At 32.5% G+C, this 128,162-nt stretch overlaps 9 protein-coding genes across 22 annotated transcripts; 8 read left to right on the plus strand and 1 right to left on the minus strand.

Moving 5' to 3' along the window:
• The first annotated feature begins 1,774 nt into the window (after nucleotides 1-1,774).
• Nucleotides 1,775-50,841, plus strand: LOC137826382 (WD-40 repeat family protein / beige-like protein). 6 transcript variants are annotated; one of them, XM_068632329.2, is made up of 32 exons: nucleotides 1,775-2,051; nucleotides 3,203-5,283; nucleotides 6,850-7,637; nucleotides 9,720-10,400; nucleotides 13,438-13,572; nucleotides 17,443-17,547; nucleotides 17,752-17,871; nucleotides 18,753-18,829; nucleotides 20,167-20,248; nucleotides 20,984-21,286; nucleotides 21,656-22,221; nucleotides 25,530-25,614; nucleotides 25,712-25,906; nucleotides 29,975-30,520; nucleotides 30,594-30,737; nucleotides 31,123-31,578; nucleotides 33,993-34,138; nucleotides 35,441-35,510; nucleotides 36,091-36,174; nucleotides 36,366-36,422; nucleotides 36,522-36,590; nucleotides 36,684-36,770; nucleotides 36,860-36,976; nucleotides 38,449-38,598; nucleotides 38,867-38,951; nucleotides 39,267-39,387; nucleotides 39,534-39,630; nucleotides 44,672-44,785; nucleotides 47,254-47,620; nucleotides 48,694-49,487; nucleotides 49,802-49,924; nucleotides 50,365-50,841. In XM_068632329.2, the coding sequence occupies exons 2-32, from the start codon at nucleotides 3,261-3,263 to the stop codon at nucleotides 50,440-50,442; spliced, it is 8,865 nt and encodes a 2,954-aa protein (XP_068488430.2). In that variant the 5' UTR covers nucleotides 1,775-2,051; nucleotides 3,203-3,260; the 3' UTR covers nucleotides 50,443-50,841. The 6 variants fall into 6 exon arrangements, 5 of the variants coding, with proteins under 5 accessions (XP_068488430.2, XP_068488432.2, XP_090149671.1 ...); XR_011083483.2 differs by having other exon boundaries at nucleotides 1,816-2,051; nucleotides 44,667-44,785; XM_090293544.1 differs by lacking the exon at nucleotides 1,775-2,051 and adding an exon at nucleotides 5,374-5,409 and having other exon boundaries at nucleotides 5,180-5,283.
• A 2,331-nt stretch (nucleotides 50,842-53,172) lies between these two features.
• LOC137823975 (coiled-coil protein) lies at nucleotides 53,173-55,713 on the plus strand. Its single transcript, XM_068629375.2, has 5 exons — nucleotides 53,173-53,627; nucleotides 53,696-53,748; nucleotides 54,429-54,664; nucleotides 55,094-55,223; nucleotides 55,306-55,713. Exons 1-5 carry the CDS (start codon nucleotides 53,219-53,221, stop codon nucleotides 55,426-55,428), a joined length of 951 nt encoding a protein of 316 aa, XP_068485476.2. The 5' UTR covers nucleotides 53,173-53,218; the 3' UTR covers nucleotides 55,429-55,713.
• Nucleotides 55,714-57,804: 2,091 nt separating this feature from the next.
• TTN9 (titan9) lies at nucleotides 57,805-61,752 on the plus strand. The gene is made up of 8 exons (XM_068632020.1): nucleotides 57,805-57,967; nucleotides 58,042-58,111; nucleotides 58,198-58,288; nucleotides 58,737-58,798; nucleotides 59,983-60,194; nucleotides 60,284-60,320; nucleotides 60,413-60,544; nucleotides 61,324-61,752. Exons 1-8 carry the CDS (start codon nucleotides 57,920-57,922, stop codon nucleotides 61,515-61,517), a joined length of 846 nt encoding a protein of 281 aa, XP_068488121.1. The 5' UTR covers nucleotides 57,805-57,919; the 3' UTR covers nucleotides 61,518-61,752.
• A 2,564-nt stretch (nucleotides 61,753-64,316) lies between these two features.
• LOC137823976 (AAA-type ATPase family protein) lies at nucleotides 64,317-70,080 on the plus strand. 3 transcript variants are annotated; one of them, XM_068629378.2, is made up of 12 exons: nucleotides 64,317-64,746; nucleotides 64,838-64,949; nucleotides 65,133-65,334; nucleotides 65,408-65,503; nucleotides 65,609-65,724; nucleotides 66,129-66,209; nucleotides 67,117-67,240; nucleotides 67,993-68,042; nucleotides 68,785-68,875; nucleotides 69,245-69,280; nucleotides 69,429-69,526; nucleotides 69,635-70,080. In XM_068629378.2, exons 1-12 carry the CDS (start codon nucleotides 64,433-64,435, stop codon nucleotides 69,749-69,751), a joined length of 1,437 nt encoding a protein of 478 aa, XP_068485479.1. In that variant the 5' UTR covers nucleotides 64,317-64,432; the 3' UTR covers nucleotides 69,752-70,080. The 3 variants fall into 3 exon arrangements, 2 of the variants coding, with proteins under 2 accessions (XP_068485479.1, XP_090149881.1); XM_090293755.1 differs by having other exon boundaries at nucleotides 64,353-64,746; nucleotides 65,395-65,503; XR_016514726.1 differs by lacking the exon at nucleotides 67,117-67,240 and having other exon boundaries at nucleotides 64,346-64,746.
• A 14,946-nt stretch (nucleotides 70,081-85,026) lies between these two features.
• Nucleotides 85,027-86,740, plus strand: FLA8 (FASCICLIN-like arabinogalactan protein 8). The gene has a single exon (XM_068629484.2). The coding sequence runs from the start codon at nucleotides 85,288-85,290 to the stop codon at nucleotides 86,545-86,547; it is 1,260 nt and encodes a 419-aa protein (XP_068485585.1). The 5' UTR covers nucleotides 85,027-85,287; the 3' UTR covers nucleotides 86,548-86,740.
• A 3,012-nt stretch (nucleotides 86,741-89,752) lies between these two features.
• Nucleotides 89,753-95,503, plus strand: LOC137824350 (zinc finger protein-like protein). The gene is made up of 7 exons (XM_068629972.2): nucleotides 89,753-90,122; nucleotides 90,601-91,031; nucleotides 92,071-92,185; nucleotides 92,930-93,604; nucleotides 93,730-93,807; nucleotides 94,392-94,505; nucleotides 94,695-95,503. Exons 1-7 carry the CDS (start codon nucleotides 89,802-89,804, stop codon nucleotides 94,974-94,976), a joined length of 2,016 nt encoding a protein of 671 aa, XP_068486073.2. The 5' UTR covers nucleotides 89,753-89,801; the 3' UTR covers nucleotides 94,977-95,503.
• Nucleotides 95,504-98,962: 3,459 nt separating this feature from the next.
• On the plus strand, nucleotides 98,963-109,302 carry LOC137824474 (SMAD/FHA domain-containing protein). 7 transcript variants are annotated; one of them, XR_016515056.1, is made up of 14 exons: nucleotides 98,979-99,370; nucleotides 100,892-101,064; nucleotides 101,167-101,270; nucleotides 101,774-101,854; nucleotides 102,145-102,248; nucleotides 102,332-102,418; nucleotides 105,620-105,822; nucleotides 106,109-106,310; nucleotides 106,397-106,447; nucleotides 106,541-106,639; nucleotides 106,730-106,789; nucleotides 107,111-107,235; nucleotides 107,802-107,879; nucleotides 107,966-108,062. XR_016515056.1 is itself a non-coding variant. In XM_068630127.2 (13 exons), the coding sequence occupies exons 1-13, from the start codon at nucleotides 99,170-99,172 to the stop codon at nucleotides 109,089-109,091; spliced, it is 2,613 nt and encodes an 870-aa protein (XP_068486228.1). In that variant the 5' UTR covers nucleotides 98,963-99,169; the 3' UTR covers nucleotides 109,092-109,302. The 7 variants fall into 7 exon arrangements, 5 of the variants coding, with proteins under 5 accessions (XP_068486228.1, XP_068486227.1, XP_068486229.1 ...); XR_016515057.1 differs by having other exon boundaries at nucleotides 107,114-107,235; XM_068630127.2 differs by lacking the exon at nucleotides 107,802-107,879 and having other exon boundaries at nucleotides 98,963-99,370; nucleotides 107,114-107,235; nucleotides 107,966-109,302.
• A 6,840-nt stretch (nucleotides 109,303-116,142) lies between these two features.
• On the plus strand, nucleotides 116,143-117,005 carry ZPR1 (binding protein). Its single transcript, XM_068628867.2, has 2 exons — nucleotides 116,143-116,393; nucleotides 116,499-117,005. The coding sequence occupies exons 1-2, from the start codon at nucleotides 116,281-116,283 to the stop codon at nucleotides 116,722-116,724; spliced, it is 339 nt and encodes a 112-aa protein (XP_068484968.2). The 5' UTR covers nucleotides 116,143-116,280; the 3' UTR covers nucleotides 116,725-117,005.
• A 971-nt stretch (nucleotides 117,006-117,976) lies between these two features.
• On the minus strand, nucleotides 117,977-121,377 carry DHDPS2 (dihydrodipicolinate synthase). Its single transcript, XM_068628866.2, has 3 exons — nucleotides 121,090-121,377; nucleotides 119,601-119,681; nucleotides 117,977-119,088 (listed from the first exon to the last, which is right to left on the minus strand). Exons 1-3 carry the CDS (start codon nucleotides 121,170-121,172, stop codon nucleotides 118,161-118,163), a joined length of 1,092 nt encoding a protein of 363 aa, XP_068484967.1. The 5' UTR covers nucleotides 121,173-121,377; the 3' UTR covers nucleotides 117,977-118,160.
• Nucleotides 121,378-128,162: the final 6,785 nt, after the last annotated feature.

Here is a 128,162-nt window from a genome sequence, read left to right on the forward strand (position 1 = left end):
ATCTAACTACACAATATCCTTCAACTAATTCTTTTAATGTTGAAGAACACTTATAAACTTATCAACTTTGTATGTATACTACTTTACTTTAAAATTGATCATCCATTACACTTTTCTTAAACTTCAATAAAAAGTATTGTATTTTAAAACATTTGGTTGATAAGTAAAAAAAACTTTCAAATTATATAATTTGTAAGTTAAAAACAAACTTTTAAATTGAATAATCTAAAAAAAAAAGCAGAAAACTATACTTTGGATGGTTAAATATAAAATTTGTAATTATATTTGTGGATTAAGTGTTTTAATAGTGTCTTACGGATCTCCCAAACCAAAGGTTGAAACATATAATTCAAAATTGTATAATGCAGAAATTTTAAGTGTGATACTTTTTTAGATTATACCATATATAGAACTTAATCATTTACAACTATGGATTCTATAGAATTTCAAAATATTACATTTAGGGTCAACGTTCCATAACAACATTAACTCTAAAATTACTATCATAAACGGATTAATAAAAAAATATAAATACCTCTATTATTACTAAAATAATTAAGAACAAAACGTAGAATTTAATTCAATACAACAAACTTCAATACTCGGAAGATTTCCTAAAAATAGTAATAAAGAATAGAGATTGTTCTAAAATAGAAAAGACAAACTACTTTAAAAAAAAATGGCTGTGTAAGAAACTAAAGCTTGGTGAAATCTTTCCAAAGTTATGAAACGAACAAATTATTCATAATAGTTTTTTTTTTATAACTTAGATCGATTCATCCCATTTTCTGTTATGAGAAATCAAAGGTGATTTTTTTTTAACAACTTGTAAGAAACAAAGTTTCCTAAAATAAAATAAAATTCAACACCCTTCAAGAAAAAGAACATTCCACAATCAATTCAATTTTAATCTATGAAATCCTTATTTACAATGATAGATGCCATTACATTGTATTTCAAAAGATCAAGAATACATTTTGAATATACTCAGAATCTTGATTCAGTATTAACATTATGTCATTGCAGTGTTATAAAATGCCCAAGTAAGATAAGATTTTTGAATTGTCCACTTCAGATTACATATTCACAATTGCTTTATTAGTTTTTTCTAGAAGGGCGTTGACTTCTTTCTATAATGGTATTTTTAAAAGGGTAGTTGATTTTTTTTTTCGAAATTAATTTCCTAAAACTTATAATGTTTTTGTAAGTTGCAATTATTTTATAAGAAAGATTTATAAATTTTTTTTATTTTTAATATATTATGAAAAGTCTTTATTTTTAGTTGATTTGAGATTGTTAATAATTCTTTTACGACCTATTAATTCGTATGCAAGACTATATATGTATGAATGATCAATAGTGTATGATATAATAAGTTTAATAAATTTAGATTTTAAATAATCTTGATAACATCTAAATTTTATTTTATAAAATATCTCCATAAGCAGCCTTTTATTTACATAAATATGATCCAAATAATTTTATATATCAATGTTTTGTGGTACCACAAATATTAACGACTAGACTTGGTTAACGAGAATGGGTGAGTGAAGGATGCATTTGACTAATTTTATTGTAAAACAAGGGTAGGTTAGGTTCAAGTTGGGATTAAAAACTGTGCAATTGCAATTCATTTTAATACCTAATTTCATATATGTATTGTTTATATTTAATTTAAGCAATATATAAAAGCAAATAGACATAAAAGATTAAAATAAACATTGAAGAATTGAACCGGTTGGATAATCCTGTGGTGGTTTGACTGGACCGGATCATACAAAGCGAGAGTTGAGTAATGGTAAAGAAAAGGAAAACGGGGTAAAACCATAGCAGACAGCAATAATCAATTACGCACAGCTGCAACAACCAACACAGGCAGCACCAACCTCCTTCTTTCTCTTCTCTTCTATTTTCTTCTTTTTCTCTCTCGCGCAATTCGCCTTCTTCTCCTCCATCTCCAATTCACTCTCTCCACACTTTCATTTCCGTCGAATCCTCGAGCGGAACCGGCGATCGAACCGAACGCCACTCCGCCCGGAATCTTCTAGAAGGTACGCCAAACGATGACCTCTATTTCCTTCTTCTTCTTCGCTTTCCTTGTGTTTGAAGCAGCAATGCCGGTTTCGTTGCGATCCGTGCGTTTTCTTTCATTGACTTTTCAAGCTTCGATCGAATCGTGCGCGAATGCGCGAGATGTAGCGGAGAGATCTGCTGTCTCTCGATCTGTTTTCGCAATGCGAGGCGATCCGAGTTGATTTGATTGCTTGAGTTTGTGTTCGAGCAAGATCCGAGACTTGTTTTTTTGCGTTCTTGGCTAAGCGACGACTTTTTGTGTTGGATGAACGTGTGGTTGTTTTTGCTTAGTGTTGTTGCGTTCTCGTTAGATAGAATTTATTTCAAATAGTTAACTTAGCTAAACGGTGGAGCTTGTTTCAGTGTCAGTGTTATTGAGCTTCGAGTTGTGCATACTTTACTTCATTTAGTTGTTGGAAATTTGTTCTCAACTCTAGTCTAAGCGAATGAACTAGTTGTTTGAGTTGACCGAGGAAGCTAATGAATTTCCTCCTAGTGTGTACTGTAGACTTTTAATGTGAGGTTTTATAATGGTTTCTTGTGTGGTTGGTCAAACTTAAGATTGTTTTGCTTACTTTTAGTTGCCTCACAAGACCTTTTGTACTGAAATCGTTGATGAACTGTCATTGTCAATCATTTACCTGCTGTTAGTTAACCGGATAAATGAATAGTGTGCAGCTCATCAATCACCTTTATTACTTCGTTTAGGTTCAATTTTATGCATATGGAATATAAGATTAGAGTCATAGTGGATCCAGATTCGGTGCAGTCATTTTTGTCTGCAGTCATGCATTTTGTGCTTTTATAACTGTTGGATGAAGATCAGACTGCTGAGATTTAGATGTGTTTTAAGTTGATTCACCAAGATATTATCCAAGCCGTCTGATCTTAACTTGATGGTTCTAAATTGCTGAATGCGTTCAAAAGTGAGTGCAGGGAATGTGGATCTGAGTATAGACCATCAGAGATGCATTTTCTATTTTCGTTTAATTGGTTTCTTTCCATATGGTCTGCGGTTTTCTTGTTTGATGGATGACATAATGTCTGTTCTTCCAAAAGGTTCGTATAGAACTTGCTGTTCATTAAGCTGTTTTGTGGTTATCGTAATTTTACTAATTATTACTTACAGGTGGATTGGGCTTTCATAATTGGAATGAATATTTTTTAGATTACTCATAAATATTTTGATGGAAGAAATGGAAGAAACAAAGGATATAAAGATATCCAATGAATTAGATTCTGATGAAATAGTAGATAGTGGTGTAAAACAATTTATTGAAAGTCCTCATCAGGAAAATGTAATCTCTAGCAGCAGTGTTGGGGTTGAACTTATAGATGAAAGGGATAACTTGCAAGAACAAGTTATTGATTCTGTAACTACAGCAATGGATGAGGACCAGTTTGAGCAAGTATCTTTGAAAGACCAAGATAAGAATAATGAGTATGAGGATTCAAACTGCTCGCCTGGTTCTGATAATAAACAGCATCCATTTAGTGGAAATGCAGAGAATTCTCGATATTCTTTTGGATCAAACTCAATGGAGAATGATTCTTCCCCTGTTGCGGACGTGCATCATGATAATCTTTCTTATAGTCCTGGGTCAGAAGAACATTATGGTCATACATCCAAGCATTTTTCTGCATCAATTAATTTTAATTCTAGCGGATATTCTACTGTTAATTCTCCACCAAAGCCAAAACAAAAACATGCAAAGCCGAATGTGTCTCCAGAATTGCTCCATTTAGTTGATTCTGCTATTATGGGGAAACCTGAAGGTATGGACAAGCTGAAGAATATTGCAAGTGGTGTAGAAATTTTTGATGGTGGGGAAGAAATGGATAGTGTGCCTTTCTTAATTGTAGATTCACTTCTTGCAACAATGGGTGGTGTGGAAAGTTTTGAAGAGGATGAAGATAATAATCCTCCCAGTGTGATGCTGAATTCTCGGGCTGCCATTGTGGCAGGTGAACTTATTCCTTGGCTTCCTTATGCCGGTGATGCTGATGATCTGATGTCACCAAGGACACGGATGGTTAGGGGACTACTTGTGATATTAAGGGCTTGCACTAGAAATAGAGCAATGTGCTCAATGGCTGGCCTGTTAGAAGTGTTGTTGAGAACAGCAGAAAAAATTTTCACTGTGGATGTTGGCTTAAATGGTGAAATGAGGTGGGATGGAACTCCTTTGTGCCACTGCATACAATATTTAGCGGGTCATTCTCTCAATGTGAGCGATATTTATAGATGGTTTCAAGTAATTACAAAGACACTTACAACAATGTGGGCTCCACAATTAACACTGGCATTGGAGAAGGCAATAAGTGGAAAGGAGTCAATGGGACCAGCTTGCACCTTTGAGTTTGATGGTGAAAGTTCTGGTTTGCTTGGTCCAGGTGAAAGCCGTTGGCCATTTATCAATGGATATGCTTTTGCAACATGGATCTACATTGAATCATTTGCAGACACACTAAATACAGCTACAGTTGCAGCTGCAATTGCTGCTGCTGCAGCAGCTAGGTCAGGAAAATCATCAGCTATGTCAGCTGCTGCTGCAGCTAGTGCACTTGCTGGTGAAGGTACAGCACACATGCCACGACTGTTCAGTTTTTTATCCGGTGATAATCAAGGTATAGAGGCTTATTTCCATGCTCAATTTTTGGTCGTTGAAACTGCTAGTGGAAAGGGAAAGAAATCTTCTTTGCATTTTACGTATGCTTTCAAACCGCAATGCTGGTACTTTGTTGGTCTTGAACATATAGGCAAGCCTGGAATTCTTGGGAAAGCAGAAAGTGAAGTCAGATTGTATATAGATGGATCTTTGTATGAAAGTCGTCCTTTTGAGTTCCCACGAATTTCCAAACCTCTTGCCTTTTGCTGCATAGGAACTAACCCTCCTCCTACTATGGCTGGTTTACAACGCCGTCGTCGTCAATGTCCTCTGTTTGCTGAGATGGGTCCGGTTTACATCTTCAAGGAACCAATTGGGCCAGAAAGAATGGCATGCTTGGCTTCTAGAGGTGGGGATATAGTTCCTTCTTTTGGTAATGCTGCCGGGCTACCATGGCTAGCAACAAATGCCTATGTGCAGAGCAAGGCAGAGGAAAGCGTGCTTTTGGATGCTGAAATAGGAGGTTGCCTTCATCTGCTCTATCATCCTAGTTTGCTCAATGGGCGTTTCTGTCCTGATGCTTCACCTTCTGGTGCTTCAGGTTTGATAATTTCTATCGATTCTTTTATGATATAGTACATGAGTAATGAATTTTAAACACTGCATAAATGCATATTGATTTTTCATGCAGAAAGGCCCCTGGTACCTGGTAAATAATCATTGGAAGGTCAGTTTGTGGATTTATATGATGGAAATAAAAAATGATTTACTATATTTTGGGTTAGTGTTTGCAATCATCACAATGGTGGTTCTTCTCTAAATCTCTAGTAGTGAAATTTTTTCTTTTACCTTATTACTGGGAGGCTTCTACTCTAATTCCAAGTCTTTGATTCTTGATATCTGAAAGTTTATTTTCTTTTGTTTAAAAACTGAATATCTCAAAGACTATTTTATTTCTGGAATCATGAACAGAACAGTTACGAACTTGCATTAAGCTCATATCCTTGCATATATAGTTGCATTAAGGGTATGAAATTCATTGAGAAATAGACATACCATTAGTGGTCTATGTGATTAAGCTGTCTCTTGAGGTTATCTCTCTCTCATTGCAAGTCTGGCAACTACACAAATAGATTAGATAAGCTGGTTCTTAGAATTTGAACGTAAGGCCTCATTCTACCTTACTTAACTAGCTTGTAATGTAATGAATGTCCAAATTTTTTAAGATTTATTTAAATCATATATCTAGTCGATGTGAGACTAAATACCACCCTGAGACTACAATTTAAGACAGTTCCCAAAGAGGCTACAACTAAGTTGGGCTAAGGATAACTGCATTTAATGTGGCTTTCCAACACAATCCTCCTGCCCTGGGCTATTGGCCTGAAGGGTGGTAATGTGGGTGGCCTTACAAAGGATTTAATTTAGTCTTTGAGACCGTCTTAGAGTTTGGATTTGGGATCTAACCCAACCACATAAAACTGGTTTGTAAGGTAAGAACTTCCAAGCTTTATCCAAGACATACCTTCAGTCAATATGGCACTAAACACCACCTTCAAGGCTGCAACTAAGGCATCTTCTTCAGAGGTCGCAACTAAGGTGTGCCCAGGTGACCACAATTAGTGGTGTAAATGAGTTGAGCTATTTGTGGACTGTTCAAACTCAATTCATTGAATGGTTGATTAAATTTGTTCTTAATTAAACAAACAAACTCAATTTTGAAATTGAGCTCGATTATTTAAATGAGCCAACTCTCAGCTTTACGTGTTTGAGAATAACTGTTTGTGAATAGTTCGTTTGCTTCCACAAACTCACGCATGCATACATACATATATATCATAGAAACATTTCTTGTCTGCAAACATTTTGTATATTCCTTCTCATGACATTGTTATAAATATTTTTTTATTTGCTACGTTTACAGACATGTAAGTAGTAGAAAATTTCAAATTATGTAGATACTACTAGTTGTATAAAAACACTTTTGTATAGTCTTTTGTTAGATCACTAATGCGTTGGTCTTGGGAAAAATGATTTTTAATAATAATTTCATTTCTGTATTTAAAGCTTTCATCCTAAGTTTTTTAAGATATATCTACTGTCATTGCAATATAAAATTTTCTGTATTGTTTTCTAGTCTTCTTATGGTTCCTTTATAATGATTCAGGAACTCTTCGACGTCCAGCTGAGGTTCTTGGGCAAGTCCATGTTGCTACACGAATGCGACCTGTGGATGCTTTGTGGGCATTGTCTTATGGTGGTCCCTTGTCTTTGCTTCCTTTGACTATAAGCAATTTACATGAAAATACTCTGGAACCTCAGCAAGGGAGTCCACCTTTGTCTTCAGCCACCACATCTCTGGCTGCCTCAATATTTAGAATTATATCCACTGCTCTTCAACATCCAAGGAACAATGAAGAATTGGCTCGTGGAAGAGGACCAGAGGTTCTATCAAAAATTTTAAATTATCTTCTCCAAACTCTATCTTCACTTGATGTTAGAAAGCATGATGGTGTAAGAGATGAGGAACTTGTTGCTGCTGTTGTATCCCTTTGTCAATCTCAGAAGATCAACCATGCACTTAAAGTGCAGCTCTTCACTACACTACTGTTAGATTTAAAAATTTGGAGTTTGTGTAGTTATGGTATACAAAAGAAGCTTCTATCATCTCTTGCAGATATGGTTTTCACTGAGTCAATGGTAATGCGAGATGCTAATGCCATTCAGATGCTTCTTGATGGCTGCAGAAGATGTTATTGGACTGTTCCTGAAATTGATTCTTTAAATACTGTTTCCCTTACTGGGGCTACACGTCCAGTAGGTGAAATCAATGCTTTGGTTGATGAACTCTTGGTGGTAGTTGAACTTCTCATAGTGGCAGCATCTCCTTCGTTGGCCTCAAATGATGTCCGATGTTTACTTGGATTCATGGTTGACTGTCCACAACCTAACCAGGTAAAGCAGTAACATTTAAGTGCTCTTCTTTTTGGTGTGGGCAATAAGAAGGGATTGTCAGACAGGACACTACAATGACACATAGGCATATGGGTGCAGTTAATGCTATTAAATGCATTTGCTAGAATAGAATTTCACAATATACTTTTCTGTGGTTCTTTCTTTCTTATATGGCTTCCAGTGGCACGATTGCTTGTTTGATGTTATCAACTGAGTTTTTTTTATCATTAAAAGTTTATCTTTTAGAATGCAGTTTTTTTTAAGTGGTAGGTACTTATTTCAGGGGTTTGGTAGTGTATTTCATGTTTTTCCAATATTATATAAAAAACACCTTTCTTTTTGTTTTATGATACAAATGGGCGTTATCATTTAGTTCCTTTCAGCCAGAGACTCTTTCCCATGCAGTAATCTGTTCCCTTGTGACTTGGCAACATTTTGGTGACAAGCCAATATTATGGCAATTGATGTTGACGTTACACTAACAGATACATACATATATATATATATATATACATAATATACAACAAAAATTGTTGAATGTAATAAATAGGAAAAACTAATAACATGTATCTAAAACAGTTGAAAGAAATAGATGAAATATATTTTTGAGATGTTTTACAAATGTGATTACAGTCCCAATTTATAGACTGTTTACAACCAAATTAAAGAAAGAAATAATAGGTAATAAAAGCAAGAAATAATAGGTGATTAAAGCTGTACAAATAAAATAAAATAAAATCACTAACAAATCTCTCCTAATAAATAGAGAATGAAATCTGCACTTAATTACAAAATAATTCTCCTGATTATGCAACACCTCCCCTCAAGTTGGTGAATATCTATCATTCCCAACTTGCAAGTAAGATCTTTGAATTGTTTTGTGGGAAGTCCCTTAGTAAACATATCAACCAATTGGAGTCTTGAAGGGATGTACTCGGTGGCTATAAGACCATTATCCACCTTCTCCTTAATGAAATGTCGGTCTATCTCTACGTGCTTTGTTCGGTCATGTTGAACTGGATTGTGTACAATACTAATGACAGGCTTATTATCACACACCAAACCCATAGGAGCTTCATATTTTATTTTGAGATCATCGAGTATGATCTTCATCCATAATAGTTCACAAACCCCTTGAGCCATGGCTCTAAATTCTGCTTCTCAACTTGATCTTGCAACTACATTTTGTTTCTTTCTCCTCCATGTCACCAGATTTTCACCCAAGAACATGCAATAGCCTGTGGTGGGTCTCCTATCAACAATTGATCCTGCATAGTCAGCATCAGTATATATTTTCATGAATAAGTTTCCCCCTTTTTTGAATAGCAATCCTTTCCTTGGAGAGGCTTTTAAGCACTGAATAATTCTATTTACTGCTTGCAAGTGTCTTTCTCTTGGACCAAAACTCCTAGATTTGTTTTGAAAAAAACAGTGCCTAAACTGCTTTTTCGGCCATGGCCACATGGAGAGGTGGCTGTCATAATCTGCAACGTGAAACTTACAATGCCATTGAAGTCTAATGACATTTTGTTCAACTTCGGCAATCCCATCATGGGGTGGTACTGCTATGGCAACCTGGCTTCTAGTTGACGGCACTGACTTGGTGATGGTGGTTCAGGATCTAGTCATGATATCAGTCTCTGCATGCATGATAATAAGGTCATGCTCCTCTATTTCAGTTCTAACCCCACACTTGTGAAAGCCATGTGTTGGGCTGCATTTTATATGGCACAGTAAGGCACAGCAGTTGTGAAACACCTAGCTAGCTGAAATCTGTAGCAGTTCTCTTTTTTAATCAAAGGAGAAAATGCTATGGCATCACTATACAAGTTGCTTGCCTAACTAGGTTAACTCTACAACTTCTGTATCTGTAGTAGTTTCCAGGTTACTAATAGGTTATATTTTGCAGTATGTTGTGTTAGATTGCAATATATTTAATGCATGTAATCTTCATGTTCTGGATCTCATGTTAAGTGTTTTTTTAAGTTTGTAAAATCTTGAGTGTTACACATAATATAATGCTTTGGTTTGATTCTTTTATTTGAATTTTATAAAACTAATTTATTATTTCTTCAATTTCAGGTTGCTAGGGTGTTGCATCTTTTATACAGATTGGTTGTCCAGCCAAATGCATCTAGAGCTCACACATTTGCGGAAGAATTCCTGGCATGTGGTGGCGTAGAAACTCTTCTTGTTCTTCTCCAGAGGGAAGCTAAAGCTGGAGATAATGGTGTCCTGGATTCATGTTCAACGAATACTGAACTTCAAAAAACTAAGATTGATGGTGGTAATGAAATGACGAAAGGAAGTCAAGAGGATGAAGGATTGAAGGAGAAAAGTGAAAACATCTTACAGGACAATGACCATGCTTCCCTTTCTGTTGATAGTGGCAATAACTCAGATCCTATTACTCCTCTATTTGCCTCTGAAACTCCTTCTGTCAAGAATTTGGGAGGCATAAGTCTATCCATTAGTGCAGACAGTGCTAGAAAAAATGTTTACAATGTCGATAAAAGTGATGGGATTGTTGTTGGGATCATAGGTCTCTTAGGTGCATTAGTAGCTTCAGGACATCTGAGAATTGGTTCCTGGGCAGGTCCTGATACAACAAGCAATCTTTTGGGTGTTGGACTCCATGACAAAGGTGGTACTATGTTTGAAGACAAGGTCTCTCTTCTACTTTTTGCTTTACAAAAGGCTTTTCAAGCAGCACCCAACAGGCTAATGACTAACAATGTTTACACATCTTTGTTGGCTGCCTCGGTATGGCTACCTTCCTCCATTCCATATTCCTATACTGCAAATATGGCAAATATCTTTTCATTTTAATATTTTTTTATAAAAGTTCCATCTTCCATGTCTTTACCATGCTTTATTCAGTATAAGTCCATTTTTTATTTATAAAAGCATGTTTGGCATTACAATGAAATTTTAACATCCCAATTAGGTTGGCATCTTAAAACTCTAATCACATGTCACCACATGAAAACTCCATAAAAAGGAAAAACAAAAAGATACAAAAAGCATGAGGGGACCAAATTAAAACTCATGCAAGAGAAAAACAACTTCCAAGTCACTAACAATACCTAAACTCAGGGAGCTTGAACGATTTTTGATTAAATCAAACTTTATTTGAAGGTAAAAAGATCATACCATAAAAACTCAAGTCTATTAGCAATATCAAGATTAGCAAAGACATCAACACATCTAAACTCCATAGTCTTGTAGGTAGTAAGAGCCTCTGCTAGCGAGCCTTTAACTTCCAAGGAACAACACTAGAGTTTTGGAAAGCATGGCAGACCAAAGAAGAGTGACATTCAAACCAAATGTGTGTATAGTTTTTCTCTTTAGATATCTCAATAGCAAAAATGGCAACCATCAACTCAACATAATGGAGGTTTTAATGCCCAAATAGGCTTAAACTCTCCAACAAACAACCCCCGACTACCTCTGAAGATACCATCACATGCAGCATGTCCAGGACAGCCTCTAGCACCACCATTAACATTAAACTTGAATCAAATAACTCTAGGCATGACCCAATAAACTTGCTTAACTCTAGTAACCGTGGAAGATCTAGACTGTACATTAAAAAACTTCAAAATGCAAAGGATTTTTTACCTATGATCTAAATATTCCAACCAGTGTTATCGAAATCCGGTTATGGCAACGCCACAGTGGCGGATTTACAACTTGCCGCCACAAACATGTTCGTGGTGAAATAGGTTTCTCATGGCGGCTGCATTTTGCACCATGGGATGCTAGCGCTGAACGGAGATGGTGAAAAAGGATGAGATAAACCTTAATGTGTGCAGCGACACAAGGCGCAAGACCCATCCGGAAAAGAAGGAGGTTGTGAGGCGGTGCGAGACCCATCCGAAAACGAGGGAGGTTGTCAGCACGAGAAACCCTAATGTGCAGTGTTGGAGATCCCACAATTGTAATGGCATCTCTTTCCCTCCTCAATTCTTGAGGTTATTCTATATGTACATAATTGTTATGTTACCTTTCATTCATCTCTCAGCTAATCCCATGACTTAGTATTTACATTCACTAATTTTTCTTACCTTACACGAATGAACTTTGGGACAAATAGTTGGCATAAAATGTGAGTCTCACGGCCTTTATCATCTCTTTGTTGTAATCATGCTTTACCTCAATTTCTTTGTTGGTATACATGGGGCATTTTGGGGTTTATTTAAGTTTTAGAAATTTGTACCCAGTCTATCCAGATTGTCGATTCTTCATTGTGAGTCTTGTCGGTTAAAAACACATTTGTTATTCATTTCTTAATTGAGTCAACAAAATGGCCATGTTCCCATTTTCCTTAGTTCATTTAGATGTCTGTGGTCTTTCTCATGTTGTTACTCTGTCTGGTTTTAAATATTTTCACATTTACTGGTGATTTTTCGCAATGTGTGCAATTTATGTTTGATGAAAAGCAGGTTTGAAATATTTTATTTACTTGAGGAATTTTATCATGAAATTAAATCCACTTTGGTATCCCTATATGGTCTCTCCGCACTGATGAGGTAGTATATATCTCATTTAGTACTTTATGATGGCATTGAAGGTCATTCTTCTTTAAACATCATGTGCTACACCCCTTAACACAATGAGGTGGTGGAGCACAAGAATAAATATCTAGTTGAGACCCCCACTCGTTCTTTTCTCCTACATGGCAATGTTCCCCTATGTTTTTGGAGCTATGTTATTTTATCAAATTGCTAACACATCAATTGCATTCCTTCCTCTGTCTTAAATAAGCATGTCTCCTCCCCTTAACAAAATGAGGTTATCAATGGTGTTTTATTTCTGCTGATCTCATTTTTTGAGTCTGCTCATTCTCCTTTGATATATCTTAGGGGTCAGTCTTGGATCCCTTGCTCTTGTTCCACTTTCATCCCTTTCTCAAGATGACCTTGTGGTGCATCAAGATGATCTAGAATAGTTGCTACCAACTATGCAACCTCTTCAAACATATCAATGTCGCAAATGCCTTATTAACATTTCCACACTAGTCCATGCATTGGCTTGTGACAACATAGTAGTGGCTGTGCCATACTTTCTAGGTGCCATCTTTTTACTGGATCTGTGCCGGCCTAATAGTGATTGACTAATTTCTATGTGAAAAGGTATTCGCTTTACTCGAAACTCATTTCCTCACTATATCAACCTCAATTATCATCATCTTTCTTCTTTGATTTTTACTTGTCTTCTTTGTCTTTGGTGTTTAGCCATAACATTCGAGGTGAAGCATTATCATTGAGTTATTGTATATTCTATGTATATGTGAAGTACCAAAGAGGTTGACTCATCATATATCATAGTTTTGTATTAATGGAATCTATTGTTACTTTCATAATGTTGTTTTAGTGATTCATGCATTTGTTCGAATTCAAATTCTATCGACTACTCTGTTTCACATTTTTGTCTACAAATTTTGATTCCCATATTTTGTGATATTGCCCATTCCAGTTTCTTGAATTAATTTCTCAATACTTGATCTTTTGTTAGGGGGAATTTTTAACTACGCACTAACTAAATGTTTTCTTTTTCTAAGAAAGGAAACTTACTAGTTGAAGGGAGAAGGATATTTGCTAATATTAGTGTACAATTTCCTCTTATTAACCATGACCCAATGCAAATGAAAGAAAAAACATAGAAGCCTTGAAATCTCTTTGAATGCTTATTCGAGAAGTATGTTTAAAAATGTCATTAGGTGATCAGGTTACTAAATTGGTAATACTATCCTCATTAGCTGATGTTTTCATTTTTCTTTGTTTTCTCTCCCTGTCAGATAAATGCCTCTTCTTCAGAGGATGGGCTAAATTTCTATGATTATGGTCATCGCTTTGAGCATTCACAACTTCTGTTGGTGCTTTTGCGTTCTCTTCCATTTGCACCTAGGCCTTTACAGAGCAGAGCACTACAGGTATTAGCTTAACAGTCATGCATCTGTTGTTTATATAGTGTGTTTTATATGATTTATGAGGTGTTTGCTGTTTCATGTGTATTGTATGTGATGAAATTCTCAATACAGCTCACTTGTACATAATGTACTGCTTAGTTCATGCATTTCAGTTTCTGGCATTTTATAGATATTTTTTGGGGCTTAAGCTCGCTGCTACTTTATGATTCAAAAGATAATGCTGGAATGCAAACATTTATTGACCTAGGCTTGGTACAAAACTACAATAAAAGATGAGAGTGGTTGTTAAAGCCTAATTTTTTTTTTCAACCATGATTAGTAGCAGTTTTCCCCCCTTAGTTTATAGTACTTCTGTTATTTGCTACATTTAGATTTAGTTTTGAGGGATTTGACTGTTTGATTTGTTATCATCTGGAAAGATAGCTGTAGCTTTATTTTGCAATTGGTCTCAGTTAAGAGAAAACTTTCTCTGTAACATATTTTCTCTAGCTTTGTCATTATTGCTCTCATTTTCTTGGAATATCTGCCTGTATCAATCTTCAACTCTTGGGAGGTTGGGATTTTGTTTGGACAGTTATTATAGTTTGTTAGTAGAAGGGCTAGAGGGTGTTGGAGATCTCACAATAGAGATATGACCTAATTATAGAATATAGTTGGGTGTAAACCTCACCTTAGAGGTCGGTTTTGTGAGGTTAGATTACACTTAAAGTCCACTTTTTAAGATCAGTGATTTGGGAGGTTGTAAGGGATCAAATTGTCAGTAGTGAATGAGCCTTCACATAGTGGAAGATTTTGACGGTGGAACAACTTTATTCCAAATATTTTCCCCCATAAAACATCCATCTTTGATTAATGAACAAGCATCCCTAGTACTGCATTGTATTTGATGTGCAATATTGGCGGGAATTTCAGCTGGAATCTGCCAAGTATTATTACTTATGAAATCTGAAACCTTAGCTTTTAGAAATGATTGAACAAGTCTGTCAGAATTCCTTAAATCAGCTACTGGTTTCATTTAACCATTTATCAGTCCAAAAATTAACTGATTTTTCATTTCCAATTTGCCACGTTGTATTTTCCTTTACCAAATAAAAGTTGTTTTTCTAATCTACCTGAATAGAAGAGTATACAAAAGAAACTATCGAAACAGATGGCCTGAACAGACAAGCTGCAAGAACATTTTCCGTTTTAGATTTCCATTTCGTTTACTCCAAACCATTTTTAACATAGATGCTTCATTAATATCTTCTATAGAACTTAATCTCAGTCCTTCTTCCTTGCAATGCTTACAAACAATATCCATGCTACAGAAGTTGCTATAACCAATGTAATTTCACTTGTCCAAATAAAAATTCTAAACCAGCTCTCAATTGTTTTCCACAATGTTTTAAGTCATCTATGTATTTGAAAACTGAAGAAAATCATGTATTGTATCATAGACTTGATCAGCATAACCCTGCCCCTTTAAGGGAGTAAAAAACCTTTCTATTCGGCTAGTTTTTCCTTAATTATGTAAGCAATTGGCATCAGATTATATAAAAGGTACACCAAGGTATACAAAAGGCAGTAGTTCTTGTGAGAAACATGGTATAGATGAAACTTCTCAAACATAGAACTTAGATTTGCTATTATTCATTGTCTGATCCAAGATTTTTCCATATCTATGTAAATCAACCATAATGGTTATCAGGTTTTTCGTGGTACACCTGCAAAAAATATAACGTCATAAGCATATTTTTTTTTTTCCTGTGTGGGAAAATCAATCTGCTTTGGTCCAGCAGCCATTAATAATTTTCTATCTAAATAAAGCAAAATGATGCTTCTACTTGTAACTTCCTCTGCCAGACAAAACAGCAAAGGTGATAAAGGATCTTCTTGCCTCACACCCCATTACAATTAAAGAATCCACTTGGCTTTCTATTCACTAAGACAAAAAACTTAGCATAATTCAGAAGCATATATATCGACGTGCAGAACTTTTCTGCAAAACCAAAAGCTTTTAGTACAGAAATATGAAAATTCCAATCAAGTGTGTCAAAAGCCTTTTTTATATAAAATTTTGTGGCAATATTTCCTGCAGAAGGTTTTCCAGTAAATTATATGCTTCAGACACTGTTCCTGTACAATCCAGGATACTTCTTCCCTGCATGAATCCTCTTTGTTGAGAAGAAATCAGTCTATCAGTTATCATGACAAACCATCTGTTATAATCTCTAAAATGGTTTTGTATTTAAAGTTTGCTAGTGCAATAGGTCTTTAATTACCAATCTCATCAGCACTAGGTTCCTTAGGAATCAATGATTTGACTCACAATTAGGCAACTTCCACCTTTTTCAAAGAACTACTAGACAACATTTTATATATGAGGTTGAGTTGAAAGAATGAAATATATTTCTGAGATGTATTTACAAATGTGATTACAGTCTCAATTTATAGACTATTTGCAACCTAATTAAGGAAAGAAATAATAGGTAATTAAAGCTGTACAAATCACTAAAAGATATCAAATCTGTCCTAATAAATAGAGAATGAAATATGTACTTAATTATGGAATAATTATCTCCTAATTATGCAATAGGTTGGATTATATCTCAATATGATTAAAGATACCATAAACCCATTAGGCCAGTAAACTTCTTGGGCAAAGATATAACATAGCTTCCTTGACCTTAGACAAAGAAGGCATTTGAATTAGTATCATGTTATCAGTTGAATTCACTGTTCATAAGAAATGGACTTTAAGATTAACTCAACCTTACAAAACCGGCTTGTAAGGTGAGGTTTACACTTTTTTATATACTATGAAAAGTTCTTATTTCTAACTTGTGTGTGAGACTATATATATGGGTGGTCTAATAGCGGACTGATAGCGGGTGACACAATAGGCCCAAAAAAGTCTCGCTAGGACAGACTCTAAATGACTGTGATACCATATTAAGGAGTGTACTTTAAGCCTAACTCAACCTTATAAAATCGGCTCATAAGGTGAAGTTTGCACCTACTTATATGCTATGAAAAGTCTTTATCTTTAATTGATATAGGATCTCCAACACAACCCCCTATAGCTGGGACCCTCTAACTCGTGTGTGAGACTATATATTTATAGGTGATCTGATAGTGAGTGACACGATAGGCCCAAGAAACTCTTGCTAAGATAGATTCTAAATGACTCTTATATCATCTTAAGAAATGGACTTTAAGCCTAACTTAACCTTACAAAACCAACTTCTAAGGTGAGGTTTGCACCCATTTATATACTATGAAAATTTGTTATCTCTAGTCCATGTGAGATCTCCAACAACTATCTTATGAATCACCTCATTAATAATAAGACTGGAAGGAATCGAAACTGTCATTAGACACAAAATATTCTTAAATGCTCCACCATATGCTCTTCCATTTCTAATTTGTCTAGAGATTAGTCTTGAATCATGCTTGAGAAAAGAAATTCTATTAACAGAAGTAAAACATCATTCTCTTGTTCAATTAGTGCTTTCCTCATATTCTTTTTCTTATCAATTTCCACTTTTAAACCTTTTACCTTTTGGGGAGTCAATTCCTCCCCTTTCATGTACATTACCAAACACTGTTTTATTCCACATTCCTATTCGGATTTTGACTTTCTTAAGTTTTTTATTTAGTGTATATATAGGACAAGCACTCCAAGTAGTATTCCATGCCTAATTATAATTCTTCTTTAATGGCTTAAGAACTTTTTCCCCGAGTTAAGGTTCTTGTATATTCCACATGTATAATGAAAATTATCTATGGAGCTTTTCAAAGGAAGTACGACTTCCACTTATGGACATATTCCGACTTGACACCATTTTAATACCAACTAGTTTTAAGATGTTTGTTTGTGTATGATTTCAGGATCTTCTATTTTTGGCTTGCAGTCATCCTGAAAATAGAAGCAGTCTGATAAGCATGGAAGAATGGCCCCAGTGGATTCTGGAAATCTTGATCTCGAACTACGAGGTAATAATATTGATAAAAACCAACGTTTTTATCCTCACTTTCTCTTTCTCTTTCTCTCCTTGTTTATTATTTGTCTTCATTTCTCTCTAATATTTTTTGATACAAGCACAATAAATTCATGCCATCTTCTTGTGTAAAACACATATTTGTATGGTTGTTGGGAAGATTCTTTAACTGTTCAAATTGTGCACATCTGTTTGACAGGTGGGTCCTGGTAAATTATCCGATTCAACGACCATTGGAGATGGAGACATAGAAGACCTTATCCATAATTTCCTGAGTATCATGCTAGAGCACTCAATGCGCCAAAAGGATGGATGGAAGGTTCATATTTGTTAGAATTGTTCACTTCTTTCATGTCTCTGCCTAATTGATGTTACTGCCAACTGTTGCCCAATTTTCTCTTTCAGTATGTTTCTGTTGACAGCATCCTTGTGGGACGGCATGTTTAAGTGTTTTGTGTATCTTCATTAGTTTTTTATTTCATTGGCTGGCCATATAAATTTTGAACATCAAATATTAGACATTTCTTGAGGTTGCAATGGATGTGTAAATCCTTTTTGATTCCAAGAGGCTTATTTGGGTTTTTAGATATACAAACTACTGCTTACTTCCTTTTCTTTTTACCTTCATGGTAAAGGAAGAAATTTTGTCAAGTCAAGAGAAAATACAAGCGGGGGATAATTTCTTCCAAACAGAAAGCCAAATGAATACTGGAGGTTAGAGGTTGAAAATGTTTCAGAGCTCCTATTTGATAGCACATTTCTTGTCCTGGTGATATAGTGCGAATCTTTTGGATGTTCTCTAAATCAGCTCTATTTGAGCAATGGATTATCTATGAAGTATTGAAATTTCATTGCAAGACTGCTAATATTTTATTTAGTTATCACATAATTGTAGTCATCCCTTGGAAGTAAACTTTGTCCTTGACCTGGAATTTCAATATAGTGGGACTTACTAGTGTGTTTGGAAAAGTATTGGGTTCAACTAAATGCCAAGCCATCTCCTCCCTTCCTTCTATGTTTCGTACATTGGAAAGTGGGATCTTCCATTACAAGGCTCCAAATGGATCACCAGGCACAGCCTTAGTCATCACATAATATCAGTCATCTGGAATTTTTCTTTTACTATATGTATTTGTTTGCTTGCATGATTTCGTTTTTTCAGAGTAATTCATACTGCTCAGTGCTGTTCGTTTTGTCCAGGATATTGAAGCAACAATTCATTGTGCAGAATGGCTTTCTATCATTGGTGGATCTAGCACAGGAGAACAACGAGGAAGGTAAGTTTATGCATCCATTATGAGCTCAAGTGTTTACTTCTCAAGTTCTTCTGTAATGTCATTTGACTGTTACTGAAATAGAGTTTTATTCCATTTCATTTTATTTTGATGCTGTTTGGCATTGTTTTCCAGCTAAATTTGTTAATATGAAAACATATATTCAATATAAAACCATTCATTAGGCTATATGTATTTAAGGGAGTTGGTAATTGACGTGGCATAAGAGCCTTTTAACCAAATTTTTAGGACTTCAATCCTCTTCCCATTCTAATTAAACAAATTTAAGCACAATGCAGTGTGAACCTGCTTTGTCTGTGCACAAGCCCAAATGGCTCTTGGATGAGTGGGTGTTAGATATTCTTAAATTTTTGGGTTTAGATTTAACTCAACCCTTTTAAAGGTAGTTCATAGGGTGAGAGTTGCCTCCCATTTATATATAGTATTCAGTCACTCTAGCATCCCAATCAACGTGGTTTTGGATTTTCCCCAGTGGTTACATACAGCCAATCACAAGTTTTTACCTTACAGTTTATGGTTTTAGTAGAGTTGGTCCTTGACAGCACACTTATGACATCAGCACAAATTTAGAAGATACTTCTTTTGTATAACTTCTTTGTGAAGTATTATGTTTGGAAACTATCATGTCACCATGCTTCAATTATAAATGGTACTGGCTCATATTTTCTTGAAGGGCATGATTTGGAATAGGATACCCAAAAACTCCACACATCTTAAGAAAATCATACATTAATTACTATGACAAAATAATCGTGTTTAAATAAGCACTTATTAAATAAGTTAGAGTTAGTTGTAAATTATGAGCATTTAGGTGAGCGAGAAACTAACAAATAACTAATGCTTTCTAAAGCATCATTTTGAAACAAACCGAAATTCACTGGCAGATAAGTTTCGAACATAGGAAGTATTATGCTGTGAAGTGAAGGTAGTAGCTAAAGAAAAATATACTGAACCTTAAAAAAAAGTTTATGTTCCACTGGTGTTTGTTACCAGGTAAATTCTAAATTTGAATAAAAGTTGCTAACGATTGATGATGAAATATGATGAAGCAATAGGGATATAGATTTGACATCAGTTGACTAGGAATTGAAAGAGAGACAATCATGTCAGAAACATGGTCAAAGAAACTGATGTTTAAAGTGATGATTTTGGTTTGTAGAAAACGTTATGAAGGCTTTTGAGGAGTTTTACAATCTCCTGCTATACTACCATATTACTCCCTAGTTTTGATTGACTGTTTAAAGTGGCAGTTGACAACAGTTACTTGTTTCATGTCATTTATATAATCATTCATGTCTGGGTTAATTTCTGTCTTGAAGACGTGAAGAAGCATTACCTATTTTTAAGAGGAAACTTCTGGGAGGCTTGCTGGATTTTGCTGCTAGGGAATTGCAGGTTCAGGTACATTTTTTTTCTATTCTTTTTTATTTTCCTATGAAGAGTTTTGTACATTAAATGCCTTGCTTGATAATGTCATTCATTCTTGTATTCTTTTTCCTCCAGTTATTTAACGTTTTAAATGTGTAATGCACACTTAATAAACAAATCCCTCTCATGTATAAACACAAATTGATATTAAATCCCCATGTATTAGAATATCTTAGAATAAAAAAATAAGAGATATTCTTTTCTTTTTGTATCTTTCGGTTACATCTTCTCTCTTTCTGGTCTGGTCTGTTATTTCCAGCTGTCCCTTTTGGTGAATCAATTTTTGGGTTTTTTGGTCTTTTTGCTTTCAAGGGTAGCTTCTATAAAGCCTCCCTTTGTATTCAGATTTATACAGAATAAAAGTAATAAAAAATATCACATCTGTTTCTCTAAGATATATAAACTGGATTAGAAACTTAAGAAAGATGAAGTTTACAGAGATATGAAAGACAAACATTGTATATTTCCTGCTATATATGCTGTTACAGATACAAGAACTCTGGTCCTTCGAGGACCAGTCTCCTCCCAACATACATTTTTCTTGCCCTTTCTCTAGACCCAAAATGTATTTATACAAACCTCTCTTATTCTTAACTAACTTTTGCTGAGATGGTAACTAACTCCTAACTGCTCAAAACTTCTTGTTTTTGCTGAGGTGTGGATGGCAAAACATCAATAATTACTACATACATCTTTTACTTAATGCAGACTCAAATTATTGCTGCGGCCGCAGCTGGTGTTGCAGCTGGGGGTTTGTCACCAAGAGAAGCTAAGACTGAAGCTGATAATGCTGCTCAGTTGTCTGTGGCTTTAGTGGAGAATGCCATTGTGATACTTATGCTTGTTGAAGATCATTTACGAGTACAAAGCAAACATTCCTCTTCTACACGTGCTGCAGATGCTTCACCTTCTCCAATTTCTGCTGAGTATCAAATCAATAGTCGCCCAATGTCATTGTCGACTATTGAAGAATCATTAGAAACTAGTGACTCTGGGGCAGTCCCTCTAGATGTATGCATACAGTAATTTAACTGCACATCTATGCATGTTAGAAATAAATATTGATGTCTAGTTTTTATTTTGTAGATCTACAATACTGTTTCTGTTATTCTTACAAATTCCATTCCTTGGTGATGTGACTGTCATTTTCTCTAAATATTTTTATAATATAAATCAGAGTATTATTCTTTTAATTCCTTTTCTGTTTTCTTATCTCTAACTGCATTGCGCATTCTTCTGATTTAAGAAAATATGGATTGAATATTTTTTTTATTCGCATTACAATTCCTTTTATTAGCATTCATGTTACTTTGAATTGTGTAGTTCTCGTTCTCATTTATTTTTGTATTGGTGAAACTAATGCTTTCAAGATAATTTTAGGTGCTTTCATCAATGGCCGACAGAAGTGGCCAGATCCCATCGTCAGTGATGGAAAGGCTTGCTGCAGCTGCAGCAGCTGAGCCCTATGAATCTGTTTCTTGTGCTTTTGTGTCATATGGGTCCTGTGCTAAGGATTTAGCGGATGGCTGGAAATACAGGAGCCGTTTGTGGTATGGTGTCAACCTTTCTCCAAATCCAGCCCTGTTTGAGGGTGGTGGGAGTGGATGGGATTTTTGGAAGTCTGCTCTAGAGAAAGATGCAAATGGAAAGTGGATTGAGCTTCCCTTGGTGAAAAAGTCTGTGGCAATGCTCCAAGCCTTATTGCTGGACGAGTCTGGGCTTGGTGGTGGTCTTGGTATAGGTGGAGGGTCGGGTACAGGAATGGGAGGGATGTCTGCATTGTACCAGCTACTGGACAGTGACCAGCCATTTTTGTGCATGCTTCGAATGGTTCTTCTATCGATGAGAGAAGATGATGATGGTGAAGATCATATGCTGATGAGAAATACAAGTTTTGAGGATTCAGGATCTGAAGGAAGAAAACCACGGTCAGCACTTTTGTGGAGGTAAAATAACCTATTCAATCTTGACATATATATATATACATATACATAGTTCATTTTTTTATCCATAAATGATCAATGGCCATTGAACTGTTAGAACACTTATATACTCTCTCTACTTTAATAATAAAATATGTAGGTGTCATTTAGAATATACCACTTGTACTCTAAATTTATTTTCTAGGTGACATTTTTATTGCTCAATTATTTTTTGTCTATCTTTATCTATTATAGAACATACTGAACAAAACAGAATAAAAAGGGGGAGAGAGAGACCAAGAGATATGGGTTCTGACTTTGAAATATTGTTCGCACACATCTATTTATCACAATATAGCATTCCTATTTATAGTATAATAACAAACAGTTAGTTAACAACCCACTAACTACCTGAATAACATACAACACTAACTGAATTATCTGCAACGCTCCCCCTAGTTCAAATTAGGCTTCATTAAAATATAAACCATATGTTTATTTCTACTGCAAAATTTTCAACCCTAGCCAGCGTTATCAAATGGTGGTTATGGAAGTTTTGTCGGTCACCGCTATCTGCTATTTTAAAGGATATGGCGTCTTCTACCATTTCCGCCGTAACACCATGGTGTATTGTGGCGCCTGTGGTGGAATATTGGTTTTCAAATTTAATTTTTGTTTTTCAAAAACATGATTTTGGGTTTGGCTCAATTTTAAATCCAAAGGTTGAGGACGGGAGAGAATGAACCCTCTTTTATGAACAAGAACCTTCTTCACGGAGCGAAAGTCCTAAGCTGTGAAAGCATTAATAATGAGCCTTCTCTGTTGTCAAGTCTTCTTGGAGTTGTCTATGTCAGTAATTTACTTCAGCGGTCTGAACCACTGTGGTGACATCAGCTCCGATGACCTAAACCTTGAAACCATGTTATTTTTTCTGTTTTTCCTTCTTCTTCCTTCTATTTGTTATTTACCCCTCTCTTTCTTCCTCATCTGTTTTTCTCTCCTTTTCTCCTCTTTTCACATGTTCTTCATAGAGTTTTTACTCTGTTTTTATAGTTGTCTGTTTTTCTCCTAAATTTCAGAACCAGTTATTTGTTTGTTGTTTTTTGGTTTGCTAATAAAACATTTTCCCCTTATAGGATAATATCAAGCACCCACAACCAAAGCAATGGTTCCTCAAACTATAAATGAAGTATTAGAATTTTTATGTATTAAGAATAAAGAAAATAAATATGGGATTAATTTCCCTTGCACACATAGGGTTGTTTGTTTATATATGTAAATAATACCAGAATAACAGAAACTATGGGCTAAGTCTGTTACATTCAACAATCCCCCTCAAGCTGGTGCATATAAATCGTATATACCAAGCTTGTTAGAAATATAATAAATTCTAGATCCCCCTAAAGATTTAGTGGAAATATCTGATCATTCAAATTAACAAACTCAGTCTTGATGTCTCTAGATACAATCTTTTCTCGAATGAAATGACAATCAATCTCAATATGTTTGGTCCTCTCATGAAAGATGAGATTTGAGCTAATATGAAGAGCAACATGATTATCACATATGAGTGTCATTTGAGTGACCTCTCCAAATTGCAATTCTTTAAGTAACTGTTTAAGCCAAATAAGCTCACTAGTAGCTGAGGCCATGGCTCTACATTTTTCTCTTCCAAGAAATCAAATTATCACCAATAGAAACATATTAGAAAGTGGACTTTAAGCCTAACTCAACCCCATAAAACCGGTTCATGGGGTGTTATATACAATGAAAGGCTCTAATCTCTAGTCGATGTGGGATCTCCAACACACCCCCTCACGCCGAGACTGCCAACTCGAGCGTGGGACTATATATTATGGGTGGTCCGATAGCGGCCCGATAGCGGGTGGCACGATAGGCCCAACAAATATTTGCTAGGATAGGCTTGAAAATGGCTCTGATACCACATCTCCAACAAAACACAATATATGGAAGTGGATATTCTATCAAACGGAGATCCTGTCGAATTAGCATATGAATGACATACAACTCTAGTATAATTATTGTGACCATATAACAAGCCTTTTTCCAGGAGAATCTTTAATATACTTCAATAGACGAATGACTGCATTTCACATTTCAATGATCAACATATGGAGAATTAAGGACTTGACTCACCATACTAACCGTAACCGGACAAGTAACATTAAAATTGTTCAATTTTCCAACTATTCTTCTATACTTCTCGGTATCTAAGAGAGGCTTCCTCTGACTTGGTAGGAGTTTGACATTAGGATCCATAAGTGTGTTAACAAAGTTTGAATTTATTAATTTAGTTTCCTCCAAAATATCCAATCCATACTTCCTTTGACAGATAACAATACCATTGTTGGATTGTGCTACCTTAATTCCCGATAAATATCTGAGTTTGCAAAGATCTTTGGTCTGAAAATGGTGACAAATATGTTGTTTTATTTGAGAGATTCCTTGGTGTTGTAAGAAAAATGTCATCAACATATACTACTAGATAGATACACCCAACACTTGAGTGACGGTAAAAACTAAATGATGATGGCGGAGAAGTGGTGACAGTGGCTTCACCGCAAAAAAATTTAACCCTAACCCTATGCTCTGATACCATATTAAGAATGAAAAAAATAAATATAAGATTAATTTCCCTTGTGTAAAATACACATATAGGTTGTTTATTTATAGATTGAAATAATAACAAAAGAACATAACAGAATGTAAAAAAACTATGGACTAAGCCCGTTACATTCAACATTATGAATTAAGTTTAAGACGTTATCTGATGACAATTTTGTAGATGTTATGAAATTGGTTTGTCATTATGCTATTTTTAATATATTAATTGTTTTTTTAGTGTGTATATATAAATATATATATATATATATATATATAGTAGCATGAAAATTTGTCCACCATAAAATTTCCACCACAGGCTGCCATGCCATCTTTGATATTCATATGGTAGTATCTAAAATTTTATTTCACACATAATATGTATCACAATATATCACTATTATTTATAGTACATAACAAGTACTTTACTAAATATCTAACATACTATTCTGTCCCAAGTATCACACAAACACGTTCCTTACAGTAACAAAGTCCAGCTGCAAACTGCTTTCCCCGCCCCCTTATTTAATACCTTTTTTTTATTTACATCTATTTGAAACATTGTCCTATATTTTTAAAATGGTCTTACTAATTGAATTTCCCAATTTGTCTATATTTCTTATTTCTTAGCAGATGAATATCATCATCACCGACTGATAATATTGAAGGGTTTTTCTTGTTGTTTATTTATTTATTTGTAATTTGAACAGTGTTCTCTCACCTGTTCTCAACATGCCAATTTCTGATTCTAAGAGGCAAAGAGTTTTGGTAGCATGTTGCGTGCTGTATTCTGAGGTTTGTATTATCATCCTAATCTTTCCTGTGCACATGTGTCATTTGTCTTTCTTTTGTGCACAACTATTGTAGTTACCATAGTACAACATCTGTCCAGGTATACCATGCTGTTAGCAGAGATCAAAAGCCTCTTCGTAAACAGTACCTTGAAGCTATTTTACCACCATTCGTTGGTGTATTAAGGAGGTGGCGCCCTGTTTTAGCTGCCATTCATGAGCTTGCTACTGCTGATGGCTTGAATCCTCTTATTGCAGATGATCGTGCATTGGCGGCTGATTCCTTGCCAATTGAGGTACTTTGCTTCACATGTGTTTTTAAATATATAGTTGGGATTGAAATCAGCATAGTGATGCTTTTGCATACTTATTTTCATTTAAAAGAAGTGTTAGTTATAACAGTCTTAACTGTTTTATATGTATTACTGCACTGGGTACTATTAATACCCAGTCTTCCCTGTATGTTCTGTATTCAATCATATAATAAAGTTCTCTCTTTCTTTCATTCTTCTCTCTAAACCCCTTGTTCTTTCTCTACTCTTTTATGGTATCCAGAGCCAAAAATGGCCTCATCATCCACCACTGAAACCAATCCTGAAATTTTTTCTTCCAAGCCCGAAGCTCTTCTCCCTCATAGCTTTCATACCCCAATACCTCTGAAACTGGATCCAGACAATTTCCTTGTCTGGCGACAACAAGTTAATGCCACCCTTCGAAGCCTAGATCTTCTTTATTTTCTGGATGGTTCTTGCATTCCTTCGCGCTTCATCTCTGTCGAGGAAGACTCTTCCCCCACTGTTAACTCCAAATATATCCAGTATGATCGTCAGGATCAGGCAATCTTGGCCTGGTTATTGGCATCTATGACTGCAGGTATCCTAACTCAGATGGTAGGCATGGACACTTCAAATCAAGTGTGGCAAAAACTCCAGACCCATTATGCATCTCAAACTCGTGCTCAAATAAAGAAGCACAAACAGCAGCTGCGTACACCCAAGAAGGACCGCTCCATCTCTACCTACCTTCTTGATATCAAGAAAACCGTAGACCACTTGGCTGTTGTGGGTTGTCCCATTTCTACAGAAGATCACATTGAAGCTGTTCTTGATGGGCTGTCCGATGAATACGATTCTTTTATCACCTCTGTCACATCCCGTCTTGACCCATATACGGTAGCAGATACACTAAACCTTTACAGCTTGTTTTCATTGACATTTAGGGGCCGTCTGCTACCCCTGCAACTAATTGTGCTACTTACTATATTTCTTTTGTGGATGCCTACACTAGATATGTTTGGTTCTATTTAATTCACACTAAATCACAAGCACTCACTGTTTTCAAATTTTTCAAATTATATATTGAAAAACAAACTGGTTTTCCACTGTTAAGCATTCAAACTGACAATGCAAAAGAGTTTCTCTGTTTTAAATCTTTCTTGTTATCCAATGGCATATCTCATCGTCTAACTTGCCCTCACACTCATGAACAAAATGGTTCTGTTGAACGTAAGCATAGGGCATATTGTTGATATAGGATTGACTCTACTTGTTTGTTCTAATTTACCCATGCATTTCTGGGCCTATGCTTTCACTACTGTTGTTTCCATTATAAATGTTTTACCCACATCTGTTTTAAACAATCAAAGCCCATATTATCTGTTGTTTAACACACCCTGATTATTCTTTTTACAAATTTTTTGGATGTGCTTGTAATCCTCTTCTTCGCCCATATAATAAACATAAAATGAGTTTTTGTTCATCTTTGTGTGTGTTTCTTGGCTATGCCTCCAATCACAAAGGTTACATGTGTCTCTCTCCAACTAGGCGTATGTATATTACTCGTCATGTTACTTTTAATGAATCTGGTTTTCCCTATGCTGTTTTATCTAACCCTTTTTCTTCTGTTTCTTCACCCACTAATAACCCTTCCTCCATCCCTTCACCCACTTTAACTGTTTTTCATCAACCGCCTGTTTTTGTGTCTCAACCAGCACCCCCTGAATCACAACCTACCGCCCCTGCTTCCTCACAAGAAATTCCTGATTCCTCTGCTACTATATCCTCTCACTTTGACTCGTCTTCCACTGCTTTGACTCCACTTAATCCTGTTCCTCAAAACACTCACCCTATGCTTACACGCGCGAAGGCTGCTTTACTTGGCCCACGTGCCTTTACTGCAGCACCTGTTTTGACCCTTCCCAAATCCACCAAAGAAGCCTTACATCTTCCCCAATGGAGTCTCACCTCTCTTCCTCCTGGAGTTCAACCCATTGGTTGCAAATGGATTTTCAAAATCAAATACAATGCTGATGGCTCCTTTCAGCGGAATAAAGCTCGTCTCGTCGCCAAAGGTTTTCATCAGCAACAAGGCTTTGACTACTTTGAAACATTCAGTCCTGTGATAAAGCCTGTCACCATACGTATTATCCTCACTCTAGCTCTTCAATTAAATTGGTCTGTCAATCAAATTGACATTAATAATGCCTTTTTGTATGGTGACCTGGAGGAATCTATCTACATGATTCAACCTCCTGGCTTTGAAACTGGTGACTCCAACATTGTTTGCAAACTTAACAAAGCTCTTTACGGGTTGAAACAGGCACCTAGATCCTGGTTTCACAAGCTATGTACCACTTTAATCTCTCTTGGTTTTCATCCCACCAAAAGTGACACCTCCCTTTTTCTTCACTTCCACAATAACATTACTATATTTGTCCTAATTTATGTTATAACAGTCTTAACTGTTTTATATGTATTAACTACTACACTGGGTACTATTAATACCCAATCTTCCCTGTATGTTCTGTATTCAATCATATAATAAAGTTCTCTCTTCTCTCATTCTTCTCTCTAAACTCCTTGTTCTTTCTCTACTCTTTTAAGAAGCATATGGATATGAACAAACTCATAAAGTGCTTGTACTTTGGTACCCTGTGCAATGCATGATAGATAGACTATTTACTAATTTGTAGGTACTTGTATTATATTTTCTGTTAGGCAAGAGATATAACACAATCTGAGCCTAAGGCCTTGTGAGTCTGCTATAGGAAGAAAAGCCCATAAAAATTTAATTACGCTTTTCTTAGGAAGTTGTTAGAAGTTAGTGAGTAGGCAGTTAGAGAGAAAGGCATATAAATAATCTTTTAAATGGAACATCAAGGAGGGAATTATGTTAATAGTTGCATAGCTATTTTCCCTATGTAGAATGAGAGAGATCCTTGGTGTTTTCAACACCATTCTTTTCTGGAATAAATGTAGCAGAATTATATTCGTTCCATTAGTTCACTTTTTCTTATATAATAATAGCTCTGATTTTCTCTTTCTTTGTAACAAATTTAAAGCTTAGTAAGCTTTAGCTTAAAGGGAAGTGTTAGAATAATATAAAAAATATCTTATAAGATGTTTATATATCATAAGGTGATTTGTTTGCGAGTAGTATTACTATATTAGAGATCAACTCATGCTTTCAGTGTACTTTTCTTTTTCTTTCTTTCTTAGGCTTTGGTTAGTGATCTGGGCCCAACTTGTCAGCTGGCCTGTTATCAATAAATAAAGGATTTCAATCAGTTGTAACTGAAATTGAATTTTACTGAATCATTAATGCAATGCAACTTTCCAGTTACGTAAACCATTTGTCTTTTATATCTTTTGTAGTGCATACAATAATTCTCAAGGGATTATTATTCAGTCTCCATTCTCCAATGTGCTCTCAATACCTAAAACCCTATATTTTCAACAATGTATATAATGTGTACATTCACGTGCATGTGGTTTCCCTTTAAGTTCTGATATGTGGTTTGGTCTCATTGATTTTAGGCTCAAAAATTTAGAAAATCTGCAATTTTGGTAATCTCCTCATATACCTTGTGCTTTTTTGGGGTCAAATTGAGTCCTAGACCTAATGTTTTCATTTAAGGTACCATAAAAAGGTATTTTAATTAATTAGTTATAAATGTTAAAAATAAAAGAAAAAAAGTATACAAAAGTGAGAATTTGACCAAAATTGAAGATTTTCTAAAACTAAGGGCTAAAATTGAGGAGGGAAAGGAATTAGGGGACCAAAATTACGACGTAGCCTATTTATCTACTTTATGTTTTTTTATGGTGCCACTAACCTTGAATAAAAATTGCATACAACTTTATGGTGCCACCAACCTTGAATAAAAAGGGGTTTTTATTACTTGAGTGCTTACTATTAAAAATGGAAAACCATTAGATTTGTATGTTATTTATGATTTGTTTGTTAGTTTTGTTAGTTTGCTTTTTTTATTTGTCACTACAATAATGATATGCTAAAACTTATTCATTATGATGCTAATCTTGTATTCATTGAGATATGCATTCAATATCTAGTATTTATTTCAGGCCGCTCTTGCTATGATATCTCCTGCCTGGGCTGCTGCTTTTGCATCTCCACCTGCTTCAATGGCAATGGCTATGGTTGCGGCAGGTACCTCAGGTGGTGAAAGCCATCGGCCTGCAACAACTTCCCATCTCAAGCGTGATACTTCATTGATGGAACGAAAACAGACTAAACTCCATACATTTTCAAGCTTTCAAAAACCTCTGGAAGCCACAAATAAAACCCCACCCCTTCCAAAGGACAAAGCTGCTGCAAAAGCTGCTGCTTTGGCAGCTGCTCGTGATCTTGAGAGATTTGCAAAGATTGGTTCTGGAAGAGGTCTTAGTGCTGTTGCAATGGCCACAGCTGCACAGCGAAGGAATGCTAGTGATATGGAGCGGGTAAAGAGTTGGAATATTTCTGAAGCAATGGGAGTTGCCTGGATGGAATGTTTGCACCCTGTTGATACGAAGTCGGTATATGGGAAAGACTTCAATGCCTTTTCATATAAATACATTGCTGTTCTTGTTGCTAGTTTTGCCCTAGCAAGAAACATGCAACGGTCTGAGGTTTGTTTGCTAATTGTTTCTATGGTGTTCAGATTTTGGAGAAACAGCTTATTAAATATTTCTTGGTTGCCAGATTGACAGGCGTGCTTATGTAGATGTAATTGGTCGGCATCGAATCAGTACTGGAGTCCGGGCATGGCGCAAACTTATTCACCAGTTAATAGAAATGAAAAGTCTTTTTGGGCCTTCTGCAGATCATTTATACAGTCTACCTTGTGTATGTTGTGATACTATTCTTCACATTGTCATTACCAAAATCACATTCTTTATAGCATCTCATCCCTTTCTACGATAAATTCTCTTTTCAGGACATAATGAGAAAGTGACACTAAGAAACATGCATTGTGTTTCTTGCTGCTTGTTCCTTTGACATCAGAAAATCTTGCAAACAAATTTCAGCCTTTTTTTTAATGTGATCCTGACAGTTATATGGGAAACCTTTGGTTTTCCAAAGAATTTGATTGCTTCCTTAATCTTATCCTTTGCTTTTTTTTGTTTCTTTTTTCTTGTTATGCCTTAATTGGAGGATGCACTTTCTAGTACATGAAATTGCAAAATATTTGTGTTTATTTCATTATACTAATTATTATATAATTTTCTAGGTGTTCTGGAAGCTAGATTTAATGGAAGGTTCTTCAAGGATGAGAAGATGTTTGAGGAGGAATTACCACGGCTCTGATCATTTAGGTTCTGCGGCAAACTATGAGGACTATTTTGGGGAGAAAAATGACCAACAGACTCCAATTTTGTCAGCAGAAGCAATCTCATTGGAGACAGTCAATGAAGATGAAGAACCGGTGGAAATTGACAACCTGAATACTAGGGTCAGTGATGATGATAAAGGAGACAATCAGACTAGAATGTCCGAATCGGCTGATCAAGCTGTTCTGGCATCTTTAGAGTCTGGTGCTACTCAACATGCAAGTGATGAAGAACTTGTGCGGAGTTCTTCAGCCATTGCACCTGGGTATGTACCTAGTGAACTTGATGAAAGAATTGTTCTTGAGCTACCTTCATCAATGGTCCGACCACTAAAGGTCATTCGAGGAACCTTTCAAGTAAGTTCTATTGGCCTTATTTAATGTATTTTATTAAATATGTATGTAGTTATAAATGTGGATACCTCCTTTGATACTGAAATTATCCTGATGAAATTGCTTTTTTGGCATAGTAGATTTTGTGTACTATATTTATTGCATTTTATATCCCCAAAGATAACCAAAAAATAGTAAAAGTGGTGCATAAATAGCATTCTTATAATGTTGAACACTTGCAAAAAAAGGCACGAGTCTTCCTCTTGCCTCATTTTCTTGTTACAATCGGGCTTATATTCTTGGCACTGCTATCATTCTACTCCCAGCTGTTCTTCTGTCACAAACTACAGGGTGGGTTTGAAATTGGATTATGTTAATGATGTGTTGGAAGATTTGGATTTTCAGCAGTTATGGACTTTGTGGATGAGCATTGATTTGGGTTGTTTGGACCACAATGCTGTGGTGTGACAATGCAGTGGAATCAACTATAGAAATAATTAAGGACTTGCATAGTTTTAGAAAATGTTTTTGTTTTACTTTTAATCATGGTAGTTCAGTCGAGATACAAATTATGTATTGTAGAGCTTATATTTTGAACCATGAATTGTTTTGTATCGTGAAACATAAAATTTATAAACATTTAAAAAGTTTACCATATACTTAACATGACATATAAACATGCAAAAATATCATTAATAACAACCACATAGTCAAAAAGAGAGGTTGTATCTATGTGTATTTACTGCACAATTTCAATAACAACCTCCCAAAAACACTGCTGCTGCTATGGATAAAATTCTTATAACAAAGGCTATATGCTACTAAACAAATTTTGCATTAAATATTTCCCATCATTAGATATTATTTTGTTCCTTATTGTTGTATCTGTTCTTCATTATAAATAACAGTTACTCATGTGGCACACAACACACGAAATTCATTATATTCCTTCTCTGTTTTTCTCTTGTCAACATGGTACAAGAGCAACATCATCCTCTGTAACATGTTTTGTCATTGATCCTTACAATGTTATCGTCTCTGTGAAGCCCAACATTCACTTTAATACAATGTAATTTGTCAAATATCAATATGATTAAACTCCCCATTGAGCTTGGCAGGAACTTTGTGCTCACAAATGACCTCTGATACCTTTCTCCATTTTCATCACCCAACTTGTACCCTATCTTGTGGGACATCTTTATTAATTTTCCCTCATTTTTTAATATTGACACTAGATACTTAAATTTAGAGACTTGTGGCCTATTCCAGTTTTACCCCCAAAGTCATTTTCCTCCTGTGTCATGCTAAAATTGCAATGCTTATACTTGTTTCACTTCTGCTCATGCAAAAATCTTTTGGTTCCATTTTCTGCCCTTTCTATATGATAGAAAGGTAGGTATGCAAAAGCATCGCTATATAGCTTACAATCCCAACTAGGTTGGCACCCCAAACTCATCAATCATTTGAAGCATGCCAAAATCATTTGGTATCAGTTTTTATTCCAGAAGCCCTTAGGTTTAAAGTTAATCAGTTCCTTTTATTTCTCAATTAAACTGAATCATTTACAAAAAAAAACAGTTCACCAATTTTTCTTGAATATATTGGTTCAAATAATTTGATTTCCTTTCCATATTTTTGGAAAGCTTATATATCTCACATTCCTTTTTCTTTGTCCCAATTCCCAACTTCTCAAAAGCTTTCGATCATTCCTCGCACAGTTTTCCTTGTCTGATTTCTGTCCTCCTTGGTTTATATATTGTAATTTTATTGAGCATGGTCGTTCTCTCCACTAGTGTGGAAAATTATATTTTAAATCCATGATATTTACAAAGATCAATATTATATATGATATTATTTCACAAAAATGTAATTGAATTCTTCACGAGTAAATAAGTTATAAAATAGAGAAAAATGATATATCAAACAAGTCTTTTTAATTATTTTTTTAAAGATTATTTTAGAACAAATTCATTAGCAGATTTTCTTCCCTTAAAACTTTTGGAATTGTTTTTTGAAACAGAATGGTTGAACATACTTTTTCTTTCTTTTCATTTAAAAAATAGATTATAAACTAATTTAATAAATAGTTTTGAAAAACCAAAATAAAACACACACACGGTCGAATTCACCCATAATTTTCTAAACATAATGTACCCAAAATTGGAAACAACATATTCAAAGAATAAAATGAGCTACAACAACGAATATTAATATTTGATTCCATAATACAAGAGATGCTAAATTGTTCCTAAAAGAGAGATGACTTTCCAATCATTTGTATTTTTGTTTTGAATCACATCATATCAATTTCATATCCTGTTATTTTCTGTTGATATTCTCTAATTTCCACCTTCCCTACCTAAAGCCTACAATTTTAGAGACTTTCTTGTCCAAGGTAGGTAATAACACTCATGTAAAGCATTATTCTCTTATTGTAGGTAACCAATAGGAGGATAAATTTTATAGTTGATAACAGTGAGACCAGCACCACAATGGATGGTTCTAATTCCGATGTTGAGGCAGGGAAACAAGAAAAAGATCGCAGCTGGCTAATGTCATCTCTTCACCAAATTTATAGTCGGAGGTGAGCTTATTTCGTAGACCATACCATACTATTATCTATTCATTCTGTTGCATTTTAGTGTTTTTCCATTTCAAGTATAGTCTGTCGTGAGTTTGGTAATTAAGACAGTTAGCATATTAGTTGGTTAACTAGAGGGTGGGTAGTGAAGAAATAATAGAGGTCTTAAAAAGCAGTTTAGGTTTAATTCAGTCTTAAAAAATCACCTTGTAAGGCGAGTATTGTGATCTCTTATATATTATATTGACACTATCTCTAGTTGATGTGGGAGTTAGCTTTTTCCTGATACACCTTTCTCATCTAACACTATTGGGCTTGAAATGTAGATGATGTAGCGAGTGGCCCTTCAAACAGATTTAGGATAAACCCTGATACTATCTTACAAATAGTTTAGGTCTAAACCTTACTTGGAAGGTGAGGATTGTCCTCACTTATATATTTTATTTTGGCACTATGTTTAGCTGATTTGAGACTTGAGTTTTTCTTAGTAAGAGGAATGTAATGTTTAGGGATTCATTGAGTTTTGTCATTTGAGAGTTGAGTTTTTGTCTTTGTTTTTGTCTCACAACAGATAATAAACAACTATCTTAATAAATATTAACCACTTTTAAGCATAGTTAACTACCATTAGACATTTGATTAACTTTATGACATTATAAACCACATATGAATAATTATATAAATTCATGTTCATTTTCTCTTAACAACTTTTGAGACAAAGCTAATGATATTTACATTATTTAATTACATGGGATGATGGTAACAGTATGAAACTATTAACCTCTTATGAAACGAAGTTAACTACCATTGACATCTCAATAACCTGATGATGGTATACATATCAATAATTGTATACAGTTTAGTTCATTTACTTTTAACCATTTGTGAAACAAGATTAACCATATTTACACATGTAGTTGCTGTGTGCTCGGGTGGACAACAGGTGTTGGTTCCTTATTTCCTTTTTATTTTTGCATTAAATTAATTTTTTTTTATTCCCATTTCTAATGTAGGTTCCTTAGATATGTTGAATGTGCACTTAGCCATTGATGTTTAATATTTGTCTCTGAACCTATAAGGAAATATCCTTGATTCGTTTAAGTTTCCACCATGGTTGTTTGTAACTAAGTAGTTTTTTTTTTTTAAGAATTGAATACTCTCCTCTCTTGAGACGTGAAGCAACGTGTTCTTTTTTTTTTTCATCTACATGAAGTTTTTTAGTAGTTTTTTTATTGTTCATTTGCAGCATACTTCCTTTTTTAAAACATGATTTTAGTGGTTTATAAGCGTTAGTTCCTGTTACAGATACCTCCTTAGAAGAAGTGCCCTGGAGTTATTTTTGGTGGACCGGTCAAACTTCTTCTTTGATTTTGGGGTATTTCTTCTTAAATTTCCCAATTTATTTCCTTTAAATTTTCAGGAAAAAGGATTTGTTCCTTTAATTTTAGGGAGTGCACTTACAGGGATAAACTAAAATTATAACCATTGTTTAAAAAAATCAAAGGTTTGGATTGTGATTAAATCCACACACAAGTATGACAAACTAAGAAGCTGTTAAAATCTTAAGTCTCAACCATTAATTTTCTATTCAATGGTTATATATACTTTATCCTATAAAGTACAACCTAATTTTAGAGGAGCTAAATTCTATCATAATATCATTTAGTTTTTTAGGTTATCTTAACACTGATGTGATTCATAACATTTTACTTATGACTGTTGAATGCTGTACATTATGATCCTTGTCTAAGACTCTCTTACAAGCTTAAGCTTTTACATGGAAGTTTGATTTAATTTTGGAGAATGGAGGTGGAAAGGATTGGACAGTTGACCATTGGTCTTGAAGGCTTTCATACCATATTAAAGATCAACTCTTCTAAAATCCTAAGCTGATTGGTGGAGGCTAAGTGATGGTTTAGTATGACTAACATTTTCCTTTCTACTTCCCTCTTCAGAATGGTGAAGGCCGTAGAAATGCATATCGTGCAATTGTTCAATCACGACCTCCTCATTTAAACAATATATATCTGGCTACTCAGGTAATATCCTTTCTGTGATTTTTGTGTAAATTTTTATGCATCTGGGCTGTATGAATAAATGTCGATGAAATATATACAACTCATGCTGATGTTTACTGCAATTTTACATTTTTTATATTATATATATTTTTAGCATAGCTTTTGGGTTTCATGTGGTTCAAGAATCTAAAGAAATTTCCTTCTTGTTATAGAGGCCTGAACAACTTTTGAAGAGAATTCAACTCATGGAACGCTGGACTAGGTGGGAGGTAAGAGCCTTGGTTCATTAAGAAAAAAATAATTTGAATTATAATTGGATACTTGTCGCTTAAATATGACTACACGAGTTTTGTAATTCCTTTGTGCAGATCAGTAATTTTGAATATCTAATGCAACTCAATACACTGGCTGGGCGCAGTTATAATGATATTACCCAGGTGACCTCCCCATCCCCTTTAATTTACTTCATTTAATTTATCTATTTAATCCTATTTTCATGATTTTCATTTATCATTACCAATTTTTGGCAGTATCCGGTTTTCCCCTGGATTCTTTCTGACTACAGTTCAGAGAGCTTGGATCTTTCTAATCCCTCTTCTTATCGAGACCTTTCAAAGGTGTTATGTAATGAAATATTTCTTTAGAAGCTATTGTAAAAGCATTTATAATCTGTGTCTTCATAGTTAATTTTTTTAATGTCATGCAGCCTGTTGGTGCACTCAATCCTGATCGACTGAATAGATTTCAGGAGAGATATACTAGCTTTGATGATCCAGTCATCCCCAAATTCCATTATGGATCACACTACTCCAGTGCCGGAACAGTTTGTCCCTTATTTTCTATATATTTATAATATCTTTATTGATCGGAATAGTTTGTTGCCATTGCTGATATGCTCTTTGAGTATCTTCAACTATGTTTGGGTCTTAGGCTTATTCGCTTAATCTGAATTTCGCTTACCAAATTAGTTCAATGCAGATAGTTTGATCAAAATGTAGCTTTTTTAAGTGGTTAACTGAACACAGATCTAATTTTATGTTTCACTGTATTGTATTTTATTGTGTTTGGATTTTGTATGTCCAGATATGATGCTTGCATAGTTTCTGCAGCAAACTAACATAATTGCACAGAGAAATTATTCAGATATTATGAATCTACCCTAATTGGGATAGGCTGCCCTTGGTACCTATGATTTCAAAAGTCAACTATACAAACTATTATATTAATGGTCTTTTAGTAACTTCACGTTCAGATAAATTTTAATTAATTGTTTTGGCATCTCTCATTCTGTGTGTAAAGTAAGGCAGTGGATGACTTAAGATTTTATCAATATTGGTTGGCTATCTGTTGTCTGAAAAATTAGTGGCAGATGGGTTGGAGTGTTTCTTTAGGTTTGAGGCATTGGAATTGGAAGCTGTACAGGATGATTTGAGTGAATCAATTTCGGGGGAGAACCAAACTTATAAATACTCCATTGACCATTTCAATCTGAGACTTAGGCACTCAATAATATCAAAGTCCTCACAATGAATGTTTCATGTTGACTGCCAAAAATTGCACGTCATGGAAGGCTTGAATTATATAGTAAACTAAAATGAGAAGAATCTCAATATCTATGATTTCTTAGGCACCACTACGTCTTGCTTTTGATAGCACTGTGCAACCAAATTGGAAGCATTTTGCTGAAAAAATATTCATAAAATGTTCCTTACTAAAACTTAATATTAATCATCATCGTCATCAACAACATAGCCTTATTTTTTTTTAATTCATTGATGCTTTTAAAATCTATCTCTGAAGAAATGGGCATTACATCCTTTTAAATAGAGCTCTTATTTCAAGGGAAAAACCCTGATTCTACAGAGTTAGACTTGCCAATAATATTTCAACTAGGACTGTATAGCATCTACACAATTAAAATCCAAGTGCTTGTACTGAAGTTGAGTTACAATTTACAGAATTTAGCAATCATAGTTTCAATCTAGTAAGGTCTAAGCGATATACATATTGGCCCCAAGACAAAGAACTAAGTGAATATATGAAAGAATTTTATCTTTAAGCTTGTGTTTTCTTGATATTTTGCTTTCTGCTTCGTGTTTCTTTTGCCTCATGAATTCAAGCCTCCTTTTTTGTGTGTATTATAATCACTATGTTCTCTGATGCCTAATTTTACCCTTTTGTTTTTTATAATACAATAGCAATAGAAGTAATTACTCAGTATGTAAACTCTTGTCTTGCATGAGTTTTTTAGTTGCTGATTCTGGAATAACTAATATTTATTATCTTCTTTTACAGGTTTTGTATTATCTTGTCAGGGTTGAACCGTTCACTACCCTTGCAATCCAACTGCAAGGTGGAAAATTTGACCATGCAGATCGAATGTTTTCTGATATTTCTGCTACTTGGAATGGAGTTCTTGAGGACATGAGTGATGTAAAGGAATTGGTATGTGTATTGGGAAAAACTTTAGTACTATATTGACAAGGCATAATACCAAAATACAGTTTATAAGTGGAGAAATTATCACCTTACAGGCTGATATTTTTTGATTGAGTTAGAGCTAGCTACATTCACATTTTAAGAATATATTTGTATACATTAGGGGGATTTTCCCTAGGTGTCTTCAATAGGAGGATGCTTTTTATTAATATTAAATTTTTATTATGGTTATTGAAACTATTATCATTAAGAATTTTTTATTTCCACTTTTTAGGTTCCTGAGCTATTTTACCAATCTGAGGTCCTCACAAATGAAAATTCAATTGATTTTGGCACGACACAAACAGGAGGAAAGCTTGGTATGTGTTGTGTAATTAGGAGATGATTATTCCATAATTAGTGCAAATTCTGTTTTCTATTTATTAGGACAAATTTGATATCTTTTGGTGATTTGATTTGATTTGTATAGCTTTAATTATCTATTATTTCTTTCTTTAATTAGGTTGTAAATAGTCTATAAATTTAGACTGTAATCACATTTGTAAAAATATTGAGAAATACATTCAATCTTTTTCTTTCAACGGAATGTTTCATTTATGTTTTCTGCTTTAGTTTTGTTTGTTGAAAATGTCATTTGTGATATCATGGTTAATAGCTTACTTCTCCTTTACCAGATACCGTAAAGCTTCCTGCTTGGGCTGAAAATCCAGTTGATTTTATTCATAAGCACCGGAAGGCTCTAGAGAGCGAGTATGTATCAGCTCATTTGCACGAGTGGATTGACCTCATATTTGGGTAGGTTTTAAACTATGTTTTAATTTCACCTGAATGTTTGATGCTTTGCTCTGCTGCTTGTTTTCTTTTCTTTTCATTTTCATAAGTTGGTTAACCCATTCTATCTATAACTATTTTGGTTTACAAAATTAAGTTGATCTTCTCAGGTATAAGCAACGGGGCAAGGAAGCTGTTACAGCAAATAACGTTTTCTTTTATACTACCTATGAAGGGACAGTGGATCTTGATAAAATCTCTGACCCAGTATGTTACCTTCACATCTCCATATTTTAACTCATTTGTTTTGAGTAAAATCCTAAAGTTTCATAGTGTGCAAATATGCTAATCATACATAATGTAATTATGGTATGGTAATCATACATAAATAAAACTCTTGTACTTAATGCTTTTTACATGAATAATATTCTCAGTTGTGTAGTTGAGACAAATGGATTTCATTGTCTCTGGTTTCTCTCTTCCTTAACATGGTATTCAGTGCTTGAGGAGGATGACAGGTAATCCTCAGCCATTAAAAATGATAGGCCCATTGTCCACTAGTGTTAGACTTTCAGTGTGAGAGAGAGAAAACAAATTATTATTATTGGTGTTGTTAATTGATTACAATTTGGGTGGCTCATTTCACTAGTGAATGGAAGGTTTTATACTCTTTAGTGCAGTACATCAGTCTCCTATACGCTACAACTATAGGCAATTCTTTTGTTGGGAAACCATGACCCATCTATAACTTTCATTAGAACTATCATTGCTCCTTCAGATTTGTTGGTTTCTATCTAGTAAACTTTTTCATTTAATGACCACATTGGTTAGTCCTTGATTCCTGTAGAATGTCAGATCACTGCCAAATCCACTCTGTTATTACACACTTATGTACCAGACAATCTTTTTTTTGTGGCTCTACTCACTGAGTTCTGGCCAACAGTTACATCAGGAAAACAAAGACCAGATTCCACATTATTACAGATAGTGCCTGAATAGTGTATATAAGTGGGCGAATACTCTCACTCTATAGCCCTTTGGGGTTTGGATTAGAGCAAACCTAAATTTTTAAGATATTCATTATAATATGATATTTTTGCAGCCTAAAAATATATTTAAGCTATTATATGCTGTATACTACTATGTTATTATGACACTTAGGATAACTATAAATCCTTGTATTTATTAGTTACAGTATAAATTATGTTTTTCACTGTGTAATGGAGACACATTTCCATTACATCTATTGTTTCACTTCCTTAATAATGTCCCCTCATGCATGAGTTCTTTGAGCTTGAAGCATTGACCAATGCAGATGATTGCCTATCCTGCGTTATGAGTCAACTTTTTATTAGAAGACTGATAGTAGGAAGTATGGGTGGTAAAAGAGATGAACCATAAAAATCTTAATTTGGATTATAATATATCGGATAAAAATAATTCATTACTCAATTTTGATCTGCTAAATTATTTAAAAACCAGATCTGTCCTGAACCATTTGATAAAAATCCATCTATTAATAATTTTTTCATCGATGGATCTCCAATCCATACACAAAAATATACTACTTCAAGTTTAGTTAGAGCATGTGATTTAGTGTGTATTAAGTAGAACCAAACATATCTAGTGTAAGCATCCACAAAAGAAATATAGTAACAAGCACCATTAGCTGCAGGGGTAGCGGACAGGCCCCAAATATCAATGAAAACAAGTTGGAGAGGTTTAGAGTATATAGTTTGAGAAGCAGTAAAGGGTAGTTGATGCGATTTACCAACCACACAAGACTCACAGAATTCACGTTTAGCATTGTAATGTATATTACAACGTTTCATAATTTGGTGAATCACTTTATGTTGGGCATGACCAAAACGCGAGTGCCACAAATGATATGTAGAGGAACCAGGTGTAACAGCAGTGGTGTATGCAGAACAAGGAGCAGTATGAACAAGATTAGGAAAGATATAAAGACCATCTTTAAGCTGACCTTGAAGCAGAATCTCGTTTGTTCCCTGATGTTTAACAAGACAAATATCAGCATGGAACTCAAAAAAGACATGATTATCACATGCAAACCGAGAAACACTTAACAGATTTTTGGATATAGTGGGAACATGTAGTAAATGCTGTAAAGAAAACATATTATGTGTATTGAGATTAGTATAAGTGGCAATGCCAATAGATTTAATAGGGAGCCGTGAACCATTACCTATAGCGACTTTTTCTGAACCTGTGTATGGTGTTTTGGTGGAAAGATTAGTGTTGTGAGCAGTTAGATGATGAAAAGCACCACTATCAGGGTACCAAAGAGGATCATCAAGAGTAGTTGGGGTGCCAAGGATCGATGGTTCATCATCACTAAGAGGCGAAGAAAAATGAGTGGTGTTAGCAGTAACTTGAGAGGGAGTAGAGGAATCAAACCTATGTCAGCTATGAAGGGCAGTGTGCCCATATTTTCCGGAAATTTGACTTTGCACCCGAGAAGAAAAGGTATTAGATGGAACCTTGTTGTAGTTCTTGGAGTTTGAAAAACGTGTCATGGAAGAAAATCTTTGTTTACCAAGACCAGAGGTGTGGGTTGAAGAAAAAGGTTTGGTAGAATTGTAGTTTGATTGGGAGAAGGAAGATGGAACAGAGGACACGTGTGCCTGCAGAATCTGATCCACTGAATGTTTGGCTTTTTCGATACGGCTTTCTTGAGCAAGGAGAAGAGATTCAATGTCTTCTACTGTATAGGGATCAAGATGGGATGTGACTGATGTGACGAATGAATCATATTCATCAGACAACCCAACAAGAATAGCTTCAATGTGATCCTCGGTAGAGATGGGACAACCCACAGCAGCCAAGGTGTCGACAGTTTTCTTGATTTCAAGAAGATAGGTAGAGACAAATCAGTCCTTCTTGGGTGTGCGCAGAAGCTGTTTGTGTCTCTTGATTTGGGCTCTGGTTTGGGATGCATAGTGAGTTTAGAGTTTATGCCATATCCAGGCCAACCATTTTGGTGAGAATACTGAAAGTCATGGAAGCCAATAACCAGGCTAGGATGGATTGATCCTGGTGATCATAGATGATATATTTGGGATTAACAGAAGGAGAAGAATGAAGAGATGCGGTTAGATACATGAGCCTTCCAAGAAGTGAAGTAGATCAAGGCTGCGGAGAGTTGCAGTGACTTGTTGTCTCCAAACCAAGAAATTATTTGGATCAAGCTTCAGGGGTATGGGTGTATGAAAAATGTGAGGAAGAAGAGTCTCGGGTTTGGGGGAAGAATTTTCAGAATTGTTTGCAGCAATGGTTGATGATGAAGCCATAGCTAGCTCTGATATCATAAAAGGTTGACGGAGGAAAGGAAATATTGAAGGAGAGAAAGAGAGATGCAATAAAGATGTATTCAGTATAGCTCTTTATTACAAATAATAGAAAAGAGTGGGTATTTATAATACCCAATACTGCATAAGATGCAGGTAAAACAGTTTTAACTGTTATAACTAACAAGGAACATGTATCTATCTAGGTATGAAGACGAATAAAAGTAGTTAAATTAGTTAGTTTTAATGAATAATGTCATAAATCTAAATTCTATTTCAAAGATACTCATAAAATTAAATAGTTTAAGCGTTAAGTTATATATAATGACACCACTAATAATTCAATGAGTCTTTCTTTTAACCATAAGAAAACATATATTGTTAATGACACGATAAATGCACCCACTTTCACGAGCAACAATGAATATCTCATTAATATACTTCACAATAAATTAATGGTACAAAAAGAAATTAACAATTATGTATTTGAAAGTGGTTTATGTTTCTTATATTTAGAAAAAAAATGTTAATATTTGTTCTTATACAGAGGAATCGTTCCTATTTTAAATATTAATTATTTTAATCGGGTGGTTTGCACCCACTTCTATACTATGAAATGTCCTCGTCAATGTGGGATCTCCAACACACTCCCCTCACGCCGAGACGAATCAACTCATGCGTGAGACTATATATTGATGGGTGATCCAATAGAGGTCCGATAGCGGGTGGTATGATAGACCCAACAATTATGTATTTGAAAGTGGTTTATGTTTCTTATATTTAGAAGAAGAAAAATGTTACTATTTGTTTCTTATATAGAGGATTCATTCCTATTTTAAATATTAATTATTTTTATTTCCAAAAAATATTAAAATATATCATAAAGTGAGGTTTGCACCCACTTCTATACTATGAAATGTTCTCATCTCTAGTCGATGTGGGATCTCCAACACACTCCCCCTCCCCTCACGCCGAGACCAATCAAACTCATGCGTGTGACTATGTACTGATGGGTGATTTGATAGAGGTCTGATAGCGGGTGGTACGATAGGAACGATCTTAAGAAGTTAAATTTAAGCCTAATTATACCTTACAAAACCGGCCCATAAGATGAGGTTTGCACTCACTTATATACTATGAAATATCCTTATCTCTAATCGATGTGAGATCTCCAACAAAAGTAAATTGAATGGATTTACTTGTGGATTTGGTTTGGTCCACCATGTTTTATATTCCCTTCTTCTCTCTCTTATGTTATGTTTCATGTGATTCTAAATGATTGGTGGATTTTGAGGTGTCAACCTAGTTGAGATGTCAAAATTCCTAATGATGTCTAGCATGAGTTTTAAAGAAAAATTGAATGGGTGACGAATAAAAAGATTGTTTTGCATAGATCGAACTCTAGACCATTTGAGCTCAAAGACTTGGATACCATGTTTTGAACTATAACTACGCTCAAAGCTATTAAGTGAAGATACCTAATTAATTAGTAGTTTTATATTACATCCAAAAAATATGCTGCTAATAATTGTAATTGAGTGGTTAAGTAAAGTTTTATTACAAAAATTATGCATTATAAATTGGGAAAATTGTGCTAACCTTCCCATAACTTAGCAACATCCCTTTTTTTGTTGATAGGTTAGCTCCTAGGCCTTACTGAAGAAAAACTATACCCAAGTCCCTTCTCATATTTATGATTCTTATTATGCATTGACACCTTTATTCTCTTAAAGAACTGCATATACTTCCCTTATAAAATTCACAAACCAAACACATAATGCCTAAAAGATAACAAATCAAGGGACATGTGAAAGAAGTTTTTAGTATAAATTTATTCATACTAAATTTAATCTGAGGGGAAGACCATGTAATATACCCTTAAATTCATCTGTTGCAAGATGGTTTTAGGAAACCACTTTTGTTGCATCATAATCTAACCAAAACATAATTTATTCATGTTTATTTGGATTAATATTTTCTTTTATTCATGACAAGTAAAGGTACAACAGTGTGCCATACAAGATCAGATTGCTTATTTTGGACAAACACCGTCCCAACTTCTGACTGTTCCTCACTTGAAGAAAATGCCATTAGCAGAAGTTCTGCATTTGCAGGTAACAGCTGATCATTGGATATTTTTTATTGAGAAGTTACATCAAAAGGAGATTACATCTTATCCTTCTGATTTATTTAATGGAGAATTATCTCTCAAGATTGAACACTCTAATTTATTACACGAGGGTTCTTTAAAACTGGCAACATTGTTGATTCATTAGCCAACGAATGCTTTTTCCATTGATGTTTGTTTTTATTAGTGCATCTGCAATGTTCAATTAAACTTTGGTGAATTTGTTTTGGAACGTTGGTGCATTTGACTGTAATGCAGCAAATATTTTAAAAAGGTTTCAGTGGCACTACTCTTGGTCTGGATAAGATTAAGCATTTGGCTTTTTATCATGTAAAGTTCACAGCCTTTTAAATGGGGTCTAGCTAGTAGATGTGCAAAGAGATAGGATAGCTTTATTCTATTGATCTTCTGTTTAACATTGTTGTTTCTGTTTTATAGTTGTGAAATTCCTCTTTCTCTTTTGTATATTTTCTCCCTTTACTTAGTAAGTTTCTTTTATTAAAGACAAGGAAGTAAGGTTTAAATAGCAAAAGTCGCATACTTATTGTTGATCAAGTTCAAAGGCTTTTAACATACTTTGGCAGGAGTCAGAATGGAAAAGTGTTGTCATTGTGCTTTGAATGCTGTTGTGTGATATTTTTGGCAGGTTTGAAATCCTCACTTTTATGCTTGATTTGATGAATTGGAGTACAATGGTTTTTCATTACTTGTCCTTGGTGCTCTTGAATGGTTTTTCTTGGTATAACATAAAGTGGGACTTAAAAGCTCTTCGAGAAGTCTTCTTCTGCACTGCATTATTTCTCCTTGCTGTTATATCTAAGAAAAATATTTCACCTTACGTCTTCTTTTTATCTCTTTTTTTTAATAATATTCTGCTCCTCCTAGCTTACAAAAATTTCAACAAATGATACCGAGTCCATCACTGTTGCATCTGAAGTAATGCCAATATAAAATTGGTATATTAAACTTTTCTTTTAGCACATGAAAATTTTCCAATATCTGCCCAGTGAAAGGCTGCGTGCCAAAAAGCTTCAATACTTTTGATATCTTGCTTTTTACATCAATGTTAGGGGAAATTGTACTTAGCTCCCTGAGGTTATACTAAATTATACTCACATCCCTTATATTTTTAATAAAATGACAACACCCACACTTCTTATATTTTTTAAAAATTTATGAAAATTTAAAATTAAAGTTTCAAAATTTAAAAATTAAGAATCTTTTATAAAAAATAAATAAAATAAAGAGGGTGAATGTCACGTTGGTAAAAATATATGGGAAGTGGGTGTCATTTATTAAAAACATAAGATGTATGATGTGAATGTCATTGTATTCAAAACATACGAAAGTTAAATGTCTATTTTAAAACTAGAGGGGATGTTAGTGTTATTTAACATGGTCTCAACGGAGTTATCTCCAATTTTCCCTTAACATTGTTATGTTTGTTTGTATTGGGGTTTAGGAATGAAATACAGAAGAAATAAATAATTGTAGAAATAGAGGAGAAATAAAATGGAAAAAATGTTTAACCGGATATAATTAAGTATTGAGGATTTTTTTTTATTCTTGTTTGAATGAGTGGAAAGAAATAAATTAGATAAAATTACTTTTATAATGATAAAATAATAATTTTAATCTGAAATCTTTTCATAACATAAAATTATTTTTAAATTTATTACTATTATTAAAAAATTGAACCAAACGAAAAGGGAGAGTCATTTCCTTCCCATTTTACTCCAATTTAGAGGGAAAACATTTCTAGTGGGTCCTAACTTCTCTATTCAAAGAAACAGTGAAATGTAGCAGTATTTATATCCTTTTTCCCTCCCAATTTTCTTTTGCTCAATTGTTACTGAAACAAACAGTGAGTTAAGAAACCAGGCCATGCTTGCATGTGTGCGAGAAAGTTGTGCTTATGGCGTTCTAAAAGTAAGCAACATTAACATTATTCCAACATTCTACTTTCCTCATAAGCTGCATCTGTATTGACTATCAGTATTCACAGCAAGTTGTGAACTCATTTGACTTCATGTTGCTAGCAATTTTGGTCAAATAATCTTTCAGATTCTTCTTGTTGATACAGTTCCCCTTTTCTGGGCACTTCATTAGATTATCCAACATAGTCATGTGGAATTCCATTTCTGTTTTTCTTATCAGTGAAATCACTTTCTGTTGTAACTGGGAATACGTAGCTTTTAATATTTTTCACTATGCCTGCTCACTAGTATTCTTTTTAGGAAATGTGTGCTGACTTTGAAAGGTGTTGGGATACCTGATATCTAAAACAATTTTTTTAATCTAGAACTATGTAAATGCTATTTGTTGGCATTAGATTTTTGTAAACCCGTGACTATTATTGTTTATGAAAGAGTTACTATGCTTGATAATAGAGTATGTAAATACACTGTCATTTTCAATGTTAAGTGCGTGACAGTGCTTATATTTCAATATCAGACAATATTCCGTAATCCAAAAGAAGTCAAACCATATGATGTTCCATTCCCAGAACGCTGCAATCTTCCTGCTGCTGCCATTCATGCATCTTCAGATACAGTTGTGGTTGTTGATATGGATGCACCAGCAGCTCATGTTGTACAACACAAGTGGCAACCAAATACACCTGATGGGCAGGGTACTCCTTTCCTCTTTCAACATAGAAAAGCTACGTTAGCATCTGCTGGTGGTACTATTATGCGCATGTTCAAAGCACCGCCCACATCTTCTGTCGAGTGGCAATTCCCCCAAGCTGTAGCATTTGCTGTCTCTGGAATTAGAAGCCAAGCTATTGTTTCTATAACATGCAACAAAGAAGTTATTACTGGTAAATCTAGAAATGCTTAAGATTGTTTTGATATCCTGCCTCTGGTTTATGAAACGAGCTCTTCTGATGGATTTATACTCATGCTTGCAAAACTTTGAATTAATTATATGCTATTTATCAATTACATGGAATCTTTGTTAGGATTTGAACCATAAATGGGTGGGATTATTTTCATGTTATAATGTTTCCTTTTATTCTTAGTTTTAAGGCTGGATTGACTGGAAATCAGTCTAGTCACTAGCCCAAAACCATCATTTCAAAAAAGCCAGACCAAAACTGTGCAGAAAGTCAGTTTGAACTAGTATTTGTCAATTTTTTCCATTTTTAATTTAAATTTAACCTAAAACATTTTTAAGATAAATAAAAAACACATTTAAGGTTTACACTTAGTTATGAATAATTTTTTCCATTACTAATATTTTTATCTTATGAAACATATAATTTAGTTGTTTATATGAATTTATTTTTTTTATATCTTGATTTCTTATAACTTTACATTTTTTATTACTTCAAATAATATATAATATAAAAAAATAAATTTAATTGTTACCGGTTCAACCACAAGTCAACATCGTTGAACGAATGAACCATGAGCCGAGAGGCAGTGTTTACACCTACAAATCCAATTTTTAAAATATTGCTTGTATAAGTGATCAAATTTAGTATACTCAATCATTGTAATATCTACAATTCTGTAGTTCTGTAACCTATAAAGCTAAATGCCCAAGACTGATGCTCAAATTTTAGTTCCAAATGTTGAATAATAAATTATAATATAATTATTCACTATCAGGATATATGAATGATATCATTTGTATCTTCCTTTATATTCACGACCTTACAGTATCATTTTAAATTTGATTGCTGGTCTGCATTGCTCACTTGAATTGCCATATTTCCAAGTAACATTTACTGAGAAGTAGTTCATCTGTTTTTTGTTTAAAATAACTTATATTTTTTTCATCCTCTTGGATCTTACAGAGTTTAGAAACATGGACTACATTTTGTTGTAGTTGATTTTGCATACTTAATATTTGACGTCTAATTTTGTAGTTTTGCTTCTGATTGATTAGGTGGGCATGCTGATAATAGTATTAAACTAATATCCTCAGATGGAGCTAAAACATTAGAAACAGCTTATGGGCATTGTGCTCCTGTAACATGCCTCGGTCTTTCGCCTGATAGTAACTACCTAGTGACAGGATCCCGAGACACAACAGTATTACTCTGGAGAATACATAGGGCACTTGCGTCTCACACAAGTGTCATGTCAGAACATTCCACTGGGACAGGCACGTCATCTTCAACTAGTAATGGTTCATCGCACATGCTAGAAAAAGACAGGAGACGTCGAATTGAGGGTCCCATACAGGTACTTCGGGGCCACCACACTGAAATACTTAGTTGTTGTGTTAACTCGGATATTGGAATAGTTGTTTCTTGCTCCCATTCATCAGATGTCCTCTTGCACACTATAAGAAGGGGGCGTTTAATTAGAAGGCTTGATGGTGTGGAAGCCCATATTGTCTGCCTTTCCTCTGAGGGGGTTGTACTGACTTGGAATGAATCTCAGCATACTCTCAGTACTTTTACACTCAATGGTACTCCGATTGCAAGAGCACAATTATCTATCTTTTGCAGTATCAATTGCATAGAAATTTCTGTTGATGGGATGAGCGCTTTGATTGGAATAAATTCCCTTGAAAATGGTAGACCCTATAATAATAGTCCCAAACCCTATAATAGTAGTCCCAACTCAAGTAAGTCAGGTGATGATTTTTATTCAGAAACAGAAGAAATTTTGGAAAACACGGGAATAGATGTTCCATCGCCTTCTATTTGCTTCCTGGATATGCACACGCTGGAGGTACAACATTAAAATTTCATATTTAAATTTGCATTTACGTTTTATCACACATTAAAGTGCTGCTTTCTATTCCTCATTTTCATATACCATAACCAAGCATTTGATCTGAAAGAGCAACAATCAAAGCAAGCTTTTTATTTCCTGTCTTGTAGTAGAATTATTATAAAAATCATCTGCAGATATGTATTTTCAAATAAAAAATAATTGATTTCAAATGAAACAAATTAGATATTCTTATAGCAGCATTTTTTGTGGGTTCCCAACAATGCTAGGCAGTTTTCTCAAAGATCACGAGTCTCCTACTTTTTTTGTAGGTATTTCATGCATTGAAGCTGAAAGAAGGGCAGGATATCACAGCTCTGGCTCTAAACAAGGATAACACAAATCTTTTGGTTTCAACTTTGGATAAACAATTGATAATCTTTACTGATCCGGCTGTAAGTTAAATCTTTCTTATGAAATACCGATGGTCCTTGAAGTTGAGTTTTTTTACTTCTCCTGAATTGTAAACTGATAGACAGAACAAACTTCATATATTTGCCCATGCAGTTTCTTAAAGTGCATAATATTAGTAGTCACTACATCTCATCTGTGTAGTTTGATGTTTCTGTGTATTCTCTAGAACCAACCAAGTGCACAGAATCAAAATATTTTGCGCTAATACTCGTTACTTTAAATGATGTGGAATTTCCACTATTCTTCTTACCACATTTGAAGCTTAGGTGATGACAGCCACCGATGAGATGTGAACTTTTTATGTGCATGAAATGAAAGCCAACTATTTATCTAAATAAATCTCTCAATTGCGCCTCTAATTGTTCTAATGTCTAAACTGTTCCATTCGATGGTTATTAATACTGCTACTTACTGTTTGCAGTTAAGCTTGAAAGTGGTCGATCAAATGCTCAAGCTTGGCTGGGAAGGTGATGGACTTCAGCCTCTCATAAAATCATAGCTTGTAGGGTATACGTTACTGGGTTACAGATCTTCTACACACAATCAGTTAGGAAAGTTAGGTTGGTTATGACACAGGTTTGTAAGCATATTGGTTGCACCCCTATGGTTTAGTCTTGTGGCATATGTAACATCCTACTGTTACCACTAGTGTTAGATTTTTTAGATTTGGCAGAGGGTTCTTTGCTCCTCCGGTTGTGCTATAGTGTTAATATTGGACAAGCTTCTGAGTTCCGACTGAGGTTTGAGCCATTTTTGTCCTACCATTTTTTTTATTACAGAGAATTAAAAAATAGTAGCTATTCTTTCTTGTAATGCTCTGCTTTTCAGATGTGGTGATTGATTAGATTTTGAGGTTTGAATGGTCAATATTTGTTAATATAATAACCAAATTTCAGTTCTTACTTTTTCAAATATCTCGTTATATAAACTACTCCATGAATCAAAGTCGATGTTACTGACGAGGAAATGCTTCTACTGTATCAAATTGATTGTTTATTATTAAGACGTTTTTAAATAATTAAAATATGTGCAGCCTTTGCTAAGACTTTTAGTTGGTCAATTTTAAAATGTGTTAAAAAAGTTTAAAGAGGTCACAAAGTCAAGCCTAAAATATGGTTAATCGTTGCATATATTTGGGACCTCTCTTTAAGCTTGAACGATAAGGAACTTACACAATTTTAGGCATATTTTATTGTCTCACCTTATTTTAACTGGGGATATCCCATTTAAAATATTAGTAAATAGTTATTATTTGATCTCATACATACGAATTTGTAAATGATAAACTCCAATGTTAACCACTTATATAAAATATAAGGTACCATCAACATGATTGGTGATAAAAAAAAACTAATTCACTTTAAGTCTAGTAAAAAACTTTAGCTATTATTAGAATAGTTGTGGTGAGTTTGAGTAATTTGTGATATTGTAGGCTTTATCTTTACGGTTGTAACGGGTATTAAATCATTTAAGATGGATAAATTTGTTGTACCTCTATAGTGTTTTTCTGGCAGTTTCATATTTTTAAAAATATTAAAATTATCCATTTTGAAATTTACCTCTATATATTTTATATTTTTAATTCTACAATCATAATACAAAAAAATTTCTGGACTGCAGAATTCATAATACAAAATCTCTGCATTTGGAATTATATAATTTAGAATATAAATTTGTTTTTCAGATTCTACCATCCGCATTATAAATTTTAGTCTCTATTTTGAATTTTATAATCCAAAATACAAATTTTGTATTCTAAATTTTAGAATCTATAATACAAATTTTGTATTTTCAATTCAAGATACACTAAATTCATTGATTTGTATTTTGAAGTGTGCAATCCGAAATTTATTTTTTTTGTTTAGAAGGTGAAAATGAGAGGTTGTTGAAGTGATGATACTAGAGGTGAGAGATGTTATGACTGTGATATTAAGTGTGTGTTTGTTTCCAAGTGGAAGGAGAGGGAGGTATTTTTTGTGTTTGTTTCAAGGGTGGAGTTACTAAAGTGATGACGTTAGAGGTGAGCGACATGTATGATTGAAGGTGTACCAAGAATTCATCTCTAATCGGTAAGATATTAAGCACTTTTTTTTTATCAGCAAGATATTAAGCACTTGTTTGATTGAACGTATTGTTAAATTTAGTTTTAGAGAAAATTCTTCCTACATCATATCAATTTGAACCTTTATCCTATTTGTCATATTTGTCATTGAAGTAACAAAAATCTCCTACAAAATTACGAAAATAACTTTAAATAAAAGGAGTGTAAATAAAAAAAATACTTTCAGGACTTTTTTTTAAAATATATTTATAGATTTGGATTTTTGGTACATATTTTTGAATTCTAAAAATATTTTTCAGAATGTATTTTCAGTGTTTTGAAATTTCTTTTCTAAAATATATTTTTTGCATTATTTATTTTTTCAAAATAAAATTTTGATTTTTGAATTGTATTTTTTTAATTCTGATTTTCAAATCTGGAATAGAGAGTAATTTTGAAAGGTGAGTACATGTTGAAATTGAAATGGTGAACGAAAAATTTGCCTTCAATATGAGATTTTTTTTCACTGATTTAACTTTTGTTATTAAACCAAAATAGCAAAAACCTAAATTTAAAAAGAAACTATGAGACTAAGACACTTCTTTTAAATGGCGTATCGGTGTTAACACTCGTAGAACATTTATCGGTGAAGTGTTTAATTCAAAAAATATTTGTTGGATTTTTAAAAATTCTAACCCAATATTAGAAGGTATAAATACAATAATTTTTTAAAAACTCAAATTTATTGTATAAATTTTTATTATGATTATAAGAATAAGAAACAAATTCTTAAAAAATATCTTTTTGCTCCTAAAAGAATATGAAATATACTTTTGCTCATAAATATTTATTTTCAATTTATATAATTCAAAATTATATAATATATAGATTTGTGTCTCCGTATCTTACATTTTAGATATTGTGCGTATCTCCGTGTCCGTATCTGTATCGTGTCAGTATCCATTTTCGTATCTGTGCTATATAGGTATTGATCAATCAAATAACAACCTTAAATCATTCTTAATTATATACAAGTATAATTAGGAAAAAAATACCTTAAAAATTATAATGACTATTATTTTTTTTAAAAAGAGCTTAAAAATGTATTGTTTTAAAATGGATGGTATATTATATTAAAATTATTAAATTAAAATAAAATAATTATTTACTTATTTTGGATATTGAAGCACCGAATTTAAAACTAAACGGAGCAGAGTCACTTACTTACTAGGTTATGGTATGTTATAAGACATCGACGGCTAGAAAACTCTTCTTTTTGCTGAAACTTCCGCATTCCCTTCTGCTATCACAACCATCCACCGCCGCAGCTTTTTCTTATTCTTCTTCCTTTAAATCGCCGCTTCCCAAACTTCGTTCACCTCAACTCCGCAATCACAATCTGCATTCACCGCTATTACGAACTACTGATTTTGCTTCTTTGATTAGTGTTTACAGTACAGAGAGAGAGAGAGAGAGAGAGAGAGAGAGAGAGATGGGGGGTAAGGGAAAGAGAAGGAGAGAGAAGAACTACAGGGCTGCTCATGGTGGCTACAGTGCCCTCCCTCCCCCACCAAATCCTTCCCAGCTCGAGGCTTTGCCTTCCAAACTCCGCAAAATCATGTCTTTCTCTCAACACCAAAATGGTCCTTCTCTTTCTCTCTCACCTTCCATATCTTCTTTTCTGTTTCTCATACGCCTCTTATCTTTTCAGGGGCTAATGGGTCGTCAAAGAACAAAAATATCGATGATGGGCATGCCCAAAATGTAATCTTTAATCATTTTTCTTTTTTTAATTTGTTGCTCGGTATTTATGTGTTTATTTGAATTGTCTTTGATGGTTTATGAATAAGTGGTGTAAGAATTGCGTTTGTTTTGGTTAATACGAATTTGTTGCTTTATTGTAATAGAATTTAGGAATGTCCGTCGTTGTGATTGTGAGTTCGTGATGCATTTGTTGGCTCCCTTACTGTAATGATTTATGATTCAGTGACTCTTGAATTGGAATAATATGCACATTGCATATTCAGTATTTGTTTTGTACTTTCATTATGGTTTCATTGCAATTGTTGATGCTTTTAGAAGCTTTAAAATGCAGTGACTCTTGAATTGGTCACTCTGGTTGTGGGGACCTAAAAAACCTTGACGACGAGGATAAAATCATGGTCAAAGACCCTTTTTTAAAAAACCTCTTTCTGTTGTTTATCACTTGTATTGAACTTGGTTGTATATTAAAAGTTCTATCTGTCTTATCCTTGTGGGTTGCGGCACTCAGTGCAATAGAAGATATGTATGTAGGTTGAGGTATTTGATAAAATAAAATTTCACCCAACATGAGAAAACTGCATTTGTGAGAGTATTTACCAAGATTCAAGAATTTATGATTAATAGGTTATTATATAAAGATATGTCTTGTTTGTGTATTTATTGGATGATCGTTTGAGCAGAAGACTGCTTCAAAGGACAAAGGTGATGTTCGAACCATAGATGTCAAGGAGGGGAATACTAATGAACAATTGAAGGAGCCCCAACATATGAATAGGACTGAGGAACAACTTTTGGAAAGTGGTGCAGCTGACAAGAAAAAGAAAAAAAGGAAAAGGAAGGAGGTTAAAGATCTCAGGTTTGAAATGGAAGTGGATAAAACAAGTTCCCAGTTGAAAAGACGAGAGCGTAAGAAAAAGTAAGTGAGAAAAAGCCTTCATATTTGTCCTTTTTCCTATTGGGTTTAGAGAGTGTACTTTGTTCTTTCTATGTGAAGTCTATCAGCAGATTTAATTCATCTTTCCTTATCACTTATTGTTAGTATTGCATTTACTGTAAAATGCAAATGGTGCATTCAAAAAGAGTATAAAATCTTATTAATATTGCAACAAATTGAAGAATTTTTTGGTTGTATCCATGTTGATGTCTCAATGCTCATTTTTGGTTGTATCCATGTAGATGTATTTATACCAGTGCTTATTTTCCTTGTTTTATGTGAGCCTAACAATATGCGTAAACAAATAAATACTTTTTGTTATATTTGAGGTGGCTAATATGGCATTTGAAGTTGAACTGGTGAAATTTCTTTAGATTAAAAGAATAACACAGGACATTTTAAATTCTTCAGGTATTTCGAATCTAAAAAGAAGAAGCACAAAAAATCCAATGAAGATGAAAAACTGGACTTCCCTGGACATGAAAAAATAAGATTTGGAGATATTGTTCAAGCCCCACCAAAGCTATCTGTTCCTCCTAAGGTAAAGTACTTGAAATTGTTTGCTTTCCAAAATGGTTCAGACCATGGTCATTTGACTAAAATGTTTTGTTTGTGTAATGAAGGCATTCAAGAATGCTTCTCAGGAGAGACTTAGACTCCAGGCTATAGAGGAATACAGGAGCCGCAAAGGATGGAAATCAAGGCCAGGAAGTTACCTTCCACCTTCGGTTACATCGGACACTTGAATCAGTCCCACCATGTTGTGAAGCATACATGCAGAGTACCCCTTACATGAACAAAGAAGAAGAAATCAACATGGATCTTTTGTTTTTCCTTTGAGGTGGGTTATCTTCATTCATAATCAATTTTTGGGTTCTTACGGTAATTATGATTTGATGACACATACATTTGTGCATGGGTGAAGTTATTTGTTACAATGCAATCCATGTAAAGCCAATTACTGAGCTATGATAAGATAGCTAAACTTTGTTAGAATATAAAGAAGATATCAACTCAAAATTCTGCTGCTATTCAGATTTTGTATCTCTAAATATTCTTTATTCTATGTTTTCCTTGGTTGGCTTTCAACATTTCTCTAACTGAAAATAAAAACTCATGAAACCATCCTAACAAAATAATGAGGTGGAAGGTGGTTGAAGTATCTTAAATAAGAAAAGGACAAGTACTTAAATATTTTTGGTGTTGTTTTCTCATGGAGTTCCTTATCTGTTCAATCAAAGTCAAATGTTAATGCTTATTGTCATTGAAATGGTTTAAGCAATATTGTCAATAATTCAGTCATGATGCTAACATGACCGATGCATGGAATGCTTTACTCCAGTTGGAATGTGCTTCTGTGTCTACAAATACTGTTTCGATGGTTACAAGAATTTGAAACCCAAAATTTTACTTTGCAATTTCAACTGGTGGTGTGATGCAGAACATGAAAGAAATGCACGTATAGCAAAGAACATCGTGGGTACATACTTTCAAACCCAAACAGCTCTTTGGGGGTTGTTTCTTCCTACAACTCTGGAGCTTCTCATTTTGTCTTTAAAAATTTTAAATACTTCTGAATTCTACAATCTAGAAATGGTATTTTTTTTTCTATTTACACCTCTTGGATTCCACAATTTATAATATATTTTATTTTAAAAAAAAATTATTTCATATTACAGAATATTACAGAATCTAGAAGGTATTCTTGAATTCAGTAATAACTTCCGATTGTATTATCCATAACACTCTTTATTATACTATGTATACAATCTAGATTATAAAATATTTAAGATATTTTTAGATTTAGAATTATCTTTTGACTTTTACAATTCATAATACATTATTGTAAAGGAGTGTTATAAATTTGGAAAAAAATAAGCGAACGAAAAATTCTAATATTTACTCAAAAGGGTATGATTAGAATTTAAAAAAAAATATGGATAACAGGAAAATTTGCCTACTTTGAGAAATGTAACAACATTGGACTATAATTTTTCATTTTCCTTAAACAGCAAAGCCAAATGAAATTGCATGTATCCTTTTCTATTGTTTGACATTCACCAAACTTCTACAATTAGAGAAGAAACAGAACAAACAGACATCATATGTCATTAGATAAAACAAGTTGCAAAATTCTAATCAACTTGCATGAATATGCTTTAATGTTTCTTAACTACAAGCTTATGCTATTGTTATTTTTAACGCTATTTTTATATGACCAATGTGGGATTGAATAAATATTAGGTTAAGCCTTTAACTTATATTCTTTTTAGGTTAACATTAAATTACTTAACCTTAGCCTTTTTTCTTAAATAAAAAAATATTTCTTTTAAACTTTATCTTGTTCACAAAAAAAATATTATTTTCAAATTCTAATAATTTATTGTTAAATAAAAGTATAATGAATATCTTTTAAAATTGAATATTATCAGGATAAATATAGAACTTGATTGGTAATTAAAGGATAAAGATTTCATCTCAATAAATATAAAACTTATGGAAGTTGTCTTTAGTCGTTATTATCATGTAGAAAATCATTTTACTACAATAATAATTTTAAATATTAATATAATAATCAAATAAGAATATAATAATGAGCGACCTTGTTTCTTAATTAAAATTTACAAATTTTTATAAACATTAAATATTTTGTGGGCTATTTGATTATTTGATATCTTACATAGAAATTTAATAGTCAATATTTTATCATAAAATAATTTTGTAAACTTATGAATTTTTAACTTCATATTATTTTTTGTGTTTATTTAAATGATTTGGCAAAAAGACAATGTTAAACATAATAAAAGGAGTGATCTTGGAGTAGAGGCATTGGTTTCATTAGGTTTATTAATTGTTTTTCTTATAATATCATATTATACAAAATATAATTTACTAAATAAAAGTTTATTATTATCAATTCACTATTTTTGGAAAATGTATATTTTTAAAAAGAATATTAACCCTAAGTTAAATTAAGATAATTCAAAACAAAATTAACGAGTCCAACTAAGTTGGTACAAAACATTTGAAATTTGAACGGATTGAATTGGGCTCACCAAAAGATATCCAATTATAAACGGGTCGGGTTACCAATTGAAGTGTTGGGACCCGACCCAAGAGTTAGAAAGAAAAAATAAAGTAAAAAACGGTGCGCATAATTGTTCAAATTGAACGAGCCCTAATTTGAATTTGTGCGCCAGTCCCAAACCAGTGAAGTGAAAATCGCGTGTATCTGCAATGGAGATTCTGTATTCGAAGCTCTACGACAAGTACACCAAACTCAAGGTTTGTTCTTTCTTCAATAACCGACAAGATTATTACGCTTTGTCACTGATTCTTCGTTTTCTTTCTCGTTGCAGTCTAAGAAACTCTCTGATTTGGATAATCTAAACAAAGAGCAAGAAGTTAAATTCGTGAATTATATGTCCGGTACGTTTCTTCTCGGTCCCTTTCTGCGTGACTTACCGGAAGAGCAACGAACGTGTTATGAATTTTGAAGACTTTGGGTGTTGCAGCTGCGGAAGAGTTGATTGAGCACTTGAAAAGCGAAAAGGAAGAGCTTCTTGGACAAGTCAATGAGTTGAGAACTGAATTGGCTTCACTCAGGCAAGTTTGAAAAATGCAGCTTTTTGGGTTTTAAGCATATAATTTAGTTCATATGCAGGTCGTAAATTCTCAATTTGGTCTTTACATATAAAAATTTATTAAATTGATTCTTACCCATGCCTTGCTGGTTTAGTCAGTGTTGTCATACTTTGACTGTTAACCTCTTGTGATTCTTAATTTGATCTGCACGAATAGGAACCAAATTACAAATGTGTTAAGAATGTATAAGGGGATTGATGGTGGCAGGGACCAAACCATTAACGCTTACTAGTATAGGGATTGGCTTAAGCAGTTTTCTATCTATAGAGACCAAATTGAGAATCTGCAACTCATATAAGACTGAATTATATGATTAACCTTTTCCTTTTTTAATTTCTTTTCTGTTGTTGATTTTTAAGGAATGTTTTATTTTTGATGGTTTACTCAAGTTTTTTACTTTAAATTTCAGTGCCACCAAGAATAAAGAGATTACAGATTGTCAGATGCTTTTGGTGGAGGAAAGACAGAAAAGTGAGACTTTCGATTGCTTTTGTGGTTCTTACTTGAATTTAAATTAAATGGTTGTTAAAATATTTTAGTATGGATGTTGATAAAGTTTTTATTTAAGTTCGTGATGCACATGGACAATAATAATAATAATAATAATAATAATAAAGTAATTGTTGGAAATAATACTTCTTTAACGGATTTAAATAATTATAAGGTTTCAAATTTTTGAAGTTCAACCTATTTTTCTCTTATTTAAAACTTTGCAGCCTTTTTGTGTAGTTGGTGGAATATATTATCAGAAATTGCTTAAATAAAAGAATTTCCACTTGTATGTGGGTGAGTTTTGTTTGGTAGCACATTCAATCAGGTAATGAGTATTGTGAGGAGCATATGACTATTAGTGTAATATAACAATTCTTTGATTTTGTAATGTTTTCTTTGTTCCCTTTTCACTGGATTTGTTCATCTCACCTATTCACCCGATGCCTGCAATTTTGGTGTCTGGAGCTACCATTAGTCTTATTGTCCCTTCTACAATAACCAAAAGCCTTTTCCCAAAGTAGTGTCAGTTACGTGGATCAAATGACGCCATAATTTTCTACTTGGCATTCGCTTACTTCAAAGAAAAAACAGGCAAATTTCCCCTTCATGCTGGTACTTTTAATGTGTATTATGTTTCTAGCAAAGTCATAAATATCAGTTAGGTTGTCAGACCCAAGACTTTTTATATCAGGCAGAATTCTTTGCCATTGGCAGAGTGAATCTGTTTTTCCTTTCAATGAGACTTTCATGATTCTTTAAAGTTAGTCAGTGATTTACTTATTCTCCCAAAAAACAAAGAATGTAGTAGTTATTAATCCTTCGGATGTGTTCAGACTTGCAAGTGAATTTAGTTAACTAATTTTAGTTTTTAGTTAATTGTTTTGAGTCTGAAACTGTTTTAGTTTTACTTTTCATAATTTTCTGATGAATTCCTTGTTGAAAAAGAAACCAATGTGTGTGGTTTACCATTATAATCGCTACCTAGTTAATCTTTTTGTTTGGAACTTTGATGGGAATCTGTATTCAATGTTGGAATTTGATTATGTTTCATTGCCTCTTTTGTGAATGTAAGTTCACTACAGTATTACTATGTACCTGTCCTTGAATGTACTTCAATTTCATTTCTTCTTCTCTATTGATGATTTGGTTGTAAACTATGGCAGATGAAGCTCTTTCTGAAGAAGTGGGAAAATTGCTAAAGCTTCACCAGGACAGAACATCTGATTTAAATAATAAGGCTAACTCTAACAGCTCATCTGTAAGAATGACAAGAAAACGGAAAAGGCAGATTGCTTTGGAGAAAGAAGCAAGGCTTATATCTTTTGAAAATGAAGGTAATTCTGTGGAGACTTGCAAAGAGACTGCTTCTGGTAAGGTGAGCATTTAAAACCCTAAAAATGGATATAAGTATGTGTTTATATATGTATATATATGCTGTAATCATTTTAATATGCTGTAAAAAAGCTGCTGGAGCGTTGTACCAAGGCTAATGATCAATCAGGTTGGTATTAGCTCTTGTAATTTGTGCTTTGTGTGTGAACCATTTGGTTGCGATTTTGGTATATTTAATATGTCCTTCATTGCGTTTTACAGGCATTGCTTTACTGGAAAGTGGACATGATAGCTGCCTCATTCATGTTCTTTTTGAGTATGCACTGGGTATGAAACTATCAATTATCGATCAATCTGGACAAATGTGCCTTTCTGTACTGCATCAATCGAGTGGTAATTCATAATTTTGGATTATAACGAATTTGTTGTCTTATTATACATTTTTCTGAGTTAGTAGTTTGTTGGAATGTTGATAATTAACATGCTTGACTATAGTATTTCAATACGTACATATTTCTGGAATTCTGATGGATTGTTTGGTGGTCAAGGCTCAAGATAAAGTAAGGTAGATAGGATGAGAAGGAAACACAAAAGAAGTAAATAATGTAGGCATGATTAGCTCTTATCATGTCGAGTGTGTAACACACCAAATAACCTGACATATAGTAATATAAATATAAATTGCATACAAATAGGGAGAGTTACTGGGTTCTATTTTTTATTTTTTTAAAGATAGAGCATCGAAACAGGACACATAGATCTAGTTGTGTGATAGTCATAAAAGCACTGCACGAAAAGAAAGGTGAAGATACTCTGTCATTATCTGACAGATGACGGTAGAATGGGGCTGAGCTGACAAGACACTCAGTTACCAGTGAAATTTTACTCTTCCTCATTTTCCTGCCTTCTCATAATTTCTCTTTAAATAATATCCATGTTTTCTTTCTAGGGGCTAAAGTAACAAGTGTCGGTTTTTGGACACTCATTCATTTTTAACTCTGAATTCAAAGTTATTTTATTCTCAGCTCACCACAACCTTTGTTTCATTTGTGGTCCATTCTTTGACAAAGCTGATCTTGGTCACAAGTTTTAACTAAAGTTCTAGCCATCAAACATTTTGCAGATATATAACTCTGCTTGGTTAACATGTTTCTTTCATTTAACCTTGATAGGTTACTCCTTCAGTATATCGTGGATTAGCAAATCACCTAGTAACGAAGACGCAGAGCTCTTGTACCATGTCATATCTCTAGGCACATTCGAAAGAGTGGCACCAGAATGGATGAGGGAGGACATCATGTTCAGCCCAAGCATGTGCCCCATCTTCTTTGAAAGGGTATCTCGTCTTACGAAATTGAACCATTAATGTTTTGTAGCATTGGTTCCATTGCCCCCATGTGGATTTACTGTACATACTTCCTTCTTGGATAGCACTAAGAGTTCTTGCATGTAGATTTCCTTGTTTCTCTCCATTTGCTAATTCAAAGAATTTGTAAGGTTTCGCAAAGAGGTTTTACAGAGCTCGTAGAGCTTAGCCTATCATGCACCACAGACAGCAAGAGTTTTATTAAGTTATCAAAGGTACTTGCATTTCTTCACAAGCTTTTTTTAATTTTTCAAAAGGTTTTGCCGTAAATGTTATCAAAATATGACTATGTAAAGCTCTTTTTCATTAAGTTTTTTTATTTCAATACACTCCAAGAATCACACAACTAATTGCTAAAGGGGAAAATAGTGATTAATTTCGTTTCTTTACCATAATTGTTTTAAAGATGGAAAAGCAGATTGCTCTATCACTGTTGTAAAACTAGGGTCACTCAGTTTATAAAAGAGATTGTTTCAGAAGTAGTAATGTAGTATTACATAGGATTATGTCTGATACATGTTTATGAAATATAAATGGTGATGAATGCTAAACACCTTTATTATTTTCTTTTAATCAATCAATTAAATATATAAGTCCGAAGCATTTGCTCAATCAGTTAAATATTTAATCAATTTTACTGTCACCAATTAATTACGTATATTATTGATAATTTATACAAAACCTGTTGGATACTTAACTAATTTTACTGTCATCAATAAACTAAATATATAGTTTGAAATTGTACACGCAATTGATTTTTGTTTTTAGTTGAAATGTTAAACTTTTTAGATACGTGTAATAAAGAACTATTAAAATATCAGTTTTTTTTTTTATATTAACATCATAATTTACACTAAACTATATTTTTATATAAACAAATATTACAAGAACTCATTTCAATAATTTATCTACTATATATAAGATGTTAAAGTTTGGACTATGTGAAAATCAATTCAATTTTATGTTAAGTAAAAACATATTTAATCTGTTAAATTAAATATATATAACACGTGTCATTACAATAACTAATTAAGCATACAAATTAACAGGTTTTATACATTTTATCAAATACTTTGTAATTTCATTAATTAAAATTTTTGTGATTACAAATTTATTTTTCAAGATATAAAGTTAAATTGTATATTGTTAACCAATAAAATTTTTAAGGCAAATAGTTATATTCCATTATAAAACAAGACCAATAACTGTACTAGATGAAGATGTAAAAAACATCTACACTTCCTCTGAATGATTGAATAACAATATTGTAGTCTAAAAATCCATATGTTCTTTAACACGTTATTTTCTATTATTTTAAATTCATTGAAAAATATAATATTATTGGCCTCTATTTTCAATTATCGAATCTCTCTTAATTTTATAATTTCCAATATTCAAATTCTAACCCTCCCTTGTTCGTAGTGCATTACTTAAAGTGGTTTTAGATAATTAAAAAGAAGAAAAATCGTATGTTTAGTTTCATATTGAGAAATTGATTCATGATCAAAATTGATTTCATGTATAAATAATTTTAGTATATTTTGTTATGGTAACGATTTTTTCAACGAACCTCTTTTAATAACAAAAATACTCTAATATAAATACTATCACTTCAAAATTAATACATCAATAACACCCCAACTTTTTGAGAAATTTTTAATTAGGCTTTTAAACTAAGAGAGTTTTATAATTGAAATCATTAAAAATTATGTATAATGACTTAAAATCGTAAAAAAAATCGTTGCAATTTTACTAGTTCAAAAACTCAATTTCAAAAATAGTAGATTAACTGTTAATTTTGTTATCAAGAAAAATGGATTTGAAGAATTTTAGAGTAAAAAATACATTACCTCTTGATCAAACTTTATAGTATCAAACTTGTTCTTACAAGGTCTAAACACAAATCTCAGTTTTTTTTTTTGTCTTTTTTCTTAAATTGCACTTTTGGTTAACTATTCCTTTGATTTGGGATTAAGTTTAGACTGATAAACTCACTTATCTAGGTTGGGTCTCACAGTCTCCTCTCTGGAGTACAAGGCGCTTTGATGCCAAAGTCATAATCAATTTTATAAAGTTATCAGATAAATTCACTCTACTTACCTATTGGGTTAATCATCTGTTTATAATGTCTTCTTATTGAGTTTAGAACCTATTTGGACCTTTTCTTTTTGTACCTAATATTTATTAAACACATTTAAGCTTATTTTACGGATTTTGTTACAGTAATTAATTTAATATTATTTATCTATTTAGTCCAACCTTTTGGATTGACTTTTCGGTCTAGATCACCTTTCCGTCTTATCTTTTGGTCTAGTCGGTACACTAAAAATATTCCTAAAAGGACCTATAAACAAAACTTTTTTCTTCAGAACTCATTGACTTCTTGTTCTTCTCAATCTTTTCTCTCAAATTAAGTTTTCTATGTCGATTTATCGAACACTTTGTAAGATTAATCATTATATTTAATGTATGGTTAGTTTTGAGATTTATAAAAGTATTGATCTCAATTTCTAATATTTAATGTATTTTGTTCTGAGATTTGGAAAAAATATTGACTTCGACTCATTTTTAACTGATGTGTGTATTAAATCGTATTAAAATAAATTTCAATTTTAATTAAAAAAACCTAATTAAATTTTTTAAACAATTTATAAATGTAAACGTATTAAGTTTTAACCATCATCATTTTACTCCAAAAGGGACATTCACTGTTTTGGTGAGCGAAGCACGTGACTGTGGTGAGTGTTTGAGCCAGTGCAAGCTTGTATTTACTTACAATCAAATCCAATAAATTCACAAAAAAACTTAAACCTAATCAAATCAAAATACAGTAATAAGTTAAACGCACGCAAACCCAAATTGGCTTTTCCGAGTGATGAAAAGTGAAAAGGGACAATCGCGTTTATGACTGAGGAATGAGTTTCTTTCAGGGAATTATTGATTCCTTTAACTCCATCTTCGTTCCTCATAACAATCACAACACCGCAAATTCACCATCTCTTTCTTCTTCTTCACCGGATCCAATGGAAGCTCCTCCTCCTTCTGTTTCCAACGACCGTGTCGCTTACAAGCTCAAAGGCTACTTCGATTTGGCCACGCAGGAGATCGCCAAGGCCGTTAGGGCTGAGGAATGGGGTTTGGTCGACGACGCGCTTCTCCACTACAGAAACGCGCAATCGATCCTCCTCGAAGCTAATTCAACTCCCGTTCCTTCCTACATCACTCCCAGGTTCTTGCTGTTTCACGCCGATCATTCCACGCGAAAGTAGGGTTTGTGGATTCTAATAATGTGAATGTTTTGTTGATGGAAACTGTGGCAGCGAACAGCAGAAGGTGCAGTCGCATCGTGAGAAGATATCCAAATGGCAGAGTCAAGTTTCTGAGAGATTGCAGACTCTCGCTAGACGAGCTGGTAGCTCATCTGCCAATCAGGTACCCTTGTTGTTGGTGTTTAGATTCTAAACATTGAAGGTGATGTTTGAAGATGATGAAGGTCCTAAGCCTGTTAAATTAGAATGATCGAGTGTTCTTACTTTATATTGGTCAAAGGTTTATGATTATAATTTATAATGAGACTTTTATGTTTCTTTTCTTTTTCCTCGAAAACGTTTACAGAGCACTACTGCAGTACCGCTTAAGCCATTGGGTACTAGAAAGAATGTGTTACAAAAGCCCCCTCAAAGAACAGGTCAGGTGACTAAAGTTGGAAGCCCAAAATCGAGTCAAGCATCTGGTGTAAATTATGATACCAAACTAGTTGAAATGATTAACACTGCCATAGTAGACAGAAGTCCTTCTGTTAAATGGGAAGATGTTGGTAAGAATCTATGCATGTATGCTTCTTTGTTTTATATATTATCATTTCTTTGATTATCAGTGTGGAAATGCAGCTGGGCTTGAAAAGGCAAAGCAAGCTTTAATGGAAATGGTTATTTTACCAACTAAGAGAAGAGACTTGTTTACGGGTCTTCGAAGGCCAGCCAGAGGTAATGCCTTAAGACCTCATTATATTTTGGCAAATATAGGATCATGGTGAAAATTGAAGAATGAAAATGCCAAATAGTGAAATTGATGAACCCTTTTTGTTCTAGGTTTGCTTCTCTTTGGTCCACCTGGTAATGGAAAAACCATGCTTGCCAAAGCAGTGGCGTCAGAATCGCAAGCAACATTTTTTAATATCACGGCAGCCTCCTTGACATCAAAATGGGTACGTTTCTATCCACATATCAGTTGTAATTACAGGGTTTTAGGTATAGCGGGAAGAAAAGGAAATAAAAGATACTTAATACATGGAAATTTGATATTTTACTGATTTGATTTAACTTGATATGATATGTTATATGATTTACAAAATCCTTATTTATACTAATGCTAGATATAATCCAAACTGTATAATATAACAAATCATGAAACATCAGAAAATATGGAAGTTAATCCCAAACAGGTAATCCTAGATGTTCTAAATTATTCTAAAAATAAAGTGAAGTTATTATTGGATAATTTTCGTATTCTAGCAGTTTCCTTTTTTGAATCTCATTTATTTCTTCTGTTAATATGTTTAAGTAATGGTTAAGACTTTATTCCACGATTAACTTGTGTTGTGCTCAATAGGTGGGTGAAGGTGAAAAGCTTGTCCGGACACTATTCATGGTAGCTATATCAAGACAACCATCTGTAATTTTCATTGATGAGGTATTTCCCTCATGAATAGATATAGAGAAACTTTTCTCCCAATACTAAATATGACTAGAAAGACCTTACAGAAGAATATGTTTAGAGAATAGGGGAATTTTTTTAGCTTGCTTTTAAAGCAACAAACCTCTTCAGAATCAGTTCCTCCAGAGCTTTGTTTGTTAACTATTTGAAGTTTTGAACATGTCCAACTGCCCTCTGTGTTTCAATTATTTTGTTTGAAACTTGGTTCAGAGCACAATATTAATTGATTTTTGTTGAGAGAAAGAAAATAAGAGACATGTGATGATTTCGTATACAATGTGTCGTGGCATAAATAGATAGATTACAGTTATTCAAAACTTAATTTTCTTTATTAGATGATAATAATAATTATAATAACAACAACAATTTATCCACGCACCCTACTTACATTATTTCTAACAATTTTCATTGAATTATTATTATTAACAGCATACAGAGCTTGTTTTAAAATAATGTGGCTAAGGATCCCTTCTGATAAAAGTTGTATCGGGTATCTTGTATCTTCTAACTGAACTAGGCTAAATATTTATTAAGATTGATGATGCACATAACATAACCAATTCCGGTGTCTACATTGTGAAATCACTTCCAGTGTCTATCTACATTGTGAAACAGATTATTTCCTTATCACATTAGTCTGTCCTTCTTTATAACAGTCAGTCTCTGGGTGACCAGCACTATCATTGATTATCCCAAATTCTAATCCCTTATGATGGCTAAAGTGTAAAGTTATCCAATTTGTTGTGTTTAACTGTTACTTTTCTTTTCCAGAAGCCATACTAGTTAAATAGGAGAATTTATAAACAGAAAGTAAAGGTTATATTCTTTGCATCTTAATTTTTTTCTCCACTAACAGTAGTAATTTTCTCTTAACTAATAACAGATTGATAGTATAATGTCAACAAGGTTGGCAAATGAGAATGATGCCAGCAGACGATTAAAATCTGAATTTCTTATCCAGTTTGATGGGGTGACCTCCAATCCTGATGATATTGTGATTGTAATTGGTAAGCATTATATCTGAAGATACTTAGTTATTCACTTTCTAAAATTAAGCAAGAATTAGATTTTAGATCCAGTACACTGGTTAATAACATGCGTACCATTGCAGTGCTCTGGTTTAGTGTTTTTTTGGTAATAGTTGCAGTTGCTGGTCTTAGTTCCCCTTTGGAAAGTGATGATTGATAGTTTAGATGTATGCTCATCTGGGAGTGTTGGAATTTCTGACATTCCTGTTGTAAAGCCTCAATTTAGTCGTCTAAAGTTATGTGTCATCACATAAGTCCTCTAAAACTTTTTAGTTAGCACCATAGTGGTTTCTCAAAGATTTCAAGTGCCATCACATTTGTCCTCCAAAGATTGTTGTCGTCATATTAGCCCCATAGATGGGTTTGGGGCTTATTCCAGAAATAGCTGTTTAATATCATCTGGTGGAATTACACAATGATTAAATTTCCCTCGCTTCTCTCTTTTAAATTCAGCTGAATCTCACCTGTGGTGTGTTAAGAACAATATTAATTCCTTTCCTAGCTGGCTTGCTTTGTAATCTGTCCTAAAAACGTGGCATCTGTATATAATGGGATGCCAGACTGAATTCAGCCATTGTGGATGTGGAATTTCTTTCTTTATCTTCATCTGTTTTTTTATATTCCAGAATAATTATGAGTTTGAATATAGATATAACTGAATACCTGGTCATGTGTCTATAAGTCTATTATTAGTCTTACTAAATTCATAAATTCACTTCTCCTTAATATAGGTGCGACAAATAAGCCGCATGAATTGGATGATGCAGTTCTTAGGAGACTGGTAAGAATTTCTTTATTTAGTGTCCTATACTGGAAATGTAAAAATATAATTCCAGAATGTCATGCTGCTCATGTGATTTTAAATGCAAATGTTTATCAGATAGAATTTTTTTATTTTTTTTTAGCTGATGGTGTGAAATATTGTACAGGGATATAACCTTTTGTTTATTTTTTGCTCAATGACTATTATATGCCTTGTAATAGGTTAATAAATTATGTGATTATATCATACTGTCTTGAATAGTGGTTTTAAAATGGTCATCTGAAATAGAAACCCATTTGTAGATAATATATTAGTATGATTTTGGGTGTATACCTTTGTTAATTGTAACATGTCTGTATGTAGTATACGATAAACTTCTATTCTAATAATCTGTATTATCTTTTATTTACCTTGAGACATAGCTTAGACTCCTAGCAATTGTTTTTATATTTGTAGGGAGTTTCTATTTGCATGGCAATATGGCATTCGTTTGCTTCTTTAACGCAGACTTACGCTCTCTGTTAAGATTCCTCCAACAAAATTTCTGAAATGTTTTGTGGAAAAATCTATTAGTTTTCAAAAAAAAAATCATTAAAACACTTTGAATTATATTTTTTAAGAGACATCTCATTTTTGCTCATTGAAATATATGCATGATTGTATCCCATGGATGGACACTGGTTTTAAACTTAAATGATCTTTGAACCACATGCCGCTTCTCTACTTACAATTTTTGGGTTTGCTGTTAAATCTTTACTAGGTAAAGAGAATATACGTACCTTTACCAGATGAAAATGTTCGAAAGCTTCTGCTAAAACACAGGCTCAAGGGTCAAGCATTCTCCTTACCTAGTAAGCAATATGCTCATATTTTATGTTTTGTGATACTTCTATTGATATGTGTACTTGGTGCTGCCACAGAGTGTATTTCCTGGTTATTTATTCTTCTATAGGATACTTGGTTTACTGCTGCTGGCTTGTACCTTCATATATTCTGGTTTCATCTGAAATTCAATGCCAAATATGGTAAAATTAACTTACCGGTTATTGTTTGCCAAACAAATACTTGAAAATGCAAAAATTGTATTAGTTCTTAGTGATGTTATTTTCTGTTTGCTTTAAACTTGTTATTGACATCTTCTAAAAATAAGCTCCAGATTATTATTATTATTATTTGCACTGTTCTGCTTTCAACTAAAAGCTTTGGATTTTATGTTGCAGGTAGAGATCTGGAGAGGGTTGTAAAAGAGACAGAAAGTAAGTATTTGTAGCTAAAGTGCATATTTTGCTCGTGCCTAGTTTGACTCATGATGAGAAAGAAATTAGAACAAGGAGATTTTATTTTCTCTTCTTTTTTTCTCCCTTTTTAAACGCGACCATTATGTTTGTTATTCTTGATTTGCAGGATATTCTGGTAGTGATCTGCAAGCCTTGTGTGAAGAAGCTGCAATGATGCCAATTAGAGAGTTGGGTGCTGACATTCTTACTGTTAAGGCTAATCAGGCATGCTATTTGATTTGAATTACAAGATCTTAGATGTGGATTGGTATAATCTGGTAAATGAGAACATTTCTCTTATTGTTAGAAGTTAACTATTTTAAGTTTTACCAGGTAAGAGGATTGAGATACGAAGACTTTAAGAAGGCAATGGCTACAATTAGACCAAGTTTAAACAAAAGTAAGTGGGAAGAGCTTGAGCGCTGGAATGAGGAATTTGGCTCTAATTGAAGTCAAGATATTAAACACCATGTGCATGAAATTCAAAGAAAATATAGCAGTGTAGTATGTACATAACTAAAATTAGACAAGACAAAGACATCAATGTTAGTGGCTATGAACTAGGTGCTGCTCATTTTGTAAATGGCTATCCTAAAATCCAATTTAGCTACCAGGGTTTCCAACGTAGAAACCTTGAAATGGCTACCATTAATCATTTTAACTTGTACTCTTTGTACATCTTTAAGATTATATATTTAGTGATTGTAACAACAACGCCCAGAAAAATATTGAAAAGGAAGTTTATAAACATGGCAGCATATGAATTTTGAAGTTCATAATCATAGTGTTTGTGATCTCTTTTTTTCTTCTTTTCTTTGTTTTATCAATAAAATGTTGGGATTTTTGTAGGCTTTTAGTTGAACCCATGGCATTATAACCCTAATTTTGAGAGTTTATTAGACATCATTTATGATGACGAGTCTTCTTCTCTAGTGTTCCTCTATTTCTTATACCTTTGGCTATGTTTTCTAAACTTGGCATTATTATTTTATATCGGTGATAGTTTAATCAGACTACACAACATATTTTTTTATTTTACATATAAACTTGTTATTATTAATTAATATTGATGCAAATTGTTGAAATTTCAATTTAAATACGATAATATATTTTATTTAAACTTTCATATGTATTTTAAATTCATCTTTCTTAACGGGGTTTGGTTTATGAAAAAAGGTTGGGATACCCTTTGTATCCCTCTTAATTTAATTTAATTATAAAAAAATGTATTTTAAATGTTTAGAACTTATAAATTTATGTATTGTTTTTGTTTTTATCACAATTAAGTTATGATATTTTTTATATTCTTATATATATTTCAATTATTAAAATAATTTATTAATATTTATTCGACTTGACCACAGTTAAATCATTAAACCTTAAATCACTATCATAACAAATTCAACGACAAGATCACTTGGTTTTAAAAACTGACCCTAATATTTACTACTTACATATTTTATCATCTAATAATCATATATTATTATCCTTTAAAATCATATAGGTTTGTTTCGCACTTGACCCACAAAAAGTGGGTTGGGTTGGCCCATCCTGCATAGAATTTTCGGGCTGATTTTTGTAACCCAACTCGTATAAGGGTTGGTCCGCGGGCCTACGGCCAAAAATAATTTTTTAAATAAAAATTTAGATTTTTTATTATTTAGATACATTAAATAAATGGTCTGATAATATTATGTGTAGTAAGATGTTATTAAAATTTTCAAAATATGAAATATGAAGTCACATAAAAAAAAATATGGAGATGCAGAAAAAAAAAATTTACATTTCAAAGTTATACAAGTTATGTGGATTAACCTACTCCGTCCCACACTTAACCCGCGCAGACTGCGAATTATGCGGAACAAAAGCGAATTTAAATAAACAACTCATCCACGTTTTTTTTCAACGGGTCGACCCGCACATCCCATCCCGTCCCAACTTTGCCACCCAAAAAAATACTACTTCATGAAATGTGTCTTCCATGAAATAATCTTCATATGATCCTTCATAAGATTGCCAAAGCAAACGAACTCATCCACATTATAATTACACGGCATTGAAGAAAGTTGTTTGTTATCTTGTACATAGCACCGACACATTCATGAGAAAGACAAAAATAGATAGGATTCAGGTCTTATCATCCTTATACTTGTTGTCACAAAGTGAAACATCAATGTTTTCAAGCAAGTACACTAATCACTCTTTAATGATGATATAAGGTTTACCATTCAAAATAAATTTCAATATATTTAATATAAGTTTTATACAACGTATTCGCTCTATATTTTTCTTAATATCATTTACCAATACTAAAGTATTAGGAAAGTAGTGGAGAAAGTGTATTTTACTTTGTGTATTTGTATGAGTTTTAATATGGAGAAATATTATATATATATATATATATGATTTTGTTATTCTCTTAACTTAAAATGATATTGTGTACTTGTATTCAATCTCAGAGAGAAATCAGTTGATAATTAATAGTAATTTTGTGAAAGATACAAATGATAAGAACATTACTTATAAACTAAATGTTCTCTATTATTTGAGTTAAACTAAATGTTCTCTATAATATATATATATATATATATATATATATTGAATTTAGCTAAAAGCTCATTCTTGAGTTTGGATTTTTATGTATTTTGAGAATTTAAAATTTAAAAATATTATATGAAGAAAACTATATATATATATATATGATTTACTCATTTTATGTAGGATTTTTTTAAAATTAAGCACTTTAATTTAAAAGAAAATTAAAACAGTTAAGTTTATGGTAGATGTATTTAAAAAATCGGTATTTAATTTTTAGTTTTCTTTTGTAATTTCATAACATTTTATGTCAATCCCATTTCAACCATGATGACAAATTAGCAACCCCGTGATTCATAATATATTTGTACAATCTTTCATATTGCAAAATCCATTATATAAAGATAACCTCTTCAAAAATCAGTTATTAAACAACTTGTTTATGTAAAAGGTGATAATATATATACGTAAATGAATTGGCTCTATATAAAAAAAAAGTCATAAGTCAAATTAATAAAAAAAAAGAAAAAAGAAAATATTTAAAGATTTATGCATTTTATAATAATTAAGAAAACAAAATATAAAATGATATTTTATAAATATTTTCCTATATAGAAGTAATGGTGAATAGATGAGATCATTTTAGAGATTTAGTTTAAAAGTTTTTGCTTGAGGATGAGACTCAAATTCACAATGATTTCTCAAATTATATAACCACCAAAGAGAGGTTATGTGAGTTGAGAATGGTGATGAAAAAGTACATATTTTTTAAATTATAATCGTAAATAATTATTATTTTTTTTAAAAGTTATGCAAAAAAAAAAAAAAAAATTAAGTTATGTTAAGATTTATAATTTAAGATTTAGTTAAATACACTTTGTTTTGAATACATTTTTTTAAAATAAGTAAATAATTCACCATCACTCCAAAAAGACTCTAGAAAAGTGAACTTGTATGAAAATATTTTTTTTTCTTTTTTTATGTATTCTCTTTCTGGAAAAAATTTTAAAAATAGAAAATATCACAATACTACTTTATTTTTTATATAGGGTTTCTCATATGAGTTATGTGTAAGACAGTTTCTCTTTTTGTATTTATGCCAATTTTGTTAATTTTTTTGCCTTACAATATATTCTTTTACAACCACCACCAATCTAAAGTATGCCCATGTGCTTCAGAATATTCTTTCAATCTTTTTTTTATTTGTTTCACATTCCAAAGTGACAAAAGAAACTGTGAGAAACTTCCTTTTTTTAATATGTTCTTTATAAAAACCATTATTGCCTATAGAAATCATAAATGTTTAAAAGAATATATGTATTTAATTATTATCAAGTGTTGCTCAATAATAATATGCCATATGTGTGATCAACATTACATTATTTCTTTAAATGATTTTTTCAATGATTATGGACTTATTATGCAAAAGTTGTTGTTCTTTTTGTGAAATTCTTTTAATTAATTTTTCATACAAATTGCATTAACATCTATTTTATTTTTACATTAACGTCTATTTTCCATTAATAACTACAAGAAACTGGGAAAAGAATGAAAAAATTGAAAAACATGAGGTTTTTTTACCACGGTGGGTTTTTTTTTTTATCAAAATGGGTCATTTAAAAAAAAATCAAATTTGATAAGTCGTGCCAATTTGACACGATTTCATACGAAGAAATCATGTCAATTTGATACGATTTTGTCACCTCAATCTTAAGTCGTGTCAACTTTGTATGATTTATGTCACGTCAACATTAAGTCGTGTCAACTTGGCACGATTCTTGTCACATCAACTTGAAGTTGTTTCAAGTTGACGCGACTTTGTCCACGTCATAAAGTTTTTTTTATTTATTTTTTTATATATTGAGTAGTAAGTTATGTAATGTTAAAAATTAATTTGATACATAATTTTCTAAGGGTGTTAGTTTTAAGCGACACAAAATTGGGTAATTGTGTATGGATCATGTTTAACGGTAATGTAATATATTAATTTGGTTATTTGATTAATAAAAAATATGAAGAAAAGCGTTATTGCATTAGGAAATAAATAGAGAAATGAGAATTGTTATTGTATTTGGAAAATAAATAGAGAATTGTTGTTGTGGATTTGGAAAATAAATACCTTGGAAAATAATGGTTTTATAGAACACGTAATGATGAAAAGAGATTAATTATAATTAGACAGATTAGTAAGATTCATTACAAAATATAAAATAAAAATACAAATTTAACTATTGGAAGTAAATTATTTATGGGAAGAAATGTCACAATGTGGTCTTCATATTTGTTGTCGAGGTCTTCGTGGAGGGTGATGATCAGACGGAGGTGGAGGTGGAAGAGGATCATTAGTGATATGTTCGTCATCTTCGTTATTGACTTCATTATGAGATCCTGGTGATGGCATTGTGGTTCAATAGTGCATAGTAAAAAAATTATAAGTGTAAGGAATCTGATGTTGTGGAGAATGAAGTGAGAGGTGACGAAGATGATCCATGTGTGTGGATGTGGATGGTTGTGGAAGACCCGAATGATTGGATTGACCAACATCAAAATCATGACCATAAGAAGGAAACCTCGAAGGGTGATAAGTCGGATGCAAAGGCGATTATGGTTACGGTTCCAGTTTCATGGGTTATTGCGGTGTGTCATACTATTCGAAAACAATTGTTAACTTCATTATAAACATGTTGATATTGTTAAAAGTAAAAGACATGAATATGAATTAACTTACATTATCGTCAGATGAGGATTCCTGAGCCGATATGTAATGGATGGTATGGTTAATGTACCACTGCATGTAAGTTGTAGAATCATGCAAATGACCATTACCATTAAACTGAATGTCTTCTATTAGACGATTATGTTTATCACTCCACATTACAATCCATTGTTGATGGTATTTCAGCCAGTATTTGTTTGTTCTGCCCCTCGTATTTTTTTTGTGCAACTCCTCTAAGTTTTGTGGCTCTAAAATGGAATACCTTGTCGAAAACTAAATTGCCGCATAACTCGACTAGTTTGGTGAAATTCAACGATGGCAAAACAAATAAGGGTAACAACTGCCCTACTAACTGGAGAAACCTCATCAGTGATCAATACAACGACAGTTGGCCTGTTGTATGGAGACAAGAACTGGAAAAATACTTGGCATTAGTATTAGACAAAATATATACTTAAACATTGGATTGAGAATATAAATTAATGTTTTTACGAACATTTTTTTACTGTAAATTATCAATTGTCTTCCTTATCAAACTAACTATCTTCGTAAGTGAGTGGTACCTTTGTGACGGTGCACGAGACCACCTTGGATAAAAAAAAATTGTTAATATTGGACATCAAAGTTCATTTGTATATGTGATACATTAAATATCAAAATATACCTTTTTGCTAATGGGAAATCTTGTCCGGCGTCAATGTCCTCGGGAGTTAATGGCCCAATTATTGGAGAAAGTGTTTTAATTTGTTCCTGAGCCTAACATTACAATAGTAACATACAACCTCCTATGTTGTCTTGGTGATAATCAATTTCATGATCTAATGCACAATAAAGACACGCCAAGACAACTAAACCCCAATTATAAGTGGCGACATGGATCAAGTCAGCTAATAATAACATATACATTAGATTTAATCTGCTTGTCGATGTGTCGGCACCAACAAACTCCCAATTAATGAAAGAATATGTGCTCTAGCATGTTGAGCGATGACATCGTCCATAACATTAGCCGACAGTTGCTGAAAGTTATTGTTCAACCATGATAACTTTATGGTGTTCCCTTTAATTACATTCGAGGGAGGGATGGACCCTAACAAGTATTGGCACGCTTGAACCATGTCCCTACTTGTGAATCCAGTGACAGGTTCACCATCGATGGGAACACCTAATTGCAGAGCCACATCTTGCAATGTGATTGTGGACTCTCCAAGTGGAAAATGAAAAGTATAGGTCTTTGTTCTCCACCTCTCAATTAGTGCAGTAATCAAGTGATAGTTAATGTCGATGGAGGAGGTAGTTAGTAGATGTAAAACCCATCTACATTTATCATATGGATGACTCTGGGATCTATTAATTGGAGGTGGGTAATAACCAGATGACATGTCGTCTTGGTCGTAGTAATTGTTTGTTATCTCCCCAAATGAACTTAGTAACATGTTTATTTTGAAGGCACAATAAGACATACACTAAAGAAGATGACGTCCGAATGCCATAAAAAAATGCTTCTATAATTATTGTAATTATTTTAAAAAAATAAATAATTGTAAATAATTATGTATATTATGAATAAGTTAAATAATATAAATAATTACACTATTGTAACAAATCATAAATAAAAAAGTTATTACCAACTATAATGAATCATAATTTATTTATTTATCTAAACTAATAAAGAAAAATTCTATCATAAACCAAGTAATAGATTTTTTTTTAAACCTGTTTAGTTTTTAAAATCTTATTTATATTAAAGTATGAAAAGGTATAAATATTGTAATTATTTTGAAAAAATTAAATAATTATATATTATGAATAAATTAAATAATATAAATAATTGTATTACTGTGACAAATCATAAATAATAAACAACTGAATCACAAATTATTAAATTTTTTTGTCATGACAAACTAAGTAATAGATTTTTTTTAAAATTGTTTAAATTTAATTTATATTAAAGTATAAAAAGGTATAAGTACTCTAATTATTTTGAAAAAATTAAATAATTATAAATAATTATATATATTATAAATAAGTTAAATGATATAAATTATTGTAATACCGTAACAAATCACGAATAACAAAATTATAAACAACTATAATGAATTACAAATTATTAAATTTTTTTCTCAATTAATAATTTTTTTTATCACAAACCAAGTAATACATTTTTTAAATCTGTTTATTTTTTAAAATATCATTTATACTAAGGTATAACTATTATAACTATTTTAAAACAATTAAATAATTGTAAATAATTAAGTAATTAACGTTTATAAAACTGATTTTAATTTTCTATAAATTTATTACATATAAATTTTACAAAAATATAATACACTGATATCTTTAAACAATCCAAATTAATGTTTCTAAAACTTATTTTAATTTTTCAAAATTTATTACATACAAATTTTACAAAAAATAGGATACATTAATTTCTTTAAACAATCCAAATTAACGTTTCTAAAACTTATTTTAATTTTTTAAAATTTATTACATACAAACTTTATAAAAATATGATACACCAATGTCTTTAAACAATTCAAATGAACGTTCACAGGTTATCTTCTTAATCAAATATTACTAATCTTATATAGAAAATAACTATGGTAATAAACAGAAAAAAATTCTACAAAAGTTTTTATAAATTAAGTCATACACGAGACACAATTTGTAGTTGATGGGAACTTACAGGATGTACTATAAAAACTACAAATCAGTGTGAGTTAGCAGCACTCAACTACAATAAGAACTCTACAAATTGAATTGAAAGATGGATTCCTTCAACATTGTGGGCACAAGTAGGTTAGAGGTCCAGTTGGTAATAAGATTTCTCTTTTTTCCAGCGTGGTTTGGCAACAACGTGGTTTGGAAAAGAAGTATAGGTTCATTGGCAAAGGAGTGTAGGTTGCTATTTAATTGCATTTGAGCCTCTGCATCTCATCCTCATTCACGCCAACAAATGTGCTTCATTTTTTCCTTCATTCAATGGGTCAAAATTGGTCAACAAAAAGACTATCTTGCAACACTATTTTAAAGCACGCTTGTAAGTGAACATTAGATGTACTTTAAAGCTATCATGCGGTGCACTTTGGAAATAGAAGGTCTTCCCTTCACTATACATGAATGAAGACAAAGGAAGAGAACCTGTCAACTTATGACTATTGCATGTGAAAGAATTGAATTTAGTGCATTGATTATAGTGGGTGAGACAACTCCCACTATGGTCAAAAAACGGAGAGTTTCAATATGTTGAGGGATCAAATATCGTACTAGTATAGAGACACCGTGCAACGTAGATACTACGCTGTCAATGGAGAGAACCCTGATCCTGAAACCATTGATCTCTTCATCTTTATGGGTATCAAATAATCACATTTTCTCTTCTAAGATAATTTAATGCAGTTTTTTAGAGGTACTTTAAGTGTTATTCTTTATTAGAATTCAAGCTTTTATTTGAAGAATTTGCACAGTACAAATTAACATAGATCTCAAGGTGAAATCTAACTGAGTGGAGGAACAATAACAAATATAAGTTTTGCTCTTTTACTAAATTAATTTGTTAAAAAATGTTTCCCTTTTAAATGATTTTTCGTAATAGTTAAATTTTGTCCTTTGACAAAAGAGCGAGTTCATTGGCAAAGGAAGCCATTATATGGTTTTTCCAATTGTTACGAGCATATGTGACACCTTAGTCAAATCTATGCATGATTATGGATAGAGGAACAACAATATTATTAGCATTATAATCAATCTCTCGAAGTTGCTTCAGAAGAAGATAGTTTAACCTTAGTGTATTGCATATGCCATATATCATCCAATTTCAACAAGAGATTTACAAATGTTGAGTTAAAGCAAAAACTAATCAACATGAGTAAACATTTCTTAACTTCAATCACATACTTCAAACAATTCACAACCTTTTCCATTAATACCTTTTTTTGAAATTGTCACAATTTATGAAATGAAGGAGCTAACTTAAATTATAAAAAAAAAAATCATTTTTTGAAGAAATATTTTTTATTTTTTTCTTTTACAAGAATTCCAGGAAGAAGTTGATTCTAATATTCATCAATTTATCAACTTCGCAAACAAACCACATTTTTTCCCACAGCTCTAAGGGACCATATGCATTCAGGGAATTTTTCTTATATAACATTGTCAAGTATTAAAAAAAAATCAAATGTGATATTTTATTGACATGGACAAAGAGATTGAAGCTTTTGTGAAGCCAAAAAGGAGCTTGATTATGGTAGCATCATCCAAATAAATAAGAAAATTAAGCAAAATGGATAATGGTTATTATGTTGAGAACATGTGCAAAAGTGTTTTGATGGTTACATTATGATGTGTATTCCACTTTCTACCATTTTACATTAATATCATCTCTTCTTTATTATTGGTCCCATCTATTTTAACATTATTAGCTATCTTTTGCACCCATGTGTCTAAACTTTTCTGCATAATTCATATTTTTTTCAAGGTACAAACATTAATTAATTGTGTTTGGATATTTTAAATACTATTCTTAAACTTATATAAAGCTTGGAAAGTTGAAGATGTGTTGTAGTTCCTAATAAGGGCATTACTAACTTCACCTTTCAGATTTCTAAGTATATGCATAAAAGATTTTTGCATTTTTTTCACACAAAAGTTTGCATGTTATGGGATTCCATTTTGCCTACAACTTGCCATTTAAGTACTTCACACTTTTTTCATGCCATCTTCATGATTTGTCTAGTTTTTTCTTTTTTTTTATATACTAATTTTCTTAGGCTATTTGAGAAAATTGATTATCATTTTTAGGCACTGAAAATTTTTATTGTGTTACATGATAATTAATATTATGATTACAAATATTCAATTTAATATACCACCAATTATGGACTAACTTATGTAAAAAAACATGAGGTCGGTTCCTATTTAAAATCTTAACATAATAAATTTATAGATAATTTTTTAAAATTTGTACTTAAATCTTAACTCTTTCGTCATTATAAAAAGATTTTGTTTAATAAACAAATGACACTAGATGAAGTAACATAATAAGAACAAAAATAGGAATGTATTGGAATGATGAAATTTACCATAAGAGACAAATATGTCTATGTTGTGCAAACTCAAAGTTCAAAGTTGGTAGTTCAAAGAAAATCATTTTAACTTTAATCTTATATTAATAATAAAAATAATCAAATTTAAAATAAATATTATATATAAAAAGAGTTAGAAAGTGTATTTCAAATTAATAAAACATAAAAAAAATTATGATTAATTTCATACATATGAGTAGTGTGTATACTTGTATTAAAAAATTGAAATTTAATCCAAACAAACATAACAAGAGTGCATAGTACTCTTACAATTAAATGTGTGTGGTTTGGCATTTTTTAATAAATCTTTTTACTTTTGTCTTTTTTCCTTTAGCCTCTTCCCTCTGTCGAAGCATAAATTTAATGCATGTTTATTCTAATAAGTTTGATCTAATCCTAAATATATTTTTATTTATATAATATAATTAATTGATTAATCTCAATACAATAATTACTTACAACCTAAATAAATTTATTTAAAATAATATTTATAAGTATAAATGAACAAGAGTGTGTGGCATATTCTATAATTTCTTAAAACATCATCATAATTTGAGCAATCCAGATATTAATGATTTTGTTATAATTTTAAATGTTTCATCATTACAAGTGTGATGGATATATTGGATATAGTTTGTGGATTGCATTTGAGATATTATTATTTTTAAATTCAAATTTAATTCAATCACTGGTTAAATTATGTGTTTATGGATTAAAGATCTATATAAATTAACTTTAATATTGAATTTTAAATAATAATAAATATTTTGGGTATATATTTAATTATTTATAAAATTTGATAAATCAAATTACTTTCTCATTTATTCGGTAATTTTTTTATTAATATTTATTTTAATTATACATTTCTCTATTTAATTATCTTATTTATTAAATTTACATTATTTTTTTCATATATTTTAGATCAATTTTTTATTTAGATACATATTTGATTTGCATGATAAAATTGTTTATATAATGATGTATCACATAAAGAATTTAAAATAATTAAAAACATTAATTATCCCTCTTATAATAATGATTTTCTACATTGATTCTTTTGAATTTGTGGTAACTAACATAAATATTGTATTAATTTACTTATGGTCCTCTTGATATAATAAAAATATGATAAAAGTATAAAAAATTATTGAGTGAAGATTAGATGTTTTAAAAATCATTAAATAAAAATTAATTTTAAAAACTAAAATAGTTAGTTAAAATTTGATTAAAGTATAGATGATTTTATAAATTAAAAAGATTATTGATATCTAATATTTTTTATTATTAATAAAAATTGATAAAAACAAGTTTATAATTTGGTATTTAATCATTAGTTACCAAAGTTTTAATAAGAAAACAACCATTCATAACCAATTAAACATATGATAACAACTGCAGAAAACATTATTTGAGAACATTGTGTGGATAAAGAAGAAGACGCGAGCGTCGGCCGCCTCGGCGGCCGCATCCCTCGTCATTGAAATCTCATTGTTCTTGATCGATATATATTCATTCTAAATTATCTTATGAACCATCCTCAATATCAAGAACTTCTTCATTGGAGTCGTTGTAGAAATTCTTCGAATGAGTATCACAAATAAAAATACATCATATACGACGATGATGGTCATCGCTTTCCTCATCATAATATACTAAAAAATCTTAACATATAGAATAAAATAAAACAAATGACGAATTTTGTATTACCAATCTTCACAAACACAAATTCATTATTCCTAATATAGTAAAGGTATCACTCTACACTTCACTCCAATTTAAATAATAATTGTAGCATACTATAATTTAAGGGACGAAACTTTTTGCAATGGTGAGCACTAGTGACTACTATGGTGCCAACAATTATTGTGGTCGCACTACAATAATAAAGAGAAAAATAATAAAGAGAAAGAATAAGAAAATATGGTTCAACACGAAGAGAAAATTATATACAATAGATTTAAGTGATGAATATGTAGACATATAAAATTTATAATACCAAGACTATATAATATTAAATGGAAAAGGATATACAATAAATTAATGTGACTATTTTTAATAAATTCTTTAAATGAGTACTTCTATTATGTTTAGTCTAGTACAACTTATGTCTAATAAATGACATTTCTTTACTAATTTTACAAAAAAAACACAGAAAAGAAGGAAGGAGCCAAAGTTGTAGAGAAAAGATGAGAGACATTATTTAACACACAAAACAATGTATATTAGTTCAAATTGAAAGTGACATAAAAGATATTTCTTTAATTTACACATTTTCACCAACTTACTATGATATATAAATTACAAATATCGCAATAAATCTTGTTTTTTTTAGTGCATATTAAATTCTTTTATCAAAGGGACACCTCTTTTAAACTTGAACAATCAAAATAAACTGCATAACTAAATTTGTTAAACAATAATAATTGAGGGATAAAATATACAATTAAATCTTAATATTTTTATAAAAACATATTATTAATAGTTATTTTCCTTTCATTAACTATTAGTATTAACTATTAGTCATTCTTCATAGTTCACTCTTGATTCATCAAGAAGACTATTTTTTTTAAAAATTATATATTGAAATAATAAGATAAATTATGTGTGGTTTGATAACGGTCCGATAACGAGTGGTCTGATAAGTCCAATCAACATTCGTTAAGATAAACTCGAAATGACTCTGATACCATATTACAAAGTTGATTTTAAGTATAATCAACCCCATAAAACTGACTCATGAGGTGAGGTTTGCACCCAGTTATATACAATGAAAAGTCATAATCTCTAATCAATGGGATCTCCGACATAAATTAAAGTTTTAATTTTGTTGAAACATACATCTCCATTTATTTTTCATTTATTTTTATCTTAAATTCATTGAAAAAATATCAATAGATGTAATACAGAGAACCGGAATATCATTTAATAGAAATTTTAAAAAAATGTTTGAAAAAAAGAAAATATTGGTAAAAGTTTTGTAACGTTAGAAAAACCCATGCCGTGGTTTTCGAATTTAGAATGTTATAAACACACACAAGACAGTGTTCCATAAGAGCGAAGCAATTTAAAAAGTGTGAAAAAGACAGAAGAAAGAGACAAGGGCAGATTAGTAGTTTCACACAAATAAGGGTAACAAAGCCAACAAATCCCACCATCCTCTCTTTCCATTTCCAGCTGTGACCAAATCATCCCTGTCCCCCCCTCACATGGCCCCTTCCTTAACTCAACCATGGTTACTTTCTTACCATTTCCTTAACCATCATCTTCTACCCTTTTCCCTTTTTACCTTCATACGCCAAAAACATTACATTCAATTCTTTTTAATTCAAAACATCAATATTTAGTTTCTTTATGAATAATATAAGTGTAAGATACATTATTAATTGTTATTCAATGAACATTACATGCATTCAAAGAGGACACACAAATCCATTTTAAATGCATGAAGTGCTATCATTTATAGAAAAATATTATTTGGAACAAGTTAAAAAATTTATAAACATATCTTGAATTGAATTGTATATGGCCAGGTTTTGGAAATATTATTAATTTTTTTAGATTAATCTTGTGTTGTTTAGTTATAACTTATATTTTGACTATAGAATTATATTTTGTAGAATTTAATTTTAAATTTGTAATGAATTAGTGTAATTATATTATACTAATGGGAACACGGGAACACAAACTATTTGTATTTTTTATTTTTATTATTATTATATGTATATTTATATTTATTTAAATGAAATATAAATTTATGTGTATATGTATTAATATGTTGGGACAAAGAAAGAAATGTGTGGAATGAAAGACTACCTATGAGAGATACATAAAACATGAGAATAGTGTTATTGGATTTCAATAGATTTAAACGAAAAGAAAGATAAAGCGGTGAGAAATAACATAGGGAAAAAGAATAGTGATAAAATCTAATCCAAAAAATTCAAAAATTTAAATTAGGAATCAATAACATGGTAAAAATTGAATAAATAAAGATATATTTTCGAAAATTAAATTAAAAAAAAATTCTACTTTCAAAAATTCTAATAATTATTTTAATATGTTTTTAAAAAATTAAAAAATAACGCAATTTTAATAATACAATAATAAAATTAAATATTAATATAAAAATAAAATATAAAAACAATTAAAAGATAAAATCTTTTTACAGATAACAAACTAAACAGTTCAAGTTACACATCATTATACCAAGATAATTGTTGATGATACACAAAATATAGTGAACTTAACATAATTAATCAGAGATTAATAGATTAAAAGTTAAAAAGGCAATTTGTTCAATTGGTGTTTAAAATGTAAATAATAATAACGTTCTGTTGTCGTTTTATAGAATCAAGTTACTCACCACCAAAAATGTGTTTAACTAATGAATGTTAAGTTAGTTTAGAACTGAAAGTTGTTAAATTAAATATTAAAATATAAAGGAAAATCATATCATTTAATAATTATTAAAATATAAACGTGCTTCTATATAATATGCTTACATAAATTTTTTTTTATCATTGATAAAATTGTAATTGTAATTTTAGTTTTCAAATTAATTACGAACTCTTTTCTAAAACAGATTTAATTATTATATTCTTTGTATATTATCTATCCTACTATTAGTAATATATACCATATCTTATAATATTTCCAATCAAATTTAAAATAAAATTAACGTTGGTTTAGTATATGTCATACTTTATGTTCATTAGTATAACAATATCATAAAGATTTTTTAAATGTCATTATGTATTAGTATACATAAAAAATGCTAAATGAAGTTAAAAAAATGTTCTATAAAAAATTAACAAATTATTTTAAATTTTTTTTACAAAAGACTATTAATATAAACAACAGACTTTTCAACTCATTACAAAAAACTTGAAATTAGCTCAAAACAATTTTCAAATATACTCTTAATAAAAAAAGAGTATAGATTCTCAAGCAAACTTGCATTTAATAATTACACAATAAGTAGTCACATCTAAGGCCATAAAATGATGCTTTAATATATTTTTAATTTATCAAAATATTAACTAAAATTTAAGTATAGTTAATATGTTAAAATTTTGTTTTCATAGTAAACATATGTTTTCTAAAATAATTATAAGATGTTTCGAAAGTATTCCTAATTAATATTAGTCTTAATACTAACTTTAAGCACGGTATAAAAAACACTAAGTTTAAGCAACTAAAGTGGAAAATTATTTTATGAAAATAAAATATTTGTTACATAAAAGTTTACAACAATGCAATGGATACATTGAATACATTAAAAAAAAGGAATATATCCATATGTGAAATATCTATCAAGTAAAAGCTATATAATTTTAAAGTGTTGATATATATATACACTTTCGTATGAAATGTATATTATTTTTCTGTATTTCTATCTATTAGATTAAAGGCATAAGAATGTAAAAGTATTTTTATTTGAAAAATAATTAAAATGCAATTACATATTTGACTTTTTTTTATTTTATTTATAAAATGTTGTCTTTTTGACTACACTGTTTTCTTTTGTCCTTAAATCCTTAACCATGGTTAACCTAACCAAACCACTCTCAGTGCGTGCCCATGCCATCTTTTAACTGCTCTTCCCACTCCTCACTTCCACTTCCACACTTCCACACTCTCCTCTCTCTAACATGGCTGCTCAGTCTCACCTTCCCCTCCTCCTCCTCCTCTCCTTCCTCGCCGTCGTCTCCGCCCACAACATCACCGACATTCTAGCCGCCGATCCGCAGTACAGCGACTTCAACAACTTCCTCTCCCAAACCAGGCTCGCCGACGAAATCAACACGCGTCAGACAATCACCGTGCTCGTCCTCAACAACGCCGCATTCTCCGCCGTCGCCGACAAGCACCCCCTCTCCGTCGTCAAAAACCTCCTCAGCCTCCACATTCTCCTCGACTACTTCGACAACAACAAACTCCACCAAATCACCAACGGCACTACGCTTTCCACCACACTCTACCAAACCACTGGCACTGCCAACGGCAACGTCGGATCCGTCAACATCACTGATCTCAAAGGCGGCAAAGTCGGCTTCGGCTCCGCAGCTTCCGGCTCCAAGCTCGACTCCACCTACACCAAATCGGTCAAACAAATCCCCTACAACATCTCCGTCATCGAAATCAGCGCGCCGATTATCGCGCCGGGGATACTCGCAGCTCCTCCGCCGTCAGCCAACCTTAACATAACGGCTCTCATTGAGAAAGCCGGATGCAAAACTTTCGCCTCACTCATCTCCACTAACGGACTCATTAAAACGTTTCAGTCAACGGCGGATAAAGGTTTGACTATTTTCGCACCTAATGATGAAGCCTTCAAGGCGCGTGGCGTACCTGATTTGAGCAAGCTCACCAACGCCGAAGTAGTCTCGCTCTTACAGTACCACGCCACTCCCAAGTACCTTCCTGTTGGATCTCTCAAAACCACGAAAGACGCTATCAACACGTTAGCCTCCAACGGCGCCGGAAAATACGACTTCACCGTGTCCACCGCCGGCGACTCTCTAACGATCCACACCGGCGTCGACTCCTCCAGAATCGCCGACACTATCCTAGATTCCACTCCGCTCTCGATTTACTCCGTCGACAGCGTTCTCCTTCCGCCGGAGCTCTTCGCGAAGTCGCCGTCGCCTGCTCCGGCGCCGGAACCGGCCAGCGCGCCTTCTCCATCTCCGGGGCCAACTCCTGCGGAAGCGCCTTCGCCGCTTCCAGCATCTCCTCCGGCTCCTGCAGGAGAGACTCCAGCTGGCGCACCGGCGGACGCCCCGTCATCGGCGGCTGAGCGGAGCACCTCCCCCGGCAAGAATGACGGTGTTCACGTGAAAGCTTCTGCGGTTCTCACTGTTACAGTGACTGCTTTGTCGGCTTTGTTGATTTCCACTACTTTTATGTAATTTTAATAGCTTTGTTTTGTAAGTGTTCGAGTTTTTGCCTTTTTTTCCCGGAATATGATTGGACTGGGGTGTTTGGTTTATTTATTTATTTTCTTATAAATTAAATTAGGCATGTGGTGATGTACGACGTCGTAGTGCTGTATTCTATTTTAGCTTTTTTTTATTTAATTTAATTTTTGGGTTATTTATGGAAGATTGTGGTGGTTGTATCTGGTGTGCCACTTTCTGTATAGTATTATGTGAAATGGGTTATCTCTGGCGTCCGATTAGTGGTACAGGTGAGGGAGGCCACGTGGAGGAATGCGACTGGGTCCTACGTGTTTCTTTTCGTGAGGACCATCTCATTTTAATATTTTTTTCATGATGAAAAAAAAAACAGCACTCAGATCTAGTTCTGAGGACTGTGCGGCGAATTGTTTTTTCAATTTCCAACAACATTTTTAACTGTTAAATTAAAGGGTTTAACGATGTAGGTGACGCGCGAGGCGTTTGCAGTTAATAACGCGCTCATTCAGTTCCTTGATTCTGTTGGTACTATTTTGATACAAGGTTGTTGAGAAATTAGTTAACACAAACATGGGGTGTTTTATAATTTAATGAATGCCAAATGCAGTTAATTAGGGTTTAGTTAAGTAATGAATTAGCTTAGGGTAAGAAAATGGTTAAACATAATCCTCTTACCAACAAGAAAATCAGAAGAATGTACTTTCATTGCACTTACAATATCAATAGACAGAGAGATTTTCATTCTGACTTTTGGGTATTTGTTAGAGATTTCTATGACACGACAAATATTGAAATTATTCACTCTTTTGTATTTTAAAAATATTTAAATATCAATTAAGTTGATAATATTATAAATTACCTTTTCAATAAATCCCTTTCCACTTATCATATATTAATAACTATATTTTTTTATATTAATAATAACTCTAGTTAATATCTTTATCCAAAGAAGTATTATTTCATATTTTTTTATATTTATATTATTACTTTTTAATCTATTGACTTATTGAGATAAAATAGAAATTGTTTTACAGATGAACTTTTATACAACACTCGGATCTCATCTTTCATAACCAATCTCCTTGAAATTATTGTGAGTGAAAAAAAAAATTAATAATTCTCCTGGAAATTCTTGTCTCATATTTCTAATGATTCATTCCAACCAGCTCTTTCTTTTATTTACTCATTCGAAACGTAATCTATTAATATATTGTTTATAAGGACTAATGTGCGTGCTTGGAATCATAAATGCATTATTAGAGCTATAAATTTGACCCAGTTAATAGTCAACCTTAACTACCTTCTGAATCAAATCTTCTTTTATTAACTTGGGTTAAATAAGACTTTAATTAATTTTTAAATATTTTAAACTATAAATTGATTTTTAAATATTTTACATTAATTATATATTTATCTTTAAAATTTACTACTTACAGCTTAGTTGCAAGGTTAGCTTAACCTAGTTTGTGTAGGCATAACTTGATACAATCTTATTTTGCACGACTTAAGTTAAATTGGATTAAATCTTTCTTAACTTGGATTCAACTTGATCTGGCCCTAACACAACTTAGTTGAACATCTATGTCAATTTAGTTTGACATTGTTTTGGGTCAACTCATCTTATCTCGATTTGACCTAACACATCTATGTCAATTTTAGTTTCACCTAGTTCAATTAATCTCAATAAGGGTTAGATACGACCAACTTAACGTGAAATAGTATGGGCTCAACCCAAACTAACTTGAGTTCAAGCCGACTTAGTTCGATCTTGACATGGGTAAAAACTAACTCCTATTCGACCTAGGTTGCTTCCTACTACATTCATATGTGTTATTCAAACACCCCATAGTAAATAGAAAATTAATACTTTGCCCTTTAGTAGCTAATTTAAAACCCAAAACCCTAAATACTTTTCACCTTACTCTCTCTACTCTATGCTCTCAACCACAACACCCCTAACATGTGTTGCATACAATTTCTCTTCCGGAATGGATCATCCCCTCTCTTCTTTCACACAATTATGCAAATAAAAAACTGCATACAATTTCCCTTCAAAATCCACAAGTCATTCAATAACTAATTTTTATTTTATCTTGGTAAAAGTTTTTTCTTTCTTATCTTTTGAGTTCTTATAAATAAAGAGAAAATATTATTCTATATCAATGACAACATTTCAGATTACATAATTTGAAAGTAATCCATCAATATTTTCACTTCATTATGGATCCACACCTTTTTGGATAATCTAATTCGTAAATGCATCGAATTACCCAATCCAAAACACAATTAAACCATGATTATGATTTTTTGTTAACTTTGTACTGAAGAATAATTATGAAATTTTAAAATTTATGGGGGTGCCTGAAGAGCAAATGGGGTGTAGGAAGAAGCAACCTTCAACCTAATATGGAACCAACCTATAATGATTTGGACATGACCTAATAGAACCTATTTGGGTCTAACTCGACTTAACTTGAATTAATACAAACTATTTAGACCTAATTCGACTTAACCTGAATTGAATCCAACCCATTATATTCATAATTTAAATAATAAATTGATTTTTCCACTATTACAACATAATTAAATAAAAAAATAAAATATTTATTTTATTGGAATTATTTTACTCTATATCAATTTTTCCATATCATTTTAATATTTCAGTTCAATCTTTATCAATCTAAAACAACATAAAAGGCTATCACGTATTAAAAAAATCTCAATTTTAAAATAATATACATGAGAACACAGATAATAATATAAAATATTATAATAAAATACAATTCAATCCAATCAAAATATTCAATAATCAATCTTATATTTTATTTATCTTAAATATGTTTTGAATATCTCAATACAAATTAAAAAAAATCAAAAAAATCTATAAATACATATGAATCACACTCAAATTCTCATACTCAATTTTAATTGATCTTTTCAAGTAGATTTCACTTCATTGTTTTTCGACAAACTTTATCCATCATATGAAGAAGTCGTAAGTGTGATTCCAAGAAGAAACACATTCTTTCACCTACAAAAGCTCTTTTTCAGTAAGAAAAAAAAATAAATAAAAAAAATAAAATAAAAATAAAAAATAAAATATATATATATATATATATATATATATATATAAGATTATACAATTAGGTTTTAACTAAGTGGAGAAGAAAAGTATAAAATTAGGTTTTAACTATTTATTTATTTATTCAGTTTCATTGGGGAGGCTTTTGCTATTATCCCTTACAACTATGGCTACTCATCTTGCTGCAGCAAAGTCCACCATGACGACGTCGTCTCAGGATAAACGACACCGTTCCATCTTCGATGTTCCGTCGAATTTCTTCGACTCTTCCCGCCTTCTCCCTTCCCCTCACTCTTCCGTTTCCGATCACCACACCGCAGGCCAAACCCAAACCCTTGAATCCTCCTCAAACAACGTCGTTTTTCTTGATGACTCTCGAAACGCTGTCGTTTCCGCGCCTAGGTTGACCTGCAACACCTGCAGAACGCAATTCGATTCCCTCAAAGACCAGCGTGCCCATTTCAAATCCGACATTCATCGGTTCAACGTAAGGCTCAATCTATCCAGAATAGCCCCTTTCAGTGGTTTTTTGTAAAATTTAGAATGTCTATTGTTGCATTTAAAATTGCATTTAAAACGAGAATTTAATTCTAGTACAATATATTGTAAACTAATTAGCTTGTGTGATGAATTTTTTGAGGGTTATCGTAGATACTAGAAATTGTTATAGATTGATTTCTGGTTAGTTGAGAATGTAAAAACCCTTTACAGTGATAGTGCGTGAAAATTAGACTCTTAAAAATGAAAATTTTGAAATCGCAAATATTTGTTTTATCCTTATTTAAAAAAAAAAACAAACTTTCAGAGTTGTCCCGTTTACGGTGATATTATGTCAAGTTTAGAATGCCCAATTTGCTTTGAAGAGCTACCGCTTTTGTTTTTTGGGACAATGTGCGTTGTGGTTTGGGGATGTGAGTGTGTATTCTAGTGTAATTGTTAATGTTACGGGGTTGTATTGATTATAGGTGAAGCTGACGATTGCGGGGAAGAATATTGTGAAGGAAGAAGATTTTGAGGTGCTGACATCTGAATTTGTCAAAGACTATGATGTGTCCAGTATCTCGGGATCAGAAAGCGATGATGATAGTGAAACTGAGTCACAAAGTCAAATTGTACTGAATGTCAAATCGAGTGAAAATTTTAAACAGAAACTCTTTTTTCTTCTTCCGACAGGGCAGAGAGTTTCTGTCTGGAAGTGCTTGATTATGAATGTGACTGAAAATGTACTGTATGCTGATGAAAAGGCAGAGAATGAAGTTGTTCAGAAGTTGAAATCTCTGACTGCTGAGCCCAGAAACAATACTCAGTTGAGGATTGTTCTGCTTGCATCTGGTGGGCACTTTGCAGGTTGTGTCTTTGATGGTGATGCTGTTGTGGCTCACAAGACATTTCACAGGTTAGAACGTGATTCTTGCTTCCTAACAATGGAAATTTGTTATACCATTTCTTAGTATGATTGAATAAAAGATGAATATGATTGAAGTTTCATTTGGGCAAACTGTGTGGAGGGAGAATAGCAATATATGCATAATGCAAATGCATACACCACTAAATCGTGTACAAAGACTAATATTAGAACATCAATGAAGCATGTATCTTTGTCAATTATTCTCCTGTTGGGGGTCTTGTCTGTTGGAAGTATTGTGTTAGCGCATGCGATCAATTTTGCTCCTGTTCACCCACAATTGATTTTTTTTACCTGGATGAGTCAAGCACGATCATTTACTATCAAATCTTTATGCTTCTTTCCTGATATTTAATGTTCAAAGCCTATCTTGTAAAGCTTGTGTTAACTTGTATGTGCAACACCCCTTGCATTAGAGTATATAGTATAGATTAGCTACTGTTGACACTGCAGCTGAGCCCTTTTAGCTTATTTTAGACACCATCGCATGTGTATAGGCATACTCCAACACTCTTGTGGTTTTCTTTTTCATTGTAAGTCATTCGTTTAATAAGTGGGAGTATTACATATATTTAAAGCTCAATTATGGATTTATGCAGATGACTTTTTAATTTGCTTCTAGAATAAGAATTAGTTCAAAATTCATAATGCATCACCTTCAGTTATTATTGTCTTAGCTATCTATTATTACGAGGAATAGATAAACAAGTGATTAGGTGCAATACGTTCTATCTGAATGGAAATGTATGTATGTTCTTTTTGTAGTCTGTTTAACTTAGTTTTGGCAGGAACGTATGAAATGTTATACTGTTTGGTTAACATTTTCAGCAGTTCTTTTTATTTCCTTTCCCTTGTTTTATTTCCTAAGGCAGTAAATCATACATTGTACTTCTCAATTGTTGACCAAATACCCATTCACTATTTTCTTATCCACTTTTATGATTGCTAGTTCTATTTGCTATAAAAGCTGTAGTTGTAGTTGGATTTTTGAATTTTTTTTTATTCTTAAGCTCTTGTTACTGTTGTACAGATATGTTGTAAGGGCCAAGGCAGGAAAAAAACAATCATCAAAAGATGCTTCTGGCGGGGGTATTCATTCTGCTGGGGCCTCACTTCGTCGTTATAATGAACTCGCATTAAAGAAGGTGTTCAAGTCAAAGCTATATTGTTTTTCTTGCTAATTGTTTATTTACATGCTAGTCAATTGTTCTGCATTTTTGTGTTCTGAAATCAACTGGCAGAGAAACCTATTTATAGTTTTGGAATAATGTGACAAAAAGATGCTATTTTCTTAATTCATTTCAGAGTGTGAGAAGTGGGAATTTTAAATTATAATTACTTGAAAATGTTTTTGGGAATGCATGCCCCCTATTTATATTAAAATTTTCTCGTACTAAATCACAGTTTGCCTTCTCTCAATTATGTATAATTATGGTGACGGCTACAGAGCCTGGTTTGTAAAAAAATTTAGAATTCTATTTGGTTTGAGAAAACATTTTATTTCTTAAAAAATAATTACAAAAATATATAACCTTGTTTCCACTTTTCAGAAATAGTGAAAGCAACAAAATATTGTTTTTGCCATTTTCTGTATGAATCTTTTAAAGTAGGAAATAAAACAAAAATGAGTATTCATTTTTTTAATTATTTGTGAAAGCAGGAAAGAAGAATAGCTAACATTTTCTTAAATCAAATGTATCCTTATAATTGATCATGAATTTTGACAAATTGACTGTTACAATGATTCCTCTTCCAATTTTACTTATAGTTATTCGTTTTCAAACATGCACGGGGATATGCAGAAAACCTTTCATACTTATTGCTTTCTTTGTTTGTATGCACCTCCGAATTTTAAATCTGGACTGATTATTGGCATGCCACTATTTTAGGAAGTGCATGAGCTCTTTACTGCTTGGAAACCTTATTTTGATGCCTCCAATTGCGTGTATATACATGCACCTTCAAGTAGTCGTCAACTGCTTTATGATGGAGAAAGATCGTATTTTGGCAATCAGCAGTGTGCTATTAGAAACATTGCTTTGACTGTTCGGAGGCCTACTTTAAGGGAAGCAAAGCGTGTATATAGTCAGTTGACCCAGGTAACCTACGAAGCTGATGAGAAGGAAGTTTTACAAAGCAAACAAGAGGATTTGGTATCAGTTCACATTTCTAAAATAAATAGCAGTCCAACCTCTGACCAATGTAATGGGGCTGTGTTGGATGACAAAGATAAAGCTGAAGCTTGTTCAAGTAAACAAAATGATGCACTCTCCGTTTTGAGTAATGGAGAAAGTGAGAATGAGCAATCTGGTAAATCAACTCCTTTACATGAAGCAGCCAAATCTGGTGACTCTGTAAAGGTTTTGGAGCTCCTGGAACAGGGCTTGGATCCTTGTGCCAAAGATGAAAGGGGGCGGACCCCATATATGTTGGCACATGACAAAGAAACGAGGAATGATTTCAGAAGATTTATGGCATCAAATCTTGACAAATGGGATTGGCATGCTGCAAAAGTGCCCAGTGCATTGACCAAAGAAATGGAAGAATCACAAGCTGCTAAGCAGGTGATTCTGCTACATGTCAAAACAAGTTTTGAATACTGATTTAAAATCAAAGTTACATTTTTGTATAATCCACTTTGTTTTCTCTATGATTAAAGTAATGATTACCTCTTTTTATGGTAGTACAGGCCGAAAAAGATGCTAAGAGAAAAGCAAGAGCAAAGGAATTAAAGAAATTGCGTAAAGCAAAAGAAAAGAAGGCTCAGGTTCGTTTCTGTCTCATCTTTTATGATCACCTTAATTTTTGAGACATGTTTCTGAAAGCATTTCACCTTGGTTTATAAATCGTTATTTAATTGATAGTTCATTACATATACAGACCTAAATCATCGTAATTTCATTTTGATAGTGTTTACCCTAAATATTTTAGAGACAACTTGGTAGTGTTGAAATATTTGTTTAGAGTGAAAATAGTACCTGATCCTTTGATTAACATTCCCTTATTTTGTCTTTCCACCATTGACTACCAAACGCAATGCAATTAGCTTGTGATGATTTAGTCTTTGGCAAGTATGCATAAACAAATGAACTTTCTGTGAATTATGAAAATGAAAGGGAAACTTGTATATACTTCACCAATTTGTGAGTTCTATTGTTGTGCTTTACTCTGTTGTTTGTGGTTTCAGTCCTAGGGAAATACTCTGAAGAATTTTCATTCATAAGCTGCTTTGATTTTCCATATTTCTCATTTACCAGCACACACTCACACACACACACACTCTTTTACTCATTATCCATCATTCTTGTGGTAAAAATAATTATTCTGAGGAATCTTGAACGTGGTGTTCAGGTTGAAGCCACCTTGCCAAAGAATGATTCCAAAACTGTAGAGAAGCTAGTAACTACTTCAACATCGATAAAGGGACAATCTCAACTAAAAAGTGGCGTGCAATTATCCAAAGAGGTTAGATACTTAATTTTGATGATGTTTGCTAGCCGAAAATCTTAGGGGCCATGTCTTTTGTAACCTTAATGATGTGTTGAAATCATGCTACGCATTTATGAGATTATGTTACCCTTCCATCTGAATAATTTCCACTCTTAACTTCTAATTGGAAATGGGTTGCTTAATATTTTTATTTTTTGAAAACAGGACCAAATAAGAATGGCACAGGCTGCCGAAAGAGAAAAGCGAGCAGCTGCTGCTGAGAGGAGAATAGCTGCTCTCAAAATTCAAGCTAACAGTACGACCGGTGCACCTAGCATGTCAGAGCCAAAAAGTGGATTAGCCGGTGACATTTACTGTTCCTGTTGTAATTCATCACTTGCTGGTAAAGTTCCCTTCCACCGGTATAATTACAAATACTGCAGCACATCATGCATGCATGTACACAAGGACATCCTAGAAGATCATGACAACGTGTTAGATATTTAAAATTTTCTTTTTGCAAGTCAAGATTGCTCCAAATATCCATTGTTCTTGATTTGGTTGCAAGTTATCTTGGATGGAAAAAGGTAAAAAAGTGAAGAGGGGTGGGGAGCAGCCGCGGTGGAAGGACTGAATGGTAAATAACATGAGCTGATGATTTCAAAAGAATAAAAATTTGTTTCTAAGCAACATTGATACAGCTAGAGTCATAACAGCTATCTTAGAGCGTTCCCTCTGTGTTGTGCCAAGCATGAACACAGCATATGACCAAGTGCAGACTTCACAATTCGGCAATAGTCCTGTATTTTTTTATTTTCTTTTTTCCGTATGTGGGTTTTTGTTGGAAGTGTGGTCTGCTTGACTCTATTTTATCAGGCTTGAATTGTCTGTTTTTAAATTAAGCAGATCTAAAAGGTAGACTATTAAGGACTACAGCTGTATAACATAATCTCTCCATTGATGGTCTCATAATCTCCATTGATACTGCCTCCTCACAATTGTGAAGGGATATGAATGGTGTTGTTTTGCCTCAAGCTTTTATTCTTTTAGACTTCTTGAGTTTTTAAATTTATTTTCTGTGAGATTGCTGCCATGGCATAAAGAAAAATATGTTAACTCTAGACAGTATCAATCTCAAGCGATAGGCTGAAGTCATTTAACTCAGTTTTCACAACTTGATCTCAATGGCATACATTTAGCATGCCTATGAATAGAAACTTTCACAATTTTATCGAAATTAAAATGTATTAAATTTCAATTGTTTTATTTTACAAGTTTTTTGTTAGGATAGATCAATTCAAATTTGTTGAATTGTAATTTTTATATTATAATTATTATTTGGTGGTGTTTTTCAACTTGTCCCAGTTATTTTTCAGTCAATTTTTTTAATATTTTTTTATTTAATACCGATAAGGGTTTTTCTCAATTGATATCAAGTGAGAATATTTTTTTTGTTGATATTGATCACAATTATGTTGGATAAATGAAAAATTACTTTGACTGATATTAAAAGAATTTTAGCTATGATTGATTGAAAGTTTTTCCATTGCCATTAAGAGATAACTGTGATCTACTCTGCATAATTGATTCATAATTTTGTAGCACCATGTCAAAACTATCTGCTACTTACATATTTTACTCTGCACAAAAACAGTTATCTGAAACATCAATCTAGTTGACCAGTTCTTATGCTTCTTTTTTTATTTTGAAAGAAATTAGTTTATTGACTAATTGGGTCATACGTCGATTCATGTAGATATTTCAACACGATATATACACAAGATATGATGCTGTAAAGATCTGATTTATACAGTATTTTCTATATCAACTATATTCAGTCTCTACTGATAAATGAAAATCTGCAAAATTGATACTAACATGCTATGCTACAAAGTCCAAATCCATTCTAATGTCAGTGTAATTTATAAACACTTTTTTTTTTAATTTATTGAAACTTCATTCCAAAACAAAATTGTAATATCAGAGACTCCTATCATCTCTTAAGATTTGTTCAACATAAAATAAAAAAAAGCAAATCATAATTTATCTAACTTACATGTCCAAGTTCAAATCTTAGAAATTTGGTCTAATTCCAAATCTCACTAAACATAAACAATGAAAACTTCAAATTCAACTTGGATTATCTATTATTATCTCTGTTTTGGCACTTTTGAATGTCAACAAGGATCCTCCATTGTTGTCACTAGTGATTGTTGTGAGTTGTAAGAAATAATTTGTCAGTTAGTAAAATTTGTGACCAAATTAACATGTATGAATAATTCTTGCATGGACGATTTGTCTATAAGGTGATGCTCAATTCAAGACAAGAATCATAAACTTTAACATCATATGATATCCTTACATTTTTTTCTTGATTTGAGATCTTTTTCACTTTAAATATTGGCATGCATATAATTTCATGATCAATGAATATCCTTGTTACTCAGCCAATAAGAAAAGTAACACTTGAGTAACAATTTTATGTTTAACACAAGCAAAACTAGAAAACCATATTTGTAAAATTCTTAGATGGAAAAAAGAACACAATTTGCAAAAGATACCAAATAATGATCCTAAAAATTGACATGCTATCTCGATAATCTTGTTTTCAAACTTAAGTATTACGAATAAATTACTAATACATCATCAAGTTATTTTAATTTCCACAGAAAAGTATTTACTAATACACTCATAATCCATTTAAAACACATACCAAGTTAGAGGAGTATGAATTCGATTGTGAGATAATACATCATAAAAAATTTCTTTAGGGTCTCATTAATACTCCCTTTAATCACAATTACCAAAACCTTATAAATATCAGTTAAAAAACTGTTAATATCACACTTAACCTATGGCAGGTCCCTCACATAGGAGAGCCACCTTCTACATTCACCAGCAAACCTTCAACCTAACAACTCCTCTCTCAGTTACATGCAACCTTGCTCACAATTCCTTCACCAAACAACGCCACAAAATTTATGCATTTACACTTCCAACACTCTTGTGCTTCCTCCAAGTTCAAACTTCAGGTGCCACAACTTCCCCCTTCCAACTGCACCCTTTGACAGCAAAAGCTTGTGTCTGTGGCATATTAGGGTACTATTTAGCCTTCAGGGCATGTCTGTTTTTACCCTCATATGCTTCTCAGTTAAGCATTGCCATGGCAGCATTTGGCTCATTTTCCTTGGCTTCTTTGGTGTCTCTTCTTTTTTCTGACTCGTGGTGGCACGTCAAGTGCATGTTTTACGTCTTACTTGTGGTGGTTGAGTTGCATGAGATAGTAATGGTCACAGGGTTCTTGCATGGGAAATATTGTTTGAAGAGATTAACGTTGGTATGGAGATCAAGATCATGGAATATGAACTCTGTGCAACAAGAGCCTCTGCAACTTACACACATGGATTTGATAGATTATAATGTGTAATTCAAGAATAAATGTTTATATTCATATAACATTATTTATTTATATGTATGTGTGAGTTTTTTTACCATGATGAGGTTATTTTTTTTGTTTTTTTATCAAAATGGGGTCAGTTTTAAAAAAATTACAAATTTAGGTAAGTCGTGCCAATTAGGCACGACTTCATATGCACAAATTGTCCTAATTAGACACGACTTCTGCCCTGTCATACTGAAGTCGTGCCAACTTGACACGACTTCTGCCACATCATAAATTTTTTTTCTATGCATTTATTCACTCATAACACTCTTAGAACATTCGTTTTCTTTATCTATGTATTTATTCATTCATAATACTCTTAGAACATTCATTTTCTTTATCTATGCATTTATTCACTCAATTCAAACATGATCCATACACGATTATCCATTTTTTTTTTCTTAAAACTAATACTCTTAGAAAATTATGTATCAAATTCATTTTTAACATTACATAACTTACTACCCAATATATAAACAATAAAATTAAAAAAAAAACAAAATTATGACGTGACCGAAGTGGTGCCAAGTTGGCACGACTTCATTATGACAGGACAGAAGTCGTGTCAAGTTGACACGACTTCAGTATGACAGGACGGTATGACATGGCATAGTCGTGTCTAATTGGGACGATTTGTGCATATTAAGTCGTGCCGAATTGGCACGACTTGCCTAAATTTGTAATTTTTTTTAAACGGATCCCATTTTAGTAAAAAACAAAAAAAAATAACCCCATAATGGTCAAAAACCCGCCAATAAATATGTATGCATATATTTAATTCTTTACCATTTTTAAATATTAAAATCAAATTAATAAATAAAAACTAAACGAATACAAAAATTAAAAAATATTTTTAATTGAATTAAATCAAATTTCAGATTTTATTTTAAAAATCAATTCAGTTCAAATCGAACCAAACTGTATTTTGTATGTAAGATTATTCAATAATATATATATCACACGACACGAACTTATAACTAAAAAATATCTGATAAAATATAAAAAAAAAGAAAAAATAGAATTTTAAAAATAACAGTTAAATGGTAATAGTAGAAAAGAAAAATTGCAAAGCTTTCAGGGGAAGCTTGTTGTTTGTGTTTTTGATGAGAGTGAGTGAGTCATCAAAAGGGAAACCCTCACCATTCTCTTCGCTGCACTTCACTCTCTTTACACTTCCCAGTGGTGAAGAACACCAAGAAATTCAATTCAGTTCATTTCGATTCAGGAAGTAGCAGTTAATTAGGGTTTCCACGCGGCCATGGAAGAGACGAAAGTAGAGACCCCGTCGTCAGCGTCCAGAGGCAACAATGGTGGTGACCATTGTTCGCCGAGTTTGAGCCCTAGAGCGCGCATTGTTTCCGTTGCCTCTAACATTGCCTCGCAGTCTCTTCACAACTCCGATCCTCGCGTTTGGGGTGTTCTCACTGCCATCTCCAACAATGCCCGCAAAAGGCACCAGGTTTCCCCAGTTTCCTGTTTTTCTTCTTCCAAAAATTTATTATATACGAGCTTCCAGTGTTTTGTTGTGTTGTTTTGCCTCTAATTTAACTCAAGATTATTGAGTTCGAGGATTATTGAATATGAATGCTAAGTTTTCTTCGTGATTATATGTTGTTGGTTTAAAGTATTCACTGATTTTGCTGATAAATATTTCGGGGGAAAGTGATTGATCAGCTTCTTCTTTCCCATCATGTTTTGTTTTCTTCCATCTAAAAGTCTTTAACGCAACGTCTTGTTTAAGAAATTCAAACCCGGTAAACCGAGCTTTTGTACTTGTGTGAATTGGCGACTAATATTTTGTCAAAAGTCTTTGTTTTATTAAAACATAAAGGACAGATATTTGTTTGTATTATTGAGATGGATGAATGAAATAATTAATATTTGTTGTTGTGGAATACGGAGTAGTAGTTTTACGGGCACGATGCCTATACTCGGAACCAAACAAAACTTTAGAATGCATATTTTAGGAAGACAACGTTGAAGTGGTTTTAAAGGTTTTCTTGAGGTTTTTATGTTGTTATTGCATGTGAGAAAAATGCACATGCAATGTTGCTTTGGAATGCCATTACCTTTGCTAAAAAGAAAGGAATTGGGAAAACCCCTCTTAAATGAAAAACATGAATTTACAGGTTAACTTTTGCTAATAAAATGTCATTTTATCCCTTTTTATTTAATGATTTATGATTTTAGAATGTAGAATGGTTGCACTAATTCAATTTTTGTTATTATAATTGAAGGTGAGGTTAATATGTATATGTTGTTGACTTGTTTTTTTATAACCATAATATTGGGGAATTGACCCTATTGTTCATTATTTTTGGGTAAATGTGATCTAGATTGATTCCTTTAAGGTGTTGGTTGTGTCGATCGCTGAAAACCGTATAAAGGGACATGGTGAAAACATGAAACAAAGGTTATCTTAAGGAATTTTTGTTACTTTGTTTAGACCGAGCTGTTTGTTGATGTCCTATATAATATATTGTCAATTTTAGTGGAAATTCTGTTGCTCCTGTATGAGGGTGAGCCTTGTCACAATGGTAAGGTTGCTGCCTTTTGATTTAAAGGTCATGGGTGGACAAATCATTGAATAATTTCTCTACTTGTCTGAGTTAGGCTGCGTATATCTTCCCAGTATATCTTCCCACCCCAAACGGCCAGCCCTCACGAGATGAGGGATGCGTTTGTTGCTCCTTTATAATAGTCAACTAAAAATCTACTACTCATCATCCAAACTACTTGTTAAAAAATAGGTTAGGCAATTAGGTACAATTCAATTAGTGGTATTTCAATTTTAGTAATTGACCCAGACCCACAAACGTCCGTGATTTCAAGTTTATAAACTTTCTAATCAAATTGTGCATGGTAGTTAATTCCTACTCGTTTTCACTATGACCAATGCTATTGGCACTTTTATTTTCATTTTTTTTTGGTTTAACTGTTCATTTCTCTTTGAATGTTTTTTCATAAACGGTTGCAACAGGGAATCAACATTATATTAAGTGCCGATGAACACTGCTTTGGGCGATTGGTAGAGGATGTGCGTTTCCAGATTGATTCCAATTCTGTTAGTGCAAATCATTGCCAAATATACAGGATGAAGGTTACTAATGAAAATATGGAGAATGCCACATCAATACTCTTGAAAGATACAAGGTATTGAATTCTTTTTAGAACTTGAGGTCCTCCCATCATTTAATAGGAATTAAAGAGTTTTTTTCCCTTTCTTCTTCATATTCTGATTTTTGTTTTATTCAGCACAAATGGAACTTACCTAAACTGGGAAAAATTGAAAAAGAATGGTGCTGCAGTGAAAGTCTGCCATGGTGATATTATATCATTTGCTGCTCCTCCACAGCATGGTATGATAATTTTGAATTCCTTACAATAGCTTAATATTTTATTTTTATTCTGCCTTTTCTCACTGTTGTAGAATTGATTTTTTTATTGGTCAATGATATGGTTTTGATCTCTATTTCCTATTATCTTTTCTTTTCATTTCCTTTAATTGTGACAAGTGTATACAAATTTTAAAAAATATTTGAGCAAATGTATGTTTAAGTGCTATTTGGTTGCAAAAATGTCACTGAAAAAGTTAATATTATCGTGATTAATTATCTTTTTTGTAATTTCATTTGTATTTGTGAAAATATATAAAATAAAACAATTGTCCCTTATAAATATTTTTATTTAGTGTACGACAACTTCTGTTATTTCTACTTTTGCTTGTGAACCTTTATTTTAAAGTTGGACGACTACTGTAATTATTTGTTATAAATTTGAGAAATTGCTGCTTTTGAGAGTATCTATTGCCTTCTGTATTTTGTTCTATATCAAATTATTATAATTTGGTCTTATCATGCAGATCTGGCATTTGCTTTTGTATATCGAGATGTGCTTGTGTCTAGCCCCATGCCAGATAATGCAGTTGTTAAACGAAAAGCAGGTATTGTAATAATGAGCAGCAGTTCATTTATTAACCTTTTTTTGTCATTCTTGAATTTTACCTGATTTTTGTGTAAGTAGAATCAAGCTTCTAAATTTATGTTGATTTGAAGTTATGTGTGTGCTGACATTCATAATTTCCTATACATATGATAAACTCTTTGCAAAATACCTAATATTTTATTGATAGATTAAGATATATAATGTATTGATTTGATGTTTACTTTTATTTCAGTTTCTAATACATTTTGCTTTTGTTCTGTCTTCCATCCTATTTTCTTTAATGTGTAGAGGATTTTATTTCTGAAAACAAGAGATTGAAAGGTTTAGGCATCGGTGCTCCTGAGGGTCCCATATCTCTAGATGATTTTCGAAGTCTTCAAAGATCAAACATGGTGTGATAATTTAGAAGGATTGCATATTAGCTAGTTTTGTAAACTTCTTTTCTTTCTTTAATTGGACCCAATCTTCTTGACAGGAATTGAGAAAGCAATTGGAGAATCAGGTGGTTACAATTGATACTTTGCGGAGTGACAACCGTGCAGCTGTTGAACACCATGAAAGTGTATGTAGTCTTTGTTGAACTTACTGGGACAACACCTAGATTAAGCTGAGGTTCCTCTAAAAATATTTTAAACTTAATCCTTAATTTTAGAAATGACATAAAATGGGCAGGTTATGTTATATAGTTATGATAATTAAGCCACTGATAATTATCCTTTTATTCATGATCTCGTGTGATGTGAGTCAAACACATAATTCATCACACTTATTTTCTTTCTTAGCATTCTATCTGAGTCTACATTTCCACTGTTGTGCTTGCCCAGCCTCCATCTACATTTGTTTGGGCTCCTTGCTTTCTAACCATTGTTGTCAATCCCAAATACAGGCAGTGTCTGACCCTGAAAACACTGTAGCACATAGTGGGATGTCTGCTTGTCTAACCAATTAGAATAAGAAAATTGAAGGGTAAAACATAGAAGGGAGCATAATAAGACAGATGAAAAATCTGTTTCAGAGAGATTAAAAATCTGAACACTGGATGAAACAGAGCAAGGAAGCAAAGGTAATTGTTGGCCAGATTCAATGATAGGATTGCCAAAAAAATGGCGGTAGAGGTCTTAAGGATGATCAGAAACTGTGCAAAAAAGAGGTTACAACAGTTGCAGATGGTAAAAAGTTGGCACAAATATCCTGGAAATGCTAAGGAAGTTAGTTGAAAAGGTGAACAATGGGTGATGCTACTCCAGAACAGTTTCCATGCAATTGGCAGAGAAAGTAGGGTTTCAAATCTGATCCAAAGGGGGGGGACAAATTCCCAAATTTACCCCTAAAACAGCCTTAAAAGACATTGTTTCATCTTTAAGATAGGTTTTTTGCGACACACTCAAATGGTGCCGGCTCAAATTGTATTTTGTCTACTGTTGCCATTGCAACAATTGACTCATCAAACTGCAATGTTCAATAAATTTTTGTAGCATGTTTTGGATACTCCAAAATGTGATTCTACAATTTCAGCATTGTTTGATGCCATTGACAATCATGGTTCTACTAGGGATGGCAACTGAGTGGGTGTGGGTCTAACTTGTCTCCATCCCTGAAGTAAAAGATCCATACCCATCCTCATTCCTTTCGGATATGAAACTTGTGTCACATTTCCCAAATGGTGAAGTAACTTAGAAATCCCCATGCTTGAAAATATATTGTTGTGGATTTCTTTAGAACGCTCTTGTCTATTTTTGCTTTTGTGTTAGTCATGTTCTTTGAGATACTAGAGTTGGAAAACTTTATCTTTTTGTTTATTTTGGATAAACATATGACCTTCAAACTTGGTAGATATGCAGAGTAGCTTATCTTGCTTAAGTGTCTTATTATCGAATAAACAATGCAGCAGATGAAGTTTAAAGCTAGTTGACAGATGAAGTTGACTATGGCCCATAAATTTGTTCTCTACTCGAAAAAGCAATTAGCCATTTTGTTGTACATGGAAAATATTAGCCTTTGTCATCAAAAGCATTCTTACGTCTTGTTTGTTATAAAAACTCAAGGTTGGGTAATCCTATATAACCTTATAATTTTTAACACGCTGTAGGGAATGGTTTGGCATATTCAGCTCTGGCTCAGCAGTTTGGTATGATTCAGCATTAGGCAGGTTACTTAGGGCCTATTTTGATGAACTTTTCCATTAACACTTCTTAGGAAAGAAAAAAAAGTTTCTCCTTAAGCTAATCTATAGAAGCTTTCTCATATAGTTTCTCTAAATTTTTATTTTTAACTTGTGCATAAACTAATTTTAGTTTATGGAGAAGCTCTTATCATTTTATCCCTTCTTATTTTTCTTATAGAAGTGCTTATAAAGAAAATTTTCTAAATAAATCCTTAGTCTTCTATCACCACTCACTTGCAAGATGCACTTATTACTTGATTATATACACTGGTATCATTGGCACTACAGACAGTGATGAGAAGGAACATCTGTGTTATGTATCATTGAAACTTTGGTACTGAATGTGGATAGAGTAGTAAGTTCCAAGAATGATATTATGATTTCTTAGAGGAAGTAGGTTATGGATATTTTTGAGGAATCAGGACTGATAAAGGCCAAATTCGTTGGCGCTAGGGATCGAAATGCTAAACTTATGCCATGTTAGGAGGAGCCATTTTCTACTCCAAAGAGATAACAACAACTTGGTTGGAAAATTAAATTATTTCACTATCACTTGTCTAGATATTTCTTTTGCAGTTAGTATTGTAGGTCATTTTCTCTTAATTCATTTAGAGTTCATTACCGTGCAAATTTGAATTGAGATAAGTAAATAAGCTCCAAGAAAATGTCCTCTTGTATAAAGGCAAAGTTATGCTTAAATTGTGGGGATTTCAGATGTAGAATGGGGAGGCTCTCCCACTTACAAGAGGCCCCACTTTGGATTCCTGTATCTTCACCGTGGAATCTAATTTCCTGGAAAAGCAAGAAACAAGATGTGATTGTAGGATAGAGTGCAGAAGTGGAACATTAAGCCATGTGAGCTTATCTTGCTCAAATAGTTACTCAAAGAAACAGTGATTTAGATTCTTATTTGTGATAACTACGCAGCATCACTTATTGCCTCAAATATAGATTCCAGAAAAGGATTGACATTGACTGTAATTTTATTAGATATCAGTAGACATCCCACTATTTTGTTAATTCATATGATCAAATTGGCAAATGTTTCCATGAAATCATTGAGAGATCCCCCAGTTAGTTATATATGTAGCAAGCTTGGCATATATGATTTTTATGCTCTTTTGTTGAGGGGGAGTGTTAGAAATAATGTACTTATAATAATAATAATAATATAAATAGAACAGATTGCGTGTTACTTAAGTAATTGTGTATTTTTGTAACTGTCCTTTGTATTTATGATCTCACAAAAAAAATGTGTTCTGTTGCATGATTCAAACCCAGAATTCATCACGTGCCCTCATTTTCTCTTTCTCACAATTTTATTTACTTCACCCCCCCCCCCCCCCCCCCCCCCCCCCCACACACACACACACACACACACCCTCTCCAACTTTATTCATGATACTCTATCTATCTATGCCACTGAATTTTTCACTCTTTGACTTTTCCTTATCTAAAAGAAATTCAGATGTGATGTACATCAACTATCTCTGCATTTTGTCGATTCTGAAAGAAATGTTTGATCTAGACTTCACCTTAGTTATTCACATAATTTGTAATTTACAATGTCTTATCTACTTTATGATTCATATTGTGTAGGAAATAAAATCAGTCAAAGACTCGGTTGCGAAATGTTACCTTGACCAATTAAAAGAATTACAGCAAACTGTCGATCTCAAACAGAAGGAATTGGGGGATCTCAACAAAGCATCTGCTGAACTAAGACATGCCCTGGAAGACCTTAATGAAAGGCTTAGTGCTTCTACACAGTCATGTGCTGAAGCAAATTCTATAATAAGTAGGTATGAATTATTTAATTCTTCTGTACTTCTGTATTTAATAATTTCATTTTGTTTTAATATTTCTTTTAAGTGTTGTAGACTTTAAGTGGTTCATATGGATATAGTTTCAGCTGTTCCTTGGTTGATTGGTCTTTTATGTTACCTAGTGAATTGACAATACAGATATGGTTTCCCTTAGTTATTCCTGTCATAGTAATCTATTATGCGTACAATGAATCTAAATTCTAAAAGTAGTATTATTTATTCTGACAGTCTAGTAACTCTCTCTCTCTCTGTCCTCGTGTAGTCAAAAGGTAAACATAGCTGAGCTGAAGGAACAATTAGATGATGAACGGACTCAACGAAAAGAAGAGAGAGAAAAGGCTGCAGCTGATCTAAAAGCTGCCGTTCATAGAGCCCAGTCTGAGGCCGAAGAGGAATTAAAACGACTCTCAGATGCTGCCTTAAGAAGAGAAAGAGAGCTACAAGAAGCAATAAATAAGCTACAGGTTTGAAAGTTTTGATGCTAAATTGGTAAGAAACTGCTCCCTTTCTACTATTAGGAGCTCACATTCTTTCTCAATGTATGTTGTAGGAGTCAGAGAGAGAAATGTCTGTGCTGGCAGAAACCTTGAGGTCCAAGCTGGTATTGTTTCAATTTTGCTCCTGTTAGATGAAGAACATTTTGCACTTACACTTCGTATATAAATCTCCTCTTTATATTCCTTTTCTGTTGCAGGAGGATACCAGGCAAAAATTGGTTGTCTCTGATAATAAAGTTCGCCAATTGGAAACCCAAGTACATGAAGAGAAACTAGCCACTGAAAATGAAATGAAGGTGATCAGATAATTTTATTTAGATTATTGTGTTACTTTATCATGTTTTGCTTGATATCAAGCTGAAAATAAATTTTAATTCATGGAGCAGAAAGTAGAACTTGAACAACACGAAACAAGAAGATTAAGGAAAGAGCTTGAGAGTGAAAAGGTAGATATATGTGAAGCACATAAGTGAATACAAAGTTGTTTTTATGGGAATGATATCTCTTTACATTCAGGTGCCATGCTAATGTTATTTAGATGAGGCTGCATGATTTATTGGTATAACAAACACCGTGACTTTAACTGACTATTACTGATGCTGCTCTTTATCCAAAGAAGGAAGAAAAACTTATAGTTTATATGCTGTTTGGCTTTCTGATTGGTTTATTTTTTGGTTCTATATCGTATCGTCTTTCTTTAAGATAATTTTTTTTCCTGCGGGTCAAGTTTCCTTATTTGAAGCCGAGGTTTTTGTTGATGTTGTTAGCAGGCAGCTCGAGAAGAAGCTTGGGCTAAAGTTTCTGTTCTTGAGCTTGAGATAAATGCTGCAATGAGAGATCTTGATTTTGAAAGGCGGAGGTTAAAATGTGCTAGGGAAAGACTAATGCTTCGGTAAGACTAGATTTGATGTTGATTATAATCATTGGACATTTGTGATTTGAAAAAGTAGGTAGAATCCCCAACGTAGACTACACTTACTGGCATAGAATATCAGAGGACATTTGTGTATAATAACTATTCTTTGTGCAGAATAAATTAGATAGGAGTTCTAACACTTCTAATAAAATCTTCATAAGGATCATGTATACTAGGATTTTATAAACATTACCCTGATGGATCTTAACTAACTTTTAAACTGATCTAAAAATAAAATGAGATAAAATGGATGTACAAACATGTTCAGCAAGAGTAGGAGTATCCAAAAGTTTAGGGAACCTTGTTTAAAAGATAAGTATTTGTTGCTTATAAACCTTTTTCTATTGACATCTCTATAGAGAATGTCTGTACAAGAATGTTTGTGACTAAATCGATGACTGTGATTGCAGAAGAAGGAATTTTGTGGTTTATTGTGTTACTTTGATTTGAATATATACTACTCAGCAACGTTATTTCTATTGAAAATGTAGATACTGGTGTCCATAAGTACGCCTTGTCATTCATATTGATTTTGATTTCAGTTGAATGTTACAAGTCCTAGCTGGTTAATGTACTACCAAATCATGGTATATGAAGTCTGTTTTGACATTTATGCTTTGGTAATGCATCATGTATACCTCTTGCATTCTTCGTAATGATTGTAGATTTCTAGATTTTGCAGCTGAAGCTCTGTGATGCCTTGCAGGGAAACACAGCTTCGAGCATTTTATTCCACTACTGAAGAGATACAAGTATTGTTTGCTAAGCAACAGGAACAATTGAAATCTATGCAAAGAACTCTAGAAGATGAAGAAAATTATGAGAATACTTCTGTAGAAATGGATGGAGTCATTGGTGGAATCTTGGGCAGAGAAAAAGAAATTAATGGATATCATAGTGAAAATGATGCCAAGGCAGGTTCAACTACTTCTGCACAAAAGCTCAACACAGATCACGTTGAAACATCAAGCAATGAGGCAAGTGTCACTGAGAAGCATGACTGTGATATAAGAAGTGAAGAATGCCAAAATACCCAAGAGGCAGAATTCACCAGTGCTGACCATGACCCTAGTGTCAGAGGCGGCTTTGGTTGTAACATTGATGGTATTGGCACAGGAAGTATGGTGGAGGAAGATGCTGTTGTTGGCACTGAAAAAGTTCTTGAAACTGAACGGATTATTGATTTGAACAAGTGTTTAGGTGGGGACACAATGCAAATTGATGATGATGATGATAACAATGTACAAGAAACTGAGGAGCTTGCTCAAGTACCTTCTCGTGAAGGTTTACATCACTATCAATCAAATAATCCTTCGGACACTCAAAAGACCATTGAGGATACAGAAGTTGATGGCACAATCAGAACATCAGACCTTTTAACTTCTGAAGTCGCTGGTAGTTGGGCTTGCAGTACAGCCCCTTCCGTGCATGAAGAAAATGAATCCCTAAGAAGCAGAGATAGTAATGAAGGTTCAAGAGCATTGCATGATTCTAATGTCGTGGTGGCTGAGAGTCAGAATACTCTTTCTGATGCTGCAGTTGCCAGACAAAATGAACGACGAGCACTAAGTGAGATGATTGGCATTGTTGCTCCTGATTTGAGGGAGCAATTTGGAGGTTCTGCATACGATTGTGACCAAGAGAGGGCAGATGGAGGCGGTTCATCTGACTCAGATACAGAGAGTTGTAGCAACACTAGCATTGATAACATAGCCGATGCAAAGGGTGGATCTATATCTGATGACGAAACTCAGGCTAGTGACCATGATGAGGAGGATCAAAAGCAAGATGATACCATGGATGAAGATGATGAAGCCACCCAAGAAGATTGATTTTTATTTTTTTTTGCATAGTTGGGGATTGTACAGAGATATTCGGGTATGTAAGTTGTATAGATACTGAAGGAATCTCCTGTATTTTTTTGCAATTTGCCTAGCTCCCTCCACCCTTTCTTTGTAATTATTATATTTAAGGCATTTTAAAATGCAGTTAATTATTGAAAAATTATTGAAAAATTATTAAATGCCATCTTGCTTCATTAAATGCAAATACTGTGATAAAAAGGTATGAAGTTTCTAGTTAATACATGCTTCAAGTAGTCTATCTAGGGAAAGGACACCATTTAACTTTTGTCTTTCAAGCATGGCAGTTGAATCGTGATGCAAATTATGTATGCGAGATCTTATATTTCATATCGTGAATCGATAGATTCAAATACATTTAAAAAATATAGTGAGGAAAAGGCAAAATAAAGTCCTTAGAGCTAAGGAGAGGTGGATTTTGCTTTCATAGAAGATCCTCTCTTTTTGCTATATGAAACCATTCATGGCAATCCAAATAAGGTAGAGCACGGACTGATTGAAGGGAAAAACATGAACTAGTATGCATCTCTTCCAGCATAGTTCATGCATTTAAAAAAAAAACAGATTAAGATTTTTTCTAATCGGGTCATGACCCGACATATTTTGGAGTGAGATCCGAATTTGGTTTCAGACATATTCAGGCTGTGATTCTTGTCAGAATTGCGATTCACGCGATTTCGAGTGCGATACAATACCGATTTAGAAGTGTAACGAATTTTCCAATGATTCGTATCATGGGGGTTGAGACACGAACCGTGTATAGCGATACTTACTATCATGTTCCAAGCATCTTAAAAGTATCAGTCTGTTGAATTTGACTCAGTTGTTTCCTGAAAAAATTGCCTTGTGTGCTTGGAATCTGTAACTCTGGTTCGCTCAGTATAATCATAAATGCTAATATTTCACCACTTTGCGTAACAATATTGTCATTATCATTATAAAATGTATTATATGGATATGTTTGTAGTATTAAAAAATGTAATATGACCATCATGAAATTAAACTTTATCATAAAATTTGTTCATTGTATGGTATTAGGAAGGAAATAGAAGTGGTGGAATGGATTCGTTGTGTAGGAAGATAAAAAATAGAAACAAAAGATGTGTTTAGGGAGAAAAATGATAGAAAGGAAATCTTGAAAGGGGCAAAAAAATGGGAAGAACTTAGTATTTGTTATGTTAGGGGAGACCATTAGAATGCATTTCCTCACTATTAAATCGCTTGTTGAAATATAAAACTTTCTTTAATTTAGATCAATGGCTAAGGTGCATGAGACTTTAAGTGCTCAAATATGAGTATTTTGATCCTGTAAAGTTTTAAATTAAGTGTTCCATTTCTTAGTCATATTTTGAATACTCTGCATTAAGATAAATTAAACACGTAAATTTACCAAATATTCGTGTTCTAAAGCTGTTTTAGACTCCCAGAGGATCACAATCCCTTATCTGATAACACTTTAGCAACGATGTTAATGTCAAATCAAAAGGACAACCTAGAACACGGGCCTCGTGATTTGCACGTTTGAAATATATGCCAAAATATCTCTGCTTGAATATACCTCATAGTTTTATCATATAAAAATTATATGTAGATAACGTTAGTGACGTGTGATGTGCATATAACAATTTATTCAGAACCAACATTAAAAATTCTCAAAAGAAAGTGATATTAAATCACCAACAGATGTTAAATGAAAAAAAAAGAAACTTTTGTTATCATCAAATCACATGTTAAGCCGATAGGATGTTCCAAACAGTTGAGTATCATCAACATCTAGTTCTTGACAAAATTCTGCTGTGTGAAGGAGAATATATCATATCAGGGTGTTAACAAATCTGATACAATAATAAGCATAGTTATTAAGCATGTGACACACAGATTCAACATTTTGTTCCAACAATGTGTTATCTAAGGTTAGATAATGCACATTAAGATTCCCTATAATACTTCCAAATTTGTTAGAAAAAACAATTGTTGTAAGGTAATGGCAGATACTGTGGTGCATGAGAGAGTCCAGTCTCTGTAACAATCTGGAGGAAAATGGATTGAATTCATAGAGCTATAATTGTACACGTTTAAAAATGTGAAGATGATGATGATGGTAATAGAAGACGAAGGAAGCTGAGTGATGTTGATGATGATGAGGATGTGTACCAATTTTGAAGGCAATCAATGCCACTGGATAATTGAGTGGCAGAGAGTAAGATCATAGATTTCTAATTTGAATGTAAGGGAAATTGTGATGGTGAGGTGGACCACACACACACTCATTTTATATATATATTTATTGATGGTGAGAGATGAATGAGCAAACAGATAGTGCATGTGAAACTACACCTTCTACTCACTTCAACTTCTGATTTATTCAACTATGTTTTATTATTTTCTATGCATTCCCCCCATGCAATATTACTTTATCAAACCCAAACTATAATTTAATTGGGTCTGTGGTTTTACTTAAGTGAAATTGGGATGAAAAAAAAAGAGTATTTTTGGTGAGAGAAATGAGTGGATAGGTGGGGATTGCAATCAATTAATCAAGCAAAGTTACCACTTTTTCTTTACTTTTGTTTTTTTGGATTTACAATATTTGATGTGAGTAAATGATTTGAAAAATGTTGTGTTCCTATTAATTAGAGGAAAACAAACCTTCAAAATAATATGGCCAACTAATCTAAAATGACACATGTCACAAGCACCCAAAATTTAGAATCTTGTCTAAAATAAAATAAAAGAAATATAGATAAGTTGTAGTGATATAAAGTAATGGAAAAAAAAAAACATAGGGTATAAGATGGTGTTGAAAATGGGTAGGGTTTTTGATATCAAAGTTGACTAGTTCCTCACGTAGTGCAAGTATTTTGGAGGTAGTAATAGAAGAAATGAGTGAGGGGTTGTGGTCCTTGTCCTCATCAAATAGCTACACCATCCTTGTTCAAAAGGGTATGATGAGGGGCTCAAGAATAACCCATCTTTGGTAAAGATCAAACATGTAATAGTTTATTCATAAATTTACACTACCATGAAAATAGATATAAATCACTTTCACAATATAAAGTCATGCAAATTACTTTTCTCCCCACCCTTTGCTTTTTCTTTCTTGCTTCACTACTAAATGAAAATGACTTCCTTTAACTCAAAGATCAAAATAACCCCACACGCTTTGCCCTACTCTCACACTTCACTTTCCTAGCTACATCAATATCCACCTATGTCTCTCATTGATGAGTTTCATCCTAAATCTAGGACCCTAATATTTGTGTGCAAAACAATCTATTCATTTTACCATCTTGGTTAAATCATCATGTGTAGTAGGCAAAAATTACCATATAGTCACAAATTTTTGAGTCACACCTAATAAGGTGGACATGTGAAATGGTGAGCCAAAGTTGGACAAGATATATACTAGCTTCCACTACATAGCATGATGATATATAAACAAAAAACCCTCCAATGAATATGTGAGAAGGAGGCATGGTGGTCATGATGATGAGGAAGAAGATGAAGCCAAAATGGGGTTCATTTTCCAAATAAATGAGCATGGCTTTGGTACTCAATTACATGAAGAAAAGGGACAAAATAAGGGACCTAACCACATTGACTACTTAACCCTTCCATATCCTCATTACCTCAATCCAACACTCATTCTACCTTGGCTCCTTCTAAGCAACACGTGACTCTCACGTGCCACCCCATGTGACTCTCTTCTTTTCGAGTTCGAATTGGATTGGTGCCTCAAAAGTAACACGAATACCCAATTCTTTTCATTATTATATACTACTAATAATAATAAAATAACTTATGTCATGTAATTGCTCTTTTTGACCCACATATCTAATTTGTCGCATTTTGTTTCTCCAAATCCAATTACTTCATTAATTATGATTACGTATCTAATAAGGTGTATGCATAATCAAAATAAACAAACATTTTGGTTGTGTTTTCGAAGGTTAAGCACAATGAAAATGTTCATTGTTGAATACAATCTTAACACGCAAAGACAAATCTACAATGTGAACGAGGAGAAGGAGGGTTAGAAAATGTTGTTTTGGCTCTACTTTCGAAACGAAAAAACTTCATCAAGTCTTACCCATTAATTATATGAAACAAATAACAACTTTTGACAATATATTGCTTACATAAATAGAATATAATAGGTTTGTTGTTAAGTATTCTTAAAGTGGGTATTCATGAATTAAAAAAAAAATGAAGCTTTGATATTTGATGCATGTTTATGTTTGTTATTGATTTCAATTTAATGTCATGGGTATTTGATAAGATAATGCTTTAATCTAATGGAATGAAGAAAACGTTGAAATGAACAAAACAAAAACAAAATGTGTAGTGTTGACAAATCAATGGTATAAACAAATGATCCGTCAACTTCCACTGTGAGAGGTTCAGACCAAGTTGTTGTTGGTTTTCAAAATTCCTGTGATCTCTTTCGGTCGAAATGATTATCAAAGGATGAACACAAAACAATGGAGGCTCTTAGACATTTTTCAATTTTCTCACTATTCATGGTAAGAAAGTCGAAAGCAACTATTCATTTGCAATGGTACAAGAAAATTGAGTGTGAAAGAATAACCTAATAACTCTAATCAAAGGTAAGACAAAGCTATGTTAATTGATTATTTAGGCCAATAAGATAATGTTTTTATTTATCTTACAAAGTTTTTGTGATGTTGATTACCAAACACAGTGCTTCTTCTCCCAATACCTTCTAGTGGAATAGGGTTGACCTAATTGCATATAAGTATAAATGCAATGTTCCATTCAATACTATAAACCTAAAAATTGAAAGATGCAAAGGCTACATTAATCTAATCAATACATGACAAAGGAAAATACTTGTTTTATTTTACATCTTTCACCTTCAGCAAGTTTTCAAATTTTCACTCTTTTCAAAGAATATATATGTCTTTCTCGTAAAACCAAGTTTAAAAAACCAAAATGCATTCATTTAGATACAATTTAAAAGTTATTAACAATATATATATGTATAAATTTGTGACAAAATTTAATAGGGCATATATTCTTAAGGGAATGCTAAGATGCTCAATAACTGTTTTGTTCATTTACTTAACACATTCTGTGTTAATGTTTACCCTTTCTGGTGGAATCTTTGTGCTACAAAGTAAGGATATTCTGCTATGGAAACTCCTTATCAAAGGTAAACATGTCATTTGATGTAAAAAATTATAAGGTCAAGACAAAGGCTGTTAATAAAGTTGACAAATTCAAAAAAATAATTTAGTTAGAGACCAATGCATTTCTCAATCATGATTTTTCTTATATTCTATTTATAAGTCAAAAATTGTGTACCAAAAAATTTATATTCATTTAAGTGAGAGATCACTTCGAACAATGTATATGGATTTACTATTGGATACAAAGTGGAGGTAGAGTAACATTGACAACTAAAATTAAATAGGTCTCATTATTTATGGCTTAAAGAGACAACTAGACATGTTACTGTAAATTTTTCTGCTGCATGTTTTAGCAATGCCTTTTACCAGTCAAAATCAAACCACTCTTTCTTTGTTCACTATTGCCTCTACAGCTTTGCATTGCATGTATAGAAATTAAATTAAGAGTATGTTAATATATATATATATGTGTGTGTATGTATATATAACAACTAAATTAAAACTACACAGAAGAGGCAACTGTCAATTTATGATAACAAAGATGAAACAAAAAAAGACTAAGACATACACAGATACTATTGAAATAAGTTCTTACTAACAGAAATGCAATTGAGAATCTACCACACACATAGAAACTAAATTTTATTAAAGAGTTTTTGTAAATAATATAAGTAGTCGTAAATATCTATCCCAAAAAAAATCATAAATTTTCTGTAATAAAGAATACACATTTCTTAGGATGATCCTGATATCAAATTATGCAGTATTGGAGATCTTTTACCTGAAACAATTGGTTGTTGACAAGTATTATATTTGGCCATATCAAAACCAAGTATTCATTGTGTAGTAAATAAAGTAATCAGTTTTCATCTACGTAGGACCATATGTATGAATAGTGTCCATCATCTAAATCTAATCCACATTTTCATCCTCTCAAACCCACAAACCTGATAACATAAATACTTGGATCAACTGTCACAAGTTGTTTTAATTATATCAATAATCTTGAAGTTACACCCTGAATTTCTGAATATGCAACTGTTAAACTTTCTGATGAAGAAGTTTGGTGATAATTGATGCTATCTGCATCACAAAAGTTCAGTTGACATGATGAAGTGAATATTTTTTCACCCTGGATTATCTTTGGAATATTTTTACTGTGGAATAACCAAATGTTGGTTTTGTTTTAGAGACAGGGCTTGGCGGTTAAGTTTTGCATGTGTGAGTGTGGCACTTGTGGTACATGGGACTACCTGAAGGAAGTGGGGAACCACAGGGCTAGCAGCAACAATAACTGCGGAAACTACAAGCAACCACACATTGGCCCATTTTAAATGAACCTGGAATAAATGCATGTTACCCATTTTGAATGTGATGTCACACTTATCTTCTATTCTACCATAATTAGCACAACTAATTTGATTACAACCCACATGACTTTTATGACTATTTTTTCTGCTTTGAAGATCCCATGGAAAGAGTGAGAGGACCTAAACTGTCTTACAAACTGAATGGGAAACTTCTAAACTATTCCAAAAAGTGTAACTCAACTTATAGAATGGGTACGGTGCTTTTTCTAAGTGCCCCCCATCCTTCTCAATTTCTCAATGTTACCCACGACCCCAAGTTAGACTCTGAACCAAAGCAATCAAAAAGGCCTAGAAAGAAGAGAGTCATTTTTCTTCATCCCCTTCTGCTTTCCCTCATCTATTGCTGCCCTTTGTAATCATGAGTCCTTGTGCCATCATTGCTATAAAAGTCTCTCTCTCTCTCTCTCCTTCTCTCTCTCATACAAACACAAGATCACAGCTATATTATAACACTTTTCTTTCACCCTAGTAGTTTCCTACCAAGTTCTTCTCACCTATAAAAGCCCCTTCTAGCCTATTTGTTACACCTCACAATCCCATTTTTTGTTTATTTATTATTCTGTTTTGGAAGTGAACTTTATTCTCAAGCTTATAGCTCTTCTTCTCCGAAGAGACCTTGGCTTTTAGAAGGGAAACAGCATGTGCTCTTTCTCTTCAAAACAGATCCTTTGTGGCCCTCTCTTTTTGGCACTTCCTCGTCCATGGACATCTAAGAGACACCACAGGCACCTTCGGTTGGGTCTGCTCAACAGGTACTGTTCCATATTGTAGTAGTTTTCTACCATGTCTTTTTGCTGTTTTGTTGCATGTGTTTTGTCTGTGTTGTAACATTGGCTTGTTGTACGATGATGATGCAGAAGGAGGGCACACTTGAAAGAAGCAAGACAGAGGAAAAGGATGGTTGTGGTGAAAGCAGAAATTCAGATGAAAAACTTGAAATTGTACATGGAGAATCAAACAATCATAGAGGAAAATGAGAAGTTGAGGAAGCAAGCCATGCTTCTGCACAAAGAGAATCAGGCCTTATTGTCGCAGCTCCAAAAGAAGCTTTCAGAACAGACCAATAATACCAACAATAACTAGCTATTAGATAATTTATATATACAGTTTATTAGTGTGGCGAGAGTAGGAGAAATCAAAGGGTCTGTGTCAATGATCCTTTTCTGATGTTAGCCTATATCTTGTTGACTTTGCTTCCTCTTCTTTTTGTTTTTTATTGCATCTTAGTTGGAGCCTTGGAGGTTAAATTAATTAATTTTCTAGCAATAAGTTTAGAGTGGTGTAATAAAGATAAATAGGTAATATGTCAATTGTAAGCATTACATAGAATATAGAATTGTGCAACGTTGTGTTAGTTTTTTAAATTCCTCACTTGTTAGTTTTCCTGATGGCATGTTTAGAGTAGGGGATACTGAATAGTTAATAGTGTCCTAGCTTTTTCCTGTCATAAGTATTTGATCAAGCTAATGAATTCGTTGTTAAATATATATTGTAGTAATAAAATCACAACATTTTTCAATTGGGTAACTATTGCATTCATTGGGTCATTTAACAGTATACATGTCTTTGTAATGATATTGTTATCTAAGAGTAGTGCAAAGATAAATAAGTTAGGATTATTTTAATTTATGCACTCACAATCAGCACATGGCATATGCTTAGTTTGTTATCAATAGCAAAACACAGTTAGTACTGGCAAAAAAGAGATTCATGATCTAGTATCATTCATAACTAACATTCCTACGGATATGTTTCTAGTGCTCGTTTACAGATTATTGAACCAGACTAGAATTTATAATTGGCAAAACTATATTGATGTAGAGTCTTTTCATACAAACTTTCCATAAAATAGAGAAATTTCCCCAAAAATTAAAATTAGTTAAATTAACACTAACAATTTATGTATAAGAACTTTTAAATAATTAACTGTATAAATTAATTTTACCTTATTGAAAAAATCATTTCATTTTTTGAAAGTTTGTTGAAAAAATTGTCCAAACAAATTCATAATAATAGAAGTTGCATCTAACACAGAAAACTATGGAGGAGAATATAAAACAAAGAAATGTTCTTCATTCACTACCTCCTCCATATCTTTTATGATGGGATTCTTGGGAAAGCAACAGTCACATCTCCAGGTGTGCGTTTATATATGATAAATATATTCTAAAAATAGGCCAAACTGTCACACAGAGGAATACGGGTGAAAATTTTGGGATTGGTTCATCGTTGTGATGTTTCACTGCTTTGATATTCAACTTTCACAATCTAAGCAGAGATATGAGTTATATAGTTACATACGTGAGTTAGTGTCAGTAAAGGGTTCAAAACATGATTAATACAATATGCAGTAGCACTTAAATTCAAACTTCAGAACAAATTTGAACCAGTTTCTAACTACAAAGTAGTCAGTCAAAAGAAACCAAACCAGGTAATCACTTCAATTCACTACAACAGACTCATCATGATTTGAAGTTTGGAAAACCCCTAGAAAGGATATAATAAACCTACAAGGTAACTTAATAACGACTGACCAAGAAAAAGTCTTCGTCATCAAGAACCTCAACATCTTTACTTCCAACAAAATGCTCTCGGCCAATTGCCTTCACTATATTGGCAAATTCTATCCTTTTCTCCACAGGAAGAGGTACAAATGGTAGCCTGAAAACGGGCCTGACAACCCCAAGTTGAGCAAGAGCAGTGTTCAACCCAATGGGGTTTGGCATGTGGAAAAGCCAGTCAATCAGAGGTAAGAGCTTAGAATTTAGTGTAGGATTTACACCACCAAACATTAGTTCCCGCATTAAACCAGGAACCAGGTTGCTTGCAACAGATATAACTCCAGTGGCCCCATAACCCCACCTAGCATCATGGCATTGATCGTCATTCCCACTCCACACAACAATTTCATTGTCTGTATACAGCTTGATCCGATCATTTCCCACACACTCCTTGACACCAGCCAAGTTAACACTTTCAGCTAAGGTTTGAATTACATGAGGAGGAATGTCTTGACCAGTCCGTGAAGGCACATTATAGATTATTGTGGGTCCCATCGAAAGCACACTTTGAAAGTGAGCAACCATGCCATCCAAGGAGGTTTTTCCATAGTAAGGGTTTATGTGAAGGGCAGCATGCATTCCAACAGCAAAACCCTGCTCCGTGGCATGAATTGCTTCCCTGGTGGAGTTGCTTCCAGTATTTCCAATAACCTTAATTTTCCCACCAAAACAGTTAACTGTATGAGCAATGAGCATTATGTGCTCCTCCCAGCTCATTAATTGGCCTTCACCAGTTGTTCCACCAACAATAACACCTTCCACCCCTTGTCCAATCTGCACATTCACCAAGTCATCATATGCTTCAAGATCAAATCGCCCATCAGGTAGGTATGGAGTTTTGATGGCAGTTATCAACCTCAGACACTTTATTTCCTCTGGGGAAGTCCTGTAAATGCAATACACATAGCTTCATTTGTGCAAATTATTGTAATCCAGACATGTAATGTAATCAAAACCAATAGCCCAAATAAGCAGCAATGAAACTAGAAACCCATAAAGAATAAATTTATATTACACTAAAATATGTACGAATATAGTTTCACTATAAAAATATATATTGCTGTGTAAATAGATATAAAAAAATTCAGTTCAAAGATACATATCTAGTATCTAGATGACATAAAACCCTAGTTAAGTGAAAAAAGTGCAAATTAAGTTCAAAGTGTAAATTAGAGAGAGAGAACATTGCTTAAAGCTCTAATGCATCACATCATCTGTGTCTCGTCCAGAAATCCTACCCAGAGCATGCATCCTACAGTTCCCACCTAATTTAGACAATACACACATGTACACATAATAGGAAAAAAAAAAAAGTCTCAGATGAAAAGATGAAAACAAAATGTATATATAATTTAGTAGAAGAATGAATGGATTTAGAACAGTAAATTTCAAACCCACCTATTTTTCAACTCAAAGCTGCGCATCGGGAGGTGCAAACTAGGTTTCACAGCTGCTTGTGGAGGCTTCCAGTTTGAGTTCCTGATCAATATAGAAAATATTTAACATCAAACGTAACAAAGTTTGGAAAGAGTGGTATTTTTCAACACCGTAATCGGCACCAATACAGACAGTCATACATACATGCATATGACAGAGAAAACCATATTGCAACTAACAAAAACAAACAGAATACTGATTTGAAATTGAAAAGAATAAAAATCAGATTAAAAAGTAAAAAGCTGACTCAAAAGTAAGGAGGCAGAGACATAGAACACACTTATGGATGAATGTACAGAGTCCTTTCCACTCCAGTTTATCATTTTACTATTTTCATTATGCCAAATAAAGAAACATTATTGCCCATGAAGAACTGGAAAGAGGTAACCATGAGGCATAACTTTAGTCAAGTTTACAATTAGAAAAGGACAACACTTTCAAGAAATCGAACGTGAAAGAGGAGAATAAGAAACTCCCATTTCATTACCGAAACTTACTTCTGTAAAACTCATTCTGCTCCTCATAATAATCAATCATTAGCACATATGGCTAGACTAAAAGGCTGATTGTAGAAACACAATAATCTAATGGTACGGTCACTACTATGAATGCTATAAATACAAACTAAATAATTTATGTAATACATATAAATGCTCAAAAACAGAACATATTACACGACTTGAAAGATAAATCCAGTGCTGATTTCATCTTCAGTATTATTATGCACTGTAATTGTAAATCCTTATATTAATTTTGATTCTTTAAGTCCTAATATATAAATAATATTATCCGCTCTGTAGTTGACACACATAATCCAACATACGTCTCTCATTTCTTTCCCCTCTCAGCACAACACAACAACAAACATCAAGAAATGAAATAAGTGCAAGTCTCCAAGAGGATGATGCTAGAAATAAAAGAACTCCTTTGAGGGTGACAACCGATGGTAAAAATAAATAAAAAAGACAGGACAATCAGAACTGAACACAAAGATAGAATGCTTTGAACAAGGTATCAAGCAAGGCTTTTAAAACTCATCACAGTTTTTATGCCACTAAAACACACAAAACGACACAATATATTTAAACCCACTACACACAAAAGTGTAAAGGGCAACTCAATCCGGTGTTGATTCAAAATCAAGTGTCTCTCACTAACTCAATTAACCCAGTCAAATCCAAATGCGAATATCCCTCGCCCATGCATGCCCCTTAAACGCTTTCTCACTTCAGAAAACCTTTAAGAAAAAAACCATCAAACCGCGAATCAAACCTAATAACGCAAAGTTAACACATAATCCAATAACGAACAACCTGACCAGCAACAACGGCCACACACAAACAACACTTGTGTTATTCAGATTTCAGAAATCAATACATCAATAATAAATCGAAATCCGAAAACGACAAAATAAAGAAAATAATAATTAGAATTGACGAAGAAAATGAACCTAGTGTTTGTATAATTGGTGACATTGGAGGGGCAATCGGGGAAGGTGGCAGCTCTGAAGGAAAGGGTCTTGAGTGTAGCCATGGTTGGACAGAGCGGAGAAGAAGATCCGAATGGGGAGAGTAAAACGGTGGCGTTTGGAGAGAAATCTTAGAAGAGAAATGGGAAGAAGGTAACTGCAGTGAGAGTATAGAATGGCGGCGAAGACTACTTTGGTTGTTCTCTGTGCGGACTGGAAAACAAACAGAAAAATGACACACACCACTGCACTTCTTACTCCCTCTTTCACACTCTTTTAACAACTAAAATTATATTATATTTTTTAAGTTAAATAAAAAATTATAAATTAATTTATTGATAAGAACAACCCTTCAATATTTTATATTTTATACTTCCTTTTAATACTCCTTTGTTGTATTTTTGGTCTAGAAAATAAATTTGAAATTTTTTATTTTATTGTGTAAGAGGTGAAAAAATTAAATAACCCAAATAAAAAAAATACAGATGTATACTATTTTGTTTTTGAACTTTTTATTTTTTAAATGAAAAGTAAGAAGTGATGTGTTCATTTATCAAAGCATTAAAAAAATGGAATCTTTATTTTTTATTGAAAAGAATACATTGAAAACAATAGAAAGAGTAAAGATATGAATTATTAACAGCGTTTCTATCAAAAAGATGTTAGGCTTTTGTTTTTTTGTATGAGCTTCGATTTCTTTAAGGATTTGTCTGTTTCTAAGGAGTTAAATAAAAGAAAAATAATAAGAATGAAAAGTGAGATTCTTTTTCTTAAAATAATAAAGTGGAAAAAAAATCAGTAATTTGATTGATGTTATTTAAATCAAAATAATTATAATTAATGTTATATCTTATAACATATAATATAATCGATTAACCTATAATATAATTGAATCGATTATTTTTTATATAATTGATTTTTTTTCACGTGTTTTAATTCAGTAATTCAAGTCATTATGTTTTTTCATATAAGCATCATATAAACCAGTTGAAATCATAAGTTAAATAAGATGAAAGTTGAACATAAATAATGCAGTTATGAAAAGAAAATTAAAAAAATGAAACCAGAGGATTATATTTATTAAAGTTTGTATGTAAAGTTAACTCTCTTCAACTTTTCTCTTACATATATATGATTATAGTGGATCTACCTACAAATTCATCTACGTTGTTTAATTTAAATAAGTGAAATAAAGTGGAACAAACACGATGTAGCAATAAGAAAATGAGGATTATATTTGTAAAAGCTTGTATGTAAAGTTGTTTTTCTTCTTACATATATGATGATTATAATGTTTCCACCTAAAAATTCATCTACGTTGTTTAATTCAAATAAGTGGAACAAACACGATACAACAATGATGATTATGTTTGTAAAAGCTTGTATGTAGAGTTGGTTTTCTTCGACTTTCTTCTTATATATACAATGATCATAGTGGATCCACCTACAAATTCATTTGCGTTGTTTAATTCAAATTAGTGGAACAAACATGATACATCAATGAGGATTATATTTGTAAATGTTTGTATGTAGAGTTGACTTTCTTCGACTTTCCTCTTACATATACGATGATCATAGTGGATCCAACTACAAATTCATTTATGTTGTTTAATTCAAATAAGTAGAACAAACATGAAGATTCTTGGCTTTTTTCGTCCGGATGAACAATACTCATGTGAAAAGAAACACACCTCTCAACAACAATGGAACTCTATTATTATTCTTTGGTGTTGAATAGGTGAATGTTTACAATGACGCACAAATATTATCGGTGAAGATCAAGTTGTTGAACTTAGTTGTTGGTAAAAATTAAAATGTAGTTTGGAAACATTTTAGGAAAAAAAATAGATATTTTCAACATTAATTTTGTTTTTTTAATTAGATTTTATGGTTTAAAAGTCTTCTCGAAATAATCTTAAATATAAATTTTCGATTAGGGATCTTATTTTTTTTTAGAACAAAGTATAATTTTTAATTTCAACGAAAAAGATTTGGATTATATTATTTGAATAGAATTTCTAATGAAATTATTATATATAGATGGTGTAAACCAAAGTTGATGTAAGAAATTTTGGATAAATTCATCATTTTGGTACTTTCAAATTATCTAATTCAAAAGGTGATTTATGACTTTCAGAATACTCAATCTAAAAGACAATTTGGCAAGTTCGAATAGGATAATTTGTAAGGTATTTTTGGATCACCTAATTAACAAGGTGATTTATGAATTTCAGAATAGTCAACCTTAAATATATTTAGGCAATTATGGATTGACCAATTTGAAAATGTGTAACACGTATCATAGATTACTTAACAAGCCACGCGTTGTTTTCCACACTTTCAAATTACTTATTTTGGAACATTTTTTTAAAATATAACAAATTTGTTTAATGGAGCTAAAATTGATGATCAATTTTGGAGTGAAAAATTGAATGAAGTTGATACATTATCAATTATGGATGAAGTCATTATATTATGAAATTTGATTCAACTATAGATGAATTAGTTAAAGGGAATTGTAGTGATGCTTTCACAACAAACGACATAAATAGCATATTTTGTTATTTTTACTCAAAATGTGAACAAGTGTCATATACTTATGTTATAATGTATTTGTTTGGGTATTTAGCATGTAGAAAGATTTATTTGAATAGGTTTATATTTATAAGTTCGGAAGACTTATGTGTTCTTAGGTTGAAAAAAAGGTTAAAAATATCATACCTACAAAAACGATTTACAATTCACTATAACTTAAACAAATAAACGTGATTGTTCTTTTAAAATCTTCATAAAACTATTAAACAAGTTTAGAAGATTGATTCTCAAGTTACTTTGTGGATATCATAACCATTAGTTGGTTGATATATTAATAGGTCATTCATATGTTGAGAGATTAAGAAGTAATGAGAAACTCGTATTTATTGATATGACTAAGAGTTTAGTGAAGTCTAGAAGCATTCCATTGACTTTGAAGAAGTACAACAAAGATAATGTCACAACTGCAAACAAGTGTACAATTTGAAGTATGTATATCGAATATTAGAAAGAAAATCAATAATTAAAACGTAACAATTAATGAAGTTGCTTGAGTGTGACATGTATATTTACTATATATAATAGGTCTCATGAGAATTCTAGAGTTGTGATATATGTTTTTTGGACACACTCATATCTAGTCAAACTATTGCATGTATTTAATATCTAGTCAAATTATTGCATGTATTTAATATTGTTTTGCTAATGAAAAATACATGCAAAACTAAAATATATAAGTTGTTTTTACTTGAGATTGTTGTTGGGGTGTCCATAAAGTTGTCTTGTTATGTGGCATATGTATTATTCAAATATGAACAATAAAACAATTTTGCTTAAACTCTTTAAAGACTTAAAAGGTTGTTTATGAAAATGGATGCCCTCCCTAAAATTTTCGTCACTGATAGGGATCTCATTTTAATAAATTCAATTACAATTACTTTTTTTGAAGCTTGCAACCTTGTATGTTGATTTCACAAAAAAACAAAAAATGTAAAAGCAAAATGTAAAATTTTAGTACATCCTACCGAGCCTTGAGATTAAGGTTCAATTAGCTGCATAAGGGGGGTTGAATGGAGCCTAAGTATTCTACACTTCTTTAGGTGCACAAGTATTTTACACCTCTGTAGGTATACAAGTATTCTTAAACCTCTCTAGTTCACCAAGTATTCTTACACCTTTTTAGATCACCAAGTATTCTACACCTCTTTAGGTACACAAGATTACACCTTTTTAGGTACATCAGTCATATCATAATCTCCCCCTGAGATCAAAACCTCTAAAAAATATGAGAAAAATATTTATAGATGGAACAATGAAAACTCACAAGGTATACTTCATAGAGTGAAGAATTTATAATAGTTAAACACTCAACCCAAAGTTTTAGATGTTCTACGATAGCAGATACAAACTATATAAGCACAACTTTATCAAACAACTGCATATCTCTTTGAAAAAGGCGTTTTTGTACACTTTGTATTCTCTTTCTTATCATTGTTCTTCATCTTCAAGGTCTTTATATAGCCTTTGGAATGTGACCATTGAGATTTCATTATTCTTATTTCTTCAAGTAGTTAGACGCGAAATGGTAACTTTTGCTCTGATTAATTCTTTCGCGTCTTGAACGTGTGAGCCAATTCAAATAATTTCCTTTTATTCCTCAATTGTGTATGTTGAAGCATTAAGTCATCTTGACTCAAATATCTATGGAAATCTGCAATGTTGATCTTCCATCATGCGACAAACGCTCTGTTTTTTTTTTTTTTTTTTTGCTCTGATGTAATCTTCGCATCTTAATTGTGTGAAGTAATTTTAAATTGTTTTATATTTTTCAAATGTGAACATTGTAGTTTTAATCTTCTTATCTTGATGCACTAATTTGTCGCGTTCTTCTTCAATGTAGTAGACACTCAATATGGAAACATTTGCTTTAATGCAATTTGTGTGTCTTTAACACATATTTGCCTTTTCAAATTCTTCCTTTATTTGTCTGAATTTGAACGTTGAGGCTTTAACAATTTTGTACTTAAATCTTTCTCTTTTCAGCATTGTTCATCATATTCTTTATGATAGATGCTCAAATAGGAAAGTTCATATGAGTCTTTAATACATCATATCATTTGTTTGCACTTTGAAACTTCTTTCTCTTTGAAAATATTTGTTCTTAGAATTTTGAAATAGTTTATATCTTCATAAGCGTAAATCTCACTTTGCAATTTCATCTCTTTCTCATTAGATGTTCAATATGAAAACTTTTGTTTTCAACTTTATACGCATCTTTACGTTCCTTTAACAATTTATGAAAACATTGTAAGAATCAGTGAACATAATAATCATCATAATAAAACTTGGGTAGCACTAAACTAATATCTTTTTTGTATTTTTATAAATTTCCAGACCTTATATTTCATGATTTAACAGTAAATACACTTTTAAATAGTTCCCAAGTTAATACAAGGATTGAACATTGCATAATAAAAAATCTTGGAAATATGATGTACATGCACAATCAATGAAGAAATATCTTTGGGAGTCCTAGGAAATGATCTATTACTTGAGAACAAAATGACTGTTAATTACTTTAACTTTTGAGTAGTTTAAACAATATTTTATTTTCATATTTTCTTATATATAAAACATAACTTTTATATATTTATTTAGACGTGGATATTAATCTTACGTTTATTTAACTCGTTTAAATTTTATTGTTAAAAATAGATTTATAAAATATAACTAAAATATTAAAATAAAATACATTATATTGTATTTTTTGTTAAAAATCACATCATCATATTCATAATATTTACGAATATGTATTATAGAGAAAAGAATATTAATAATATCTTGAGATGATGAATAAAAATATTATTTTGATTTATAATTTTTTATTAAAAATTCAAATTTATTATACCTAAAGTTGTTTAAAATAGAGTATTAAAAAATATGTTGTTACGCTTCCTCCATTTATAATTTAAACGATGCAGAATAATGCAAATTAAGTGGGAATTATTCCAGAAAATTAAAAACTAAGTCCAATCTTAAAGAAAGCATTTCCAACAAACTTATTTATTTATTTATAGTATATAAATATGAAAACGTGTACAGCGTATCTTATAAACTTTTTTTAAAGCTCTATTTTTCTGATGACACATTGGATTTTAATAAAAAGTGATCAATATATCCTTGTTATAATATATCTTAAATATATTATAAATTATATATCTGATACCTTCAAATTATATTTTGAAAATAATTTTAGATTACATAATTTAAAATAAAATTATATAATACAAAAATATCTCATATTATATATTCTAAAATATAATTTTAAATTAATTGTAAAAATTACTAGAGAGATACAATAGCGTGTGTTTTTATCTTATGGGAGGTGTAACAAGAAAACCTCCAAAAGTGTACTTTAAAAAGCCCAACTTAGAAGCATCGTGTTTTGGAATCATAAATGGGACTCAAATAAATCTAAAAACCATTTTCATATGTTAGTTTTCTTCTCAGTACTAATTAACTACTAATTACATGTTATTAGTTATTTATTAGATACATCTAAATCGTATCAGAATATTAAATTGATATATTATTAACTATATTTAATTTTAATCTTATCCTTAAAAATAGGAAACTATAAATTAAATTACCTGATTAAGAACGCCATAAATATATAGCTAAAAACTTATTTTTTAAGATATGGGTTTAATTTGTTACTAAATACAGGCCTCAAAAACCTGAGTTTACCAAGTTTAAAGAAAAACTAGTTCATTCTCATCACTTATCTATTTAGAAAAATTGTGGATAATTAATTGTTTTAATCATAGTTAATGCGTCATTTCAAACAGTTTGAGTGTATAAAAAGTGTTTTTTAGCTAAATTAAAAAAAAAAACTTATTTTTTAGTATAGTACGAGCAAGATGAGGCTCGAACACTTCTCTTAAATGGGCGTATCCGTGTCGGATACTCGTATCGGTGTCGACACTCGTACGACATTTATCGGTAAAGTGTTTAATTCAAAAAATATTTGTTGGATTTTTGGAAATTCTAGCACGATTTTAATACAATTTTAAAAGGTATAAATACAATAATTTTCTAAAAACTCAAATTTATTGTATACATTTTTATTATGATTATAAAAATAAGGAACAAATTCTTTTAAATCAGTCATGTCAATGTCCTGAAACATACTTTTACACATAAATATTTATTTTCAATTTATATAATTCAAAATTACATAATATATAGATCTGTGTTCCCGTGTCCTACATTTTAGAGATTATACGTATCTTCATGTCGTGTCAATGTCCATATCCGTATAGTGTCTTCAAGTAGCTTACAATGCTGCAAAAGTAATTTTGTTTACAAACAACTTATTGTTTTATAATTTAAATTTAATTAATATTTATTGATATAAATTAATTAAAAGTTAATATTTTTTTGTGAAAAAGAATTATATTTTTAGTGAAAAATTAATTAATTAAACAGATGATAATAAAAAAAAGTAGCATCAATTATGT

Source organism: Phaseolus vulgaris, chromosome 8 (genome assembly GCF_051622355.1).
Source record: "Phaseolus vulgaris cultivar YP4 chromosome 8, ASM5162235v1, whole genome shotgun sequence".
Lineage (NCBI taxonomy): Eukaryota > Viridiplantae > Streptophyta > Magnoliopsida > Fabales > Fabaceae > Phaseolus > Phaseolus vulgaris.

Coding starts and splice junctions, on each gene's coding strand:
- LOC137826382 (XM_068632329.2), top strand. CDS start 3,261: ATGGAAGAAATGGAAGAAACAAAGGATATAAAGATATCCAATGAATTA. Junction 5,284..6,849: donor TTCACCTTCTGGTGCTTCAG/GTTTGATAATTT, acceptor ATAATGATTCAG/GAACTCTTCGACGTCCAGCT. Junction 30,738..31,122: donor ATTTATACAGTCTACCTTGT/GTATGTTGTGAT, acceptor ATAATTTTCTAG/GTGTTCTGGAAGCTAGATTT.
- LOC137823975 (XM_068629375.2), top strand. CDS start 53,219: ATGGTATGTTATAAGACATCGACGGCTAGAAAACTCTTCTTTTTGCTG. Junction 53,749..54,428: donor ATGATGGGCATGCCCAAAAT/GTAATCTTTAAT, acceptor TCGTTTGAGCAG/AAGACTGCTTCAAAGGACAA. Junction 55,224..55,305: donor AGCTATCTGTTCCTCCTAAG/GTAAAGTACTTG, acceptor TGTGTAATGAAG/GCATTCAAGAATGCTTCTCA.
- TTN9 (XM_068632020.1), top strand. CDS start 57,920: ATGGAGATTCTGTATTCGAAGCTCTACGACAAGTACACCAAACTCAAG. Junction 57,968..58,041: donor ACAAGTACACCAAACTCAAG/GTTTGTTCTTTC, acceptor TTCTCGTTGCAG/TCTAAGAAACTCTCTGATTT. Junction 60,195..60,283: donor AAGAGACTGCTTCTGGTAAG/GTGAGCATTTAA, acceptor GCTGTAAAAAAG/CTGCTGGAGCGTTGTACCAA.
- LOC137823976 (XM_068629378.2), top strand. CDS start 64,433: ATGAGTTTCTTTCAGGGAATTATTGATTCCTTTAACTCCATCTTCGTT. Junction 66,210..67,116: donor CTGTAATTTTCATTGATGAG/GTATTTCCCTCA, acceptor AACTAATAACAG/ATTGATAGTATAATGTCAAC. Junction 69,527..69,634: donor TTACTGTTAAGGCTAATCAG/GCATGCTATTTG, acceptor AAGTTTTACCAG/GTAAGAGGATTGAGATACGA.
- FLA8 (XM_068629484.2), top strand. CDS start 85,288: ATGGCTGCTCAGTCTCACCTTCCCCTCCTCCTCCTCCTCTCCTTCCTC.
- LOC137824350 (XM_068629972.2), top strand. CDS start 89,802: ATGGCTACTCATCTTGCTGCAGCAAAGTCCACCATGACGACGTCGTCT. Junction 90,123..90,600: donor CCGACATTCATCGGTTCAAC/GTAAGGCTCAAT, acceptor TATTGATTATAG/GTGAAGCTGACGATTGCGGG. Junction 93,808..94,391: donor CAAAAGAAAAGAAGGCTCAG/GTTCGTTTCTGT, acceptor CGTGGTGTTCAG/GTTGAAGCCACCTTGCCAAA.
- LOC137824474 (XM_068630126.2), top strand. CDS start 99,170: ATGGAAGAGACGAAAGTAGAGACCCCGTCGTCAGCGTCCAGAGGCAAC. Junction 99,371..100,891: donor ATGCCCGCAAAAGGCACCAG/GTTTCCCCAGTT, acceptor CGGTTGCAACAG/GGAATCAACATTATATTAAG. Junction 101,271..101,773: donor TGCTGCTCCTCCACAGCATG/GTATGATAATTT, acceptor CTTATCATGCAG/ATCTGGCATTTGCTTTTGTA.
- ZPR1 (XM_068628867.2), top strand. CDS start 116,281: ATGTGCTCTTTCTCTTCAAAACAGATCCTTTGTGGCCCTCTCTTTTTG. Junction 116,394..116,498: donor CGGTTGGGTCTGCTCAACAG/GTACTGTTCCAT, acceptor ATGATGATGCAG/AAGGAGGGCACACTTGAAAG.
- DHDPS2 (XM_068628866.2), bottom strand. CDS start 121,172: ATGGCTACACTCAAGACCCTTTCCTTCAGAGCTGCCACCTTCCCCGAT. Junction 119,682..121,089: donor ACCAATTATACAAACACTAG/GTTCATTTTCTT, acceptor TATATTGATCAG/GAACTCAAACTGGAAGCCTC. Junction 119,089..119,600: donor AGCTTTGAGTTGAAAAATAG/GTGGGTTTGAAA, acceptor TTGCATTTACAG/GACTTCCCCAGAGGAAATAA.